This window comes from Peromyscus maniculatus, chromosome 2, assembly GCF_049852395.1.
Source record: "Peromyscus maniculatus bairdii isolate BWxNUB_F1_BW_parent chromosome 2, HU_Pman_BW_mat_3.1, whole genome shotgun sequence".
In the NCBI taxonomy this organism is placed as follows: domain Eukaryota; kingdom Metazoa; phylum Chordata; class Mammalia; order Rodentia; family Cricetidae; genus Peromyscus; species Peromyscus maniculatus.
Genome location: NC_134853.1, coordinates 173041880 through 173179953, shown reverse-complemented (window position 1 = coordinate 173179953; position 138074 = coordinate 173041880). Strand labels below are relative to the sequence as shown.

Here is a 138074-nt window from a genome sequence, read left to right as displayed (position 1 = left end):
GAATCATCCAATCAGAACCAAATGCTTCTGGCCAAACACAAGCATATAATCCACACAAAAAAACACAGAGGAACCTTTTTCCGTGTATAAAGCTGAAGGATCTTAAAGCAAATTTCTTGAATTTCTTCTTCAGTTGCTCCAAACAAAAGAAACCAATGTGGACGATTGGGTAAAGGGATCTGTGAATACAAACGTTATCATGTCACTTTCCTTAAGAACTCCAAGGCTAGGTATGGTGGTGCACACCTTTAATCTTAGCACTCAGGAGCAGAGGCTGGATCTTTGTGAATCTGAGGATTCTCAAAAAACACCACCACTACCACCATCACCAACAAAACACTTCAAGACCAACAAGATTCTTAGGGCAACACCTGAAAACGGCCTGACAGTTACCAAGAAACTCTGTTGCTAATGAACCTAGTTTGACAAATACATTAACATTACTAGAGGGTGGAAAAAGGTCTAGAGTCTAAAACGCAGGCAGCCATATACTTACCTCCAGTGTCCGGGCAGCGAGGTAGATACAGGCACAAGCAATGCTCTCAGGTTGGAACCGCACAAAGACATCTGTGCGAAGGCTGTCATTCATGTAGTTCCTAAAAACAAAACCAGGAAGATTGTAATGATATGGGCAACTACGCCACTACCTGTCACCAAAGATTGTTATTCCTAAGGGTTCTACACTAGGATTGGGCTGGGAACTCTGGGAATCTCCAGAGATACCAGGGGACATTCTGAATACATGAAAGAAATCACTGGGGAAAAAAAGCTGGCTGAATGTCAAACAATACATGTTGCTATGAACGAGAACCGACTTTAACTTTACTTTTCCTTCTATATTTGGCCTGCTATCATGCAAAGCACAATGCTTAGAAAGAAAATGCTACTTAGTAGTTAAAATGAAGTTGATTAAAGAAATCTAAATGTTCAAAATCCATAGTGCAGAGAAACATGCAAACTCAAATGAGCAGGCTGAGCATGAAGCCTTGACTGTGAGACAAGCTGTCCTGTGTTCCTTTTCTTCAGGCAGCACTTGTGGCCCGGTCCTTCTCCAGATGACTGAGCCGCAGCTCCAGTGAGGGAGTCCACTTGGAAAAGGGAAAGGCCCTTGGGTGCAGTTCAGATGCATGGGCACATCATGCAGAGGAGGTCAACACCCAAGGGAATCCTCTTCTCAGGCTTATCAAAGAACGTTTCCAAACTGTCCCATTTCAACAAGGAGTCTTAAAATGAACATTCATAAAAATCAGACAGAAGCAACAAAACACTAAAAGTGGCAACAAGCTAAGTACACTTAAAAATACTATAATACTTTAGAAGATATATGTAAGTACAAAACTTCACATTTTTAGAAAAGTTAAAGGTCTTTAAAAATTGGCTACATCTTTAACATTTTCTTTATATATTTCTTTTAAATTTATAGTCTAAAACCAAATGGTAAACTAGCTTTATCAACAGTACAAAAACAATTCATAAGAAAACATGTTAAGAGGTTATATTATACACTGCTCAACATATCCAATAATGGTATAATACACACACCCTAATGTCAGGCTGTACCTCATAAGATTTAGCTACCCCCACCCAGTATCTTTGCCCTAAAACCTTAGAGAAAGTAACATTCAAACCCAATTTGATATTCTAAACAGTAAATTCTACATATGTCTATAAGAGGCAGCTGGCCCTGGAAGCATTAACTCTACACATCAGAAGGGAAGCCAGAATGATAGCTGCACTATCCATCTCTCAGGAGCCATTCTGTGGCTAAACAGCATAAACATTCACAAATATAACCATCAATAACTTTATTACTAATAAGGAATTTTTAGTATTCAAATGTACTAACTCATTAATTTTAACTTCTAAAAACAAGTGAAATCCTTTAAAGGTGTATTTAAATTTATGCTACATTTGAAATAAGTTACAATAGTTTAACTTAAAGATGCATACCTTTACTGGAATGAGTGCCATTTAAGCTGCTGAAAAGAGCAACTGTAGGACTTGGGAGAAATAATGTCAAGATCTAGCAACAGCCTGAATTTCCACCATGCCAATTTGTCACTTCAGTTCTTACAGCTTTCTATACATTTTTTTTTTTTTAACAAGAAAGGTATTGCATCTTTATTGCACAGGTACAGCAGTTTTAAAAGGACAAAATTCAAGTTAAGACAGTTATCAACTCTAATTGATTGATACAATTACCAAGCACGACAGGATTAACAAGAAGCACAATCGTCAGAGAACCACAAGCAGCAGTCGGCCATGACTATACTATCAGGTACGCATACCACCAGTCTAGAGCCAGCCTTCGGTGGAGAGCCTGCACTGGATTGGCTGAAGACGGCCGCTGTCCCTGCACCAAAGCGCTTGGACAGCAGAGGAGAAGTCTTAGTCACTTACCCTCAGAGGCTACCCTTTGATTGAAAGAGTACAGAAAAGAAAAGTCAAAATAGGTTCTCTATAAAGCATGTCATAGCACCAGACAATTCAGTCAGCAATTATGACCCCTACAGACTTAACTCTGTGGGGGAAATATACCCCAACACCAAATTGTTACTTCAGGCTTCATTCTAGCATATGCCTGCTAAAACCAACCCAGGACTGCATCAAAACCCCTTCCCTTCCCTAAATTCTCTGAAAACAATACCACTGATTCTGTGGTTGGGACTATCACCTATAACATTCCTATACCCAGCCACCAAACCCCAGAGGGAAGCCCACTGACTACTCTCCCAGGGTGGAAGCATTGGAAATACAGGGGCAGGGGTGGATGGGCCACCTACCGTTAAGCCTGTCCCTGTCATTTGGGGGGAGGCACTGGGACAATTCCAGACCATAACCAAGTCATGGGATGACAACCCACTGCCCAAGTGCCTCAAGTAATACATTCCTGAACTGCCCTTGCTGGTCTCATAAAACAAGGAAAATCAACTCACCATGCAGTCTGGACCAGGTGTTGATTACGCTCACACTCTAACACCTGAAGGTACATAACGATTATCTGGAAGATATGGGTCAGGCAGTTATTACCAAAAACTTGGAGAGCAGGGAACTCAGATCTTGGTGTCCATGCAGCAAAAGAACCTCAAGCTATACCCCAGGGAGCTCCTGGTGACGTCCGGCAGACAGCTCCACTTTTGTGATGTGCTTGCTACCTGCTTTTATAGTTGGGCAGAGTGCACATGTGAAGACCAAGCTGCACCCATGGCATCGAAGGCCTTGTTTTCCATGTGGCTCATTTTCATTCTCGTTGACAACACCTTTTCCACCAGTGAGATTAGCCTGCCCTACACATCCCTTTACCCCAGTAGCCAACTTGTACAAAACATGAAAATACATTAAACAAATTAAGAAAAGTACTTAAAATATTTAGTGGGTGATAATGTCAGAAACTCAAATAAGCAAGAGAAGATGACAAGGCCACAGAAGTAAACATGAACTTTTGTTTGGTTTATTAAGGCAGGGTCTCACTATGTAGATCTGGCTGGCCTGGAGCTTGATATGCAGACCAGGTTGGCCTCAAACTCAGAGATCTGCGTCCCTTTTGCTACCCAAGTACTAGGATTAAAAGTGTATACTACTATGCCCAGCTAAGCCTGAAGCTTTAAAGACTTAGTTTAGCTAAACTAGGTAAGACACTCAAGAGACAGAACAATAAACTCATTTCTAATCAGCAAATGATATAAACTATTTTGGTTCATTTTGAAATAAAAGGATTCAGAATTGTTCTTGTTCTTCTACTGGAAATAGTAAAGCTAGCTTTTAAAAGTTAGTTCTTGACAGGCGGTGGTGGCGCACGCCTTTAGTCCCAGCACTCAGGAGGCAGAGCCAGGTGGATCTCTGTGAGTTTGAGGCCAGCCTAGTCTACAGAGTGAGATCCAATACAGGCACCAAAACTACATAGAGAAACCCTGTCTCGAAAGACCAAAACAAACAAACAAACAAAGTTAGTTCGTAAGGGCTAAGGAGAAAGCTCAGTCAGTAAAGTGCTTGCCTCACAATCCCTAGAATGCATATGAAAATGGTGGATGGGGTAGCTCACTTTTGAGAAGTAGATACAGAAGGATTTGGGAAATAGAGACAGAAGGATTCCTGGGACTCACTGGCCAGCCAGTCTAACCTAATTGGTAAGGTCCAGGCCAATAAGACCACCTGTCCCAGGAGGAAATATTCCTGGCAATTTTATCTGGTCTCCAAATGTACTTGCACACACATGCACTTAAAAAAAAAAAAAAAAAAAAAAAAAAAAAATTACTGTTAAGAAAAATGTACGGGGTTGGAGAGATGGCTCAGAGGTTAAGAACACCGGCTGGGGGCTGGAGAGATGGCTCAGAGGTTAAGAGCACCGACTGCTCTTCCAGAGGTCCTGAGTTCAATTCCCAGCACCCACATGGTGGCTCACAACCACCTGTAATGAGATCTGGTGCCCTCTTTCGTATACATAATAAAAAAAAAAAAAAAAAAAAAAAAACACCGGCTGTTCATCCAGAGGTCCTGAGTTCAATTCCCAGCACCCACATGGTGGCTCACAACCATCTGTAATGAGATCTGGCTCCCTCTGCAGGAATACATGCACATAGAACATTGTATACATAATAAATAAGTAAATCTTAAAAAAAAAAAAAAAAAGAAAGAAAGAAAGAAAAGAAAAATTTACATGGGGCTGGTTAAGAGAACTTGACTTCTCTTTCAGAGGTCCTGAGTTTAATTTCCAGCAACCACATGTGGCTCACAACCATCTATAATAGGATCAGATCCCCTCTTCTTGTATGAATGAAGACAGAGCAATCATATACATAAACTGTATGAACAAATCTTTCTTCTTTCTTTCTTTTTGGTATTTCAAGACAAGGTTTCTCTGTGTAGCTTTCGAGCCTGTCCTGGAACTCGCTCTGTAGACCAGGTTGCCCTTGAACTCACAGAGATCTACCTGCCTCTGCCTCCCAAGTGCACAGATTAAAGCTGTATGCCACCACACCAGGCTAAGCCCTGCTTATTTTTGAAATAAGGTCTCATGCAGGGGAAGCTGGCCTCCTACTGGAAATGTAGCTAGAGATGTCTTTGAAATCCTAACCTGCTTGCCGCCAAGTCAGGCAAGAAAAATGTATTTTAATGGATTCAACTTCTAACTTTACCACTGCTTTTGAAAGCCCAGATCTAAAGGACATCATTTCAAAAACTCTTATATTACTAAAAGTAATATAAAAGGTTGATAAATAAAGGATTAATTTTACATTCTAGACATAAACAAGAAAACCAAATGAAGGGAACATTCGGTACTCTTCAAGGTCTTCACTTCAGCACATAGTAGAAGTCAGCTGAAGTATGGCTTAGTTGGCTGCAGGTGCCAAACCAAACCCACCTTATGAGGGTGCTTCACATGGACACAAAAGCCCAGCTCCTTAAGAACACGTCTTTCTGCCTTTATAATCTGGTTCTTTAAATTAACATACTCTTGATCCAGCACTAGAGGCACAGGTTTCCTGCAAAGACAGAGCATATATTCTCTATCAGGATCAATCAAGCAAAAGTCTTTCAGATTCCACCAAGTGATTACACTACAGTACCAGAAAGCTACAAATGTCACTTCCTTTAACAAAATTGCAAAACAGCCCTCAAACCTCAATTCTAACCTATGTACACTTTATTACTAACCTGCCCCTAGTCTCTACACATAAACAGTATTTAGCATATAAATACACCTCTTGAATATGGTGGAAGGTCTCAGGATATCTGCACAAGTGTTATATAACACCAAGATTCAAGACAAAAACATCAACCTTTCTGGTTGAATGGGAAACTACAGAATCAATAAAGTCATCCCTCAGTATGTACTGGAGCTGGTTCCATGACAACTTTCACCTAATACTAATATTAATATTAGTATTAATTTCACCTAATACCTATGAATGCTTAAATTTCTTATACAAAATGGTGGAATACCCCAAAGCACTTACATATAGCCTCCACACATTTCAAATCATATTTAGGTACTTCATGATACTTAGTACAATGTAAATGCTACACACATATAGTCATGGTACTGTTGTTTAAGGAATAGTGACAAGAAAGTCTATACATGTTCAGCACAGACACTGACTCCACTCCCTGCACTTCAATATTTTCAATCCAAGGTTGGTTGAACTCTTCAATGAGAAGGCTACAGATATAGACAGACCATCAAAAAAGAGACCAGGTTTAGCCTGGCATAGTGGCGCATGCCTTTGACTGCAGCACTCGGGAAGCAGAGGCAGGTGGATTTCTGTGAGTTTCGAGGCCAGCCTGGTCGACAGAGTAAATTCCAAGATAGTCAAAGGTCTACAAAGAAACCCTGTATTAAAAAACCAAACCAAACCAACAACAAAACAAGAGACCAGGTTATGTTTTAAAAGGTTTCTGTTAAGTTGGGCATAGTGGCACATTCCCCTAACCCAAGCACTCTAGGGGTCGAGACATCCATCTGAGTGAGGCCAGCCTGGTCTACATAAAGTTCCAGGCCAACTAAGGCTGCATAATAAGACTCTGGTACAAAAAAAAAGGCAGAACAAAATAAAAACTAAAAGGCTCCTGTGAAAAAGAACAGAAAGTCTGGGATAAGGTGTCTAGGGGCATGGTCCACTTCTAGGGACAACAGTTGTCTGGTTTTTTGTGTGGATACTTTTTTCTTTCTTTCTTTCTTCTTGTAATTTTGTATGGAGGAATGCTGTAGTCAGCTGCCTCCTTCTACTTCTACCATGGTAACCTCAGCATCCAACCCAGGGCCTCAGGCTTGACAGCAGGGTTCTTTTACCCACTACACCATCATCAACCCTGGGTGCGTGTTCTTGAAAACTTGTATTACATTGTTTGGTTTGTGGGTTGTGACTGTGGAGGACAAAGGACAACTGTGGGAGTCAATTCTCTCCTGCCATGTTGATCCTAGAGCTGAATTCACGGTCCTTTACCTGTTGAGACCCTCACTATTGCTTTTGGGTTTTACCTATTTTTGAGAAAGGATCTTCTTTTGTGACAGGGTCTTATGTACTCCAGGCTGGCTTCAAATTCATTATGTAACTGAGGATAGATGACCTTGAACTCTTGATCTTATTCCACCTCTCAATCACCAGGATTTCAATTGCATATCTCTACTTCTGATTCGCTCCAAGGGTGGGTTGGTTTTTGTTCATTTATTGTTGTTGTTTTGCTACACAGGGTTTCTCTGTGTAGCCCAGCTGTCTTGCAACTTAGCTCTGTAGCCCAGGCTGACCTCAAACTCAAATGAATCTCCTGCCTCTGCCTCCTGAGTGCTAGGATTAAAGGCTTGTGCCACCATGCCCAGTTCTCCATGAGTGTTTTAAAAAGCAGTATTTGGAGACAAGCATGCTTACACGTGTAATCTGAACATAAGGGGAGATTGAGATGGGACTGCTAAGAGGTTGAAATCAGCCTCACCTACATTTCAGGCCACTTACGGCTACACAGCAAGATCAGATATCAAAACAAGACAAATTCTAGGGATAGTTCTGTTAATCACTTTGGAAGGATACAAATGCTTCCTGGCAAGGAGAGGCCAGGAATGCTGGTCAACATAATACAATGCTGGGACAACTCCCTTAATGAAGAATCACCAGCCCAGAAACATGGAGAAAACAGGAGAACAGGGTGGTGAGCTGATGTGGTCACAGAGGAATTGTCCCAGCAGACCTAGAACAGCCAGCTTTCCTGCTTAATGTGCTCCCCTACTGCTACCTCTAGACAGCATCAGGCACTCGGGAACAAGCTACTGTAAATCCACAGGTTGGTATTACAATACCAGACACACAAGCTCTGGAAAGGACTCACTTTTTCTCTCTTAGATGCCGAAGGCGATGGAATACATTGATGACATCCCTGATTCGTCTTGGAGCCTCTTCTATTTTGGAAGCCAGGTGAACACAAGCCATGGACACATGCTGAAATGTACATTGGGACACAGGTGTTTTTCCCCAACCTGAGGACCTTCCAGGGCGTTAAAAACTATTAGGAGCAAAAAGAAAGTACAGAGACAGGCCTCCAGGGAGAGAACTGTATAGACATTGCAGGACAGAATTCAGTTCACTAAGTAGCACGCAGAACAAGCCAGGTTTCCTCCCAATTCATCTCTCTGATAAAACAAAGAAGCCTACCTCCATGGAATGTTTCACGAAGGACTTAGTGTAAAAGAATCGCTGGAACAACACCTGCCCTGTAGCCATGGCCACCTAGGGACGGAGAAGATTCCATCACTTTTGAACGCAGAACTCAAACCTGTCTCAGCTGAAATGTCATGTGTAGTTCCCCCTAGGACAAATACCCACGGCAGTTTCCATTTCCCCAAAGAATTTCTGTCTCGCGAGTTTGTCCTGGGGTTTGTAAGAGGGCCTTCGCCCGAGGGGGAGGGGGAGGGGAAGCCGGTCAGCGGTCAGGTTTGAAGCATGGACTCAGGGGGATCATGTCCAGGCTGCGGTGCGGGCCGGGCTCCGACCTCAGTCATGGTCTAGGTCCGGTTGGCTCCGGGACGGGGGCCAAGCCGACAACAAAGGCCTGGCACTCTCGGCCGGCCGGCCGGCGGACGGTTACCTATAAAGCTCGCGGCCGCACCCTTACCTGCGGCAGGCGAAGCAGGATGCCGGCTGCCTGGATGAGCTCGCAGCCCACCACGCGGAGGCCGGTCTCTGTGTCGATATCGAGACCGCTCGACATGGATGGCGTGAAGCGAAGCTTGTCGTCGGGCAGCAAGCAGTTCTCCAAAGTGATGAGCACGCCCGAGTATAGCCTGTCACCGATCAGTACCCCCTGAGACCCTGGGGCGGCTCCCCCCGAGCCGGAAGAGCCGGCCGCCAACGCAGGAGCCGCCAACACCGAAGCCCCGGCCGCCGACGCCGCCATTTTGTGCCGCCGATTCTTTTTCGGGCCCTTCCCGGAGGGCGGCTCCTCGCGACGATCGCAGCCGCCCCGCCCCGCCTCCGCCCATTGGCTGCACGTCACCGCCGCCTCGACCCCGTTGGCCGTACGACCTGTTCTTCTGTTTCGCGTCAGGCTCTGACGCCGGAAGTGGCCACGGGAGGGGCTGCTCGTTACCCATTCGGCTCCGCCGCCTGGACAGAATCGGAAGCGGTCAGTCCGGAGGGTATTGCAGCGCTCCTGCCTCGCAGACTGGAGCTCTAGAAGGGAGTCTTTCCGTGGGTATTGGGACTTCTTCCCCACAGTCTCACACGCACAGCATTACAGCGCGATTTAGTCCAGAGCCTTTAGTTCTCAACCCTTCCAGCTCTTCCTCTGGCTCTGCTACAGCTGAGGGGTGGATCTGTCAGCATTAAAAGTGCAGGTCAGAGCCGGGCGGTGGTGGCGCACCCGGGAGGCAGAGGCAGGTGGATCTCTGTGAGTTCGAGTTCGAGGCCAGCCTGGTCTACAAAGCGAGATCCAGGACAGGCCCCAAAACTGCAGAGAAAACCTGTCTCGAAAAACCAAAAAAAAAAAAAAAAAAAAAGTGCAGGTTAAGGAACCAGAGATGCCCTTCCAGAGGTCCTCAGTTCAAACATAGTGGTTCACAACCATCTATAATGGGATCTGATGCCCTCTTCTGTCATGTAGGCATACATACAAACAGAGCACTCATATACATAAATAAATCTTTTATTTTTTAAGGGCAGATTAAAGAGAACTGGAAAAGTCAAATTTGATGACTCTATCAATCTCTCGTGGCAGGTACTAGCGATTTTGAAGGTCAATAGGAAAAGACTTGGAGTTGACCCTACAGACAGTATTTATGAGTGTTCCTAACTCCATTCCTGACCTGCCAAGTTTCACCCAAAACTATGCAGTAGATGTGGTTATTACCTGTCACTGCTGTTATCTTAAGCTTTCAGCAATATTGCAGCTTTGGTGGGAGGGGAAATTGGGAGGACACTGGAGGGTAAGGAGATTCCTGGATAGGTCCAATTCAGGTGTTTTGAGCTTCAAACAAGGCTGCCAATAGTCAGCATCCCATAGCCCAGCTCTAGGGGGTTGATTTGATCCCATTGCCTAAACAGATCCAACAAAGACCACATCTCCTGTCCTCTACCCATGTTGGCCGTATTGTTACTGTCCACCCATCTCTATCCCTAGGCTGCAACTCCAAGGTGGGTCCAAGGGTCCAAGGCTGTCACTGCATGGCTGCTTGCCCATTCCCTAAACTGAAGCTGGCCAAGGGACAGCAGAGACTGTTGGCTCTAGTTACTCAGGCCAGACTCTGGTACTGGAGATGACTAACACCCAACAGGGAGAGAAACCTAGGCTAGATAGGGATGCTGGGTACAACTCACAGAGGTTTGCAGCATCTCATCTTTATTAAGTACAAAACAAAGCTCAGTGATGGGGCCAAAAGGGTCTGTATCTTCTACCCCATCTGTTCAATAACCATTGGCTGATGAGTAGTATGTATTGAACACTCAGGCAACGTGGTGACAGTATTGTAAACAAGACACAAATAGTGCAGTGACCTTTAGGCTGATAACAACAACAAAAACCAAAGGGGCCTTGTAGGAATCTTCAGTAATGGAAGACAAAATTAAGCTGGCCTACAGTGATGATAAAGAATAGAGGACAGGGGGCTGGAGAGATGGCTCAGAGGTTAAGAACACTGCCTGTTCTTCCAGTGTTCTTCCAGAGGTCCTGAGTTCAATTCCCAGCACCCATATGGTGGCTCCCAACCATCTGTAATGAGATCTGGTACCCTCTCCTGGCCTGCAGGCATACATGCAAACAGAACACTGTATACATAATAAATAAATAAATCTTAAAAAAAAATAGAGGACAGATCCAAGTGGTCTTTTTCTTTTTAATATACATTTTATTTAATTTTCTTTTATGTGCATTGCTATTTTGTCTGCATTCATGGTCTACAAAGTGAGGGTGCTCTTAACCTCTAAGTTATAACTTTTTAAAAATTTTATGTGCATTTGTGTTTTGCTTACGTGTATATCGGTGTCGAAAAACAAAAACAACAACAAAAGCACACTACAGAACTTGGTAGAGGCATGGAAATAGGTGTTTTAAGAGGGATGGCAGTCTTTGAATGAGCCAGGATCCCAAGATGGCCTAATCTGAATACATTATCCACTGCAAGAGGAGGAGTGAAAGAGACTACATTATACAGCATTAATAAACTGGCTGAGGTGCTGCTGCTAATGAGTTGTCCAGAATATATTCCTGAACCTTAGAGAGCAGTCTTGTTAAAAGACCTAGCTAGAGCCTGGTGGTGGTGGCGCATGCCTTTAATCCCAGCACTCGGGAGGCAGAGCTAGATGGATCTCTGTGAGTTCGAGGCCAGCCTGGGCTACCAAGTGAGTTCCAGGAAAGGTGCAAAGCTACACAGAGAAACCCTGTCTCTAAAAACAAAAAAAAAACAAACAAACAAAAAAAAAAAAAACAACCAACCCAAAAAGAAAAAAAAAAAATATCTAGCTAGATGATGTAAGTGTGGAAGTCTCCCTTTAAAACTGAGCCAACTTTTCATACTGAGACCAAGAGTATCACATTCCTGATATGAGGACATAGTCACCTAAGCTGTACCCAACTGGGAACATGGAAAGAGACAGGGAAACAGGCTAGTGGCCCAACAGCTGAACCGGTCGGTATGACATACATAAGGAAAAGACCAAAAGAGGTTTATATCCCAAATATCCAGCAGGCACTTCCCAAATTACCACACAGAGGCTTGTATTAATTATAAATGCTCGGCCGATAGCTCAGGCTTATTACTAACTAGCTCTTACCCTTAAATTAACTCATAATTCTTATCTATGTTTGGCCACATGGCTTGGTACCTTTCCTCAGTACAAATTATCATCTTGCTTCTCTGAATTTGCCGGCGACTCTGACTCTGCCCTTCTCTTCCCAGAATTCTCCTAGTCTGGCTCTTGCCTTCAAACTCTTACTGCCCAGCTATCAGCCAGCTTTTTATTAGCAAATGAGAGTAATACATATTCACAGTTTAGAAAAGGATTGTTCCACAGCAGAGCAGGGGCATTTCAGAAGCCTGGTGTGGAACTCTACTTTATAGAGAAAAGCAGCATGCAAATCCTACTACTACCATTTAACAGGCAGTCAATGATAACAAGTATATGGGCACTTCAGAGGCTTTATGCATTTAAAGGTGTGTTTGCCTGATGTCAGAAAATAACTCACAAGTTGAACACTGCAAAAGGTTTATTTGTACAATCTTTACAGGGTACTGAGTAAAAATCTTTTCTCTCAAGCATGTTGCTAAAATGTAAATAAATACAAATCAGACTTACTGGTGATAGACAATCCTTTTGCATCTATCTTGATTATAAGAATTTCCATAGCTCTGCAGCCTTCAGTGGTACTGCATCACTCTGGAAAAGATGCCCTCAGGCTCCTTTCCATCCCCCAAAGCTGCAGCAAATCCTTCCTGCTGCCTCCTCTTAGCCAAAGCTGCCAAAGATTTAAAAGTCTTTGGTTCATAGATGGCCAGGTCCGCAAGTACTTTCCTGTTGAGCTCCACCTGGCACTGGGAAGACAAAGAACCACAGCCTGTAGTAAGCATCAGAAACCACTTGAAAAAGCTAAGTGTGGTGGTGTACGCCTTTAATTCCAGCACTGTGCAGACAGAGGCAGGCAGATCTCTGCATTCCAGGCCAGCCAAAGACTAGTGAGACCCTATCCAAAAACAACAGAAATTACTTCAGTAGACTACAGGAGATTCCATGTGGGAACAGACAGGAGGATGCAACCACAAGACCTCGTGAGTCTAGAGTAGCCAGCACCACTCTACTGGTGTCCAACAGCTGGGAATGGTGGGATAGGTAAAACAGGAACATCTTGCCTGTAAATTGTAGGAGGATACTGTAGAATACATTTGGGTAGGGACAAGGAAAGGTACCGGTAGAGGCTACAACATGGAAGAGCCAGCTGAGGCCCAGGACCCATGGTTAGGGTCAGTGGTCACTTGGGCACTAAGACTTCTGGCATGGGCTAATCCTTTACTTTAATTCAAAGACATATAAGCTCATTAAGGCTACAGGGCTGGCAGAAGCATTGAGTTCAAGGTGAGACTACCTCAGAAGAGAGAGAGGCCATAGGGTTGGGAGTGTAACTGAATGGTGAGTGCTTATGCACAGGCCCTGGATTCCATCCCCAGCAATGATGATCAATAACAGGTGATTTCAGAAAGCAGGTAACTTTCACCAGTGGGTCAAGAAAAGAAGAAAGGGGATAGGCTACATATAGTAAATACTGCTAACAAGCCCTAAGTGGACCCTACTTATGTATGACCTGGAAGTGACTTTCTTTCTTTCCTTTTTTCTTTATTTCTTTTGGTTTTTTGAGACAGGGTTTCTTTGTGTAGTTTTGGTCCTTGATCTCGCTGTGTAGACCAGGCTGGCATCAAATTCACAGAGATCCACCTGTCTCTGCCTCCAAGTGCAGGAATTAAAGGTGTATCACCACTGCCTGGCTCTCTCTCTTTTTTTAAAAAAAAGACAAAAATCTCTCTGTTATGTAGCTCTGGCTGTCTGGAACTTACTATGTAAATGAGGGCTGGCCTCAAACTCACAGAGATCCACCTGTCACCTCCCTTCCCCTATTCCAAGTGTTTGGACTAAAGATGTGTACCACCACAACTTGCAGACCTGTGACTTTAAATCTGCTTTCTGAGCTTCAGGCCCACATCAATAAAATGGGAGATATAACACCTCAGCTCACTCAGAGGATCCTTAAAAAGCACTAGGACAATGTCTGTGATAAGGTGGAAGCAGAATGCCTACCATGGACTCTTTTTAAAAGGAAAAATGTGGGATGCTGGAGAAATTGCTCAGGAGTTAAGAGCACTTACTCCTCTTCCAGAGAACCTAGATTTAATTCCCAGAACCTATAGGGCAGTTTATAATCATCTATAACTCAGGGATCCAATGCCCTCTTCTAGCATCGAAAGACACCAGGCACAGATGTAGTACATAGATATACATACAGGCAAAACAACTTTACAATAACATTAAAAAAAAAACAAAAAAACATCGCCGGGCGGTGGTGGCGCACGCCTTTAATCCCAGCACTCGGGAGGCAGAGGCAGGCGGATCTCTGTGAGTTCGAGGCCAGCCTGGGCTACCAAGTGAGTTCTAGGAAAGGCGCAAAACTACACAGAGAAACCCTGTCTCGAAAAAACCAAAAAAAAAAAAAAAAAAAAAAAAAAAAAAAAAAAAAAAAACAAAAAAACCTCAAAGCCAAAGTTAAAATTAGTTTTCTATTTTTTTCATTTCATACAGAAACATCCAAACTGGCAACTGTTGCAGGATATTTGATCACATTGTGTTTAGATGTGTCTGTCCTTCCATGCCTGCCTAAGACACCTTGTGATTTAATAAAGAGCTGAATGGCCGCTGGGCGGTGGTGGCGCACACCTTTAACCCCAGCACTCTGGAGGCAGAGCCAAGCGGATCTCTATGAGTTCAAGGCCAGCCTGGGCTACCAAGTGAGTCCCAGGAAAGGCGCAAAGCTACACAGAGAAACCCTGTCTCAAAAAACAAAAACAAAAAAGAGCTGAATGGCCAATAGCTAGGCAGGAGAGAATAGACGGGACTTCCAGGCAGAGAGAGGAACTCTGGGAAGAGACATGGAGGAAGTAGAACGTACTATATGGAGGAGAGGTAACAAGCCATGTGGCAGAATGTTGATGAATATAAGCAGGTTAATTTAAGTTTTAAGAGCTAGTTGGGAATAAGCCTAAGCTAAGGCCAAGCTTTCACAATTAATAAAAAGTCTCTTTAAGTAATTGGGAGCTGGCGGTCCAAAGAAAGACCTGTTACATTTGACATCCCACTCTGGGTACCAAAATGTTGTTTTCCCATTAGCACAATGGCTACACCTGAATCTACTGCTGCGGTTCCAGTTACTGGCCCACTTCTCGGGACTTTTTTGTTCCACTGGTTCCACCTCCTGCTGCTGCCACCAAATGCAGTTTTTAACTAAATCTCTATTGCTCTATTTATCAATAAGAGTTGGGAGTCAGAAGCTGGGGTGAAAACCTCCTAGCTCAGAGAGATTGAGAAGCAACTAGCTGACCTTCCCAGCATCTCAGAAATAGAGCATCCTTTCGCTCCACCAAACCAAAAACAGACAGCCACACTCAAAGTCCCTTCCTACCACTCCCTGTACATCTCTATTAGTCTTCCAGACTCCCTCTGACTCTCTATGATTACTTTCTGTCAACTAGTTGCTGGCTCTGCCTCCTGATCTAAGGTTGATTTTATTTAATTAATGAAAATGCAAACTCGGGGTTCACAGTGTGATTGAATATCCCAAAACAGGAACTGTATGACAAGCAGTATTTACAATGTGCAAAGGAAAAGCAGGTAGGTTTCCAGAACTCCACAGACAACAAAAAGCAGTTTAGGGTGCAGCCCTAGCAACACCCACGTCTACCCCACAGACTGCTACCAGGTTGGCTTACATCTGATGGCATGATTCCTTTAGATGCTCAACACCTCAATAAGGCCCTCAGCTTACCTTAATTAAGTTGACAATGAATGCTGGGTACTGTAAGCCATGTTCCTGGGAGGCAGCTGTAATTCGGTTAGTCCAGAGCTAGAATTAAAATAGATGTTTGATATTGATTTCTTTCTTTCTTTCAAAACACGGTCTCACTATGTAGCTCTGGTTATCCTATAACTATGTAGACCAGACTGCCCTCAAAGAATCTGCCTGTCTCTGCCTCCCAAGTGCTGGGATTAAAGGTCTGCGCCACCACACCTTGTTTTAGGATATTGCTTGATATTGATTTCTAACTGATGTATCCATATCTTGTTTCTAGCAAAGGTTCTGACTGAATTAAAAATTGCTTGTAAAAATAAGTAGAAAAGATGTTTTCTTCTCAGGCAAACGGGCTTTTAAGACAAACAACAGCAAAAGTTGATGTATTTCATACAGACAAGCCCCACTCTGAATCACAAGCAGGCAGCACTCCATAGGAAAAAGCAAGATAATCAAGAGTTAGAGCCAGCCTAGGTTACATTTTGAGACACTGTCACAAAAAGGCAATGCACATAGATAGTCCTGGTGATAGAAGCCTTTAATCCCAGCACTCAGAAGGCAGAGCCAGACAGATCTTTGGGATGAGACCAGCCTGGTCTACCTAGTAAGTTCCACAACAGCCAGAGCTACACAGTGGGACCCTGTCTCAACAAAACAAAATGTTACCAAAAAAAAAAAAAAAAAAAAAAAAAAAAAAAAAAAAAAAAAAAAAAAGGGCTGGAGAGATGGCTCAGAGGCTAAGAGCCCGACTGCTCTTCCAGAGGTCCTGAGTTCAATTCCCAGCACCCACATGGTGGCTCACAACCATCTGTAATGAGATCTGGCACCCTCTTCTGTAAAATAAATCTTTTAAAAAAAATTTAAAAAAAAAAAAAAAAAAAAAAAGGATGGTGGTGGTGGTATATGCCTTTAATCCCAGCATTCAGGAGGCAGAGGCATAGGCATAAGAGTTAGAAGCCAGCCTGGTCTACAGATCAAATTCCAGGACAGTCTGGTTTATAGAGAAACCTTGTCTTGAAAGAAAAAAAAAGGAGAACAAAAATTTCCTTTAGAAATGACAAGCAAGGTTGATACTCATGCCTGAAATTTCAGTACTTAGGAGGCAAAGCCAGGAGAACAACTCAAGTTTGAGACCAGCCTGGTCTATACAGTGAGTTTCAGGGTAAGCAGGGCTATATGGCAAGATTCTATCTTACAAACAAAACAAAGCAAACAAAAAACAATAAAGACAGGCAGACAGACGAGACTAGGTCTGGTAGCATAGGCCTATAATCCTAGCTCCCGGAATACCTAGGGCATGAATGCAAACCTGGGTCATAGAATGAGTTCAAGTCCAGCCTGGTGGATGGCTTCTGAGGAAGGACTTGAAGCTGACCTCTACACACCACACATGCACATGACACTGGCTGGGGATACAGGTTAGAAATTCATAGGCCACAGAGATGGCTCATATTACTGTACAACCCTGATGACCTGAGCTCAATCCTTGGAACTCAAGTAAAAAAAGCTAGATGTAGGGTTTGGGAATTTAGCTCAGTGGTGGAGCGCTTGCTAGGCCTTGGGTTTGGTCCTGGGGGGTGGGGGGGAGATAGATTTAGTAGCATACATCTATAATCCTAACACTCCTGTGGCCAAGCCATAAATTCATAGGCCAGCTGGCTTAGAGTACAGGGTATAGCGGAAACAGTGAGGCAGATCTTGCTACGAGGTGGAAGGCAAGAACTGACTCCTGACAGTTACTCTCTAAGCTACATCTGTGCATAAACATGAGTACATGTACGTACAGAAAACCCATGCCGAGCATGTTCAAGGTTCACTCAATCCCAAGTACCGCCTTCCCTTTCTCCCCCTCAAAAACAGACAAGCAAGGAAGTCACCCATTGTAAACTATGTGTATGTACCAAAACAAAGATTGAGATTCTGTGGCAGACATAGGAACACAGCAAACTCTATGAAGGGAGAGAGGATCCTTGAAGGATCTGGCTGATTGGATTAGTAGGGTCTAAGCCAGGCACAGGCAAATACCTTAACATCTATCTGGAAAGACACAAGAATCTAGAAGTATGAATCAAAGAGAAAAGCAATGGTAGTATAACTTCAGAATAGCTGGTGTGTGTGTGTGTCTGTTCTTACACATTAGATATCAATGGGTTGGTTGGCTGGTTGTTTTGCAGAATGAGAGCGATCTTTTAAGCACTTTTTTTTTTTTAAAGGTACAGTAGTTCTGAAAGTTCTCAAGTTTCAACCTGCATCCCTGGGGGTTTGTTTACACAAATTGTTGGGTCCTCCTTCTAGAGTCTGATTTAGCAGGTTCAAAGTAGGACCTTTAAAATGCGCATTTCTAACAAATCCCAGGGTGACCAGAACTGTCCCAGGCCCTGAGGATGTCCACCATGGTAGCAAATGCTCACTTTTCTTTCTTCTTCTTCTTTTTTTTTTTTTGTTTTTGTTTTTGTTTTTGTTTTTGTTTTTCAAGACAGGGTTTCTCTGTGTAGCTTTGGAGCCTGTCCTGGAACTCACTCTGTAACCCAGGCTGGCCTCGAACTCACAGAGATCCGCCTGCCTCTGCCTCCCAGTGCTGGGATTAAAGGTGTGTGCCACCACCGCCCGGCCACTTTTCATATTATAACTGAACACTCCCATGTGTTTACAACACTGTAGCACATTTGGACCTGAACAAATCACCAGGTCCTAGAGCAATACCACCCTACCCCAAAGGCAGGTGCACCTGAGAACAGAACAGGAACCCAAATCAACACTGTCAGACTGTGAAACTGTGAACACAGCCATCGTGATGTACCCACATTCAGGTTAGGGGGTCCTTTAATTTTTTTTTATTTGTATACATATATGGGTATGTCATTTGTGAAAAAAGTGTGTGTGTGGGTGCCCTTGGAGACCAGGAGGCAGATCCCCTGCAGCTAGAAGTATGGGCAGTTGAGGGTTGCCTAATGTGGGTATTATGAACAGAACTGGGATGATCTCTCTGGCCTTTAGGGAACACTTTCTGACTCTGAAGGTCAGAAATGACCTTTCATATGTCCCTGTTGACTTAGCTCATAGGTACTTATAAGAGCTACAATCCAGGCCCCTAAGTACAGCTCTCAAACGAGGAAGAAGACAAAAAAACTAACTTTGAAGTGACTCTAGTAGGCCCAATCATAACAAACGTGGCTCTGGCAGGCCTTGCCCTTCCACTATTCCCTCTTCCTTGCTAAAAACCGTTATATTACATTCCTAAAGCTAGCCCTTATTTGGCCACGTCCTCCTCCTGAGGCTGACTACCAAGGACCAGCTATCCAAGTATTGAAGTCTAGCAAAAAGCCCCCTGTGGATGCCCTTATTAACCTGTTCAATTAAAATGAAACACCCCATCCTAACACGAGGCTTCCTCTTTTACCTTTATAAACTGCCATTTGCCTATGGGGTAAGTCTGTTTCCTCTCTCTCCAGAGTCAGTCCTTCGTCCCTACGGGATAACGATCCCTCCCCACTCTCCGGGGCCCCTTTCCCCTGCTCCCGTCCTCTAGCTCCTGTCTTTGTCCCTATGGTACAAATAAATCTCCTTTGTGCTGAAAACTTGGTCTAGGGGTGTCGTGTGCTGATACCGGTCCTTTCACCCTTCACACAGCTTCTGTCCAAGGAGGTGAGGACAATTCCCAGGGGATGAAAGCCAAGCTCCTGAGAGATGGAAGGCTGAGCTCCCGAAGCCGGGTATGGAGGAGGGCCGAGCTCTAGGGGAGATGAAGGACAAGCTTGGGGGTCGGGATGGGGCTCCCAGGGGCGGCGCTTACGGTCCTCAGGTTCCTCTTCTTCAGTCTGCGGGCCTGCGTACACTTAACGAAAGCTCTGGTCACGGCCCTGACTGCCAGCCGGTAGCAGCGATTCTTCCTTCCCCTAAAATGCTGGAGGAAGAAAAAGGAAGAAGGGTGTCCGGATGGTAGCGCACCACCTTGCCCGTGCCCCGATCCCGGCACGCGCACTCACCTGAGCATGTTTCAACACCTCCCAAACCCGACAATAGCGGTCCGTGAGGCGGTTCCGTAGCCAGAGCCGCGTCGTAAGGAATACCATCGTGTGCTCCAGAGATCGGAGGGGCTGCCATAAGCATTTCCGGGTCAACGGTCGGAGAGGCCGGCCAGGCCGGTGGTGTGCGCACACAGTCTTCCGGGACGCCTCTGGGCTCGCTCCCTGAGTTCCGTTGTGCGTGACCGTCCGCAAGCAGATGGAGCAGGCGGAAGAGACCAGGTGTATAGAGCTAATGTCATGGACTGAAAAGACCAAGGCTGCGGGGCTGATGATCAAGTAGAGAGGGCAGTTGCGGACTGAAATCAGACTTCCAGAAACGACCAAAGAGCCTCGGTGGTCTGCTCTTGTGTAGGCATCAGTTAGTTGTCCCTAAATGAAAGTGACAGAAATTAAATCAAGGCAGCGCCATTCTAACTGCAGCTAGTCTGGTTTGGTTTTGTTTTTGTTCTTTCGAGACAGGGTTTCTCTGTGTAACAGTGTGACCTGGAGCTCTCTTTGTAGAACAGGCTGACCTCGAACTCGCAGAGATTTGTCTGTCTCTGCCTCCCGAGTGCTGGGATTAAAAGCGTGGACCACCACGTCCCAGCTAAAGCAGCTAGTCTTGAGTCGCCGCCCAGATGAGCAAAAGTATCTACTGTCCGGAAGAAGATTTGCCCAGGGTTGAAGACTAACCTCCTGTAGGTATGGAAAGCTAAGTTCCGGGGGATGGAGGGTTGAGCTCCCAGAGTCGAGTGTGGTCGAGAAAAGAACCAAGCTCTAGGGAGATGAAGGCCAAGCTGGGGATCAAAGTGGGACGAGATTTAGAGTCAACATTAGTCAACTCTAAGAACAGTAGCGTTGAGTTTACTCATCAGCTTTACTGAGTAAAGCTCTGACTGACTTACCAAGAATTTGACTACCAATTTTTGTTCTTTTTATTTCTGGATTCTCTGATTCTCTTAGAACCTTTCAGGGTCTTACTTGAACATGCATCTTTTCACCTGATCCCGTCAACCAATCAAAATCCCACATACACATTCAAATTAAGGCAGCTCATTTTTGAGACACCCCCACACTGCTACTGGGTGCTGCTTCTCTCTATTTCGAAATAAACTTTGCTTGCTTGTCCTTCACAGTCCTTGTTTCCCATTCTTTACAATCGTGAGACAGGGTCTGTGTGACTCAAGAAACTGACAGCTAGCCTCATGTGATGGTGTCCCAAGTACTCAAGAGGCAGAAGCAGGAAAACCAAGCCTCAAAAAACTAAAACAAACAAAAAATTAATGTGTGTATTTATTTGTTTTGAGGGGACATGTGGAGGTCAGAGTGGGGGAAAAAATTATCTCAAGTGTTACAGAAAGGAACAGGCAAAGGGAAAGTAATTTGGCAAGATGATTTCCTTTTGCAAAAAGGATGCACTAGAACCTAAACCTAGCTAGTGAAAACACTTAATCCTTGCCAAAATGGCCTCCTTATCCCTGATGTAGGTAGTGATTGCTTTTCATCCTGTTGGTGGGAGCTTGGCTTCACAATCTGACAACATTGGTTAATCACCCAGAAGGGAAAGAGGGAGGTTCAGGAATATGGACTCTTGTTAGGCTGGCTATGCTTGAAAAATTTTTTTCTCACATACAACTTCCCAGAGAGAGTTGGTTCTTTCCTACCATGAGGGTCCCAGGGAACAAGTTCAGTTCTCAGGTTCTTAACCTGCTAAGTATCTCTCCAGCCCTTAATTCAGTCTCTCTCTACTCTCTCTCTCTCTCTCTCTCTCTCTCTCTCTCTCTCTCTCTCTCTCTCTCTCTCTCTCTATTTATTTCATGTGAATGAGCACATGTGAGCATGCCACAGCATATAGAGATCAGAGGACAACTTCTTCGGAGTTCTCTCCCACCGAGTGGATTCTGGGGTTTATGTAGGTTGTCAGGCTTGGTATCAAGTGTCTTTACCCAGTGAGCCATCTCACTGGTCTTAAAATAAATGTCTGAGGGCAGGAGAGAGGACTCAGTGTTAAAGGTACTTGTTGCTAATGCAAAGGACTCATTCAGTTACCAGTACCATATGTCAGCCTACAAGCATCTGTAACTTCAGTTCTAGGTCCTTCAAAACACTCTCCTAACTTCCTGGGTACCAGACACACATGTGGTTCACATACAAACTACTGGTGCATCTGGTGGTCTTTGGGGGACTCTGGGTACAGCACATACATGTAGGCAAAATACATACAAAATAATTAAAAAATAATAAAAGGCATGGTGGCATACTCCTTTAATCCCAGCTCTTGGGAGGCAGAAATACTCAGATCTCAGAGATCTGTAGCCTGTTCTATAGATCTAAGATATCTAGGGCTACATAGAATGAGTTTATCTCAAAAATAAATAAATAAATAAATGCATGAATAAAAGTAAATGTCTGTCAGATCTCAGTGCTGAGATTGGGGAAGTAGACATGAGCCCCCATCCCAACCAACAAGCTATCTCCAATTAACAACTGCTTCCAAAGGAAAAATTAATTTTTTCAAGGGAGTCTCACTTCTATACAAACCACACTTCAAGGGCAGGCCCCCATACCGAGCAGTAGATGGCCAATAGAAAACAAATTCAAATGAATTTTGGGAGATTTTTTTTTGTCTCATGTTGTTTTGTTTGGGCATTTTTTTTTTACATTTTATGAAATCTTTATTGACAAATAATTCATATAGTATACAATTTGCCTGTTTGCACAATTTGATAGAAGTTAGTCCAGCATCCTCATAGGCCCATGACACCATCACCACTTTCTATTTTAGAACATCTCTGTTTTCAATTTCATACACACATATAATGTATGGTGATTATATTCCACATTATTTTTTTTAAATGAACATAATATTTGTAATTGCAACCATTTTTATGTTCACAATTCAGTGGCATGAATTACATTCAAGATATTTATATATCTTGAATTATATAGATAATATAATTACACTCATGATATTCATTAATTACACTCATGATATTAATTACATTTGTGGTATTCATTGATTACATTCACAGTATTTATTCAATAACTATATTTATGATATTCATTAATTACATTAATTGTATTGATTTATTACATTCATGATATTATGTCCTGATACTACTGTCAGTTTATGGGATTTTTTCCATCACACAAAACAGAAACTCTGTACTTAGGAAATCATTGCTCTATATTCCTTTTTTCTCCATCTTGAGTTAATGTCTAATCTTTCTGTCTCTATGAATTTGTATATCCTATATATTTCATGTAATACAATTCTATAGTATTTGTCCTTTTTTTTAAATGTAAAAACATTTTATGTACAACTTCAGGAGAAATAATACACAGACAGCTTGAACATAAAACATGTTATAGGGGGCTGGAAAGATGGCTCACTGACTGCTCTCCCAAAGGACGGGATTCAAATCCCAGCACCCATATGGCAGCTAACAACTGTCTATATCTCAAAGATCTGACCTGCAGGCAAAACACCAATGCACATAAAATAAAAGTAAATACATTTTAAAAATTAGTGTATAGAAAAATACAGGCTATAATTCAAAAGTCCAGAGTTATTTGAAACTGGAAAATATTTTCCCTGTAGAAATTAGTAAAAATGATAACATTTCCCAATAAGCCCTTTTAAGCCAAATAATAGCTGAATTATACATATAAATATTGATTAGATTCTGAGATACAGAAGAAACCTATCTTCATCTGTTCAGAGAGCTATGCTTTACTTAAGTTGTGTAAATGAGATTCCTATTCATCTTCCCCTTCACTGTTTGATTTATGGCAGACATTTTTTCTATAGGCTAATCCATAATCTACAAAGATTTTAGCCTCCCCTCCTGAAAGTACAGCCAGCATATTCTTTCACCAACTTGATATGGTACAAATTATTATCTTAATAGTGAAATGTTTCACTAAAGCTTGCCCAGTGATTGGGTAAAACCAAAACTTATTATGAGCCACAGTCATCCTAGGGTCCCCCCTGCTAGGTACCTCCCTGGAACTGTGGGTTGCAGTCTGATTGTCCTTTGCTTTATATCTAGTATCCACTTCTGAGTGAGTACATACTATATTTGTCCTTCTGAGTCTGGGTTACCTCACTCAGGATGATATTTTCAAGTTCCATCCATTTGCCTTCAAATTTCATGATGTCATTGTTTTTCTCTGCTGAGTAATAAGTACTCCATTGTATATATGTACCACATTTTCTTAATCCATTCTTCAGTTGATGGGCATCTAAGTTGTTTCCAGGTTCTGGCTATTACGAATAATGCTGCTATGAACATAGTTGAGCATGTATCTTTGTGGTATGATTGAGCATTCCCTGGGTATATGCCCAAGAGTGGTATGGCTGGGTCTTGAGGTAGATCAATTCCCAATTTTCTGAGAAACTGCCATACACTGATTTCCTCAGCAAACACCTCTTCTTTTAAGTATTTTATCACAGAGATGAGAAAAGAAACTACTATGAAGACAAATACAAACAGAACATCCCCCGCATACAGTGCAGGTAAGGGGGAATGCTGTAAGCTGCAGGAAAACATAATGGAATTCAGCTACTATCACAAAAGCTACTACTTGGAAAAGTCAAGGATGTCCCCAAAGGTCAAGCCATGGCTTAAGAAGTCTTGGTGATATTTTAGCTTTTGTATATATATTAGCTGGTTCCTAAAATAATTTTCTTGCGTGCTTCCAAAGAACTCCTAACAGTGTATTTCTCTAAAATACCTATCATGCATTCAAGGCCATACGAAAAAACACCTGTCTCCTAGGTCAGGCGGATAGCTTTTTTCTTTTGCGATTTAGGGTGAGACCCTCCTTTCTTATACAACCTTACTAATAAACCCCTAACTTCTTACCTAACCACTTCTAGGAATGTAGACTGAGCACATAGATCCCTTTTTTGATATACTAACCAGTCATTAGCACTCAGTTGACCTCCTCTTTTACCATTCCCATTTTGGATTGTAAAAGAAAGCCTGGTGGTCACTACCTGAAGAAAATTCTTACCTGCCTTTATGACCCGTAGAATTCAAGCCTGGTGACCTTGCTCGAACAGGGGATTGCTATTGCTTGAGTTTATAACTGGATTCCTGGAAGACTTAGGAGGAACATTGAGAACTGAGAGACAGAAAACGGAGAGGGATAAGGAGGATTTTGACCAGAGAGAACGTGTGGACAAGATGGAAGATGAGGAAGAGTCAGATGGGGAAGTACAAGCTGGGTAAGAACGAGATGAAAAGGACCTAGATGAGGCAGAATTAAGACGAGAGAATTAAGATAGAACTTAGAAGGGAGCCAGGCGGTGGTGGCACCTGCCTTTAATCCCAGCACTTGAAAGGCAGAGCCAGGCAGATCTCTGTGAGTTAGCAGCCTGGGCTACAGAGTGAGTTCCAGGAAACTCACAAAGCTACAAAACTCACGAGAAACCCTGTCTCGGGCTGGGGGGGGGGGGGGGGGACTTAGAGGGGACAGCAGATTAATGTAGGGAGAAATCAAGCAAGAAAGGAGCTAGACATGAGAGCAGAATAGAAGTTGTGTAGAGAGAGAACTGACTCAGAAAAATAAAGTATATGGACTAAGGAGTTTTGTGTACATAGATTCATTTCTTTTCATCAAAGAATAATTGTCAGCTGGTTGTAGATTCTTCCCGGACCCGGGGAGGGGACTATCGAGGGGCTGGACTCCCATACTCACTGATAGGGGAGTCCCCATGATGAACAAAAGAGAAACCATGAGGGTTTAATCAAAACTGTTGCCAAGACTCGACCCTCACCAGCATGTGAAGGAAGCTAGAGCTGAGAAGTTATACTCCTGAGGACAGAGATCAGGCCATCACCTCAGCATCTTCTTTCTCCAAGAATTCTCAGGTGATTTCTCTCTGACTAGACAGATGGTCTCTGCCTAGAAGGAGGATTCAGGAGTCTTCTTGTCTTATTGTGCTAAAAAGGCTCATCCTCACAGAAGGAAGCACAGGGCAGTGAGGCTGTGGCTCCTAGTGAAGCAGCAGGTTAACTACACCACCACCAACAAACATGAGTTTATTCCAGACATTCAGAGAATAATAAGAAAAAACAAACCAATCCTTTAATAATTATTCCTGGCTAACACCCAAAGAGAAACCACCCTTGAAGAGAAGAAATTCTTTGCAGCTTATGCAGATTTTGAGCTATAACATTTCACATACACTGTCATCTGTAAGTCTCATTTAGGTTACAGCATTAAGATATACTTTGAGCTTTAAACTTGTTTTACAGAACCAGAAACTGTAAGTGTGGCCATTTTGAACAAATGGGAGATTTACATAGCAAAACTGTTATCACAGTTATTTTGAAATAAGCCAGTGTTGTTCTATTTTATGTAGTTGTTAACCAGGAATGTCTTACCTGCCTGGCAGAATTACAGTCCGTTTGATATGTGAATATAACCTAATGGGTAGCAGTCTTGGTGAACAAATCTTTTTGTTGTTGTTGTGATTTTGTTTCATTTTGATTGAGACAGGGTTTCTCTGTGTAACAGCCCTGGCCATCTTAGAACTTGGTCTGTAAACCAGGCTGGCCTTGAACTCACAGAGATCCACCTGCCTCTGCCTCCTGAGTGCTTGGATTAGAGGTGTGCTCCACCACCGCCTGGCCCTGTGAACAAATCTTAGCAAAAAGATATCCTCCATAACTCTAAACTCTTAATTTTGTTAGAAGTACAACTCTACTTTTCTTTCTGCAGTTTCTATGAAGTTTGGTTAGTTAAGGAAATCGGGCAATGCCTGGGGAAGACACCCTATAGGGTCTGGGCTATTTCACCCCACTGTGTCCTCAAGGTAGAGTTGGCTCCTTGGCTCAGTAAAAGCTCTATGGTGGTACTGTGGCCACACTCTACAGCAAGGTGCAGAGGGGTCTTGTGAAGCCAGCCAGCAGCATTGACCTGTGCACCCCTGTCCAGGAGATAACTGACAGCTTCTACATGGCCTCCCCGAGCAGCATAGTGCAGGGGTGTGAGGCCCAGTGAGTCTCGAGAATCTACCTCAATGCCCTTGGCCACCAGCAGCTGTATAACAGGCAGGTATCCACCAGTGGCAGCCCTGTGGAGTGCAGAGAGGTTGTTCCTGTCCCTGATATTTGGGTCTGCCCCATGGTCCAGCAGCATCTCAACATTCTGAAAAAGGAAGGAAAGAAAAGAGAAAGAGCCTGTTATCCTGGTCCAGAGGGGTGAGGAGCTGGGCCTGGCATCTGCCTGAACAAAATTCCTAAAGCCTCTCTTTTCTGTTAGGAATGAATGGGATAGAATCTGAGGCAGCCCCAAATTCTTGGATCAAATTCAACACTGTGCAAAGGCTGTTGCCCCTGGTGCCTCCTGGACTCTACTGATCTTGAACTCCATCCAAATGCTTAAATAAATACCTGTGGCCAGGCATGGTGGCCCACACCTTTAATCCTAGCACCTCCAGCAGAGGCTTGGAGGATCTATGTGAGTCCAAGACCAAGTTGGTCTACAGAGAGAGCTTCAGGCCAGCCAAGGCTACATAGTGAGTTGCTGTCACAGAAAAACTAATTATTCACCCAATCCATTGCTATGGGCCACCAGAAAAAAAGTGGGATTGCCAGGTGTGAGAGACCTCCCCAGGTACCATTTAGTAGGGAAGTTTTATAAGGAGGGCCCAACTGGGAACTCCAACCCCTCCACCCTGCATGCCTGTGCTTCAGCATCTTTCTACCTTGTTCCTCTCCTCCCACAGAGCTTATGGAAGTAAGTGTAGAGGACAAAGCCCTTGGGCTTCTGGCACAGTCATTGCAGGTGAAGGCTGGACCTACTTGGTGATGGCCTAGGCCAGCCGCCAGGCCAAGTGCAGTGGTTCCTGTGCTGTCCAGGGCATCCACCTTTGCTCCCAGCGCCAGGAGAAGCTGCAAAGCTGATGCACTTCCAGCTACCGCTGACACCAGCAGGGCGCTGTCCAGGTCTACGTTGCCTCCAACAGTAAGCAACTCTAGTACTGGCAGTTGCCCGCACGCCGCTGCCCAGTGTGCGGCTGTCCAACCTCTTAAGTCTTTCACAGCAGAACCTGAACCTGGTGCAGCCATAAGGCACGTAACCAGTAGTGTGCGGCCCAGCGCAGCTGCCCAGTGCAGGGGTGTGAGGCCCGTTTGAGAGCATGCCACTGCTGAGGCCCCACGCCGCAGCAATAGTTCCGCCACTTTCGAGTGCCCATGCCAGGCAGCCTGGTGCAGCGGTGTGCGCCCTGTATGGTCAACTGCGCCTGCCAGGGACCCACGCTGCAACAGTAGGCGTACAAGAGGTGTGTGGCCTCGCATCACAGCCAGATGGAGCGGAGTCCGACCTGTGTGATCCCTTTGGGGTGCAAAAGAAGTCAGAGTGCGCCTAGACGTTCAGCCCCAGCCAGAGAAAGAGTCTGGAGCTAGTCATGAGACTTACCTCTCCTCCACACTGGCACCTTGCCTCAGCAGCTGCATCACCAGGCTGGGAGCACCCCACCACACTGCCTGGAACAGAGTACTCCAGACCTGGGAGGTAAGAGGTCCCTCTGCCTTGTCTGCTGGAGCCTCCTCCCAAACCAGCTCCATCCACTGCAGTTCCTGCTCCAGCCTGCTGGAATCCATCTGGGGAGAACATCTACCCTGAGGCTGGTTCATCCTACCTGCCCCATGTCACCATATCACCACCACCCCACCAGGGGAACTCAGATACCACTTAGCCTTTTGAAGGGCCTTGGCTCCTAATTACCTCCAGAGGAAACTGGCACAGGAGCTCCGTCTTCAGGCTGAGGATTCTCTCTATTTCTAAGCTAGCCTCAATCTGGTGACCCTGCTCAAAAAATTTTTTTCCTGCAGTTTGAGAGGTGGGTGCTACTCCTGGGAAGCTAGACTGGAAGTTGAGGGTGGGCAAAGGGCTGCTGCTTCCTTATGGGCTGTGTTGAGGCCACCTGACACTGTTTATCTAGTAATTTGAAGAGAGTCTCTGCCTGCCCTTGCCCCCTAGCAAGCCACTAAAGCTCTTGGCCACACTCCCAGGAACAAAGGCCAGGACAGGTTGGGAAGGGCAAGCAGGAACATGCCCTGGATGACAGCAACTCCTTCCTACCTTCCTCCAAGTAACACAAACTTCAATATGTTCTGACTTGCCCCAGGCACCCTGACACCTACCTGCCCCACCCTAACCTGGAGCTGGAAGCACCTCTCCTAGTTTCAGGTTGGGGAGTGGACACAGTAAGGTTCTATCCTTTTTTCTAATAAGATGCTTTGAAAGAGAAAAAGGTTCACCGTGGATATCTGAACAGTGGGATTGGAAGCTCCTGGAGAGCAGGATGAGACCAAGCTAATGCAGACCTCGAGAGGGAAGAGACATCTGGGTGGGAAGGAATGTAAGCAAGCAAGGATATTTCTGGAACAGGAGATGTTAAGTATTTATGCTTAGAGGTAGAAAGGGGGCCCTGCAGAAACAAGGCCTTCATGTGGATACTTGACTCTGAGCCTGGAGATCAGAGAGGGCAAGGTCCCAGTATGTATCTTATTATATAGCCTTAGCTAGCCTAGAATACACTATGTAAACCAAGCTGACATTGAATTCAGTAAAGACCCGCCTGCCTCTGTCTCCCAAGCACTGGGATTAAAGGTGTGCACCACCAGATCCAAATCTGACTCCCTGGCCTCTGAGGACACCTGCACTCATGTGGACATACCCACATATACACATAATCAAAAAATTAAAATATCAGGGGCCAGAGAGATGGCTCAGCAGTTAAGAGTACTTGTTGCTCTTATAGAGGACCAGGGTTAGATTCCCAGAACCTACATGGTGGCTTAGAACCCATTTGTAACTCCAGTTCCAGGAGGTCTGATGACCTCTTCTGTGAGCACCAGGCATGTACATGATGTACATACATCCATGGAGCCAAAATACTCACCTGTATAAAATAAATAAGTCATTGAAACATTTAAAATAAAATATCAATCAGACATGATGATGCATACTTTTTTGGTGGTTGTTGTTTTCAATACAGGCTTTCTCTGTGTATCCCTGGTCCTAGAACTTGCTTTGTAGACCAAGCTGGCCTCAAACTCAGACATCCTCCTGCCTCTGGCTCCTGAGTGCTTGGATTAAAGATGTGCACCACTATGCCCATCTACTTTTAATCTCAGCACTCAGGAGGCAGAGGCAGGTGTATCTATGTGAGTTCAAGACCACCCTGGTCCACATATTGAGTTCTTGGCTAGCCAGCAAGGGCTATATAGTAAGGCCAAGGCTGAAATAAATAAACAAAAATATATAATAAAATAAATATTTTTTAATTACAAGAGTGTGGGCTCAGTAAGGAGATGATTTACAACATTTAAAATTTTTTGGACGTATTTATTTTAAACTTTATGGGTATGAACATTTTGCCCGAATGTATGTATGCGTACTATATGCCTGGTGCCTATGGAGGCCAGAAAAGGGCACCAAACCCTCTGGAACTGCAGTTAATAGAAGTTTGTGAGTCAAAATGTGAACCCTGGGAATGGAACCTGGGTCATCTGCAAGAACAGCAAGTACACTTAACCACTGAGCCAACTCTCCAGCCCCTGAAACACTTAAAAAAATTATTTTTATTATTTTAGGTGTGTGTGTGTGTAGACATATGAATATGTGGGCAGGTACCTGTGGAAATCAGAGGCATCAGATCCTCATAGAGCTGGAGTTATAGGTGATTGTGACCTGCCTGAAGTGAGAGCTGGGACAGAAGATAGGTCTTTCTATAAGGACAATATGTACTCTCTGAACTGCTGAGCTAACAGCACCTGACTTTTTTGTTTGTTTGTTTGTTTTTTGTTTTTTGAGACAGGACTGTGTAACAGTCCTAGCTGTCCTGTATCTCACTCTGTAGACCAGACTGGCCTTGAACTCACAGAGATCTGCCTGTCTCTGCCTTCTGAGTGCCTCCTGAGTGCTGGGATTAAAGGTGTGCGCCACCACTGCCCAGCATCACATCTGGCTATGCCAGGCATGCCAGTGAAAGCAAGTTGTCTGTCATGGAGAACATCACATGCCACCTGGAAAGCTGTCCAGGATTGGAAGATATTAAAAGGAAAGTTGGAAGTGACAAAATCCTATGGAGGAAACAGCCCAGAAGGGAAAACATTAGCTCATAATCTACTCATTGTCATAGCTTATGTAAATAAGGTTTAAATGCTGTACATTGTATACTTCCAGTATGAAGGCATTTTAACAATATTGGAGGTAAATGGCTGGCATTTCCCCATCATCTGAAAAGCCTGTCGTATACTTCCATGATGGATTAGATTCGGCACGGAGTAATTGCAGCTGCTGTTTATTGGGTATCTACTATCTGCCAGGCACTACCGTAAGCACTAACTGTACAGCTCTGTGCCATTCTCTTAACCACTCCACAACACGAAGTCACCTGGTGTCTTCATCTTATACCGACACCAAAGTGGGGCCTAGTTATTAGATAAGGGGAAATGCAAGGGCCAGTGCTGGGACAGAGTTGGTGGTTTGTCCCTGGATGGCAGCTATTGATGGGGGATCTGTCATAGCCAAGATCTGTGAAATGAAGCCATTGTTTGGGAGAACTGGAAGCTGGGAAAGGGCGGGCTGGGAGGAAGGAGGGCCATAGTGCTCAGATAGGGATAGCTGGGTGAGACCTAACCAGAGCACACAGGAGCTGCCTGCATTTGCCTGGCAAAGAGGTCCAACGAGGTAGTGGGGGAAACTGTGGGAGGGGTGTAGCCCTGGAGACTGATATTCAGTGTTAGACTAAACTGGACAACAGTCTACTATCTGGTGACTAGGATCTAGATATGAACTGAACCTGGGGAGGGTAAAGGATCTCTAGTCTGGGCCTGGGGGTGGGGGCTAGACCTACTGCCTACTACCTACCTATCTTAGGGAAAACATTCTTCAAGGTCCACTGCTAGGACATGAGTGAGCAGCAGGAAAGGGAGACAGAAGAGGATGAAGGAAGTACTTCAGACACAGCACCCATGCTGCCCCGAAGAAGGTCTACTGACTACCATATCTCAGTCCTGGTATGCCCAGGGTGGCCTGTCCTGGCCACCCAAGGCCTCAGGACCCTGTTGCTGCCTGGCCGAGCTCTGGTTGGGTTCCTGTTCCATCTGCTGCTACCTGGGACAGTCTTCCTGCTGGTACTGCTGCCAGCAGCTGCCATTGTCTACCTGGGATTCCTGTGCCACTCAAGGGTGAGCAGCATTGGTTAGTCCTGGGGGAGAGGGAGTCCTGTGGAGGTTCAAGTCCCTGGGATTAAAGGTGAATCTGCCCCCTTCCAGGCCTGTCCCTTTGTATGCAGAGACATACGTGGCCTCTTCTGTAACCTCCTGTTCTGCCAACATCCCGACCAGCTGCAGACAAAGAAAAGCTCTTGTTTGTTACTAAGGGAACAGCTGTCTGGCCTCCCCCAGGGCTTTCAGCTTTGTACCAGGAGGCACCAGGGCCTGGTCAGTGAGGTTGAAGTGGAGACGGAAAAATAAACTTCACCTGTACTCAGTGCTCTCACTCCTCACACCCACACACATACGGCCCTTCCCAAACCCTCTTGACCTGGGCTGGGCTTCCCCACCTGTGGAGGGGGCTATGGCTTGATCTATAATACATGGATGGTCCCTCTATTCCTTTCTGTGGCTTCTGGTGCGGGAGAGAAATGATGCTAGCTGGTGACTACAGCTGGAGCTCACTACCAGCTGTCAGCACAGGGAAGGGCCATGGGAAAGAACCGGGTTGGGAGAGCCAGGGAAATTCTCTGAGCCTTTCCTTTCAGGAAGCCCTACCTGGGCCATTTATAGTCTGTGTACCAGATCTCCCAAACAAGCTTCAACACTGCTTGGCCCAGAACAACCACAGCTCAAGCTAACTCTCTTGGTTGTGTTCTCACAATTGCTGTTCCACAGGGCCCCACCTCAAGGCCTTCCAGCCCCGCCCCTTCTGTCTCTAGGCCCCGCTTGGTTCTCCAGGCCTCAGGCCCGGGTCCTTCCTCACGACAGCACCACTCTGGTGCTTCTCGGCGCGGCCACACGCCTCTGCTGTCCACAGGTTCATCCAGCCCCGGGGCCACGGTGCCGAGCGCTGCTCTCAGACCGCGGCTCTGCAGCGCTCATCGTGCTGGGATTCCTCTCCCTGCCGCCGCTCCTGGTGCTCGCCTCCGCCGCCCGCTCCCTCCTGGCCCGGCGACTACGGCCTGTGCCGCCTACCCCCGCGAGGGCCCCTGCACCGCCGAGATGCAGCAGCGAAGAGGGTCTGGCGGGCGACAGCCCTGACGAAGAGAAACAGCTCTGTGCCTGGGTCTGATGCCTCAGAGGCGTCTCGGTGTCGAGAGCCCCGCCTTGACCCCTATAAAGTGGACGGGTGGAGCGGCTGCCTCTGGGCTCTGAGCGCAGTGCTCGAAGTCGCCAGGAGATGGCAACCGGATCCCTTAGACCAGGGTGGCGCTTCTCAGAGGAGGGAGGTGGTCCTCTGAGAAGGTGCCCTGGGCTCTGCTCCCTCACAAAGCGAATGCCCTCCATTCCCTCCTGTGCTCAGCAGCCAGCTTTGCGGATATCTGTGTCCCCCAAAACAGTGCTAGTTCTAGAAGCTCCAGGATGACCAGTAACAACCGGATTTCATGACTTACCTTGAGACTCAGCTTGAGGACAAGGCTCATTTGGGTCTATGGTCAAAATATTACCAGGTCAGGTTTCAGGTGAGATCTAGGATTAGTAGCTCAGCGGAAGTCCAGGGTCAGCAATCTGCTTGTTTTTTAATATATACTTTATTTTATGTTGATTGGAGTTTTGACTGCAAGTGTATCTGTGTAAGGTTGTCTGTCCCCGAGCCCTGGAACTGAAGTTACAGACAGGTGTGAGCTGCAGTATGGGTACTGGAAATTGAGCACGGGTCCTCTGGAAGAACAGACAGGGCTCTTAGCCCCCCAAGACTCAGTTTGTTTTCAGGGTCAGGTACCAATGTGTATCCAGAACTGGAGCTCAACCTCTGACCAAGGTTCTTTTCTTTTGAGACAGGCAGCAGGGTAAAAGCTCAATTTAACAGTGTGGGTAATTTTAAGGTTTGTCTTTGCGTTTGGCAAGCTACAGCTTTACTAACAATTTCCTATGTATGGTTAAATTATCATCCTCCTCCCTGTTTGCTATCTCCTCTTCCTCCTCCTGCTCTCCTTCTTTCTCTTCTTCTTCCTCCTCCTTCCAGGTTCTCATCATGCTAGAACTAGAATATCTTATTTATTTTAATTTTTTTTAGTAGTCCTGGGATGGAATTCCAAGCCTTATACATGTTAGGCAAGCACTCTACCACTGAGCTATATCCTCAGCTCTGGATATGTTTTTAAATTTTTGTTTGTTTGTCTGAGACAGGGTTTCTCTGTGTAGCCCTGGCTGTCCTGGAACTCACTCTGTAGACCAGGCTGGCTCAAACAGAGATCCGCCTGGCTCTGCCTCCTGAGTGCTGCAATTAAAGGCGTGCATCACCACTCCTGGCTAATAATTTTTTTGTTTTATTTTATTTTGTTTTCTAGACAGGGTTTCTTTCTGGCTGTTCTGGAACTAAATCTGTAGACCAGGTTGTCCTCAAACTCAGAGATCCACCTGCCTCTGACTCCCAAGTGCTGGGATTAAAGATGTGTGCCACCACTGCTCAGCAAAGATTTACTATTATTTTATTTTTTAACTTTTTATTGATTCTTTGTGGATTTCACATCATGAACCCCAATTGCATTCATTTCCCCATCCCTTCGTATCCACCCCCACCCTTGCAACCGCCCCCCCCAATAAAATAAAATATAAAAGAAAAAACCCAACTCGTCATGGAAGCTGTAGTGTGTCACAGTGAGTCACACAGTGTGCCCTTTAAGTCCATACATCCTTGCTTGCAAGTGTTCATTGCAATGAGTCACTGGTCTAGTTCCAGGCCTCTGGCTTCTGCTACACTGTTAATAGTGGGAACACACTGGGACTCCTCTTGGATATCCTGTTGTTGCCCTGTGTCTGGAGATCCTGCAGCTTTGGATTTGCAGGACTAGCTCCTTCACATGCTCTAGCAGTTCATAGAAGGGGTGGGGGTGGGGGTGGGCCAACTCATAGCCCTGGTTCTGGATCTGGGTGGTAGCTGGATTGGTCAGCCTGCCAGCTCTCCCTCATTCTCACCACCAGGTCACCCTCTTCAGTACTGCCCCAGCTAGCTCACCCAATGCTGCAGGCAGCAAGGGGCAGGGGCAGTTCTCTTGCTCTCAGGCCCTCAGGGCTGGCCTACTCACACCCACACCACCAGGGGCCAGCTCTACTGTGTTGCCCAGGTGAGTTTCAGGGCCCAGCCTCCTGAGTGCTGCAGCTGGTGAGGGGCAGTCAGCTCTCCTGCTCTCATGCCGCAGGTGGCAAGGGGTAGGGAGCTGGAGGAAGAGCATCTTTCCTTCTCTCATGCTACCACATGGCAGATGAGGTGTCAGTGAGGCCAGCTCTCTCACTCTCATGCCCTCAGGGCTGGCTCACCTGCCCTCCCTCCCCCAACAACAGTTTCAGCTTTACTGTGCTGCCCTTGGGGCCCGCCATCAGGGTCAGCTCTACTGTGCTGCCAAGGTGAGGTGCAGGGACAGCTCTCCTTAGTGCTGCTGCCAGTGAGGGGCAAGGGCAACTCTGTGCAGCTTTTGGATATTAACATGATCCCAGGGGGCAGTCCAGACCAGGGACATACACATGGCCTTTGGTGGTGACATGGGCCATGGACATCGACACAGACACCTGCTGCGGTATGGTCATGGACCCAGACATGGCCCTCAGCGGCAGTATGAGCTGGGATTTCACTATGGTCTTAGGTGGCTTCACAGGCTACTCACATCAGGCTGTTTCTCTCCACCTTCTTCAGATCCACTTCTCATCATAGTGTTCAAACCGTTCTTCTCTTTCTTTACCATCTCTCTGCCCCATACGTGCACATCATAGTGGCTTGTGCTGTGGGTGGGCCATGTGTTGGGCAGGGTCTCTAGGTGTCTTCTTTTTGCCCACTGCATGGCAGCAGGCAGGGCCTCTGGGTGTCTTCAAGTGTTTGTCCAACCCAAAGCTTCCAAAGGAAATAAATTTCTGGCCAGTTAGATACATCACGGTAAACTGTAGTTCAACATGGAGTTGTCCAATCTCGTGGCTGAACCACCACCACAACCAACTAGAGAGATTAACAAATAGGCCAATGATGAGAAGTAAATTCAGCAGGACGAATCCAGTCAGTTGTGGGTCTCCATACTGCAGGTGCTGCTCTTCTCCTGGGCTAAGGTGCAGCTCTGGGAATCGCAGCAACTTGTACAGTGGTCAGTTTTCTCAAAGGAAGAAGGCACAGACCCACTAGCACCTGGGTTTGTTACTGGCTGAATTGATGGGCAGTGCAATTCACCTCTCCCAAGGAGCAAGAACAAGCACCTTTTTTTTTTTTTTTTTTTTTTGCTTGTTCTCCAGTTTTGCCTCACTTCATAAAGCACAAACTGCTTATCTTCCATTTCTCCACATATTTCTTGCTTCTATCTCTCCCATCACTCCACCACTTGCTTATCACTTCCCATAGCTCCCAGCTGGGCTCAGGGCTGTGGTATTGTCTTTGTGCTTCCCAGAGTGCCTAGATGGCATGGCTGACTTCAACCCACAGATTTATTTTTTAAATTTTACATGAGGACCAGGCTGGCCTTGAGTTCAGGGATCTGCCTCCCAAGTGCTGGGATTAAAGATGTGTGCCACCATACCAGGCTAAGCCTTGAGCATTTTGGGGTTTTTTGTTTGTTTGTTTTGCTTTGTTTTTTGGGGTTTTGTTTGTTTGTTTGTTTTGTTTTGTTTTGTTTTTTGTTTTTTCAAGACAGGGTTTCTCTGTGTAGCTTTGCGCCTTTCCTGAAACTCACTCTGTAGGCCAGGCTGGCATCGAACTCATGAGATCCACCTGCCTCTGCCTCCCAAGTGCTGGGATTAAAGGCGTGCGCCACCACCACCTGGCTGCCTTGAGCATTTTAAACAGAAATTCTATCATTTATTATACCACAGAATGAGCCCTCCAACTCCCCTTCCCCAAAGTCCTGGTTATTTATAATGCCAACCCATATCTGTGATGATTGTAAGGAACTGCTCTGGTTAGTTTTTTATCAATTTGATACAAGCCAGAGTCTTTTGAGAAGAGTGAATCTCAACTGAGAAAATGCTACCAGAATGGCCTGTGGGCAAGACTGTGGGACATTTTCTTGATTAATAATTCATGTAGGCCAGGCGTTGGTAGTGCACGCCTTTAATCCCAGCACTCGGGAGGCAGAAGCAGGCGGATCTCTGTGAGTTCGAGGCCAGCCTGGTCTACAGAGCGAGATCCAGGACAGGCACCAAAACTACACGGAGAAACCCTGTCTCAAAAAAACAAAAACAAACAAACAAACAAATAAATAAAAATAATTGATGTAAGAGGGTCAAGATCATCTAGAATGGTGCCTGCCACCCTAGGCATGTGGTTCTGAGTAGTATAAGAAAGCAGACTGAGCCAGACAGTGATGGTGCATGCCTTTAATCACAACACTCGGGAAGCAGAGGCAGACAGATCTCTGTGTGTTCAAGGCCAGCCTGGTCTACAGAGTGTCAAGTTCCAGGACAGGCAAGGCTACACAGAAAACCCTCAAAAATCAAAAAGGAAGGAAGGAAGGAAGGAAGGAAGGAAGGAAGGAAGGAAGGAAGGAAGGAAGGAAGGAAGGAAGGAAGCAATCTAAGCAAGCCATGAGGAATAATCCAATAAGCAGTACTCTTCTATGGCCTTTGTTTCAGTTCCTGTCTCCAAGTCCTGCCTTGATTTCATTCATTGATGTAATGTGACCTGAGAATTATAAAATGAAATAAACCCTTTTTTCCCCCAAGTTGCTTTTGGTTGTGATGTTTTATCACAGCAATAGAAACCTAAGCTAGACACTGTCTTAGGATAGTTTCTACCAGAGACAAAGAAAGCGGTTAGCCTAGGCCCCTTGTAGGGTACTAGTTTCATAATCTTTGATATAGAGTACTCACTCACCTTTCCCCCTAGACCTCAGGATTTCTCTTTGTCTCTGTGTTCAGAAATTTCACTTTTCTTTTACTTTTTTTTTTTATATTTATTTATTTATTTATTTATTTATTTACTAGGTATCCAGCATGTATGACTGTAGGCCAGAAGAGGGCACCAGATCTCATTACAGATGGCTGTGAGCCACCATGTGGTTGCTGGGAATGGAACTCAGGACCTTTGGAAGAGCAGTCAGTGCTCTTAACCTCTGAGCCATCTCTCCAGCCCGAAAATTCACTTTTCTATCTGTTCCCTTCAATATCCTGGTTGCTCTTACTGTTTGTTACTGATTTTGTTTTGTTTTGTTTTGTTTTGTTTTCCAAGACAGGGTTTCTCTGTGTAGCCCTGGCAGTCCTGGAACTCACTTTGTAAACCAGGCTGGTCTTGAACTCAGAGATCTGCCGGCCTCTGCCTCTTGAGTACTAGGATTAAAGGTGTGTGCCACCACTGGCCAGCTTATTACGTGTGTGTGTGTGTGTGTGTGTGTGTGTGTGTGTGTGTGTGTGTGTGTACATGTATGGGAGTGCATATTCAACAATGTGTCTGTGTAAATCAGAGGATAACTCTTAGGACTTGGGGGTTCCAAGGAAGCTCAGGTTGTCAAAATTGGTAGCAAGTGCTTTAACCCTTGAAGCCATCTTGCCGGTATGTTGGTTTGGGTTTTTGTAATGTTTAATTTTGGGAGGCAGCTTTTGAGTTATATATGTCCTTGTAAGCCCAGCAATATAACAGGGATGAAGAGATGGCTCAGTGGTTAAGAGCACTGGCTGCTCCTCCAGAGGTTACAAGTTCAATTCCCAGCAACCACAGGGTGGTTCACAACCATCTATAGTGGGATCTAACACCCTCTTTCTGGCATTAAGGTGTACATGAAGATAGAGCACTTGTATACATAAAACAAATAAATCCTTTTTTAAAAAAAATATGTCAGGCGGTGGTGGCATACGCCTTTAATCCCAGCACTTGGGAGGCAGACACAGGCTAATCTCTGTGAGTTCAAGGCCAGCCTGGTCTACAGAGCGAGTTCTAGGAGAGGCTCCAAAGCTACAGAGAAACCCTATCTCAAAAAAAAACAAAAAACAATCCCAGCAATATATTAAAAACATGATCATTATAATTCACCTGGAATCTCATTGTAACAGACTTTTTTTTTTTAAATTTTAACTTTTATGAATCTATGTAATCCAGGTTGGTCTAGAACTCATGATCATCCTGCCTTAGTCTCCCAAGTACTGGAATTACAGGAATATACTACCATGTCCAGATCTTTAAAGGATCTAGCACATTGTTTTGCCAGTGTGGCTCAGCCTGTAACCAGCAGGGTCAGAGCTCAGCCTAAGACCAGGATTGAGCTAATTTTGTGGCCTCAAGCATAGTCCAGTGTGCGGCTAGCTCAGGTCTATTGGGTGTCTTGGGGTTTTCCAACCTTCATCTGTGTCAGCTTTGATTTCTTTCCTGATGAGACAGAGTGACGGAGTCGGCTGGTTTCCAAGTTTCCAAGGTTTCCAAGCTGCCCAGGAGTGCTTCCTCTGGAATGAGACGCCTTCCTTCTCCTGCCAGGAGCTAGTCTGGCCACCCCCAGAGGCTGAAAATGAAGACTCTCCTGGGAAGCCCTTGGCTAAGGATTGGATCTGCCTGGCCCCAAAGTCATCAAAACAACAGCTGGGCCTGGTGGGGGTTGGGAGGTGACTGTAGAGATCAACTCCTAAGCTTAAGTGGCTGCTAGCTGGGTGAGGAACTCTGTCATAGCAGCTGTCTGAGACATTCTGTTTCTGAAAGGTGTTTCCCAGCTTCCCAAGCCCATCTTGAAGCCTTGGGTGTCCTCCAGGTGGCCCTGGGAAAGTCCAAGGGGGGTAATGGGATGACCTACTTTAGCCCAATCTTTCAGATTTTCTTCTCATTTATTATATTTTATTTTTCCTGGCGTGTTTCCAAAGGAACTCAGTTGCAGGGCATGCTGGTTTATGATTGCAATCTTAGCACTAGGGAGGCTGAGGCAGAAGAATTGCTGTGAGTTTGAGGCCAGCCTGGGCTATAAAATAAGATTCTGTAAAAAAAACAAAACACCATTGTGCTGTGAAATGGAGCTGGGTAGCAGGGTATAGCCTAGTGTTTGTGTGAGGCAGAGAGATGACCTAGATTCCATTCACAGCATCACAAAAAAAAAAAAAAAAAAAAAAAAAAAAGAAAAAGAAAGAAAGAAAGAAGAAAGAAAAATAAAAATGACTGTGGAGATTGTAGGAGGTCTGTGGAAGTGTGGAAGAGGTCTAGGGTCTGTATTTAGCTGTGAAGAACACAGCTGTGTCATCTGGTAGAGAAGCAGAGCCTGGGTACTGAGGAAATGAGCTAGCTCACCACACAGCCAGGTGCAGATCTGGGGTCATTGCTCCTTCCTAACCCTCTTCAGAGGTCCTAAGGGCACCTGCTGTCTCCACCACCGTACGGACAGGTCCCTGAAAGGGGGTTTTGGACTAAAGGGAAGAGTGAGCCTGGTTCTTCAGTCATAACGTCCGCTTTCCATTCCCTGAGGTAATCACTGGCATTTGCCTAGCCTACTGTCCCCTGCCTTGGCAGTAATCTGTCTGGGCCCCACAAGTGTGAGCTCAAGACAGAAACATTACTTAGGAACTAGAATCCTCATGTCTAGACTCTAGCTTGAAAGTCCAGAGAAGCCTCATTCTCCTAAGGGCCTCTATCTCCCACCTCCCCTCCACTTCCTCAGGGCTACAGAGTTAAACTTCAAGGTGAGCTAGCCAAGATCTCCATGTAGGGGATGCTCCTTCCCCAGTAACTGAGGGCCTGCCTTATAAAAGGGAGCCTGGCTAGGGCATGCATACATGTATGGCTGTGTCCTGTCCATACTCCTCTTATGCTTTGTGTGGGGGCATCACCACAGGTGAAGACTGGGTTCAGTGAGATTCCCACTTCACCTAAACTATGTATTCATTCACAAAGTATTTGCAGACATGCCCTCGGACAGTGCCAGCCAGGGGGGCCCTGGGTTTAGCCAGTTTTGTCCATCCAGCTTCAGGTCTGTGCCTAAGCTCTAGCCTTGCTCCCCTCCCAGGCATGTGGGTTGGCTTTGGCAGAGGCAGGAGCTGAGCTGGGAGTGGAACAGGCAGAGCTGGTGCTGGCCCTGAGAGCTGAGGCCACTCCTCTGCTTCTCTTAGGTCCCCACCGCTGGAAGACTCCCTTTCAAGACTACTTGGACCTTCCTTGGGATGGGACAGGAACCTTGGGTGACTTCTTACAGAAGCATTTCAGCCAGGACCCAAAGCTGGGGGTCCCATGTCAAGATGGAGTGTTACTGTTCAGCTAATGGCATATTTGGGGTTTACAGTCTATCTCTGATGGCTGTTGTTGTTGTTTTTTCTTTTTCTTTTTTTATTTTTCAAGACAGGGTTTCTCTGTGTAGCTTTGCGCCTTTCCTGGAACTCACTTGGTAGCCCAGGCTGGCCTCAAACTCACAAAGATCCGCCTGCCTCTGCCTCCCAAGTGCTGGGATTAAAGGCGTGCGCCACCACCGCCCGGCTGATGGCTGTTTTTCTAGAATCATGGAGTCAGCTGTCCTTGCCTCACCTCTACACCCTCCAAACTTCTCCTAATACTCAGAATCCCATCATCCTCCCCACGGTCTGAAGGCCGCATAGCCTGACCTGCTTCCTTTGTCCCAGCCCGAGCATCCTGCCACGGACATGTACTCTTCCCCACAGCTGTCCAGGTCTTGGCACTTGTTGTTGCCTCTGCTTGTTAAGTTTATCCTTCTCGTAGCTCCTGCCACCGGGTCCCCATTGACTCCCTTATCTCACACAATTACACCTTTTTCAGGGAAAACAAGTAGCCTTGTGTATTAGTTACTTTTGTGTAGCTGTGACCACAACAGTACAACTGATAGGAACAACTTAAGGTTTGCTTTAGCTCAAGGTCTCAAGATGTTTCTTGGTGGGGAAGGCAATGGTAGAGCAGCTCAGACCATAACAATGGAATGGAAGGTTCTTCAAATCACAGCAGACCAGGAAGCAGAGAACAGCAACATGAGCCAGTAGCTGGTCTTTAATTCTCAAAAACCTGCCCTTAGTTAGGCACATCCTCCTAAAGGCTCACAGACTCCTAAAGTTTCATGGACTCCCAACAAAATACCACTAAAAGGGAACAAGTGTTGAAAACATGAGTCTGGGGATCATTTCAGATTGAATCATAACACCTAGCATGGAGCTTTCCTGCTCAGTCCTCATTTGGCAGTACTGGGAAGACAGGGTTTGGTACAGTGCCTTGCGTCCTCAGTGCAGAGATTGGGGTTATAGACTGGGTAAATAAAGGGAGTGGTTGCATTCACCCTATGCTCAGGCTACTCACCAAGCCATTTGTCTTCCCTCCCACTCTAGCAAGGAAAGCGATTGGGGTCAGCTCTGGTCCCTGAGGGTGAAACAGGACCCTAGGTCTTCAGACCCAGTCCTCAGGCTCTAGAACTTGCCCTACCAAAGCTGGTCTAGAAGAAAGTATAATAGATAGCAGGAAGGAGCTGAGAGCCCTGATGCTCTTGGCTGCTCCTTGACTGCTGCTGTGAGATGGGGTCATAGGGTCCAGGCTCACCCCATTCCACTGCCCCAGGCCTCCAACAGCTGCTCCCACCGTGTCCTAGTTCTGTGTTCCGGTGTGTGCTTGGGTTTTCATGTTAGATACAAATTACATGACAAGTGGGACAATGGTGGTGCACACCTTTAACCCCAGCACTCAGGAGGCAGAGGCAGGTGGGTCTCTGAGTTCAAGGCCAGCCTGGGCTACAAAGCCAGTTCCAGGACAGCCAGGGCTACACAAAGAAACCCTGTCTTGAAAAATCCCACAAAAAAAAAAAAAAAAAAAAAAAGAGAAAGAAAAAGAAAGAAAGAAAAAAGAAGAAGAAGAAAAATGACATTTCAGAGCATTTCAGCCTGGTGGAAGTGGGAGAAGTTTCCCCCTTGGCACTCATCCCAGTTAGCTCTAACTTGATACAGCCCAGAGTCATCTGAAAAGGACATTTCAATAGAGGGATCCTCAGATCAGATTGGTCTGTGGGGGATTTGTGTGTGTGTGTGTGTGTGTGTGTGTGTGTGTGTGTGTGTGTGTGTGTGTGTGAATTGTAGGAGGACCCAGAGCACTATGGGCTGTACCATTACCTGAGCAAGTGATCAGAGGCTGTAAGACAGCCAGCTAAGCATGAGTCACTGAGCAAGCCAGCAGTGTTCCTCCGTGAACAACAACATGACAAACTGCAGCAGCTCAGTTCTGTCCTTGTGTGGGGTCAAGGGTCAGGTCAGAGGCCCCAGGAGCTGCCCTTTCCCCGGGGTTGAACATGACCACAGCCATCTGTGGACAAAAGGCCCTTCTTCTCTGGAGAACCCTGACTGTGGGAGGAAAGGAACATTCCCTAGGGTCCTTGGTTGAAAGCAGGGGCACTCTGCTAAGAGCAGTGCCTCTGGGTTTCAGGAAACCCCTCCACCTGCCTGCAGACAGACAGGGCAGGCCAGCTGCTCCAGGAAGTAAGACACAGGGACTCTCTGTTCTGAGCCAAAGCCATTGTGGCAGGATAGACTTAGCATTAAGGGCTGTCTTTCCTTTGGGGTTCCTAGGTTGACAGGAACAGTCAGGGGCAGTCCCTGGAGACCGAAGACTGAGGGGTCAAGGTCACCCTGGCCTGGGCTATCTTTGCCTGTGACGACATTTCTGCCCTTTCTCCTTCCCTAAACCTATCTCCCACTAGAGGAAAGGCTTCTGGACTATTCTGTTTGTTCTTCTTTTGGTGTCCATCCCCCCTAGGATGTCTGTGTGTCTTTTGGAAGTGGGAAGCACTGCAAGACAAAAGGATAAGATTTTTCTGGTGGCTGATCAGGGGGTAGGGATGATGGGAAGGGTGTCCCAAGGGATTTGGCAGCAGAAGCAGTTCTGCCTGAGTTCGGTTCAGGCAGGTAGCCCAACTTGGACAGGGCTGGGTGGAGACTGGGTCTCCTGTGCCCTCTCCGTCTGATGATGAGGCCAGAGGAAGGAGGGCAGCTGCTTCCTCAAGGGCTGAGTCACAGCCAAGAAGATCTGCTCACTTTTTCCAGAAGGGATGGAAACAGGGCAGGCTGAGGTGTGACTATAGGCCTGAGGGCTACGAACCTCTGCTTCCTACAAGACCTAGCTCCCTGGAAGAGCAAGCCTGAGATAAAATGGTTCTTCTGGATGCCCCCCCCCTCCAGCCCCCTGTCCCCTGTCCTCTGCTTGTTCACAATGCCATCTCCACAGCAACCTGTGTATTGGGAGCTGGAGGTTAGTTGGTGCCCCCTGGGAGGCACACTCTTTGAGGGACTCACACAGACTGTTCCCATCCTCAAGACTCAGGCAGAAGCATCAAGCACTTTCTAGTCCATTCAGAGGCCTGAGGTCTGTGGAGTGAAGCCAACACCCACTGCCAAGATTCCCGGCAAGGGGGTGGGGGACGGGCAGCAGTACATAGCTCTTACTTGTTCCTGCAGCAAGCTTCTCAGGCTCAGCCGCATTGCTTCCTTTTTTAGGCAAAGCCAAACTCAGGCACAGTCCTCAAGGCCCCACAGTGTCTCACCTGCCAGAAATGGAGGAAGGAAAACCATTGAGTCCTATCCGTCCTCCCTGCTGAGCATCCTCTTGCCGCCAAGAGTGGGAAGGGAGGGGACATCCTGCCAGACAACCCCCCCCCCATGTGTGCCTCCACCCTGAACACTATAGTTACTCCACAGGAAAGCGTCTTAGGAGGGCATCAGTCTTGCAGCCCTCTTGAAGGGCTCAGTGTCCTTTGGTCTGGGTTTGGCTTTGACTGCAGGAGCCAGCTCTGGATCATCAGTGGGTCTCTGGTCCTGCTGGGGTCTGACCTGGGCGTAGCCCCAGGACCCCATTTGGGTAGTGTATAGGAAAGCAATAGGCTACCATGGTCACACAGAATAGCTTCTGACTGCCTGGCTTCCCCTTATGTCTTTTCCTCCAAGAATTCGGGTGAGAGTGCTGGAAAGGGAAGCTTCTTATATGATCTTGTCTCCTCTTAAGACAGTGTCCTTACTGGTCAGTCTTCAGAGAAAACCTGCTGCTCCTCCAGCTTGTAGTCAAGCTGGGTCCTTGTTGAAGGGAGGTTGCTTCTTTGTATAGCCCCACTTCTAAGGCTGTCTTTGCCCTGACTTCAGGCGTTTTGCACATCAGGAACTGTGAGGAGCTCTAAGGGAAGAAGAGAGAGGTGAAGAATATGGAGGACACATTATCACAGCCTGCAAAAGAGAGATGAGAATGTCAGCGCATGCCCACATGTATGTGCTTTTGTGGCTGTTGCGTGTCATCGCAAGTCTGGGACCGCTGAGGCGCGCATCGCTGTGCAGTCCATGCAGATTGGCCTTTGAGCGAGCGACAAAGTGCACGCACCTCCCCAGCAGGGGCGTGGCCACAAAAGTAGGTGTGGCTTCTCAGAGGTGGGTGGGCCTGCCTCACGGTAGGAGGGCAAGTTAGCTGCCAGCTGCGGTCAAGAGCCCGCCACTCCATGCACGATGCTGTTCTGGACTGCGCTCAGCCTGGCTTTGAGTTTGCGGTTGGCACTGGCGCGGAGCAGCGTAGAGCGCAGTAAGTGTGGTGAAACCCGGATTCCAATTCCTGACAGCCCTTCGGCTGCTGCCCACGCGGGTCATGACTGTCCAGGTGCAGCCGCCGGACGAGTGGGCGGGAAGGCCGGGGGAGCGGGTGGGGCACACGGCTGCACCCTTAGCCACCTGCGGTGGGCGCTCCCAGGCACTCGGTGACTCAACTGAGCCAGCACTGGACATAGAGCGCGGAGGCCACGGTCTGCCCCGCCCCGTCCCGCCCCGCCCCTCAGGCCTGGATAGTGAAGATGTTTAAGAGGCCTCCCTGCCTCAGTTTCCTTACCTTTGAAAGGTCCCTCAGTAGAAAGGAGGTAAGAAGATTGGAATGGTCCCACAATGAGGGAGAAGCCTCAAAGCCGGGATTAGAATCCAAGCACCCTGAGAGCCCCTGCCTACTTGAGACTTAGGGATGGAAGGTCTCATCCGTAGGTACCTTGAGTACTGATCAGTATCACCGGCTGGAAGAAACCGCAATAAAAGGAAAGGCTCACTGGATAATGGTTGGGCCCTCAGGCCGTTTCGGGTGAATATATCCTGCTTTCTTGGTACAAATGAAGCAGAGAATGAAGGATAGAGGCGGAGAGGGGTGATGTCATCTGTAACTGGGGTCAGGATTCCAGCCTGGCCATATGATGGGTGGGAAGGGCTGTACAGAGTTTTGTCTTCCCCATCCCTTCACTTTTGCTCTCCCATCCTCCTGTGTTGTCTCCATTGCTGTGCATGTCGGAGCCCATGGCTTCACCTGGAAACTGAGCTACCTAGCTTAACTCCATCCTGGAGGTGGCCCTTCTGAAAATTAAGTCTAAGGAGAGCAATGCATGTGACTCAGGTCCCTTCAGACCTAGGCCTGAGCCCTTGGCTCCACCTGTATGAGGTATCTATTGAGGACAGTGTCCGCACTTGTATAAGGAACATGAGGGCAGCCCAGGGTGCCCTGGGTACATGGCCATTGTACAGTCGGGAACCACTGGAGAGTGTGGGCCTTTTGTTGGCTAATAACCCCATTCTGGGGATTCTACTACCAGTATCTTTGGGCAAAGGCAAGCATATACTTCAGGGAAATCCAGGCCTTTGGGGGTGGTTCTGCCCTGGGCATGGGGCTGTCTGGGGAGCTACCACCTGGACTGAACCCTTGTCTTTTCCTCTAGGTGCCACAGCATCAGCCCCCCATGGGGACCTGTTGTTCCTGCTGGACAGCTCAGCCAGTGTGTCACACTATGAATTCTCAAGAGTTCGGGAATTTGTGGGGCAGCTGGTGTCTGCAATGCCTTTTGGCCCTGAGGCCGTGCGTGCTAGCCTGGTGCACGTAGGGAGTCAGCCATACACAGAGTTTACTTTTGACCAATACAGTTCAGGCCAGGCTGTACAGGATGCCATACGTGTCGCATCCCAGCGTATGGGTGACACCAATACAGGCTTGGCACTGGCTTATGCCAAAGAGCAATTGTTTGCTGAAGAAGCAGGTGCCCGGCTAGGGGTTCCTAAGGTACTGGTGTGGGTGACAGATGGCGGCTCCAGTGACCCCGTGGGTCCTCCTATGCAGGAGCTCAAGGACCTGGGTGTCATCGTCTTCATTGTTAGCACTGGCCGGGGCAACCTGTTGGAGCTGTTGGCGGCTGCCTCAGCTCCCGCTGAGAAGCACCTACACTTTGTGGATGTGGATGACCTTCACATCATTGCCCCAGAACTCCAGGACTCCATTACTGGTAGGTGGGAAGAGCCAGGGCCTGTGAATCCCTAGCTGACAGCCAGCTGCAGAGGGAGGGTCTGAGTTAAGACATCAGGGGAAACTCATGAGCCTGAAGCCCTTGTGGATACAGCAGTGGGGAGGTGGTCCACATGTTCTTTTCATACTGTCCAGGAACACACTCCTTCTGGGTGCCTTCATGAACCCTGACGTCTGGGCTATAAAGGGACTATGGCAGGTCTGAGTGACCACTTCAAGATGGGACTCCCTGGTCTGTATAGGCCAATGAACTGAGGGCTACTTTGGGTGGAGTGTGTGTGAAGGGCTTAGTACAGATAAAGGAGGTCCAAGGCTCCCCAGGGGTCTCTGTGGCATCGTGTGCCTTTGTATGTGTCCAGGGGCCAAATGGCTTGCCAGGCTCACCATTCCTGGAGAAAGGAGAGCCAAGTAGGTCAGGGATTGTCTCCTACAGAGTCCAGGCTCTACCATGGTAGGGAGCCATAGTCAGGAATGGGTTTGAGCTGGTATTCTTTCACTCTGGTCCATTGTGGGGACTGCTGGGGAAGCCAGAACAGGGAATACACTGTAGGAGCTTGGTACCACCTTTCTTCTGGATCTCCAAAGCTGATCTCCCAAAGAGAAGGGGCTAGAGACTAAGGGCTCGTTGGTTGGCTTATCCTCTGGTAGGCACTGAAAAATGCTATTACTCCAGGGTAGCCTTCTTCTTCTTCTTTTTTTTTCTGATCAAGCTGCAAATTTTATTCTCCTCAGCAAGGCTTATATATCATGGTAGCCTTCTTACCAAGTCTCTTACTGTGGGTTAATCATCTACACTAAACAGGAAGGGGTTGGTCTGTTGGTTGCAAAGGGTGAAAGATCTGCCTCAAGAGATTCCTCAGGGACATCACCTGGTAGCCCCTGGACCAAGAGGCCCAGATGAACCTGGAGGGGGCAGGAGAAAAGGCTGTCATCAGAAATAAATACTAGGGTGGGACACCTGTAGCTAAGGTCAGAATCTGAATGGGAGTCCGGGCAGGAAAGTGAGTGCCCAGCTGACCAAACTTAGCACCCTGCCTCATCAAGGAAGAAAGCCAAGGTATGGATGGGCTACCCAGCCTTATGTGAATACTGATCAGATGGATGACCATATGTTTGTTGCCATAAGCCCAGGAGCCCCCTTTCCACTCTCTTGAATAGGAAGGTCTCTCCCTCTCCCTAATCTTAGGTCCAGCCGCTCCCGGGGTTACCACATTTGCATTGTTCCAGGTGCCACTAACATGTAGTCTCACATCTCCTGGCTGCAGCCTCTGGTCTGTTTTCCTCCTTCACAACTGTTCAGAACATGGCTCACAACAGATTTTTGTGCCAACCACTCAGTCTTGGGGAGCTGGTCCTCTGTTCTTAGATAATACTGTGGACCTTGCAACCTTGGAAAGACTCTCATTCAGGTTGTTTTTCTGTGAGGAGTAGCCACTATATCTTACAGGTTTGGATTTGAGGATGAAATAAATAGGCAGGAAAGATTATGATGGGCCTGGAGTTGGGGACTGTACTCTGTTCCTCCACTAACCCAGTCTTTAGTCATTAGCACCTGCTGCTAGTGAATAACCACCTGGCTCCTGCCTCTTCTCAGCAGAAGGCCTCACCGGTCTTACCAGGGCTCCAATCTTGGGTCCTCTCCAGATCAGTGAGAGCCCCACTCGGTGACACAGAGAAGGCCACTTCTGTTCCCTGACCCCAGGACTATCCCATTCTTAGATGCCATGCGGCCACAGCAGCTTCGTGCCTCGGAGGTTATGTCCAGTGGCTTCCGCCTGTCCTGGCCGCCCCTGCTGACAGCAGACTCTGGTTACTACGTGCTGGAGCTGGTGCCCAGTGACAAACTGGCAGCCACAAGACGCCAACAGCTGCCAGGGAATGCCACCAGCTGGATCTGGACCGATCTCAACCCAGACACCGATTATGAAGTAGCGCTGCTGCCTGAATCCAACGTGCGCCTCCTGAGGCCCCAGCACGTGCGAGTACGCACGCTGCAAGGTGAAGCAGGCGTACCTCATGGGAGGGCAGGGTGGCATGCAGGGGTGCCCCTTCAATCAACCACCCTCTTCCTCCGCAGAGGAGGCCGGGCCGGAGTGCATCATCATCTCGCATACCAGGCCGCGCAGCCTCCGCATAAGTTGGGCCCCCGCGCTTGGCCCGGACTCCACTCTCGGCTACCATATACAGCTCGGGCCTCTGCGGGGCGGCTCCCTGCAGCGCGTGGAGGTGCCCCCTGGCCACAACAGCACCACCATCCAGGGCCTGACACCCGGCACTACTTACCTGGTGACTGTGACTGCCGCCTTCCGCTCTGGCCGCGAGAGGGCGCTATCGGCTAAGGCCTGTACGGCCTCTGGCGAGCGGACCCGCGTCCCGCAGTCTGTGCGGCCGGAGGCCAGACCGCCAGAGCCGTGAATTGCCTGCCCCACCCACCCGAGAGTCCCTCTTCCCTAGCCCAGTGAGGGAGGCGCCGCCGCTGCCAAAACCGAGGTTTTTCTCGGGGGTGGGATGGGGTGGAGGGGGTGGGGAGATAGGGTGCAGGTCCTGCCTTTGACCCGCGTGACTCCTCCAGTCGTTTTCCTACTGGTCATGCTGGGCACCGTCCTCGCTTGACTCCCGGGAACCCAGTGGCAAGCCTGGCACGCGCAATGGCAATCCTCTCCGGTTGCCAGTGGAATTGCACACAGTGGTCTCTGGGTAGCATTTGGCGGGGAGATGGACAGTGTCTGAGGACAGGTTAAGGACATAAGATTCAGGACAAGCATTCAGGAGAGGAGGCCACGGGATCTTATACCTGTGCCAAAGACCGGGTCCTCTGGTGGCGAGGACTCCACATGGCTTGGAGGAAGTGCCCAGGACCATTCAGGTCCTGTCTGTGCATAGACAGTGGTGGAAGACAGGGAGGGGAGACTGGTCCAGGAAGGATTCCCAAAGGCTTCCTGAGGGAAAGGAAGGCCAGGGAGGAGTATCGGGAGGCTAAAGATGTTGCCAAGTAATTTCTATCAGGATCCTCTACCAGCCTGGAGGCCAGGACCTGTCAGGGACACTGGCCCTGCCTTCGTGCCTGCGACTGGCACTAGGCCCTGCTATCAGTGCCTGGGATGCAGTCTTTTCTTCGCAGGAATGGGATAAGACCTTGGCATTTAAGATTTTGGGCATAGGAGACCCCCTGCTATGACAGGCTCTAAGAGAGGCTAGTGTAGGAGCTTCATAAGGGACAGGAACAAACAACACTCCCCAGGAAAGGCTCACTCCAAGGACTCTGCAACATCTAACCCCAAGGGGTCATGCTGATGAGCTACCTTCTGTCCTGACCTCCTACCCTGGGGCTTCTGACAGACAGCTAAAGGTAGTCAGAAACAGGCTTCCCCTCAAGTCCCTATGTAGACAGAGCCTCTCCTCCCAGAATCACCAGCCCCAACCCAAGCTTACTTTGTCTTTTTCCCCACTAACGACCCAGACTCTAAAATACAGTCAAGTCAGTTATAAACTGTGCCTGCAGTCTCATTAAAATGCTTTATTTTTCGAGCCGGGTGGTGGTGCACACCTTTAGTCTCAGCACTCAGGAGGCAGACAGGTGGATCTCTGTGAGTTTGAGGCCAGCCTGGTCTACAGAGTGAGTTCCAGGACACCCAGGGCTTCACAGAGAAACCCTGTCTTGAAAAGGACAAATAAAAAGTTTATTTTCCCCCAAACTCTCCCCAACTGTGTACACATGTGGGCAGCATGAAAGTTTGGCTGTCCAGTGTTTGCTGTGTCTAGGGAGGAAGGGGGCAGGTCTGCGGCACCTGTACTCTCATCATTCGGCCTGCCGCTCCGCTGTGTACCAGGGCCTCACTTCTGCAGCCCAGGATCTACTTTTGGAGGAGTGTGAAGTAGTTCAAGTTGCTGCTGTTACAACTCAGAGGACAGGAGGCCTGACTTTACAGGGTAGTCCCCATCACAACCTGTGGTCCACAGTCCACTGCCCAGCCCTCTACTTACATATCCTCCCTGCACTACTTTGGCTACTCTAGTGAATCCTAGGAGTTAAAAGTATTGAGAGATGTGGGATGCGCTTTGGGGCCCTACACTGTCTGAGCCAAGCAGTGGTGATTTTCTTGAGAATTTGCTTACCACCATTTCCCAATAACCCGAGAGAGCATTGTAGGGCTCACCCTGACATCCAAAGGAACACTGCCCATGCACCGAATGTGTTGTGCATTTGTGGGAGGTAGCTGCTTTTGTGATGATGCTTTAGATACAGGGCCCTAGTCTGCTGGTGGAACAGAAGAAGCCTCTCGTGGTGGTGGAGATCGATTACCTCTCCATGCTCCCTTGTTAGGCCCAGGAAGCCTGTGTATGCACCTACAGGCTTCATGCCCACATCCTTACCTATTGATCAATTTCCTCTGACCTCAGTTACCAGTCCAGGGTCTGAGGCTATCTATCTGCATTCAGGACAAAGATTCAGGTTTGGCATGTTTACCCCACACCCCCCTAAAGCACAAAAGTTCCTCCAAGCCATTTGTGTTTCCCATTCTGTTCTCTAAGATGATTGTAGGTCAGCGTGTATTGGCCACTGAAGAAAGCAGTTTCCCTTCCATACTAAGTCTCCAGGCCTGGTTCACAGAACACTAAATAGATGGCAGAAGAGTACCAGAGGGTCATTTCTTTGAGTTGGTATTCTTCTCCTTCTTCTATCCCTATTATTCTTAGGTTTGGTCTTTTCATGGTGTCCCAAATTTCCTGGACGTTTTGTGTTATGACTTTTTTGTCTTTAGTGTTTTCTTTGACTGACGAATCTATTTTCTCTATCATGTCTTCAGTGTCAGAGATTCTCTGTTCCATCTCTTGCAATCGGTTGGTTATGCTTGTTTCTGTAGTTCCTGTTCGTTTTGTCAGGATTTCTATTTCCAGCATTCCCTCAGCATGTGTTTTCTTTATTGTCTCAAATTCATTTTTCAGATCTTGGAATGTTTCTTTCATCTGTTTAATTGCTTTTTCTTGGCTTGATTTGATTTCTTCCCATTTTTTGTTCGTTTTTTCTTCCATTTCTTTAAGGGAGTTTTTAATTTCCTCTCTAATGGAGTTTTTCATTTCCTCTTTAAGGGAAGTTTTTATTTCCTCTTTAAGAGAGTTTTTCATTTCTTCTTTAAGGAAAGTTTTTATTTCCTCTTTAAGGTAGTTTTTCATTTCCTCTTTAAGGAAAGTTTTTATTTCCTCATTGAGGGAATATTTTATTTCTTCTTTAAGGGCCTCTATCATCTTCTTAAAGTCATTTTTAGGGTTGATCTCTTCTGTTTCTTCTGTCATGGTATGTTTAGGTCTTGCAGGTGTAGAATCACTAAGTTCTGATGTTGCCATATAGGTCTTTATGTTGTTGCCTGTATTTTTGCACTGGCGTCTACTCATCTTTTCCTCTGTGCGATGCAGGTGGTGTCTGTGTCTGAGAGTGCCTCTCTTGTTCTAATTTTTAGTCTTGGTTTAGTAGGGGTTCTTAGTTAAATTGGTGCTATTGGGCTGTTTCTTCAGGGACAGCTTATTTCAGTCGGTGAATTATATACTTATGATTCTTGTGATCTGGTTTGGTGACTGGGTAGCACCTTCTTCTGTGTTCCCAGGTCACGTTTTGTTCATTTGTCAACTCCTCAGCTGATCTTGTTTCTTCAGACTTCAAACTGTAGGCATCTGAATCCTCTCCCAGATGGGTTTCAGCTGAGCAGGGTAGTCTCACCAACACCTCCAAGTTGTTGGGTTTCACAGGATCAGCAGTTGGGCCCTGGGTTGTCCCCAGACGGAGTGTCCAGACTCGCCCTAGTTCCGACCCACGGAGATAGCCTCTTCCCCAAGTGTTGGGGCTAGGGGCGTCCCCGTTCCAAGTTGTGTCCGCCCCTCTCCGTCTCCGGGCCTGTCCACCCCTGTGGTCCACCGCCACAGGCCCACCTGCGTCCACTTGTCTCCACCGCTGGGCCTGTATGTCCCTGTCAGCTGCTGCTGGGTCTGTCTACCTCTGCGGGCGGCCAATGGGCCTGTATGTCTCTGCCGGCTGCCACCGCGGGCCTACCTACCTCTTCTTGTCACTGCTGCCGGGCCCATCCACCTCTGTGAACTGCCTCGGGGCCTGTATGTCTCTGCCGGTTGCTGCTGGGCCTGCACGTCCCTGTCGGTTGCTGCCACCGGGCCCTTCCACCTCCGCAAGTCGCCGACCTGCGTCTGCCTGTCTCTACCGTGTGGCCTGTCCACCTCTGTGGGCCGCCCGCCAGGCCTGAATGTCTCTGTCGGCCGCCGCTGCCAGTCCTGGCCACCTCCGTCTGCTTATCTCTGCCACAGGGCCTGTACACCTCTGTGGGCTGCCGCTAGGCCTGAATGTCTCCGCCAGCTGCCGCTGGGCCTAAATGTCCCCGTCAGCCACTGCCACCGGACCCGTCCACCTCCGCGGGCCGCTGCCACAGGCCTACCTGCGTCTGCTTGTCTCCGCCCCAGAGGGTCATTTCTTAGTGGTTATGGTAGCTTCTGCTGACAGCTAAAACTCACGAGAATCTGAGTGACAGAGCTCACTCAAAATATACCCACTATCCTGAGAAAGCAGAATGGGCAGGAGTAACATATCTGATAGCCAGAGTCCACTCTCCACAAATGCTTGGTATAAGCTCATCTGGACCTAATGCCAGCACCATCTATTTTCAGGTGGTAGAGGTGAAAGCCTGCACTCTACCTACATACCATGGAACACCTCTACCACAGTCCTCATCTCAGAGGATCTGCCCTTCCATTGTCCTAGGCATGTCTTAAGTCTCTGAATTTAGTATACATTTCACTATTACAGAATTTAGTATATATTTAGTATATACTGCAGGCCCTGAGGAAGTCTACAGGAAATAGGTTTTAAATTTTATTTATTATCGTGCGTGTATATGATGTATGTGTATGTGGGGGTTGCATACCTGCCACAGTCCACATATGGAGATCAGAGAGAACTTTATGGAGTTGGTTCTCTCATTCCACTTTTACTTGGATTCCAGAGTTTAAATTCCAGTTGCCAGGCTGTGTGATAAGCATCTTTATCTGATGAGCCATCTTGCTAGCCCCAGGAAACAATTTAGTGGGATGAGATTTTCCTATGAGCTGTTTGCTACACAAACACTTCCTCTGACTCCAACTCTATTCTCTCAGTGTCTAGGATGATGAGCAGTGGCAGATTCCACCAAAAACTTAACATATAGACCATAATGGCCATTCTGTTTCTCAGTATGTACCAGAACACCAGAAAGGGCTATTCTGTGGTTGCTCCTGGTTGAGATCCATGTGAAATGAAGTACCTAGGAAGCTGGTGGGCAGAACTGAGAATATCCTGGATATGATGAGGAGACCTCAGGGGAGGCTGCTATAAGCGCTAGCACCCATGTACTTGTAGCCACTTCACACTGCAGAGGATAGTAGTGCTAAAACCTGCATGCTGTTCTTGATGAGGTCTTGGCTCTCTAGCTTTTAAAGTTCTTTGAATAAAGCTGTTTGTGAGAAGGCCAGATGGTGGGATAGTCTGGAGTCTAGGTCCCCAGGAAGTGAGTTGTTCAAAAGAGTGGCTGTGCAGTTAAAGACTACTCAGTATATCTACTAACACCTTGGAGCTGGGCCAACTCTATAGTATCAGCAATAAAAGGCTGTTAAGCCCCCAGAAATGTAGCCTCCTGCTGGGGAACATAGGACACTGTAGGAAACCTGAAGCTGAGATGCAATAACTGTGTCTCTCCTGCTTTTTCCTGAGATGGAAGTGCTCCTTTCGCTACAAAGTGAGTTCTAGGAAAGGCGCAAAGCTATACAGAGAGACCCTGTCTCGAAAAACCAAATAAATAAATAAATTAATTAAATTAAATAAAAAATAAAACAAATATTTTGTTTTTAAAATTTATTTATTTTTGAGACAGGGTCTCTCTATGTAGTCCTGGCTGTCCTGGAGCTCAAAACGTTGACCAGCCTGGCCTGGGACTTGGAGATCCACTTGCCTCTCCCAGTGCTAGTGTTAAAGGGCAGTGCCACCAAGACTAGCTAAGACCATTGTTTGTTTGTTTGTTTTTGTTTTTTGAGACAAGTTTCTCTGTATAGTCTTGGCTGTCCTGGAACTCTCTGTAGACCAGGCTGGCCTCAAACTCAGACATCAGCCTGCTTCTGCCTCCCTAGAGTTGGGATTAAAGGTGTGTGCCACCATGCCAATTTTTAAAACAGAAAAAAAGGGGCAGAGGCAAGCAGATCTTGGAGTTGGAAGTAAGCCTGGTCTACAGAGCTAGTTCTAGGACAGCCAGGGCTACACAGAGAAACTCTATCGAGAGAGGGAGAGAGAGAGAGAGAGAGAGAGAGAGAGAGAGAGAGAGAGAGAGAGAGAGAGAGAGAGAACAGCCAATTAATGTCGTATTTTCCCTTGGAGGGGAGTGTGGTGAGATAGGGGTACCAGACAGAACCCAAGCTATGGCTGTCCCAGCTTTCAGGTGGGAGCAGGACCCACTTGAGACAGTGTTGTGGGAGTTGTGAAGTTTCTGGGCAGAAGTAGGGCAAGAATAATCACCAACTGCTCCTACCACAAAAGCCAGTTAGCTCATTGCAATTAAAGCTTTTTAAAGATGTAGCCCTCAGGGGCTAGAGAGATGAATCAGGGGTTAAGAGAACTGGCTGTTCTTGCAGAGGATCTGAATTCAGTTCTAGCACTTACATCAGGCAGTTTACAACTGTCTCTGACTCTAGCCTGGGAGATACAACACCTCAATGGGGAACCTGTACTCACATGCACACAACCCTACATACAACTAAAAATGATAAAAATAAAACTTAAAAGAGATCTTCATCCAAATTAAAATAAAAAGAACCCCCCCTTCCAATCCCACCTCTCCTGCCTTTATTCCAGCAGGTGGCAGCAGTCTGCCTGCGATGCTGCAAGAAGGAACTAGAATCCATGTAACTGCACGTGTGCAGCTCTGCTCAGTGGAGGCTGGAGCCATGGGCTGCTCTGTGCTTCCAAGGCCTGGAACTTCACCTCTACTCTCAGTTCTGATCAGTCACATCTGCCACAAAGGCTTCTGAGCTCTTCATAGACAGTTCCTAAGGGGCCCACCCACAGCACCTCCTGGCGCATCCAAGGACACAAAGACACACTGGTGGCCATGGACTTTAAAAAAGTAGAGTATCTGAAAGCCGGGATCAAGGCCACTCCCATAATGACCCCACATGATCCTGGAAGATGTATATCAATGGAGTCAACTTCGGGGACTCTGTGGGAACTCTCAGCTTGGTAGTCTGCAGGTCCATCTGACCAGAGTGGCTGATTTGAGGTCACCATAAGCAAGTAACTATTTACTTAAAAACAACTCTCACGTAGGAATGTGAGCTACTTCAGCTAATAAGAAAGTTTGGGTTCAGTACTAAGCCATTACTGTCCCAGGCTATCATCATAAATCTGTCATCTCTCTGAAACACTGCATCTATAAGACTGGAAGCCCTGCTTTGGTGGATCTAGCAGGCTGAGGTTCCATTCTGGAAGGCCAGTCTGGGCAGGATTTTTTATCTACTGGGTTAGGGTCTGCCCTGGGGTGGCAGGAGCAGGGCACATATGCTGGTGGGGGTAGAAGCAGGCCTGTAAATGAGCTGTGGTGAATACGAGCATGATAGGAACTAGAGGGCCCATTTGGAAGCTGGGTAAGAAGAAAGGATGAAGGGATGGGCCCTCATAGGCAAACAGTATCAGCAGCAGAGAATATCACATTTGCCAATGAAAATGATAGTGGTAAATAGAAATCACTGTTATGATTCTATTCTCCTTCATTTACTTAGTCTTTAGGGTGTATCTGTTGTAAGAGTTTATTAAACGTAAGTGGTAGGACATCCAACATTTGTTGGACCCCAAAGGTTTTAGGGTCACAAGTGGGCGCCCCAAGAACCCAGACTCCAGTCCAGTTGATGCAAAAGCACGAGAATTTATTGAAGCTTCTATATAGAAGGGCAAACTCTGCTCCTAAGAGCAAGAGCCGCATCTTACTGCAGCCCCATAAGGGCTTTTTTTTTTTTTTTTTTTTTTTTTTTTAAGATTTATTTATTTATTTTGTACACAGCATGTATGACCAGAAGAGGGCACCAGATCTCATTACAGATGGTTGTGAGCCACCATGTGGTTGCTGGGAATTGAACTCAGGACCTCTGGAAGAGCAGTCAGTGCTCTTAACCTCTGAGCCATCTCTCCAGCCCCCCCATAAGGGCTTATAAAGGAAAAACCCACAAAATCTACAAGATTACAATTCCCATACAATTTCGTTTCATAAGATCATGGTCTGGTTTCAGAGTGATCACAGAGTGGGTACAGTCACGTCCGCATGCACATTCTTCCTTGAAACCTCAAGAGGGGGGTATCAGGGCGGGAGTGGAGTTTACACAAAGGTCACAGTGGTCCTTCCTGGAACACCTGCAACTATCCCAGTCACAGTTGAGCGCATCTCTTAACAGAAATCTTTTTACATTGTTACATTTTGGCAGGGGTGGTTGAACAATGGCTGAGTCAGCTTGCCCTTGGAACTAGATTTTTTAGTTTCTCATTTCCTGGGGCTTGGGGTGGGTGTAAGCCTGAAGGGTTAGGGTCTTTCACATTCATCATGCTCCATGAGATTATAAGGTGTTGTTCAGTTGTTCAGAGGGAGAGGATATAATTCTGCTTTCTCAATGTCAACCAACCAAATCTTCCTGCTGTCTGAGATAGGGTCTTGCTATGCAACCCAGACTTGTCTCAAATTCTAGATCTCTGCCACAGTCTCCTGAGTGTGGAGATTACAGGCATATGCTACCACCCCAGCTTAATTTCTCTGAAGCAATTATCAAAGTCTTAAGCTAATAATCGACTGTTTTTCTTCCTTCTCTTCTCTTCCTTCTCTTCTGTTCAATAAAAAAACCTGCTATATTGCTCAGGCTAACCTAACTCCTGGGTTCAAGTGATCTTCCTACCAGCCTCAGCCTAACACTTCAAATTTATATTTAATTTTAATAGTATGTGTGTCCATGTCCTGTGTGGGTTTGTACACGTACCTGTGAGTTGAGAGGCTTCAGATCCTCTAGAGCTGGAGTTACAGGCAGTTGTGAGATGCCTGATGTTGTTGCTGGAAATAAAACTGGAGTCCTCTAGAACAGCAGTACATACTCTTAACCACCGAGTCATCTCTCCAGCCCCACACTTTTTAAAAAATTAAAAAAGTTAGATTCAGAATTTTATAAAAGATATGAGCTTACCAAATGCAACAATGTACTGAAAGGTGTGTGGCCTCTCAAACTTTGACCCATGTTCCTTATCTGTTCAAGCTCAAGTGTGGCTGCTATGAGAGGTTTGTCCATAAAACAACAAAAATAACCAAAAAAAAAAAACCAAAAACAAAAAAAACCCAACCCTTTATGCCACTGTGTGATGTCTGGCTATTGCTGGGAAACTCATTTGATTTTGTTGGGGGACCAGGATTACAGGCAGAATAATCTTAGAATTTTAAATTTCAAATGGGTGTAGTGGCCTATGCCTTTAATCCCAGCACTTAGGAGGCATAGGCAGGCAGTATTCTAAGTTCGAGGCCAGCCTGGTTTTCAGAGCAATTTCTGGGACAACCAGAACTACACAAAGAAACCCTGTTTCGAAAAACCAAAAATAAAAAAAAATGATTTAAAACTTCCTTACTGTTTTCAGTCACTTAAAATTGTCTTCTAAGTAGAAAAGTCAGCCCACACACTTTATCAAAGAAGCATGAGAGCAAGACACTAACTTGGAGAATGTGGGTTCCCTAGTGACAGCTGCCCTCTCTCTGTTCATGATAACTTCCTCCAGCCCCTGGGTCCAGAGCAGGCATTCGGCTTAGCAGGCTCCCAGGGAGCACTCAAGGGCTTGAATGCCAGCCCTCTCTGCTCTAAGTAGCTCCTCCGTGTAAAGTACCCTCTGCGGGCTCTGAGGATCTGCTTGGCTTTCTGACTTGTGCTGCAGAGCAGCACTCGAAGTGGCCGCACGGCTTGCCAAGGGGCAGGACTGCTTGTCCACTGTGGCGTTTCAGTCTCTGACCCATCTCTTATTCTTATTCACGCTTGGCTGTAGAGTTACCGGCTTGGAGACGCTCAAAGCAGCCACAGACCTGCATGACTCCGGCGTCGATAAAGTGTAGGGTCACAGCAGGGGCGGTCTGTTGGTCTAGGAGGGCCGGAAGTGCGGAGGACACCTCTTCTCTCAACCTTCAGGCCTGTGATCTCATGCCGGTTACCTCCCCCGTGGTTACCATAGCCTGAGGCATCTCAAGTCCGGAAGAAGTCAGCTCCGGGAACTCCGGCATCTCCATCTCCTTCAGGTGTTCCTTCCTCTTCTCTCTGGGTGTGGACTCACAGCAGCAGGAGTTACGACCCTGCGTGGTGTGGGTCCAGTGTCTCTTTGATCTTCTGTAGCCACTATGGCTGGAGTGTCTCCATAAATGCATATAACAACGGATATAAATCTCTGGATGACCCCCCGACCCTTGACCCTTAACAATAGCACCACTGCTTAAAAAAAAAAAAAAAAAGAGGGAGTTTTCTAGGAGGAAGGCACACCCACCCCGAAAACTTTGTTCCTATTTGCTTGGTTCAGGAGCTCCGTCCAGTTCCGCCTCTTTAGACATCTGGGCAAATCGCGCCACTGACGCCAAGTGCGTCCCTGTCCCAGTGGCCAATCCAATGGCTGAGAGCGCCTTGGCCCTTGCAAGTTTCCGTCGTCTAGCAGGAAGAGGTGTGTGTCGCGCCGGCGCAGTTAATCGGCCCGCGGCGCGTGGTGACTGCCGTGCCCCGATAGTCACACTTGAGTCCGGACCATCCAGGGCGCCTTTCGCTTGTGGACCATGTCGTGGCTCTTTGGCATCAACAAGGGCCCCAAGGGCGAAGGCACAGGGCCTCCGTTGCCCTTGCCGCCCGCGCAGCCTGGCGCGGAGGGTGGCGGCGACCGTGTTGCCGGAGACCGGCAATCGCCCAAGGACAAATGGAGCAACTTTGACCCGACGGGCCTGGAGCGAGCGGCCAAAGCGGCGCGCGAGTTGGAGCACTCGCGTGAGTGCGCGGGCTGGGCTTTGCGGGCCGAGGCCCAGGGAAATGGGAGGTTCCTCTCAGAGACGCCAGTTCCTTTGCAAGTTTGGTCCTCTTGGCGTCTGAGCAGCAGCCCTCCTTTTCAGGCTGTCTGCAGTGACCTGAACGGACCGGTAGTCATTTGGCCATAGCTGCCCTGCTATGGGATATGCTTTTGGGAGACCCAGGTGCTGCCACCTTCTAGCACTTGCAACTGTCAACGTGGCAGAAGAGACCGTTTTAGAGAGGCTTTTATAGGCGCGGGTTGCGTGTGCCAATGCTGGCCTTAGTTACTCCTGGGCGCTCTTGCTGCCTCCACGTGGTGCAGGCCAAAAGGCATGGCCAGATCAGGTGATCCATGTTGTGGTTGATTGTAATCACCCACTTAAAATAAGGGGAGCATTTTTGAAAGGCGTTTGGTTTTTAGCAAAAAGACATTAGATTTGTATTTATTATTGGATAACAGCACTCCACTGTGGAATGTGACGGGGAGGGTATCTGTAAAAGTTGATCCTCTCTCGTAGCCAGTCTTCCCCACACATGTCCTGTCTGCTTTGATGTTGACAGTTTGTGCCAACATGTAATATAGGTGGGTTTTGTTGTCGTTGTTTTTGTTTTTGTTTTGTTTTGTTTTGTTTTCTTCGAGACAGGGTTTCTCTGTGTAGCTTTGGAGCCTGTCCTGGAACTCGCTCAATAGACCGGGCTGGCCTGGAACTCAGAGATCCACCTGGCTCTGCCTCCCAAGTGCTGGGATCAAAGGCGTGCACCACCACTGCCCAGCTAGTTGATTTTTTTCCCCCAGACAGGATTTTTCTGTGTAACAGCTCTAGCTGTCCTAGAACTCGAGCTCTGTAGACCAAGCTGGCCTCGAACTCAGATATATCCACCTGCCTCTCTGCCTCCCAAGTATGCACCCTCCCCACCACCACCACCCAGCTAGCTGAAATCTTTTTAAGAGCCTGAAATAGGGGCCTGGAGTGATGGTTCAATGACTAAGAGCCTTTGTTGCAGTGGACCCGTGTTCAATTCTGAACACCCATATGGCTGCTCACAACCTTTTGTAACCCTGGTTCCAGGTGCTCCAAGGACCTCTTTTTTCTGAGGGTACCAGGCATGTATGTGGTGTACATACATACACTCAGGAAAGCACTTAAACACATTAAAAAAAAAAAGTGTAGGAGGTGTTGAATAAATGCTGATTGGAGGAATGATGTTGTCATTCTCAAAATTTTGTGTTTATGCGTGGGTTCTGTTTTCCAAAAGGTTCTATAGGGAAGCCCAAATTTAAATAGGTACAATATGCAGAGCCTCTCAGAAAGGGTCTGGCACTCGGTGAGTCAATTCTCTGTTCTTGTGGGGCCACAAAGATGTCTTCAGCTGGGAGTGGTGGCTCATGCCTTTAGTTCCAACACTTGAGAGGCAGAGGCAGACAGAATTCTGAGTTTGAGGCTGGTCTGGTCTACATAATGAACTCCAGGCCAACCAGGACATACAGTGAGATCTTGTTAAATCTTGGGCAATGGTCTGTGAGCGCTGCTAACTCAAATCCCCATAGAGACATTCAAAGCGTTCAGATTTGGGGCCAGGATCACCTGTCTCTTTTGACCAGCAGAGCTAAAAATTTTATAAACAATCTATTATGTTTGCTAGACAGTCTCAGTGATTAGGTTAAAATGAGAAAAAGTGGCTGGTTTTCAAGGCATTTCCAATGTTAGCAGACTGACAGGTGACCCAATGTCCTGTTTGTTACAGGGTATGTAGGGGACACTTTTCTTGGTGACTCCTGGCGGGAGAGGGGGGAATTCTTTAGCCACACCTAGAATTTCAGATGAATCTTAGCTAATTAGTCCCAGTACTACAGTCTGTTACAGACTATGGGGAGCAGTTCCAGCCCTTTGCTACATCCCGACTGCTCTTGCATATAAACTGCTCTCTAGGTGTCTGTACCGGCAGTCCTGAAACTCCTGCCCAGAACATTCTCCCTCTAGGTCCAGTGTCTTGGCCTCTACTTTGCTTTAACAGAGCTCTGTTTTCTGAGCCAGCAGCACTTCCTGTGGGTTCTACATGCCCCATCAGTGTCCTTTTCTTGTAGGATAGTCTCAGGTGGGCGCTAAACTTGTACTGAAGTATATCTGTCGTCTCAATTCACGAGAAAATAGAGGAGTTAGCTGAGCTTGCCAGAGTCACATGAAGGATAAACAGCTGGGGTTTGGTCCCGGGTTTGTTGAACTGTGACACCCCCATTCCTGTCTACTGTGCTGAAATGAGGCCCTTTCCTGTCAGAAGAGTGTCAGGTGTCCCATGGCCTCTCAAAGTGTGGCTGTGCCTTGCTGTTGTCTCTCTTCAGGTGTGAGTTCTTTTGTCTTCCACTCTAGTCACTGAAGACCAGAGAGGCTAGGAGGAGATTGTCTTGGAAGGTCCTTCCCAAGCTCTGACACTGCTACCCATTGGTGGAGTTCATGCCAAACTGTGCTCTGTGTAAATTGACCCCAAATGCCAAGACATTTGCTATGGCCATCTAAACCTGTGAAATGTTCTCACAATGGTACCTCCTGTCGTAGGCCATTTTCCCTCCAGATACTCATACTATTAACAGATGTTCAGCTTCAGTTAATGACATGCCTGCTGAACTCAAAATTAACATCGAGAGGTTGCAGCTGACCTAGAAGTCTTCAAAAGTGTAAGAAAAGTCATAGGGCTAGAATGTAGGGGTTAAGTGTGGGTTACCTAGTGATCTTCACTCTCATGGTTCCTGTGGTAGAAAAGTTTTACAATAGGGTATTGGTAAGGAAAAATTATGGGAAATTTGGAGATCAGATGCTTAGACCTCTTTAGAGTGTACTAGAAGTAAAGTTTTCCCACTGTATCTAAGTATTGACAAACACCAGTGCCGTCTGACACACAAAACACACAAGTTATTTATAACCTAGGTGCATTGTCTGGCATTCGATCCTGAGTCATCCTTTTCTGCCTGTATATTTTTTAATATCATTAACAGATACAGATATAAACACCAGCCAGAGCTCTGCTTTCCTAATTGGAAAAATGCCTGACATGTCATGGTTCCACAGACCCATCCTGGATGATTGTGTGGTGGTCTTTCTGATGGAGTTCTTGGCAATATGATGATCCCCTGGGAATGAAACCTGGAGCTCTTACCAAGCTCTTATGACCTGTCTCCTCCCCTTCACTCCCCTGCCAACGAAGTTTCAAGGATACTAGGCTAGACTCAAACCCATAATGCAGCTGAGGATGATTTTGGGCTCCTGATCCTCTGGCTTCCACCTTCAGAATGTCAGGATGCCAGGCACGCACTCTATGCTTGATTTTGTGGTGTTAGGGATCCAATCTAGGGTCTTTTGCATGCTGGGCAAGCTCTGTAACAACTAAGCTGTAGACCCAAACTGACCAGGCTCTCTGTTGGAGATAGGGCAGCAGCTTTGAAAGGAGAGGTCGTTGTAGGAGTCTGGAATGGGTAGGCAAGTGAGGTAGCCTGAGAAGGGAGCACAAATGATTCAAGATTGAGTGTTTCTCAGAAAGCCCCTTGGCATGAGGGAGAGGTTCTGTTTTGGGCCACATAGACATGTCTGTTGTTAGTATCCTAATATCCTCTCTCCTACTCTCCTGTACTCCACAGGCCATGCCAAGGAGGCACTGAGTCTTGCGCAGATGCAGGAGCAGACACTGCAGCTGGAACAGCAGTCTAAACTCAAGGTGAACTGTGGGCTGGTGCCAGGAGGGTGTGAAAGACCTGTGGATGTGTCCTCCATTCTTTGAAGGAATTGGGGGACGTAAGGACAGGATGCTGAGTATGTGGCTATGATTCTGTAGTAGAGGTACCTGAGAGGGAAGGTATAGGTGAGGAATGTTTGAACTTGAAGGTAGGGGATCTTACTTGAAATTCTTGAGTTTTATGTTTTTGTTGTTTGTTTGATTTTTTTTTTTTTGTTTTGTTTTGTTTTTTGGATTTTCGAGACAGGGTTTCTCTGTGTAACAGCCCCGGCTGTCCTGGAACTCACTCTGTAGACCAGGCTGGCCTCGAACTCAGAGATCTTCCTGCTTCTGCCTCCCAAGTGCTGCCACCACCACCTGGCTTTATTTTTGTTTTTAAAGATAGGGTTTCTATGTGTAGCCCTGGCTGTCCTGGTCTCATTCTGTAGGCCAGGCTGGCCTCAAACTTAGAGATCCTCCTGCCTCTGCCTCCCAAGTGCTAGGATTAAAGGCATGCGCTACCACTACCTGGCTAAGACAGGATTTTTCTGTGTATACCAAGCTAATCTCAAATTCTCAGCAATCCTTCTGTCTTAGCCTCTTAAGTGCTAAGATTACAGGTATGTCCCACCACGCCTAATTTTTATTTTATTTTTCTGCACTCAGAAGGACCCTTGAAGCTAGGTGTGGTACACCCTTTAATTCTAGCACTTGGGAGACAAAGGCAGGTAGATAGCTGAGTTCCAGGACAGCCTGGGATACACAGAAACCCTGTCATGAAAAACCTAAAAGAAGAACCCTGATGTCAGTTTTCAGTGAGCATGGAGCAGGCTCTATCCTTAGTCCCTGTCTGTTATACAATACAGTTGTAACATGAGGTCAGGGTAAAGGAGTGAGTAACCTGATCTCTGGGACTGGTCTTGTCCATATGCCTAGAGCCGTGAGTCCACTTAGGAGTGTACGGGTATCTGTCCAGACTGTTTTTAAAAGTGTCTTCTGCCTTACTCCAGCCTGTTGAATAGACCAGTAGGCATGGTCTTTGATGCTGCCATTTTGTAGTCCACAGCACCATGGAATGGGCTGTAGAGGGTGTGAGTCTTATACAGGTACTCCTGTATTCCGCAGGAGTATGAAGCTGCTGTGGAGCAGCTGAAGAGTGAACAGATCCGTGTACAAGCCGAGGAAAGAAGGAAAACGCTGAGTGAAGAGACCCGGCAACACCAGGCTGTAAGTGTACAGGCAGCCGCCACTTATGCCAGGAGGCCTGGGGTAATAGGAGTAGGGGTGGGACAATGAGATGCCACGCTGAATCTTTTAGTTACTGACCAGATTAGGGTGGTAGTTATTGTACTAGGACCTGGACCACTATTGTAAAAATAAGCAAAAACAGTAACCCCAGAACACACAGACTCCTGGGTACAGAGCCATTCTGTACCAGCATGTTTGTGGAAGGTGGCAGGTCATCTGTAGCATACCTCAACAGCCACTCCAGGGTAGATCCAGATCATGTTCTCTGATCCTTCTAGTAGCTTCTTCAGCCAAGGTGTGTCTTTATTTCTGTCTTCTTCCCTAGAGGGCCCAATACCAGGATAAGCTAGCTCGACAACGCTATGAGGACCAGCTGAAACAGCAGGTAAACAAGACATACCTCTGAGAGAGATGCGCTGTCCTTGCAATAACATAGGAGATTATACAGCTGAGTTCATGGGCAGGAAGGCAAGTGTTGTGCTGGTTCTGGGTGAATTTTCTCAGGCATTGGTAGGCCCTGGCATGTGTATACATACTTATGGGCCTGTGTGCACAATGAACATGCCCAGACACACACCTAAATGTAGACATACTATACATGTAGACATGTATACAGACATGTCCAAGCACATACACAAGCCCATGCACATAATTTCTTACGATGCTTCCACAACAGAGGTGGGTTTTTCAGTTACTCTTAAGGGTTCTCTTACTAGATGGAGACCTGTCTAATTAGCAAGGTCAGTGAATGGTGGAGGACAGGGTCCCTGGATAATCCAAGACCTGATTAGGCCTCCATTGATCCATGCTGGCTCCCTGTTCTAGGGGCTCATCAGCCTCAGGCTTATGTTCGTGTTTTGTTTGCTGGGGCCTTATAGCCATTAATCTCAGTAGGCAAGATCAGAATTATGTAAGAACCATAGAGCAGAGATGCAAGCCCTGGGGGTCTTAGAACCACAGTAATGAAGCTGCTATAAAGGCTGCTTCTGCCCCAGCAGGTGGGGCAGCTCTGAAGCCAGTCCCTTAATGTGTGCATGTCCTGGGTCAGCATCAGATGTGCCTGCACTGGAGTGTACCAGCTAGAGCCCCAGGAAATTTGGGACTCCTCAGGTGGGCAGAAGCATTCCTGACTCAGAGCAGCTACAACCTGTTGGCTTGGCTTTGGTTGTCTTTCTGATTTTCAAAAGCTTTTACCTTTCCTGTTACTTCTCTCTCAGCAACTTCTGAATGAAGAGAATTTAAGGAAACAAGAGGAGTCTGTGCAGAAGCAGGAGGCCATGCGTCGAGGTAGGGGGTCTCCAAGGATGGGTGACTTTGTTGGGCATCTTAGTCCTTAAGAAATGCCTGCAAAGCGGGAGTGGGGGTGGAGGGTGGTACTGGGAGGAGAGGAGGGAGGCCAAACTATAGTCAGTATGTAAAATAAATTTTAAAAAATGTTATTTAAGTTAAAAAAAGAAAGAAAGAAAGAAATGCCTGCACAGTGGCTCGCTGTGCCCTCAACCTAGGACTGTATTTATAGTATGTGCTTTGACACCAGACACAGCTGGCTGCCTTGGTTTAAAAGAGCCAACTCTTAGCAGAAGTTTCATCTGTAGCCTGGTCCCTGAGCAGAAAGTTCTGGGACTAGTTGATTCGGATAGGAAAATTGCCTGGTCTTCGCTCCTGTAGTAGAACTTCATTTGTCATTGGAGCCAACTTGCTAGTTTATGCGTATGTGTCCCAGCAGGAAGAACATATCCTGTCTCCGGGAGTCTGTCAGGAAGGATTTGAGGCAATTTGTTGGTGGCATTATGCAGTGACAGGGGCATATTGCTTGGTGTTTGGTTCTTATTGCTGGTAAACAGGCACACGTTAAGCAGCTCATGACTTTTTCTGGTATTTTGATAGTTAGATGTCAATATAAGTAGGTTTTTCTTCTGATTATCCACATTTTTGTTTGTTTTTAAAATACATCATCCTGAGGGTGGTCCAGGCTATTTCAGGGTCCTCCATCTGGTAGAAGGGCTTACTCTGCAATATGGGTTGTTTACTGTGATACTGCTGTTCCTGGTCCATGCAATATCTAGGTCTGTGTGTGCATGTCAGCAATGTGGGCAGAGACAGGCACATTATGGGCTGAAGACCACTGTTTTTGCCTTTTCCTGGGGCAGCCACTGTGGAGCGAGAGATGGAGTTGCGGCATAAGAATGAGATGTTGCGGGTAGAAGCTGAGGCCCGAGCACGGGCCAAGGCTGATCGAGAGAATGCAGACATAATCCGTGAACAGATTCGCCTCAAGGCTGCTGAACACCGCCAGACCATCTTGGAGTCTATCAAGTAAGGGTGCATCTAGAGCCCAGTGACTGCTGCCCATCTGTCTGTGGTTCCCAGTTCAAGCTAGTAAGTTACTGGTCATCGAAGGTCCTCCAGCCTCTTCATCCTGAAGCTCTGGGTCAGCTCTTTAACACTCCCACCGTGGTAGACTTTTCTTAAGACTGATCTGAGAGCCTCGAAGAGCTTCATTGGTTTCTTTTCTTTGACCTTCTCCAGCCATGTGTCTCTTTCCCCCATGCAGGACAGCTGGCACCTTGTTTGGTGAAGGATTCCGTGCCTTTGTGACAGACTGGGACAAAGTGACAGCCACGGTATGTACTACCATATGTTCCTATGGGTGAGCCCAGTGGGCAGCTCTGGGGCACAGTCTCTGGGGACTTCCTGTAAGATTCAGCCCTGTTATCTGTTGGCTATGAGGACACCTGGTATTTTGCATAGGTACCCAGCACAAATCAGGCACATGGGCTGCTACAACTGTCTTTAAGAACTATAGTGAAGCATGATAGAGTATTTGGGCTTAAGGTGTTTTACACAATTCAGTCTTAATCCATTTTATGTTGCTCTAGCAAGGTACCCAAGGCTGCCTAAATTACAAACAAGGTTTATCTGGTGTTGGAAAGTCTGAATAGGGCCACCTAATGACTTCTACTAGGTCCCATTCTTTTTTTTTTTTTTTTTTTTTTTTTATGCCAAATGCTGTTTATTGAAGGAGGGAGGAGGTCTTAAATACAGGCTTACAGCACAATGGGAGAACCCTGGAGGGCAGAAGTTGCTACCTATTTTTTACAATCTTGCATCTAAGCTCTAAGCTGTTAACGCCCATTATGCAGGATACACAGACAAGGGTTCCACCCTCCTTAAGCATTCAGGAGGGTGGAACCCGGTAGGGAATTAGCATAGGGAGGATATCAAGGTCAAAGTCAGCAAGCAAGGCAACAGTTTAGGTCCCACTCTTGAATGTTTTACAAACTGCAGCATTGCATGAGACCAAGTACTCAACATGTAAATCTTTGAGGGACAAATCACATCTAGTCATGGCAGTGGCAGCCTACCTTGAGGCTTAAGACTTCTAATCCAGGCGCAGATGTAGGAAGGGGCCAGAGCTTACTTTCTATGTCTAGTGTCCTTGGGAGAAGATAGTAGTAAGTTTTTCATCTGACTTTTTTTTTTTTTTCTAGAGACAGGGTCTCTCTATTATGTAGGATTGGCTGTCTTGGAACATGTTTTGTAGACCATGCAGTCCTCAAACTCACAGATCCACTAGCCTCTACCTCTTGAATGCTGGAATTAAAGATGTTTGTCACTGTGCCCAGCTACCTGGCATTTTTGGTAGTGTATTCCCAGCCAACTCTGTAACTCTATGAGGCAGGAGGTGGTCTGTGATGTAGGAGTAGTCCTCAGTGACCCTAAAGCTTCAGGGTCACTGAGGACTTCATGCTAGGTGCATAGGTTGATCTGCTAAAGAGGAATGCTGAAGGCACATTATTTTTATTATTCAGGGTGCTGAGGATGGAACCTAAGGTCTTAGAATGCTGGGCAGGAACTCACCAGTAAACTACAAGCCAGGCTGGACAGTGCCCCCTGTTTGTGGAGCTGCTTGGTGTGCTAATACATTACCATCATGGTTTGTAGTTAGCCTTGTTTTCCAAGAATGAAGTTTAACTTTTTCAATGGTAAGAGAGTAATGGAAGGCAAGAAAGACTCTTAGTGAATATGCAGCCCTGTATAGCCATATTTCATATTCTTACAACCTCTGCTTTTGAGCATCCATGTTATAAGACACAAAGAGAAATGCTCTGATGGAGAGTGCCAGTGAGCATTGGCTGACTGTAGTATGGGGTTAGGGATCCAACCAGGGTCCAGGAGAGGCTACCCTGAGACCTCAGCTGTTCTTAGGGTACAAGATGAACTGTGGGGCAGAGGTGCATCATAGACTGCTGTTTTTCTGTCCCAGGTGACTGGACTGACACTCCTGGCTGTTGGAGTCTATTCTGCTAAGAATGCTACTGCTGTTGCTGGTCGGTATATTGAGGCACGCTTGGGAAAGCCCTCCCTGGTGAGGGAGACCTCCCGCATCTCAGTGCTGGAGGCACTGAGGCATCCCATCCAGGTATGGCCACAGTAAGGGATCAGGGCTCCACATCCCTACCATGTTTCTTCCCATATCACAGACAAATGGTGCACATTTTCTCTATCCTCCCCCTTTTGCCCAAACAACAGCTTCTGCTTTCTCTTTCATGCTGGGTGTTTTCTCATGACTGCTATACCAATGGGGCCTGTTGAATCAGTATTATCTGATTATATAACTGCTCCTAGGCACGCTTTAGCTCTTCATGACTTGAGCTCAGGGTCTGTCTTGGCGTAGAGAGTATGAGAGTAGATTGGTATCTAGCTCCCTCCCTTGGGCTGAGCTACTCTGCTCTCTCTGACAAGCCTGTTCTCTGATGGCTGCACCTGGGTCTCTTCGGATGCTCAGTACAAGTGATTAGGAAGATAAAAATCTATAGTAAAGAGCTGATGAATGCCCCACAACAGACACTTTCTCCAGCTTTGACACTGAGGTACTGGTCTTGGGCTCTGTGGGACAAGTACTTCATGGTGGCTTTGTGTCCTGCCAACTGTGATGGTTTCCCCTACAGGTCAGCAGACGACTGGTCAGCAGACCCCAGGACGCACTGGAGGGTGTCATCCTCAGTGTAAGTAACTGTGGCAACTGTGGTTTGGAAAGCCCTGTGGGCTCCAGGAAAGGGACAGGAAAGCTTAACTATTGTGTTTATGTGATCCTTGTGTTTGTGGCTTTGGGGTCCTGAAATGCACGTTACTGTACTGTATTCAGATACTCCATAGGCCAGTCCAGTATCCACACTAACTAGGCTGCACTAGAATACCTATGGTCCTTCCACTCCCTAAGTCTATCTGTAGGCTGGGAGACCAGGTTCCCCAAACTTCATCTTGCTCTGGCAGCCTAGCCTGGAGGCACGGGTACGAGATATTGCCATCGCAACAAGAAATACCAAGAAGAACAAAAGCCTGTATAGAAATGTTCTAATGTATGGACCACCAGGGACTGGCAAGACACTGTTTGCCAAGGTAAAAATACCTGGCTGTGAAGGTGGGACTGGGTGCTACTGGGCATCATCTCACCCTGGGGCAGTTTTTGTCACTGTCCCTCGGAGCATTGCGGTGCATCAGAGGCCACCTCAGCTCTGATGGTGGGGGACTGTCCATGTTGGGCAGGGTTGGCGAGTAGAGCTGTGGACTTGGGAGTCTGGGAGGGAACATGTGCTCTGTTTCCCCACCCCTCCTTGCCCAGAAACTCGCACTGCATTCAGGCATGGACTACGCCATCATGACAGGCGGGGACGTGGCCCCCATGGGGCGGGAGGGTGTGACCGCCATGCACAAGGTCTTCGACTGGGCAAGCACCAGCCGACGAGGGTGAGCATACAACTCCCACATACACAAATTCCTACTCCTAGTGGCCCACCAGGTACCTAGCAAGGGCCCTGCTGTCTTCCCACTGTCCTGTCCTTGATATTGTGTGGGAGTCCATGGGTAGCCTCTAGATTCTGAAGATAGCTAGAGGTGGGTGTTTATTCTGAAGGATCCATTAGAAAAAATGTCATGCCGAGGGTGGACATCTGGTCACAAGATTCCCTGTATAAGGACACTGCCAGATATAATTACTGTCAGGAGTGAATGGCTAGCTTAAATGGGGAGAAGAATGGATCCAGGCCTCCTTGACTGTGTTGAACCCTCCAAAAGTTGGCTGAGGATATCACATCAACTCATGCAGTATGGCACAGCCAGTTATAATTGTCCCTGGCATTGCCACTATGCCTTGTTACGTCCTTTTCTTTGGTCTTTGCCATTTTACCCTGGATAACCACTTCTTCCTGATGCTGAACACATGCATCTCAGCCCTTATTCTGACCTAGACTGGAGCAAGGCCTGTGGGTTGGAGGAACATTCTTCTGCCCAGCACATACCATCAGAGCTGCAGTTGGGTTCTTAGTATTGGAGTTCTTGAAGCTGTGAGCTCTGTTTTTCCTGGGTCAGGATGTGTCTGTGGGGCGTCTTCTCCCAGGGATAGACACTGTACTCCCTTGTTGCTTCTGGGAGTTTCCAGATGTTGGCTTGTAGGATTCAAGCATCCCCTTACCTGACCACCCTCTGATTCACAGCCTCCTGCTCTTTGTGGATGAAGCAGATGCCTTCCTCAGGAAGAGAGCAACTGTGAGTGTTCTGGAATCCTGTCTATCGGTGAAAGTTGGTCAGAGCTGGGGCCACTAAGCCAGTCTAGCAGGGGACCAGCCTAGAGGTTGCTGTGCCCTAGAGCACAGAAGGTCTAAGTCTTCATGCTCTGCTAGCTGAGGTTGCTGCTCAGTTGTTTTTCCTTCTAAATTTGAGGAGTTTAGCATTGAACAACAGTCTTGGAGATGCTGAACAGCAGGAATCCAAGTTCTGGTTGTCAGAGTAGGCTTGTGTTTCTAACCCCTGCCTTACCCTCCCAACAGCGTCCCATGTACACTTTTCCTTGGCCACGTACAAAATTGCTCCTTGGGCTGGAGACTGATGATGAAACTTTCTTTCTGTAGGAAAAGATAAGTGAAGACCTCAGGGCCACTCTGAATGCATTCCTACACAGGACAGGACAGCACAGTAGTAAGTAAGTGCACTCCTGCCCCCAGCTCCCTGTGCAGAGTCCTTCTGGGCATTGTTATCCCTGATCCTCACAAGGATCCAGGACATAGTATGTGTGCAACTGTCTGGGGTGTCTTCATGTTCCTACATGGGAAGGGCTCTTGAGGGCCCATTTTAGAAAGGCAATATGAAACATGAAGAAAGTCTGCTGGGTCAGTTCCTGTCCATATGACCATCCCAATTTGAACATCATCTCATGCCTCTTGACATTCAGCTGTCCATATGCAGCTGGAACTTTCCTGTTAAGTGGATATGCCTGAAGACTGCTTTCAGGGCACTGGCACCTGGGCATGAGACATGGGCATAAGCCTAGAACGTTTGCTTTTCCTGGGAGCAGATCCCAAGTATCTTGTGTAGAAAGAATGGAGCCTTCGCCCTTATCCAGGCTACTGGGTCTAGAGTAGCATTTAGGCCTTGAGAGAGACCCCCGTTTGAACTGTTTCCCAGAAGCCACTAGCAGGGTGGGTGCCTATGGTCAAACAGGCTCCTCTCTTCCAAATCCCCTAATCCTGTTCTTAGCTAGCACATTACCAGTGTAGGACCTAGCCTTCTAGTGAGTATGTGGCCATCTTGTCAGTCATAAATATCCCCTTACTTGCTGTGGCTGTGGCCTAGCCTAGGGTCATCAGGAAAAAGTGATTTGAGGGCAACAACAAAACCTTAGCATACTAGGCAACCTTGACCATAGGTTGTACAAATGGGCTTGTGGGCCTGGGTTGTAGCTGAAAGTTTCCCAGTGTCCCACCCGCTCAGCATGGTCCAGACAAATCTCTCTCACCCGCGGTCCTGCAGCCGCTTATTAAAATAATCATTCAGAGGCTTAATATTAATAACTGCTTGGGCCATTAGCTCAGGCTTACTACTGACTAGCTTTTACACTTAAACTCAGCCCATTTCTGTTAATTTATGTTGCCAGGTTTTCCGTGGCTTTACCTGTGTGCCATTACATGCTGCTCCCTGGATGGCAGGCTGGCGTCTCCTGACTCAGCCTTCCTCTTCCCAGAATTTTTGTTGTTTGCCTATCCTGCCTATACTTCCTGCTTGGCTACTGGCCAATCAGCGTTTTATTAAACCAATGTACAAAAGCATTATTCCACAGCACTGGGTCTTCCTGGGGTTTCCTGAGTTAAAAACTGCCAAGGGCCAGAAGTACATCTCAGTGATCAAACACTTGCCTAGCATTCTTGAATCTCTGGATTCAAACCCCATGTCAAAAAACAACAACAAAAGAAAAAAAAAAAAAACTGGACAGGAAGGGAAGAAGGAAAAGAAAGAGAGCTGCCAAGTTACATCCATCTATAAAGTTTACCTGAGGAGGCTTAAAAGACCCTGACCTGTGATTGGACAAGCCCTCAGCATGCACTTTGTGCTGTAGGTTCATGCTGGTCCTGGCCAGTAACCAACCTGAGCAGTTTGACTGGGCCATCAATGACCGCATTGACGAGATGGTCTGCTTTGCCCTGCCTCAGCGGGAGGAGCGAGAGCGCCTGGTGAGAATGTATTTTGACAAGTATGTCCTTAAGCCGGCCACAGAAGGAAAGCAGTAAGTGTACAGCCCCATTGGGGTTCCCCTTATTGACCTAGAGCCTATCTGGGCACTTTGTTTTCCTGGGGTTTGGGCCATCTGTGTGAGATCACATTCTGTGTATGTGTCCTGTCAAAGATAGTTCTGCCATGGGACCCTCAGCCGTTCCTCCCACTGCTCTTGACCTGGGGACAGCTGCAAGCCTGTCCCAACAGTCCTCTCTCATGAGCTAATTTTAAGTGCCTTTGTCAGTAACCCCTGGGTATCAAGAGAATGTAGCATCCTCTAAGTTTGCTGAGTCTCTTTTACCAGGTTTTGAAGTAGCCAGTTACTGCCCTCCGCTGTTGACTTGAGTGGCAGGGCTTTCTTCTGTCTAGCTGCATACCTGCCCTGCCACTCCTGGAAGCTGCTCTGCAGCCATGTTGGGGACAGGGATGGGGAGAAGCCACTAGATGCTTCTCTGAGGAAGCCTTGGTGCTTCCACAAGCCCTCACTGCTGTGTCTAGTATACTTGCCATGCCTCCCCTCAGCAGAGGCTGCTCTGCTTTCAGCTGTCTCCTGGGCCCCAGGCTCCATGGCATTCAAGCTTCATGTCCTGACCTGAATCCTGAATCTTTCCTGCTGCCTGTTACCTTTCACTGTTCTGGAGAAAACATGGCCTTGGCTCTGCTGTTTCCTACGGGCCCATCCCCCATCCACACTGGGCAGTCCCCTGCTTCCTGCTAACCTCATAACCCCAGCCTCAGCTCTCACATGCAACCTATATTCATATTTAATATGTGATTTCTGTGGCTTTTGGTCAGATGTTATTGCTGGAAACTCAGATTGCAGGCAGGACCCTTTACTTAATTCTTTTCTTAATTAGAGATCTACCTGCTCTGTTAGCATTTCATCATTGGCTGAGCATTTAACTATTCCTGCTGTTTGGGTGCTGAATATGTAGTTGTAGACTGGGTCTAGTGAGTAGGAGTGAAGGCAGATTGGGAGAATATAGCTCCAGCTGCCAACTCTGCCTGGCTCCAACCTAAGCCTCTCCTGTAGGTCAGGAAGGAAGGCTGAGTTCACCTCATCCAACTAGGGCTGTGCAAAAAAGCTCACCAATGTTACCCAGATCAGGTGGAAGCATCTGCTGGAGTGTGATGTTGGGCAGCCTTGCTCCTGTCTCCCTGACCCCCTCTGTGTAGAGCCATGGCAACCCAGACCCACTTGGGAACTTTTCCTCCAGACGCCTGAAGGTGGCCCAGTTTGACTATGGAAAGAAGTGCTCAGAGGTCGCCCAGCTGACGGAGGGGATGTCAGGCCGGGAGATTGCTCAGCTTGCTGTGGCGTGGCAGGTAAGTTAGGATCCTGAAACTAAACCCACTCTGAAACATTGTCCTAATCTCCCGAAAGCAAGTTTTATGTTGAAGGATGTTGCAAGAATGGATAGGCATGTGGCCCTTGGTTCTCCTAAGACCACCTTAAGGGCAGATAAGTCACTCAGGGAGGATGGTGTGATACTGTCACTGGCTCTGCATGTCCTGGCCCAAATCTGGGGCACTGTCACAGTCTTAGGGAATGTCAGAGTACTACAGTAGATGTGCAAGAGTCTCTAGGCAAGTCTAGAGGGCTGCTTTTTTGGGTTGTCTGTTAAGGCAGTTGCAGACAAGTCCTGAGTTCTTGCTCCAGATCAGCAGATATGTGCTTCATGTATGGGTACTCTTGAGTATGTGGCTTTTTTGTTTTGTTTTGAGTTGTTTTTTTGTTTTGTCTGTTGTTTTGTTTTGAAAATAGGGTTTCTCTATGTGGCTTTGGCTGTCCTGGAACTTGCTCTGTAGACCAGAACTTGCTTTCGAACTCACATTCACCTGCCTCTGCCTCCCAAGTGCTGGGATTAAAGGCGAGCACCACCACTGCCTGGCATGGGTATATGACTTTTAAGGACAAGTTCATGATGAAGTTGAGTAAGGGAGCAAGAATATTCTGAGACTAGGCAAGGATGTTGTTGGTGAAGACACATAGGCCACGGTGGCCTGTTGTCATTCCCTAAAACCTTATTTATTCCCTTGAACCTGCCTAGCAACAGCTGCATGGTCCTGTAGCAGGGAACTCCCACAGCAGGGCCATGAGCAATTTAGGAATTTCAGCTCCTGGTGTTGTCAAGAAAAGCTGTGTTGATGGAATGGAGGGTGCTACAGCCACCTCAAACTTTGTGCCAACTTCACCATCTCCGTTTAGCCAACTGTCTATAACCAAGTGACAATCTAACTATTTAGACTTGGCAGTGCTTTTCTGGGTGTGCATGGGACAGTCCTACTTAGGTTTGGATTTTGTAGCCTAGGTCTACTAGCAATAGTGTTAGTCTAAACAAGCTAGCGTATTTGCTACAACATCCATCTCACATTGAAGACTGCAGCCTTCCGTGGCCAGTTATTGACTCTGGTCTGTCCTTGCTTAGGGTCTGTTTCCACACTGGTGATGGAGAACAGGGAGGTTAGCACAGTACAGGTGGATTACTTAAAAAACAAGAAATTGTCTTCCCTAGTTCCAGAGGCTGAAGTACAAAGGTTAGTGTCAGCACAGTCAGATCTTGAAGAGGGTTCTTTTCTGGTTAATGGAGGTCAAGGTCTTGCTGGGTCTTCATGTAGCAGACAGCATGAGTGAGCTTTTTTGTGTTTCATGCATGAATTTCAAGGAACCAGGGACCCTTTCTGTGCCCTCATTTCAATGAAATTACGTCCTCTAAAGGATGATCTCTAATATATTTCCTATGAGGATGTCAGACCTTTAGCATATGAAGTATTATAGGGTGATACACTGAGCTCATCCCAGCAGGCTCACAAAGCTTCCACCAGGACAGCTCACCTCTCTCGCTTAATGTATTGTCAGAGAGAATAGCAACAGTTCAAATAAAGACCTTAATGGAGAGAGCTGGAGATGCTCCCTGAGGGTCCTATCTGGGTAGTTGGTCAGAGAGGCTAAGGCAAGTCCATCTAGCCTGTTCTCAGGTGAGGAACAGGAGATACAGGAGGACTACCCAAGGTGCTACCTAGGTCCTGCCCACTGTGGTACAGCACACAGACCTGGATGCTATTGTTGTTTCTACCCTAACCCCCATGGGGCTTCTGGGTAATTGCACATTACAAAGATCCTTCCTTGCTCTGCAGCCTCTATCCTCCATGCATGTCAGGATAACACAAGTCCCTGCCCTTGTACCATGCCTGGTTTCTTTGTTTTATTTGTGTGTGTGTGTGTGTGTGTGTGTGTGTGTGTGTGTGTGTGTGTGTGTGTTTGCTTGAATATACATCTGCATACCATGTGAGAGTCTAGTGCCTACAGAAATCAGGAAAGGGATTTGCAGTTACAGATGAGGTTGTGGGTCACCATGTGGTTGCTGGGACTTAACCCTGGGTCCTTTGGAAGAGTATCCAGTGCTTTTAACCCTGCCTTCTCCTTCAGTCTTGGAGTTGTGGAGTTTTTCTTCTTGAATTGTAGGAGCTCCTCTCCTTACCTAATGTAGATATTAACCTCTTACCAGACATGTGATTGCTTCCATTGGGCATTGTGGTGGTTTTTTTTTTTTTTTTTTTTAATGTGTTGATAATATTCTTTTTTGATTGTTGGCCTGGAACTTGCTATGTAGACCAACCAGATTGGCCACAAATTCACAGAGAAGCATCTGCCTCTGTCTTAGTGTACAAAATTTTTAAATTTTGGTGGAGTCTGATTATCTCTTTTCTTCATTTTGTTGGCTATAATGTCATGTTTAAGAAACCATTGCCTCCAGGCAGCGGCAGCGGTGGCTCATGCACGCCTTTAATCCCAGCACTTGGGAGGCAGAGCCAGGCAGATCTCTTGTGAGTTTGAGGCCAGCCTGGTCTACAGAGTGAGATCCAGGACAGGCACCAAAACTACACAGAGAAACCCTGTCTCAAAAAACCAAAAAAAAGAAAGAGAGAGAGAGAGAGAGAGAGAGAGAGAGAGAGAGAGAGAGAGAGAAAGGAAAGAGAGAAAGAGAGAGAGAGAAAGAAAGAGAAAGAAAGAAAGGAGAGAGAGAGAGAGAGAGAGAAAGAAAGAAAGAGAGAGAGAGAGAGAGAGAGAGAGAGAGAGAGAGAGAGAGAGAGAAAGAAAGAAAGAAAGAAAGAAAGAAAGAAAGAAAGAAAGAAAGAAAGAAAGAAAGAAAGAAAGAAAGAAACCATTGCCAAGTAGAATATATGGCAGCACACACCTGTAATCCCAGCACTTTGGAAGCTAAGCCAGGAGAATTGCAAGTTCAAGATCAGTCTGGACAACACAGTGAGACCCTATCTTAAAATTTAAAAATGAAATGAAAGCTGGGGATGTAGCTCAGTGGTAGTGTCTGCCTCATATCTTCAGTCCTGGTCTTAATCCCTGGTGTCATAAAAAGTGAGAAGGTTAAGGTAGTTTATCGTTATGCAGTTGAGGGAGTCCTTTTGTTTGTTGAGACATGGTCTCACTCTGTAGCCCAGGCTAGCCTTGAATGCTCTTACAATTCTCCTGCCTCAGCCTCCCAAGTATTGAAATTACAGTGTGACCCATCAGGCTGGGCTTAGGCTTTTTTGTTCTGTTTGAGATAGGCTTCACTATTTGACTGGGCTGGCCTACAGCTCTCATTACCTCTGCCTCAGGTTCTAGAACTTTGCAGCCCTGCTCATCAGGACTGCTGATCACTAAGTTCCAATGCTGCCTGCATCTGGCTTTGATGTCAGTGTAGTGGTGATGTATGGAGGCTTCCCCTTCAATATGTTGAGGGGGTTTAAGGAGGATCAAGACTAATTCTTGAAATGTTTTCAGATTTATTTTTATTTTTCCTGTATGTGTGAGCCAGAGGAACTTGCACTTGCTAGGCAAGTGCTCTACCATTGAGCTAAATCTCCTACCCCATCCTGCATATATTTATGTGCACTACATGCATGCCTGGTGCCTACAAAGGCTAGAAAAGGACATGAGGCTGGGAGTGGTGGCATACACCTTTAATTCTAGCATAGGCAGAAGTAGGCAGCTAGTATGCAACCAGCCTAGTCTACATAGCAAGTTCCAAGCCAGCCAGAGGTATATAGAGACCCTGTCTCAAAACAAAAGAGAATATATTGATTCCCCCAGAGCTGGAGGTAGAAGTGGTTGTGAGCCACCCAGTGTTGGTGCTGGGGAGTGAACTAGGTCTTCTGCAAGAGCAGTAAGTACTCTTAATTGCTGAGCCCCTATTTACTAATTTTTGAGCTGGGATCTTGCTACATTGCTCAGCCTGGCCTTGAACTTCACAGTCAAGCAACCCTGCCTTAGCTTTCTGAGTAGCTGGGACTATAGTTGCATCACAACACCTAATTAAATTTAAAACATGAATAGTTTTGAATTTACAGAAAAGTTGCAAGATAGAGCAGAGGCACACATGCCCTTGTCACTACTAGTTTGTGAGTGTTGGCTCTGTTTCACAGCATCGTTTACCTTACCTTGGCTTGGTTGTAGCTCAGGGTCAAGCCCAGGATACCCACATCATGAGCCCCTAATGTCTATTTCACTGTGCTTCATCTGACCTCAGTTACTAGGCTGGCTGGTGGATGAGCCCAAGTGGCTCTACCTCTCCTCTGCTGGGCCACTTAGAGAGGGCTGCCACCCTGTCCATCCAACCAGGGCTCCAGTGCAGCTCTTACATTGCTTTAATTTTAGCCTTGGGTGAGCTTAAGCTGGGAAAGAGTATCCATGGCTTCCAAATACTTCTCAAAGTTGGTGGTCTGACTCTAAGGCCAAGTCTTCCTCCCCAGTGAATCATAACAGGCCAGTGGACCCTATGTACATCTGTTCCAGGTGGTCCCGCTTATCCAGGGGGGACTGAGTACCATTATATTATGGTCATCTCCTCACAGGTGACAGTGTCTTGGCAGAATTCTTATATATGACTCTGCACTCCTATTCCTTTAGAATATGTCCCAGTGCCTAAGGAGGGAATTCTCTGCCTTTAGTGTTCTCTTCATTGCATTCAGGCATCCTAGCTCCTAGTTCCCTCCTGTGCATTGTCAATGAGATGGTGTCTAAAGGATACAACTTGACCAGCTCAAACTCCTACTGGCTGGTTCTGGAATGCCATCCTCACAAAGGATAAGGAAGTGGGAGGGGGGTGCTCACCAGTGTGAATAGACATGAAGAGGAGCAGCCTAGTCAGAAAGTACCACTTAGCTCTAATTAGAGAAACCTTACACTAACATCATATGCCCTGAGGGTAGGGGCCTGGTAGCAGCAGGAGGCCTGTTCTGGAGGCCTGTAAAGTGTACAGCTATAAAGTATACAGCTAGCCTGAGTAGTTGCTGTGTGTCCTGGTATCTCCCTGAGCTGGGAAATGGAGCCAGAATCACTTAGGGGCTCATGAAGGTTCTACATTTGTGTCCTTCTAAGAGGGAGTTACCTGTGTGTGTGTATGGAGGAGGAACAGCTCTGTTGAGGCTTTCTGGTTTAGAACGTCATTGATTGGGGCTCTGAGTTCACTAATAAGCTCAGGGATGCCCACCAAGCCTTGGGCTTCCCTGTGCAAGCAGCCAGCCTCTCCTTCTGTGCCCTCTTTCCTACCAGGCCATGGCATATGCCTCTGAAGATGGGGTCCTCACAGAGGCCATGATGGATGCCCGTGTCCAGGATGCTGTTCAGCAGCACCAGCAGAAGATGCAGTGGCTTAAAGTAGAGAGACCCAATCTTGAGGCGAGCAAGCCACCGTGTCCTTGACTCCTCGACTGCTGAGCTGGACCTGGATACCTTGTACACCTGACCGGGGACAGACAGTCTCTGTGACCACACTATTCCTCCCGTTTTTCCTGTCGTCTTTGGCCTCTGTAAGAGGCCAACACTGTCCGGAACGCCTTTGCCCAGCTGTGGGATGCTGGTGGTGTCAGCTTCTCTGGCTCCCACACCTCCTAGTCTGTTTCTCTCTGCGTGAGTGCTGGCAGAGGAAGGCATACTGCCTTCCTGCGCCCAAGTACACTGGTGAGACTTGTCTACAAGCCCAGATCAGAGAAGAGAGGAAGCAGAGTGCTGTATCACAGGCCAGTAGCTATGGCTGTGCCAGCAGGACTGGGACCTGCAGGGACCAGACTAAAGGCAGGAACGGCCTCTCCTTCCTGGACATTGCACCTGCCCTGTATACATCTGTGCCAAGAATTGGCCCAGTCCTTACTTGATAAGAGTGGATCTGGTGCTAGACAGCCCCTGGCTGGTGGCATGCAGGATTCAGAGCTGCCACCTTGCCCTTGACTGGATCTTTTAAATCCAGAATCTAATAAAACTGTGACTGATTTGCTGTTTTTGTCTCTTGGCTGAGGTGGGGATCTAGATGGAGCCCTCAAAATAGCCCCTGGGATCAGAGATGATGGAAGAAGCAGAGGCTGGAGCTTTCTGGAGAATTTACTGGCCAGGCAGGGTGGGCTTCACAGTGAGGGCTGGGACACCTGGGGCCACCACATCTTTATTGCTGCTGGGGGCCCGCCCTTCCAGTCCCCACCCTCCAGTCCTCCAGTCGCACACGCCCCATGCACATGCTCCCGTGTGCAGATGGGCGCAGGCCCTGACACATCCCTCCCCTCCAGACGACGGACGGATGGACAACAGGTGCACAGGAAACAGTGGCTTTCAATGAGATGTGGCCTTAGGCTAGCATGACCCAGGCCATGTCTGTCCCCATTGTGAACCCACCACCCTTGGCCCCAGCACCTCTAAAAGCCTGCCTTTGTGTCCTGCTCACTGTGGAAACCAGGTTGCTGTCCCTGAAGCCCAGTGGCCATCCCGACCCCAGCCCCCACCCGACCCCCTTTATAAAAAGAAGAGACAGCACCTTCCACTGGATTTGCCTGCTGGCCACAGCCCAGCTGGCCACAGCCCAGCATACCCTGGGCCTGAGGCCGCAGTCCCGTCTTGCCAGCTGAGCGTCCACGAGGTCCCTTTACATGTGCACAGCAGCCCCGAGTCCTGTGCACTCACAGGTGCCGTGGGCTGGGGTGGCCGTTGTGGTAGAGCTTCTGCTTCACGTGCACCATGTTCCCTGTGGGCTCCTCGAAGGGCCTGTGCGGCCGCCGGCCCAGCTCCCGCAGGCTGCACAGCTTGGGCAGCCAGGTCCACGAGCCATCTGCAGGGGGACAGGGCAGTCAGGTGGCCGGGCTGGGCCAGAAGTGGTGCCCGCAGCAGCGCGTGGCACTCACCATAGCGCCGACCAGCCCTCCAGGCGCGCACAGCACAGTGCAGGACACCATCCATCCACACCAGGAACCAGCTGATGCAGAAGCCCAGAAGCAGCCCCAGCATAAGGTCGATCTCCTGCTTGGTCACATTGTCTGTCACAAAGTAGTTCTCAGATGCGTCCACCACCGACTGGTCCCCGTCGTATGGGATCACGTAGTGGATGTGGTGCCTGGGGGCGGCAGGGTGGGCTGGCACCTCTCCTGCCAACCCTGGCCCAGCCTTCCCCAGGTCCGTGCTGGGCTGGTTAGGGGACCCAAAATGAATGGCTTGACTCCTATGGGCCACCCTGGGAAGTTCTCTGAAGCAATCCCTGTGTGTGCTGGGTTGGGAGGGGCACCCCCAGGCACAGATAAGGTCACCTGGCAAAACTGCTGGGACAGGTGGAGACTGTAGCCCTGGAGATAAGGAGTGAGTTCAAGGAGAGCAGGAATGGCTGGGATGAATGCTCCACCCAATATGCCATCCTTCCAAAAGTCCTGTAGCAGGGTTCACATTCACCTACTGGCCCTGAGGGTCTGCCAAGGTCCTAGCACAGCCAAATGACCCGGGCCCACCAGATATGCCTCTTGCCCTTTACATACTGCTCTCGGGAGGCCACCCACAGGAATAGCATTTGCTCTTTTTCTTCCACAATCCCTGCCTTGGGCCTATGGCTTTCAAAATCTACCTCCTACCCATTTTGCTGGAGGTTTTGGGAGTCTTTCCTCACTCATGTCCACCACAGACCCACATGTCTATCATCCACTTACTGTTCTTATAATGGGCCGTTTTCAGCTATTCGGGTCCATGCTGGACAGGTTTTAGAGCCTTCTGAGTATAAGCACCACCCATTATGGCCCTAGTCTCTTTGTGCCTCAGCCACACTGTGCCTGTTTGCCTCCCTGTCCTAGGCTTCTTGGAACTGTCCATTGCTTTCATGCCCTAGGTCATCTCAGCTTGCCCTGGAGTTCCAGTGTGGTTCCCACTGGCTGCTCATCCCCCTTTCAGAGATGTCTCAACACCACTTCCAGAAAGTCCTTCTATCCTGTCATTCTAGGTAGTGGGTCAACTGATGGTCCACAAAGCCAGCAGTCTGGATGTCGGGGTCCCGAGAGTTCCATTGGGACCACACTCTTTCATCTTGCTGACAGTATAAGGGCGGCCTGGGCTTTTGCTATGAGGCTGCCTTTCCTGGCCCACCCACTTCCAGAGCCACTAGTGGGTGGGCCTTCTTTCCACTGCCCACCATGTCTGCAAGGAGCTCCAGCTGCCTTTGAGTCTCCACGTGGGATCTACAGACACCTCAAATGCATGCTGAAAATAGCTTCTCGCTTCCTAAACCTGCACTGCTTCCTCCTCTCAGTGAGAGGCTGGAACCTGTGTCTGCCTATAGTAGACCCTCAGCCTTTCCCCAGATACAAACTCTTCCTCCCTTGTGCCCATTTGCTGATGTCCCTGACCCCAATAGGGGCCACATGGATGCTTCCTCATAGTGGGGTTGGTGAGCAGGGAGGGGCAGCAGGGACACTCCTCAGATCCTCTTCTGATCTTCCTAGGAACCCCAAGGGCTAACTGGTCTACAGTTTGGCCAGTCCCAGCAGGCAAAGCTTAGGCTGCTAGCCCTTAGTTGGTTACTGGAGCTACCATAACTGAGACACCTAGCACCTATCACTCATCTGCTCATGCGCAGCCACTGTCCATCATCATGATGGATGGATGCTATTGATCCTGGCAGAGAAAGTATGGCTGCTCCAGGCCATGGAGGAGTAGTGCTTCCAGACCACCAGGGATTGTCACAGGCTCTGTTGGGATTGGGTCAGCCTAGGTCCCCACATTCTTCCTCTAGACTGTCTCCAACATATACTTCCAGGAAAGGATACACAAAGAACCTATCAGGGAAGCAAGAAGGACCCTAGGTAGCCTACAAGTTGGCCAAGGTGAGGCCCCAGCCAACCTGAGGCCTCAGGAATCCAGGAGTTAGAGGTTATGACCTGTGTCCTTACAGTTAACTTGGGTATCTACAATTCCTCCCCTGGCCTGACTCCTAACCCCACACCGAGCCCCTGAAGACAGGGGCTTAGGTCTTCTGCAAGAAAGCAGGATGTGCTGTGTACAAATGAATGTCTGCTATGTACATACATGTGTCCTACCTCCATGACACATGCTGCCTTGTGTTCACTTGAGGTCAATGTGTGTCCGGTATACACGTTGTCCGCATGCACAGGACAGGCGTGTATACTATGGACACGGGTCCCACAAGCCCCACACCCATGCACTGTGCACACTTTGGGTATGAGCATGGTGCGTCACACATAGATGCACATTCACTCAGCTTTGAACCAGCCACCCCACTCTGTGTCATGTGCATGGATCTGTGTGTACACACAAATGTTGCCTGCTGATGTGCTTTGTTCAGAACATTAGTTTACATACATGTTCTCTGTCCATAATTCTGCAAATAGCCATGTATAAGGCAGACACATGTGTACAGTTATTCTGCAAAGTATGTACACATAGGCAAACTGTCAACACCACATGTGTACATGGTATGTGCACAGATATCCCATTTGCAAACTAATCTGCAGTCACTTCACCCACACTGAGATGTTCTGACATTTTCCCTGAGCACACTGAACTGTATATTGTTTTATATACATGTACTTTGAATACACATATATGTAATCAATATACAAAAGTACTTTGTACAACGAATTTACATACCCTGTATGTAGAGTTGTGTACAAAGCACATACATGTAGAGAGACACACGCAGAAACACTGTCCACAGAAGGATGTGGCTCTCCACATTTTTGCACACACAGGCCTTTCTTCAGGCTCCACTCTACAGGTGTCTGTTTACATGAGTCCACAAGTACTCTGGATGCTACATGAGATGCACATATATAACCTGTATAAATGGACTCTAAGAACACACCTTCTGTGCTCAGGTAAACCATTCAGTGTGCTGTCTTGGACAGCGCTGAACCAACCACGTTTTAACAGCCCCCATATGTAGTATCCATTTCCAGTGTTCACGGGCCCAATGACTGGGCCCAGGACGTGGATTCTGTCTTGGGAAGGCTTCAGAACACAATACAGACATGGTCTGGGAACAGCAGAGCTGATCTCAAGTCTTTTCTGACCCCTCTGATGTATCAGAGGTACAGATGGTGTGCACCAAGATGGAGCACAGGGCTCTCTGGGAATGTGTGGCCACACAGCAACTTTCCCTACCATGTCCCACGCATCCCCTTTCTACGTGCTGTAATGCCCATGATTTGCAGCACACTTGACTGTACCCATAGCCATATGTGCACTTAGGAGACATGCAGCTGTCGTGACCTACTGTGTGTCTGCAGACCTCTGGAGCAGAAGAGTAGGGTGTGGCAGGGAACCGAGGGTCTGTGGTTCTAGCTCAAGTCTTCCCTAGTGTAACCTTGAGCAAGTCTACCCTCTAAAATCTCCATTCACTTCTTCCTAGTCTGTCCAGTAGGGACAACGGTTATCGCATGAGGGCATCTCTGGAATGAGTGCATGCGGATGTGCGAGTGCGCTGTGTACGCACATGTATATGCACAGACAGTACACACATGCGCGGCTCATGAGAAGATGTTTATTTCATACATGGACATACAAACATGCAAGGCCAGAAGACTCCATCACTACACATGCACAGAAGGGGAGGTCCCTGAGGGTGTGGTGGGTCTCATTGTGACCTTGAACAAACCTCAGCCTACTTCAGCTCTTCCTCTGCACAATGATCAGTTGTGGCAGGTGTTCCTCAAGGTAGGCCCTTTCTATCTTGTCCTCCTGCACTTGCCTGCCATGGGCACAGTAGACCCAGGAGGAAGACTTGGGCCATAGGCAAGACTACTGTCCCAGGCTTAACCAGCTTCCTTGCTTCCACTGTGGGCACTTACTCAGAGCTGCTGCTTCCAGGCCTCCAGGCCCTGAACCAGGAGGCTCCATGGCCCATAATGCCACCACCAGGCAGCCGTTTCTCTAAGGGAACTGGAGGAAGGGGTTCCTAACAGACTCAGTCATGCTTCCTTTCCCAGGGAGGCAGCTGGCTGATCTGGGGTTCCCGTTGGCAACCCCTCCCCCAGCACCTGGCAGGCAGAAGCGGGCCCCACCATTCAGCTAGGCTCTGCGGCCCAGCCTGCTCCGGGCTCACCGGCAGAGTAGGGCCCGCTGCACAAGTGTGATCGCGCGTGTAGTGCCTAGAGCCGGGGCGCACTCACCGGCCACAGTTGCAGTGGCAGACGCGGTCCTCGCCCCGCAGGTGCGGGAGGATGTAGTTATGGAATCGGTCCAGCAGCGCGTTCATGTCCATCAAGCACGCGATGGCCTGGAAGAGCCCATGACCGGTCAGGGCGAGGAGTGGGCCGGGCCGAAGGGGGTGCCGAGTTGGGAGCGTTGGGCTGCCGGGGTGGGTGGGTGGGTGGGTGGGGAAGCGCAGGGCAGCCGGGGCGAGGGCAGCGCAAGATAGCAGCGAGGGTAGCGCAAGGCAAATCGCGGAGGGCAGCGCAGGCCGCTCGGGCGGGTAAACAAGGAAGCGAGGTGGGGTGGGCGCGCGCGCGGGCGGCAGAAGCAGGGGGCGCGCGCGGGAAGCCCCTCCGCTCACCATCACGATCGACGCCCCCAGAATCATGAAGATCATGGTGTTCGCACTCATGGACATCGGGCGGGGCCGGGCCGGGCCGGAGCGCCTCCCCCCGGCCCCGGTGCCCCTCCCGGCCCCGGCCCGATGCTGAGCCCGCGCCGCCTCCGCAGAGGTCAGCGCTCGTGCGCCGGGCCGCCGCGGGCCCCGGGGGCAGGCGCGGTCACAGACAGCAGAGATGTGGGGGCTGCTGTGGGGTCGCTCGCCCGCCGCCCGCCGCTGGCCGCGCTCCGCTCCGCCCTCCGGTGCTCCCTGTGCCCGGCTCCCTGCGGTCGGCTCGGCGGCCCCCTCCCTCCTCCCGCTTCCCTCCTCCAGGCTTCTCCCTCCCTCCTTTTCTTCCTCACTATCTCCTCCCTCCTCCTTCTGCCTCCGCCTTTGGGGAGGGACTTCGCCGCCCCGCGCCAGCATCCAGGTTCGAGGTTCTCCACTCCTATCCCTGGGACGCAGACCGAGACCCCTCCCCTCCGGTCTCGGCTCCACATTCTGACCCATCTCATCAGTTTTGGCTCTGATCTCCTTGCCTACTACCACGCTGGACTCTTTCTAGCCTGGATCGGGTGGTCGTTTCTGCTCTACTTCTCCGATTAAGGCCCCTCCTCCTGAGTCCCCTGGTTCCAGAGAGGGGCAGGAAGGTCAGCTCCCAGCCTCCTCCAGCAAGAAAATGCCATCGGGGGAGGGGCCTGCAAGGTCAGAGAGCCAGGGACTATGACTACATGACCAGAGGTAGGAGGGCAAGAGATAGAGTGAGCCAAACAAGGATGCCACAGAGCATCGTGGCAGTGGTGGGAAAGGCTAGCAGGCTTCTGGGAAGGAAGGGGTGCTAGACAGTAGCCTGAACCTAGCAACTCAGTGTCTATGGTCTTGTGGCCGCCTCTGATACTGGGAACCAAGTGGGGTTCCAGGCCCTTGCTTGCCCTGTCCACGGGGCTGATAATGTAAGAGCCAACCCTGCCCTGTGTGAAAAGGGCAGTGAGAGGACGGCTGACCTCCGGCCCCAAGTCCAGACCCCACTGTGCACTGTGTCCAAAGGTTCCAACTGAAACCATCAGTTGTGTTAGATCACATAGGCCGGGGGCTGTAGGACAACAGGATTCTGGTCCTATCTCTCAGAGGGTGGTCTCAGGTATGTCACAGGGCTGGACTTAAGGGCCCTGGGTAGCCTCTTCCCCTGCAGGGGTTCAGGCCAGAAATTCAGGCCAAATCAAAGACCTTCAGCAGCACCTATTTTGTGGTGATTCCAAGTCCCTCCTGCCCCCATAAGGCGGCCTATTAGGTTTTTGTACAATCCGGCGGGGAAGAGAAAAGAGGTAGGCAGGCCAACAACAGACACTTGCTATAGGCTGTACAGTAAACCGTCTTTATTTCTTTTGGTTAAAAACAATGGATTTCAATCTGGCATTTCTGTATACTTCCCATTCCATATGTACAGTACATTGGTGATGCACACCTAGCATTATAAACAAATATCAGAAGGGAAAGCACATTGAAAAAGTGGCTCCAAAGGTGACTGTGCAGGACAGGTCATGCACCGACCACGGATGGCTCAGTAGAAGCAGACAGTGTGCAGAAAGGCCCGGCCACTCTTCTCCTCAAACTCCTGCAGCAGCTCATCGATCTCATTCTCCATATCCTCAGTGTGCTGGATCTGGGAAAAGCAAAGCCTTGAGTGATTCCCAGGCATTATGACATGCCTTCCACACCCCTGCCCTGTGCTGCATCTTCCTGCAGTGGGCCAGCTTCAGGAGCGTTTCCTCAGGGTTGTCCCAACAGCCCCTTCCTGGCAGTCCCTGCTATGGATGATGATGGGCTCCAGACCTACACAATGACCACATAGCACCCCATATTGGAGGGGCAGAGCTAGCTTCAAAGGAAGGACTGGACCTCAAGGCTGGAACTCAGGCTCTGCTCTCAGGCATCACAGGTACTCGGAAGCCTTACCAACCAGTGCTACCCGAACCTTGCAATGAGTAAAGCGAGGCACACAAAGATACAGGCATTTTCCTAGAACTGTCCAGCAAGAGGCTGACATGCTTCATGGTGGGGCAGCCTGTGCACTGCAGCATGTTAACAGCACTTCCAGCTTCTATCCCTCAGACACCAATAGCTTCTACTGGTTGTGAAAACCTATAAGGTGGCAAGACATTGCCAGCAGTTCTTCGAACATTTTAAATGAGGGGGGCTGGCTGCTGACCACACAGCCCTGTCTCCAGATCATCAGCCAAACCACAAGCTCAGCAGTAACCCTGAAAGTAGAAAGTGCGCTGAGTTGAGCAGGAATATGGATCCTCCACGTCAGCCTCTACCTAGTAAGCCAAGAGAACATCAATTCTGTCACAGCCAGCTAACCTAAACAAAAGTCTCAAGGGCAAAAGGCAGAACAAAGCACATGGCTCTTCCTACAAAGTACTCCATAGCATCTTAACAGTGTGATACCTCCACACAGCAGGTACACAAGCCCTTAGGAAGCTGCAAGATTGCCCAGGGGCCTTTAGAGAAGGATAAATATCTAGATAAAAAATATCAGGCAAAGGGACACAAAAATATCCCTATACTATGGATGTTACCTCTGGTAGTCCCCAGACCTATCTTTGACAATACCAAGTAAGCTCTTCTAGCTATCCACCAGGGGAAAAAGTGAAATGTCATTCAGTTCTTCCAGAAGAGAGGCCCATGATCTGGGAGACGTCACACATCACGTCTACCATGAATAGAAGCACTGGGGTAGGTTCTCAAGCCAAAGCCATTAGATAACTTTCTAGAGTGTGCACTTCTTGGTCTTTATTTGAAATTTAGTATTTAACCGGGATGTAAAAATAAGTTGCTAGTGATAAGAAGCTCTCCTCTTGCTGGGCGTTGGTGGCGCACGCCTTTAATCCCAGCACTTGGGAGGCAGAGCCAGGCGGATCTCTGTGAGTTCGAGGCCAGCCTGGGCTACCAAGTGAGCTCCAGGAAAGGCGCAAAGCTACACAGAGAAAAGAGAAACCCTGTCTCGAAAAACCAAAAAAAAAAAAAAAAAAAAAAAAAAAAGCTCTCCTCTTGCCCCAAGAGGAAGTGAATCGCAGCTATTTCCTCTGGTAAGGACTGCCTGGACCCAGGTGCTCAGACTCACACACTGGCAGAGCTCGCAGATAAGGAATGCCCCCAGGGTGGCCTCTTCATGGTTGTCCTGAATGTCCACATTGACCACATGCACTGGCTGGCAGGTCTCCTGTTCTCTGGAATTCAGATCTGATTGGAAAAAGAGGCACAAGTATTATTAGACACCGGGTAAGAATGCAAGTCCAGCTCTCACCACACCTGCCCCTGAACTCTGTGGACTGTAACTCAAGGACTGAGCATCCAAGTCCAAGGAACTAACATGAGGAACAGTCCCACAACAGGCTAAGTGAAGAAACCTAGGTAAACAGTATACTCAACTCAAGGCCATACTATGCCAGCCAGTGCTGTCGTCAACACAGCACTTTCTATAAAATGCTGGCCATTTCCATAAAATGAAAGCAAACACTGAAGGCCACAAGGCTTACAGAGACATACAGGTAGTTTTGCTGGACATCAGTCCTTGGCTTACTTCTCCAGGCCATTCTCCAGATGTCCACACAGGTTAAAGGATGAGAGGGGGTGCCCTGGGTGTCTATCACTGTTGCCCAGGGCCTGATGCCTAACCTGCCTTCCCTTATCTCTGACACCATAAATCTTCCAGCCTCGTGTTGAATGGCAGACCAGGCTCTGTGAACTCACCTTCTATAACCTGGTCATAGACTCGCTCTTCACAAGTGAGGATCAGGTCAAACAGGTCCTTGCAGTTCTGGAACCTTTCTGGCCGGGGCTTGATCCTTTTATTTCTGTCCAACATATGTAAAATTCCATTCTGTGTATAGCTGAACACCAGAGTCAAGGAGCTTTGGATAAATAAGTAATTGTTCACTAACCTAGTCCTGCCTGTAAATAAATGGTCTTCCTGCCTATCAGGGTTCCAAGTTGGTCCTTGTCAACAGAGGCATCACAGCTCTAGGCCTTAGCATAGGCTTGGTCACCACTGCCCCACAATAGGAAGGTGCTGACTTCTTGGGAGTGTCATGATTTCTATGATACCCAAACCTGCCAAGTGGCTCCAGATAGCCTTGGCCATTCTGTTTTTGTTTTGTTTTTTGAGACAGGGTTTATCTGTGTAGCTTTGCGCCTTTCCTGGAACTCACTCTTGTAGACCAGGCTGGCCTCAAACTCACAGAGATCCTCCTGCCTCTGCCTCCTGAATGCTGGAATTAAAGGCGTGCGCCACCACCGCCCGGCATCTTGGCCATTCTGACTAGACAGAAAGCAGAAGCATAGCACTGGCCTCCCTCTCAGGACTGTGGCCTTTTCCTCTCATACTGACCACAGCTCTGACCTGTGCTTTCAACACTAGTTAAGGTATCTCTTATCTGTGCCTGTTTGTTTTACTGTCTCATCCAAGTTTCCTCTCAAATTGGAGTCCTACTACAAAGACAGTGCTTCCAGGAAACCAAGCCTCAATCCAGCTAAGCTACAGCAGGAAGAAAATCTGGAAAAATCCACTGAATCTCTTCCCACCCACCCACCCCACCCCCAAGAGACAGGGTTTCTCTGTATAGTCCTGGCACTTTTTGCTTTTAGACCAGGCTGGCCTCGAACTCAGAGATCCACCAGTCGGAGATCCTCCTGAGTGCTAGGATTAAAGGCATGCACCACACCCTGGATTCCACCAAATCTCTCAAACCTCAGCAACAGAAAGGACTGGGAACATCCCACTGATGGTCTAGAAGGGACAAGCTCTGGTTCAACTAAAAGCAGGGAGACTGCCAGCTGAGCCCAAAGGGATAATCCAGAGGATACCTCCATGTTCAGGCCCATAAGCCCTGACAAAAGACAGAACCACTGCCTTTGGGGCCTTCAAGATTGTGCCACCCTATCTCAGATAGTTCCTGGAGCACCCATAGTCTAAGGTTTCCTCTGAGCTGCTCTGGATACTTAGAAACAAGCACCTGTTTTAGGGAAACAGAAAGGCTATTCAGATTCAGTTCTCTATTATCATGTGGAGCCTGGAGACTGACCTCAGGTTTGAGCATAGGTGCCCCTAACTGCTGAGACATCTTACCAGCGTGTCAACTTATTTAAATAAGTTCATGGTGCTTTAAAAATACCTCCTACATTCTGGACAGTAAAGGCAGCTTTTTAGAACACATTTAAGTGGCCATCTAAACAGTTTAACTTGAAGACACCTGGCCAAGAGATGCCAGGCAGTTCCATTTCCTGCATCATTAGCGGCTTCTGGGGCTAGGTCCTGAAGTTTGGTACCCTTCCTGTTTCCCTGCCGGCCACAAGAAGAGCTGCATCCAGGCTTGTAAGAGTCCTTCAAAGGCCCTGGGGGGAAGAATGTACCCAGTAGCCGGTACAACTTCTGGGACAGAGGACAAGGAGGAGTAGACGTTTTGGGCAGGAATCAGTCAGGATCCAGGTACTTAAATTTAGCACTGACCCTAAGGAAGAGCTGGAGAAAGTCACATGGAGAGTGCTAGGGGTAGTGGGAAAAACCACTTTGCATTCTCCACTACCAGAGTCAGGCCCAAAAGTACTCCAAGAACTGTGGTCACAGGATGGTCCTGCATGGAAAGGTCTTGTTATTTTCTCCAACACATACATGCATGTCTTACTTGGAGAGACTACTTTTAAGTGAAGACCTAGCTATTTAATGAAGGCTGGGAAACATGAATCATGCCACAACCTCACCTGAACTTGACAATTAGGGGTGGGGGTGGGGGCGGCGGTGTGTGTGTGTGTGCTGAAACAGGGTTTCTCTGTGTAGCTCTGTCTGGCCTGGAACTTGTTCTGTAGACCAGGCTGGCCTCAAACTCAGAGATGTGCCTGCCTCTGCCTCCTGATTGCTGAGATTAAAGGTGTGTACCACTGCCACCATCACACAGCAAACTTGATACTTCCAACAAACTCTGAAAACCAGCCAAAAATGAGCTCAGAGGCTAGGCTAGGACATATGGGTGGACACGGTAGACAGGGCCCACTTTTCCAGAATGCCCTATCCTTGTTGCTGTTTTTGACAACCTCATTGAACAGCCAGTTAGCTGGAAAACTTCCAAGAGCCCCAAGCTTAAGCAAGGCTTGGGCTGATGCTCACTTGGCCAAGCCCGGGGCTGCCAGCAAAGCTTCAGAAGAGCCAGGGGTACGAGTGTCAAGTTAATTATGCCCTCTGGTTCTAATTAGCCAGTCCCTGGAGTGAGATTCCTGAAAACTGAGGGCTGTGCTATGGCCAAGTGTGGATGGATTTGATCTACTTGCAGTGAGCCAACAGTGACCAGGTGCTGGCTTCCTCTGAGTGAACGGCCACTCCTACCAGACTCTCGAGTCCCATACCTGTCCCTGCTGGCTTTCTGGGGACAGGGTTCACACTGAGGGCCCCAGGACCTGGGATGCTGTCTCACAACAGAAGTACAATTCAGTATCATTATTAAAAAAAAAAAAAAAAAAAAAACCAAACTTCTAGGGGTTGGGGATTTAGCTCAGTGGTAGAATGCTTGCCTAGCAAGCACAAGGCCCTGGGTTCGGTCCTCAGCTCCAGAAAAGAAAAAAGAAAAACAAAACAAAACAAAAAAACTTCTAGGTTTACCATCAGATAAACAATTCAAGCTGTTCTCCTTGTAGAATATACAATTTCTTAATACCAAGTGATATGACTGGCTGGATATAGAAGAGCAACACTGGAGCTGAGATCCCTGGTGGACATCTGTAATCCTAGCACTCAAGAGATAAAGGAAGGAGGATTAGGTCAACTCCAGCTACACAAGTCTGAGGGATACCTAGGTTACATGAGACCTTGTCTCAAAAAAGAAGAGGCTAGGGAGATGGCATAGCAATTAAGAGTGCTTCCTGCCCTCCCAGGACTCAAGTTCAGTTCCCAGCACCTACATCACAATCTCCTTTAACACCAGCTTCAGGGAGCTGATGCCTCCCCCATCTTTTTTTTTTTTCCAGGCAGGGTTTCTCTGTGCAGCCTTGTCTGTCCTGGAACTCGCTCTGTGGACCAGGCAGGCCTCAAACTCATCTGCCTGCCCCGAGTGCTGGGATTAAAGGTGTGTGCCACCACCCCCTGGCCTAATGCCCTTTTCCTGGTCTTTCCAGGCATCCACATCCATAAAAAAATAAAATCTTAACTATAAGCTAGGCATGGAGGATTATGCTTTTATCCTAGCACTTAGAAAGCAAAGGCAGAACTGCCATTAAGTTCAAAGGCAGTCTGGCTACACAGTGAGTTCTAAACCAGGTAGGTATAGAATGAGACCCAGTCTCAAAAAACAAAATGAAAGCTGGGCATGGTGGCACATGCCTTTAATCCCAGCACCTGAGAGGCAGAGGCAGAGGCAGGCAGATCTTTGTGAGTTTGAGGCCAGCCTAGTCTACAAAAAAAGAAAATGAGAGTCATAGAGACCCTTTAGTCTCCACATGCACAGAACCCATGGGCACACTGTCATCTCCTGGGCTACTGCAGGGCCATGAAGCTGAGGGCTGGCACCTTAGGGGCCTGCTTCCAGGATCACACAGCATATTCCTGAGTAGTTGCTCTTGGGAGTGGATGCACATTCATACACTTGTAATTTAAGATTTTACAGGTGTAGTGCCAATCATGTCTTTACTAGTTAAGCAATTCCCCAAAGAGAAGCTATTTCCACAACTGACTTCATAGACACTAACTATGGGCTCTTCAAATAATAGTAGCATCTGATACCTTTCCTATCAAGTGGGAGCAGAACCAGGCATCCTTAGCCACTCACAAAGGAATGGATGTCTTTGTCCTCCCCAGAGCACAGGGCTTTTGACAGAACACCCTATGAAGAAAGGCCAGACCACCATGCGGTAGTGGTTCGTGCCTTTAATCTCAGCACTCAGGAGGCAGAGGCAGGCGGATTTCTGAGAGTTCAAGACCAGCCTGGTTTATAGAGCAAGTTCCAAGACAGCCAGGGCTGTTATATAGAGAAACCTTGTCTCAAAGAAACAAAACAAGGGCAGAGAGATGGCTCAGAGATTAAGAGCACTGGCTGCTCTTCCAGAGGTCCTGAGTTCAATCCCCAGCAACCACATGGGGGCTCACAACCATCTGTAATGAGATCTTGGTGCCCTCTTTTGGCCTGCAGGCAAACATGCAGGCAGAATAAACTGTATACATAATAAATAAATTAAAACAAAAACCAAACAACAACAACAACAAAAAAAAAAAAAAAAAAAAAAAGGAAAGACCAGACCAATGAGACCCACAGGCTGGCTCTCAGCATCAAATTCAACACAGGACAAGGCTTGAGTTCTTATCTGTGCCCAGTCACCCACGGCAGAGTGGGCAGCTTTCTGGAGAAAGGGCAAGTGTGCACAGGACAGGAACTGCACAACAGCCAGTCACTTACTGGTCACTTACTGGTCTTAAGGCTCACTGGTGCCACTCAGCTCTGCTACCATCTACTTGGCTGATTCCATGAAATGCCTGTCTCTGCTGTTAGGAAGTATATAGACTATCAGCACCTCACAGCCTCACAACCACCTCTCAACTGCCTCTCAGGAAGCTGCCTTCAGACTGAAGGCCCATGCTCCTGCTATGTCAGGTCCATGCTCCTGCTATGGATAAATCTGCAATAGACCCCCAAACACAGGTTTCACCCATCCTTCTGTTCAGAAGCTAACCAAGGGGCCAGCGTAAGTCAGGCCTCATTTCTCCAGAAACATAACCAACCACATTTAAGACAGGCCTGACTCAGAACATTAAGGTAATGTTCCTTGAAACAGGGCATGGGTGGAAACAGAAAGAATCCTGAGGGGCTCTCAACCTTGTTGCCTTCACTACTGTCCTAATACCCTCAGGTCAGATAGAGCCTCTTTTCAGTTACAGGGATGCAGTTAGGGAATGATGCTGGGCAGAGGGGCTGCAGCAGAACTCCCACCCCCTCGGAGAAGCAGCAGAAAGCAGGCATTAGGAGGGGCACCAAATTCCCCTTCAGCCTACCATCAAATCTGGTATGGTGGCACATACCTTTAATCCTAGCACTTGGGAGGCAGAGGCAGGCAAATGTCTATGAGTTCAAAGCCAGCTTAGTTTACATGGCAAATTCCAGGCTTACCAGGGCTAGAGAGACCCTATCTCAAAAAGAGTCACCATCAATATACTTCAAGTGAATTAATGAAATCACAGTTTGATCAACAGCTATACAAGCTTGAACAGATCAAACCTCATCTCAGAGTGCTTACTAAACATTAACAAATCTTTAAGAGTTTAGTGTCAACAGGAAAAGAGCCCATGACTTTTAACTGGCCAGTGCACTGTTTACCAACCACCATCCTTTACAAGTTTTAAAAAAAGCTACAAATTTTTTTGTGTCTATGTGTCTATGTGTGCATACATGCATGTAGGCTGGAACACCACCTCATGTGCTATTGCCTGTTTGCTTCTTTACAGTATCTCATCACTGGCCAGAAACTCACCAGTGGCTAGGCTGGCTAGCCAGTGAGTCCTAATGATCCACCTGTCTCTTCCTCCCCAGCATAAGTATCATAAGCATACCTCACTCACCTTTTATTATGTGGGTCCCATATTTTACTGATGGCTATCATTCCAGCTCAACTTTTGAGACAGCACCTTGTTGTGTAACCCACAATGACTTCCAATGTCACATCTTGCCAAAGTCTCCCAAGTGCTTAAGTTACATGTGTACACCATCATACTCAACTACAAACCCAAATTTTAGTCTGTGGCTACCTAAAGGTGGGTCATGCAGTCTGTGGCTGCAGGTCTGTGCCATGCTACCTGCTTCATGTACCTGCTTTCACAGGCAGGGCCAGAACCCTGCAAGTACCTGACCATCTCAGAATTATTTTACTTCTTTTTGTTTTTTGTCAAGACAAGGTTTTTCTGTGTAGCCTTGGCTGTCCTGGAACTCTCTCTGTAGACCAGGCTGACCTTGAACTCAGATCTTCCTGCCACTGCCTCCCGAGTGCTGGAATTAAAGGCTAGTTCTACCACCACCTGGAATTATTTTACTCCTAACCTCAAGTTAAATTTAATTTAAAAATAACGTACAAAGCACAATTTTTTGTTTTGTTTGTTTTTTTGAGATGAGGTTTCTCTGCAGTAGACCAGATCAGGATGGCCTCGAACTCAGAGACTCACCTGCCTCTTGCCTCCTGAGTGCTGGGGTTAAAGAAAGGCATGTGCTGCCACCACCACCACGATGACTGCCCTGCTAAAGCACAATTCTGAAGAGAAAACTCAAGTCTCAATTCAGAGAGAGTCCCAAAGGTGTCACTCAGAAATGGCTATTAACTATCGATGAACACACTAAAAATTGTGTGTTCCTACTTGCACACACTGGTGCATGTGTCACATTATACGTGTAAAGGTCAGAGGACAACTTGTATGAGTCAGTTCTTTCCTTCAGGATACAGATTGGGGCATTGAACACAGTTGTCAGGCTTGGCAGCAACTGTCTTTTCCTATTAAGCTATCTGGCTGGCCCCTCTCACTAAGTTTTAACAAACCTTCTAGCCCAGTGATTCTCAATCTTCTTAAGGCTACAACCCTTTAATACAGTTCCTCATGTTGTGGTGACCCTCAACATGGAATTATTTCACTGCTACTTCCTAACTGTAATTTTACAGGAGCTGGAGAGATGGCTCAAAGGTTAAGAACACTGGCTGCTCCTCCAGAGGTCCTGAGTTCAATTCCCAGCAACCACATGGTGACTCACAACCATCGATAATGCGATCTGGTGTCCATTTCTGGTGTTCAGGCACACATGCAGGCAGAACACTGTACACATAATAAATAAATCTTTAAAAAATAACTGTAATTTTGCTGTTATGCACACAATTTCAGGCTAGTTAAATGCCCAGATCTCCAACAATGACTAAAGCACCCAATGGACCCCAGATTCATGTGTGCTCATTGCAAGGCTGATACCAAGTTCAATGTCCCATACAGAGCATCCTATAAACAATGCCTCTAAGTGGTACAGGGACTAATGGCTGAAGGAACTATGAACAGCATCACTGTTAGACAAAAGGGTTAGTTAGAAAAGGAAAACACTTAGATAAATCAACTTTTAGGAAGAATGTTCATTCCAAGCACATGGTCCTTAGTCTTAGAAGCTGTCAGGTATCCTAGGACATGGTTTGGGAGTTGAAGGTCTCACAGGCACCAAAGACGGCAGAACACAGACCAAACAACTTATCACAAAATTCCAAGTGATGGCAAAGCCAGTACCTCAAATAGAAAGCAGGATTGCTTGAATATATTTTATACACTATTACATTAAAACACTTCTCACAAATGCAGTCTTCCAAAGCCTACCTCCTGAACTGAACTCCTAAGATAATCAATGCCTGATGAACTGTTTATTGCAAGGTCTCCAAACCACAACTAGGTCATCAAATGGAAAAGAGGCACCAGTCTAGAGGCCTGAGATGGCCAGAGTGCTTGCCTGAACTGGGCACTGAAGACCTCTGATGACCACAAGAGCAGAGACAAATGCAATTAGAGAAGCAATGTTGGACTGAGGTTTATTTTAGTGGACAAGGCTGAATTCAGGCACTGCAAGGGACAGAGTATGGGGCAACCTGTATCCCCAGTAATACTGCCCATAAAGTACCTACTGATGCCCCTTGGAACCCACAGGACCACCATAAACACAGCTTCTTTTTTTTTTTTCTTTTTATTTTACTTTATTTTTGTGTGACAACATTTTTCTTTCTTTAGGTAATGGTAAGCCTAGAGTATAACAAAAAGTCAGGACAGGGTATGGCTACCTGCACCTAGATTGCTGAGTCTCCCTGCAATCCTGTGCATACCTCCATTCCTAAGTATTGCACCAGGAGAGACTGTTCATTTTTAGGGGTCAAGTGTTCAGCACCAACTTGCATTTCTAGAATGGGATACTGGCTGCTCAATTCACAACTGAGCCCTTCCTGAGAACAGTGCTTTTCTAGGCTTTCAAGATATGCCCTAAGAAGCTCAGGCAAGTTTCTTATTTCAAAGGCTGACCTCAGGAAGGTGATGAACTCAATGGCTAGCAGGAACATTTCACTGGGCAACTGCTTTGAGTTCTGAAAAAGCTGATTCTGTAACCACTCATTTGCTAGAAGTTATGGCCATCATGGGTATACCTGCACAAATCAAAACTGACAATGATTCATCATATGTCTCTGTTAAAATGAAACAGTTTTTTGCTTATTACAATATAAAGCATATTACAGGTATACCACATAATCCTACAGGTCAAGCAGTTATAGAAAGATCAAACAGAACTCTAAAGGATATTCTAAATAAACAGAAAGGGGTAACAAACCCCCCCAGAAATAGACTGTGGTACCAAAGGAGAAAACCCAGGTACTATTACATCCAGACATTTGAATGGCCACAGCAACTACCCTGGCCAATCAGCTTTGATAAACCTCTGATAAGTAAGTAGCAGGCAAATAACCATTTTTAAAACCTCTTTCCCTAAATAAATAAATTAAAAAAAAATAAATAAATAAAAATAAAAATAAAGCCAGGCCTTGGTGGTGCATGTCTTTAATCCAAGCACCTGGGAGGCAGACATAGGCAGATCTCTGTAAGTTCAAGGCTGGTCTGGTCTACAAGAGCGAGTTCCAGGATAGGTTCCAAAGCTACAGAGAAACCCTGTCTCCAAAAAATAAGCAAGCAAGCAAACAAACAAAACAAAACAAAAATCTCTTTAAGAAGCACAGCTAGCGGGAGCTGGAGAGATGGCTCAGTGGTTAAGAGCACTGGCTGCTCTTGCAGAGGTCCGGAGTTCAATTCCCAGCAGCCCCATGGTGGCTCAAAACCATTAAGGGGACCTAATGCCCTCTACTGGCATTCAGATAAATAAATAAATCTTTAAAATATTAAATGAAAATAAAAAATACAGCTACCAACCACATGAAAATAAACAGCAAACAAGTGAAAGTCATTATTACGCATTGCTTTGCCATGTGGTGACAGAACACGATTAAACCAGAACCACCGTGTCTGCAGAGCAGGGTGCACTCCCAGGAGGCAGAAATTCCCATTCTAAACTCAACAAAAAAAAGAGAAACATGAGCTTCACCTGAAACTTGAGATTAGTAAAACCTCATCAATAAATGAATTTCCAGGGCTACAGATAAAGGAAGGATCCTCCCAAGGATGCTCTATTTATCAATGGTCTTCAACATGGGGATTGTATTATAGTCACTTTTACATCATGAGAAAGTACCTGAAAAAGCAACTTGGCAAAGAGACGTGGCTCAGTTTGAGATGTCAGTCAATCCTGAGGAGCAGGGTATTACAGGATAGGATATCACATTATAAAGCAGGGGAAGGGGCATGCAGGAAGAGACTAGTATAAGATATAATCCCAACAGGCTGGAGAGATGGCTCAGCAGTTAACAGAACTTGCTGCTTGTCAGGACCTGAACTTGACGCGTAGCACCCACGTGATGGCTCACAACAGTCCATCAACTCCAGTTCCAGGAGATCTAATGCGCTCTTCTAACCTCCTCAGGAACCAGGCATGTATGTGGTACATGGACATACAATCCAGCAAAACATTCATGTACATAAAATAAAAAATATTAACTTCATAGAAAAAAAAAAGGATAACCCCAGGACATGCTCCCTGTAACCTACTCCTGATAGCTCCACCACCTCCCAATTTTGCCAGTATAATTATGAAACCATCAAAGGATCCATCATAGCCCTTACAATCTGTCTTTTGGCTGTTGAGATGGCTCAGTGGGTAAAGTACTTTATATACAAGCCTAACACCCCAAGTTCAACCCCTGGGACCCACATAGAAGTGAGGAGAGAATCATTTAAACAAAGTTGTCCTCTAACTTCTACATGCATGCTACTGCATATGTGTACCCTTGCTTATACAGCAAACACAATAATAAAATTATAAATTAAAAAGAAACACTCTCACAGACATACCCAGAGCTATGTTTTACTAATCTCCTAGATGTGTCTCATCCAATCAATTTGACAAGATTAATCATCAAATGGCCAAGCCTGATAATTTTCTATCTCAGAAACCATTTTTTCCTTTTACCCCCAAGACCAAAAATAGAAAGAAATATGGACAGTAATAAAAGACTAAGGATGGCCAGGGGTAGTGGCACATGCCTTTAATCCCACCACCTGGGAGGCAGAGGCAGGCACATCTTTGTGAGTTCGAGGCCAGCCTGGTCTACAGAGCGAGATCCAGGAAAGGCGCAAAGCTAGACAAACCTGTCTTGAAAAGCCAAAAAAAGCCAGGCGGTGGTGGCGCACGCCTTTAATCCCAGCACTCGGAGGCAGAGCCAGGCGAATCTCTGTGAGTTCGAGGCCAGCCTGGGCTACCAAGTGAGTTCCAGGAAAGGTGCAAAGCTACACAGAGAAACCCTGTCTCGAAAAACAAAAAACAAAACAAAACAAAACCAAAACAAAAAAAAAAAAAAAAGACTAAGGATGAACACTCAATAAATGGACAGCTAAAATATAATCTGAACTCAAAAGGTAATCACAAGATCCCAAAGATAAATCCAAGAAGCAGGCTAGAAGCAGCAGATTCATTGGTCCACTCTGCAACATAGATGCAAGACTTAGGAAAGTTAAAAAAAAAAAACTGGGCAGTGGTGACACACACCTTTAATCCCAGCACTATGGAGGCAGAGGCAGGTGGTCTATGTGGGTTTGAGGTCAGCCTGGTCTACAGACAGCCAGGAATACACAAAAAAACTCTGCCTCGAAAAACCAAATAAAGAAATGGAGAAAGAGGAAAAAAAAAAAAAGAAAAGTTAAAAATTACCCTTCTTATGAATACAGTGTGGCTTCTGGAGCAGCCCATTAGGGAGTGGGTGGCAGGAACAGGGAATGTTAACCATCCATCTTCTGCTTTGACCGACTTCCTCAACCTATTGATAGTTCATTGGTAAAACCGACAATTCTTCATAAACAAAATCAACTTATATCACCACTAAAGGTGTTACAGGTTCACCTGATAAAAACAGAACTAATGGGATCTTCATTAAAAAAACAAACACCCTCCTAAATGAAGACTGAATCAGGGTCTTGCTATTTTTGGCCTTTAAATTCAACTAAAGTGTCCCAAGTACTGGGAAAACAGGTTTGTGATACCAATTCCAGCTTTTCGCTCATTTTTGAGATAAAGAAGTCTGTTACCCAAGCAGACCCTGCACTGGCACGCTCCTCCTGATAATCCTCCTGCCTCAGCCTACAGAGAAACTTAGATAGTGTTACATAACTACCATATTTGACTTTCAAGATATTTTTTATTTCTCTAGTGGTCAGGTGAACTTAGAATTCCTATCGCTGACATTGGTGTGTTCATGTGTGTTTCTTAACTACAGGTAATTCTCAAAAAGGAAAATGGTAAAACCATGAAGCAACCTACACTAGCTTTATCAACATTTAATCAAAATGTTGGTTAAGTTTCAGTTCATCTCCATTGCCCTCAACAATTCCATGGATGGGGTCCACAGAAACAGTACGAAGCAAATTTCAATCCTTCAGGCTCACTTGTACTAGTGAAAAACAAAATGCAACTATTTATAGCAAAGTACTTTAAGAAAGTAAATATACAATCCCTTACTTAGGACAAGTCAGCTTTTCAATGGCATGAGAGTGATATACATTCAGTAGAAACTATACTTCAAGTTTGGGTCTGCCCCTAGGCTGGTGAGACAGTTTGAAGCTCTCAACACAGGAGCAATGCCAACTCAGCTCAACTTCCAGTCATCTCCACAGCCACAATGGGAAACAGACACTGATGAAGTTACCAAGTGTAGTAGATTAGGTTAGTGCATTTGTTTTTGCTTTTTGAGACAGGGTTTCTCTGTGTAGCCTTGGCTGTCCTGGAACTCTATAGAACAAGCTGGCCTTGAAATCTGTTTGCCTCTGTCTCCTAAATTCTAGGATTAAAGGTGTGAGCCACCAACACTCAGCTTGGTAAATGCACTTTTGATTTATCATATTTTTATCCCTTCAGTGGTCTCATCAGCTATTAACCCAACCTAAATCAACAAGTATGTCTAAGGCTGGGTGTGGTGACACAAGTCTTTAATCCCAGCATTCTGGAGGTAGAGGCAAGTGGACTCTTGAGTTCAAGGCCAGCCTGGTCTACAAAATGACTTCCAAGCCAGCCAAAGCTACATGAACAGTAAAATCACTCCTTCCTCACACATGAAAGTATTAATATTATGAAAAGTGCCTAAAATCTGTCAGAGATTTACAAAATACAAGGTCTATGCTATGTATGCTGCTTCCTCATTTGTTTTGTTTATTGATAGAGGGTTTGATTTATATAACCCAAGCCAGTCTTCAATTCACTATGGAGCTGAGAGTGACCTTTAACTTCTACATCTACTGCCTAAGTGCCAGGCCACTTTCAAGTGGCCACTATTATACTCAGCTTGTTTTACTAGAATTTCATGAGGAGGGAACAGGTGGAGAAACTGAGGCCCTACCCACACAAAGTAGAAATATGGCAGAGGTGGTCTCTAGGCCACTAGGCCCCCAGTTCTCATCAAGTATCTTTTTCCTACCAACTCACAAAACCCTTTCCCCCTTGAAAATGCAAGCAGAGAGTACTTATCTTTGTGTTACATCTTAAAGCATTTTTCTAGCTTTCTACTACAAAACTATGTTTTTTATACAAGATCATGCAGGGGCCCTTACTACTGACTAAGAAATGCTATCAGGGTTACTTTTCAAAGAATAGTACCACTCCTTTCCCAATTTCCTGCAGTGGTTTGCCCCGGAACAAAAGGGTACCCCATACAGTGACCCTTCCTACCTCTATCCTCCCCTTCACAGTCCCAACAATGCCCTTATCTGACCTAGCTTGATGTCCATGTATAGTAAATTCCTTGGAAGAGACATTCTTTTGGCCAAGGACAGCACTGAGAACACCATAACAAAACACTAGGTACATTGTTATGCCTCATTCTGGCCTCACCTAGAACAAACTACTACTCACATGAAGTAAATAACTAACAAGCTTCCTGAAGACTGACCAAGAGGTAAGTAACCTGTCTAGAGGGTACTTTGAGGCAAATACTGATGACTTACCACCAAACTACCAAGGTAGCCACAAGCTCTGCTACTGCCACCCCTGTCCCCAGCACATTAAAAGCCCATCCATATAGTCCCCTTCCGGGTACTTTGTACATTTTAAGAGGCAGCCACTGACCACTACACCAGCACTCTATAAAGATCCTCACTCCTGGATGCTGGTCTCCACTCCTTTTAGAGCTACCTAAAGAGCTGTAGCCTAAACTTCGTTCTTATAAAACATGTTAAGAACTACCCCATCCAGAATCAGGAAGACAATTGGAATCAATATTAAAATTGAATTTGTAATAAAGGGAGTATGAACATGTCCAGTACTGCATGTTTATTTCTCTCACAAAATATAAGAGCATCAAAAATAGCCAGGCAGCGGTGGCACACACCTTTAATCCCAGCACTCGGGAGGCAGAGCTAGGTGGTGATCTCTGTGAGTTCTAGGCCAGCCTGGTCTACTGAGGGAGATCCAGGATAGGCACTGAAACTACAGGAAGAAGCCCTGTCTCGAAAAACAAAAACAAAACAAAACAACAACAAAACGAGTATCTAAAATAAATAGTACTAACTGAAGAAATTTCAAAAGCAGACAAGAACTAGACATGGTAGCCCATGCCTTTAATCCCAACAGAGGCCAGCCTGTTCTACATAGTAAGTTCCAGGACAGGCACAGCTACATAATACAGACCCTATCTTAAAAACAAACAAACAAGGGCTGGAGAGATGGCTTAGAGGTTAAGAGCACTGACTGCTCTTCCAGAGGTCCTGAGTTCAATTCCCAGCACCCACATGGTGGCTCACAACCATCTGTAGTGAGATCTGGCACCTTCTTCTGTGTACATAATAAATAAATAAGTCTTAAAAAAAAAAAAAAAAAAACAAAAAAAACAAACAAACAAAAAAATTCAAAGCAGCTAAGGTTTCAGAATAAGCTTAACGGTGCACAGACATTTAAAATAAGAAATAAAACCTCAACTTTTCCCCTAGAGCTAAGGAAACCACCCAGCCCCCAAATGAGCCTCTCTGAGAGTTTATGTAATACTTGCTGTGACTCTAAAGGAAAGGAGTAGACCACGATCACCAGAGCAGCTTCAGGAAGATGTTTTTCTGAGACCTCCCCCCCCCCCCTTACTTGGTAGCTCTTTGGACAAGGATGTGAGCAGAACACAGCCTGCTCTATCCAACACTCAATCCTCCAAATTCAGGTTCCTGGATTTCTCAGCAGGGTGAAGTACCAGATGTGCTCTCGAATCACAGGGTGGGCTCTCAGGATCACTGTGGTATAGGCCCTAAGCACTTCACAGCTCCAAACACTCCCATTATATTCACAAAGCAAGTGTACAGCTAACAGGAAATACCTGTGTTTCTGAACCAATGTCCCCACTGACTGACCACCTTTCAACTGCAGCCTGTCGCTGAGGGAGTACTGGGAAGCAGGGTGGGGGTGGCAAAGATGTAGGAACTACAAGGATTTACATTTCTCTAGAAGGCATTTGGGACCCTTCAAGCTACCTAACTCATCTCTGTACCTACAAAAATATTTTATTATATTCTTTCTTTTGAGAAAGTCTCTAAACCGTCCCATCTCAGCCTCCTGAGTGAGCCTTGTGTCGTGATACCCAGAGCATGCTTTCTTTCTTTCTATTGAGACTAAGTCTCCCAATTACCCAGGTTGGCCTTGAACTCTGTGATCAAGCAATCATCTTGCTTCAGCTTTCAGAGCAGCTGGGACTGCTTAAATTTTAGTTTATATTAAAAGTAGCAAGAGTGCACGGGGATGGGGGGTGGGGGTGGTGGTGCTGGTGGTGGTGGTGGTGGTGGTGGTGGTGGTGGTGGTGGTGGTGGTGGTGGTGGTGGTGGTGCAGCACACCTTTAATCCCAGCACTCAGGAGGCAGAGCCAGGCGGATCTCTGTGAGTTCCAGGCCAGCCTGGGCAACAGAGCGAGATCCAGGACAGGCACCAAAACTACACAGAGAAACCCTGTCTTGAAAAACCAAAAAAGTTGCAAGAATGTATGAATATAAAAAGAAAATGGAGACAAAAATGCTTTCTGGAGTGATAACAGCTCTGTCATCTCAGTCTCTGGGGAAGGTGAGGCAGGAGTAGCAACATATTTATGGCCTACCTGGGTTAGAATTTATTCAAAGCCAGCTTGGGAAACTTAGTGAAACCTTGACTGAAATTTTAAAAGTGAAAAGATAGATGAGGAGGAAAAAAAGAAAAAAGAAAAAGGCAGGATGCAGTTGCCCACACCTTTAATCCCAGGACCCAGGCAGTAGAGACAGAGAGAGGCAAGGGCAGGTAGACCTCTAGGTTTGAGGCCAACCTGGTCTACACAGATTATTACAAGCCAGGGATACACAGTGGAAACATATCTTATTGAAAAAAAAAAAGTTTTGGATCTGGAGATAACTCAGTGGAGGAGTGCTAGCCTAGGCTAGCATGTACAAGGCTGTAGGTTTGATTTCCAAAACCACAAAGGGAAAAAAATAAGTTCTTTCATTCACATTCACTTGCTTAGAATATTTGGATTCCACTCTGAGCACTACTGTAAGTAAAGAACATCTAGAATTTTTTATTTAGACGTGCTTAGGTTCAATCTCAGGGCCTCATGTGCATGCTAAGTATATGAACGTGGGAAATTTCAAGTGAGTATGGAGGTTATAAAATGACCCACTCAAACACCTGGAGCACTGATTAGCTTAACCATTATGGAACATGATATGAAAAACCTATTTTAAAATACCTTTTTCTAGCCAGGTGGTGGTGACACACACCTTTAATCGCAGCAGTTGGGAGGCAGAGGCAGGCAGATCTCTGTGAGTTTAAGACCAGCCTTGTCTACACAGCGAGTTCCAGGACAGGCTCCAAAGCTACATAACAAAACTCTGTCTCAAAACAAAGTAAGAAAAAAAAACAAAACCTTTTTTTTGCACTGGGCAGTAGTGGCGCATAATTTCAATTCCAGCCCTCAGAAGGCAGAGGTAGGTGGATCCTTGCAAGTTTGAGGTCAGTCTGGTGTACAGAGCAAGTTACAGGATAGCCAGGGCTGTTACACAGAGAACCCTGTCTCAAAAAAGCAAAAACAAAAACAAACAAAAAAACCTAAAAAAAAAAAAAACAACAAAAAAAAAAAACCACAAAACCTTTTTCTTTCCTAATGATTCTACAGTACAAGATTCAAACTGTTTTGGCTCTTCCTGAAGTAAAGTTCTCTCAGAATACTTTATTTTTCCATGCTTTGTTTGGTAAACACAGCATTTTTATTGTGTTTTCATTTTGAGACAGGGTCTTATTCTACAGCCCAAGACAGCCTCAAACTATATAGCGCAGGTTGGCCTCAAAACTTGCAGCAATTTACCGCCTTAGCCTCTAAAGGCTGAGATCATAGGCATGAGCCACTAACCCAGCTACTGTATCTCCAACATGTCAGTGTGCAGACACACCTCTGTAGAAGCAGCTGGGCAGCCTACAGTGCGGCACAACAGAACTCTGTAGCTTCTATTTCCTCATCTGTGCTCCACTGCCTAATGACATATCAGAGCCTCCTGGTTGATCACATCAAGGTAGGTTTTACATCTGTGTCTGCAGGTATACCTCCAGACCAGTGGTTCTCAACCTTTGTGATGCTGTGACCCATTAATACAGTTCCTCATGCTGTGGTGACACCAACCAAAATTTACTTTTGTTGCTACTTCATAACTGCAATTTTGCTACTGTTACGAATAATAATGTAAACATCTGTGTTTTCTGATTATCTTAGGCAACCCTGTGAGAGAGTTGTTTAAACTCGAGGGGATCAAAAACCACAGATTGAGAATCACTACTCTAGACTCTCCAGTAGGCAAAAGGAAACTGAGTTCTTCACTGGGCTGGCACTGCACATCTTTAATCCCAGCACTCAGGAGGTAGGAGATGCTCTGTGAATTCAAGGCTAGCCTAGTCTACAGAGTGAGTTCTAGGCTAGACAGGGTTACACAGTGAGACCCTGTCTCAAATTTACAGGGAAAAAAAAAAGAAAGGAAGGAAGAAAGAAAAGAAAAGGAAAGGGAAAGAAAAGAAAAGAAAAGACAAAGCTGACTTCTCATAAAACAGGACTGACGTAGGCACCACAGGCACATATGCCAGAATACATCTGCTGGTCCTGTTTCACCTGAAACACACCCTGCAGGGTGGGGGTCAGAGTGACTACCAGTCACAAATCACACCCACCAGAAGACCACCCTGCTTCTCTAAGGGTCAGCCATGGGATACAGTTCTTTGTCTTTCCTGAGGAGATCATTGTACATCTGGTCATATGTGGTTTTGAAGTCATAAACATTGGGCTTGTCAGGTGCTGGTCCTGGGAGCTTCACATGAGTTCCTGTTCCAAAGGACCGGACACTGAAACCCCGCTTGCTGGAAGACACAAAGAAGAAAAAACATCATAGTTGGATTAAAACACAAAGTTCTCATACCAAGGGACACAACACAGAAGTTAACAATCCATTTTTTATTGTTGTTTAACTATGGAACGTCTCATAAATTTACGTGTCATCCTTGGGCAGCGGCCATGTTAATCTTCTCTGTATGATTCCAAGTTTAGTATATGGGCTGCCAAAGCAAGCACACAGTCTATTTTTCTTTAAAAAAAATTATTACATTATTTACTTGTGAATGTGTGCATGCACCCACACAGCATGGTATACATGTGCTGGTCAAGAGAAAAACTTGTGAGAGCTGGTTCTCTACTTCTACCACGTGGATTCTGGAGACCGATCACAGGTCACCGGGCTTGGAAACAAGCACCTTACTAGTTGCGCCATCTCATCAACCCGATTTTAGTTGAGCGAAATGGCTCAGTGGGAAAATTCACTTGCTATATAACCCTGATGACTTAAATTCAGTCCTGGAATTAACATGGTAAAAGGAGAGAATCAACTCCTGTAAGTTTTCCTCTGAGCTCCACATGTATGCTGTGCATTCTACCATACACAGAAAATAAAATTTTAAAATATTGAAACATAAAAAGTGAAATTTAAAGTATTTAAGAATATGCCGGGCGGTGGTGGCGCACACCTTTAATCCCAGCACTCGAGAGGCAAAGACAGGCGGATCTCTGTGAGTTCGAGGCCAGCCTGGACTACCAAGTGAGTTCCAGGAAAAGGCGCAAAGCTACACAGAGAAACCCTGTCTCGAAAAACCAAAAAAAAAAAAAAAAAAAAAAAAAAAAGAGAAAGAAAGAAAATGTTTTTAGGTTTTTGCTTTTTAGTGCACATGGACATAGGTTGTCATGGGTGTGTGCACATGTGTGTATGTGACAGCCACAGCACTGTTCTCCTTAGTTCCTCTCCACCTTTTTTGGGGGGTGGGGGGTGTCTCTCACTGAACCTGAAGGTCAGCTCCTCTAGACTGGCTGGCCAATGAGCTGCAGAGACCCACCCTTCTCATCCCACACTCCTGCCCCTAGTTTGTGCTGGAGTCACACACATAAACACACACACACACACACACACACACACACACACACACACACACACACACACACACACAAGTCTGACGTTTACATGAAAGCTGGAACTCTGAACTCAGGTGCTCATGCTTCAGAGCAGGCACTTTAACAAATGAGCCATCTCCACAGATGGCTCTTATTTATTTATCTTTATTATTTAAGACTTGGTCTCTCCATGTAGATCAGGCTTCCCTTAAACTCAAAAGCCTGCTTCTGCCTCCAGAGTCCTGAGATTGAGTCTTGTGTCACCACAACTAAACTACATTTAAAAATTTTTTACAAAATGTTAAAATCACTTTTAAAAAAATCTATAACAAGTTACATAAATTCAATCAGAGGAGAATTAGTATTACAGAGCTAAATGTGAGAACTATAACTGTTTAGTGATATTACTGTGAACTCAAAATGCTGATTGCCTTAAATGTAGGACACTGTAGTCAACCTGACCAACTTCTTGGCAATCCACACTTAAGTACACCAGAGTCCTGCAGGGACAAATAGCCACAACAGCTGTAGTAACTTTATGGAACCCAGCAGGCTGCAGATTTTGATAAAACAGAGAAAATGCAGAAAAGCTACAAGATAATCTAATTAGAACCATGTGACCTAAACAGCCCCACCAACTATATTTGTACCTAGAGAAGAAAAGTACCTCAAACACAGAACTTGATGTGTGCAATCAGAGGGCTTGCCATCATCACTGAAAACCACGGTTCTGAGTTTGTCACAACACACTACATGCACAGAAATTAATCTGGAATAAAACTATGTAGCCTTAAAACTCATGTAGACCAAGATGGCCTTGAACTCACAGAGATCCTCCTGACTCTGCCTCCCAAGTTCTGGGATCAAAGGCGTGCACCACCAACACCAGGCCTCAGGTACTACTTTTAATTATTCGATTTAAGAGAGCTCCAGGTAAACAAAAGTAGTAATAAAAGCCCATCATACAAAAACTTGAAGTTGGGTTGGAGAGATGGCTCAGAGGTTAAGAGCACTGGCTGTTGTTCTTCCAGAGGTCCTGAGTTCAATTCCCAGCAACCACATGGTGGCTCACAACCATCTGTAATGAGATCTGGTGCCCTCTTCTATATACATAATAAATAAATACCCTCTTCTGTATACATAGTAAATAAATAAATAAATCAACAACAACAACTACATGAAGAAACCCTGTCTTGAAAAAAATAATAAAATAAAAAATAAAAAAAACAAAAACTTGAAATTAAGGCAGGAAGAACATAAATTTGAGGCTATATCTGACTATAATATATATTGAGACTCTAAAAAAAAAAAAATAATGATGATAGGGCTGGATGAGGAGGCACATATCTTTAATCCTGGAACTCAGGAGGCAGAAACATGTGGATTTCTGTGAGTTAAAGGCCAGCCTGGTCTATGAAGCGAGTTCCAGGACAGCTAGGGCTGTTACAGAGAAACCCTCCCTGTCTCAAAGAACGAGAGAGAGAGAGAGAGAGAGAGAGAGAGAGAGAGAGAGAGAGAGAGAGAGAGAGAGAGAGACAGAGAGAGAGACAGAGAGAGAGACAGAGAGAGAGACAGAGAGAGAGACAGAGAGAGAGACAGAGAGAGGGGATAACAATGATGATGAAGAGGATGAGGGTGAGGGGTGAAAAGGAAGAAAGCAGAAAGCTCACATCTGCTTCTAAGTCACAGGGAAGGACCAATCATATTAGTACATCGTTATATCCTAAGAGTATCACAAGGTATCATGCAGCAAGTGTAAAGTAAATACATGACTGGTGGACTTCAAACAAACAGAAATACTATGACATGAATTAGGAAAGAGATTTCTATTGCAGCTAGACAAAAGGCTGCTTAGCCAGCATCTAAAGTGGGTAATGAGTCCACACCTAAGTAAAACTACCTTAAACCTGCAACCCAGAACTTCACTTCCAGAAACACAGTCAGATACACACACACACACACACACACACACACACACACAGCCACAGAAAAGACATTCATAGAGTGTTGCCTGTGATCACAAAGCCAAAAGCCAACAAACTACTTGGTTGTAAGTCTGTGCAGAGTTCAAGAACTGTTTGAAGCAGCAGCAGAGAGGTCTAGCTAAAAGAGAGCTGGTGCCAGGCAATACAGTCCTATACCACATGTCATTTACAAGGAATTCACAAAGGCATGCATATAAAAAATAATTCTAGCTGGGTGCTGTGGTGCATGCCTTTAATTCCAGGCCTCTGGAGGCAGAGACAGGCAGATTCCTGAGTTTTAGGCCAGCCTGGTCTACAGAGATAGTTCCAGGACAGCCAAAACACAGAGAAATCCTGTCTCAAAAAACCAAATAAATAAATAAAAATTCTGAAAAAAGTAGTTCACATTTAAGTTGGAACACCTGAGCTAAATCCACTGGGGTTGATAAAAAGGTGAGTTAGTTCATGTGTTTCTAGAATGTCCTGAGCTATATACAACCAGGTCCCCAGAATATGACACATAATGAACACCACCTAAAACAGAGAATCATTAAAACCCAAAGTTCACATATACCTGAGCTATTAAAATAAAATGGAGGCCAGGCAATGGTGGTGCATGCTTTTAATTCCAGCACTCAGAAGTCAGAAACAGGCAGATCTCTGTGAGTTCAAGGACAGCCTGGGCTACAGAGTGAGTTCCAGGATAGGCTCCAAAGGTACACAGAGAAACCCTGTCTCGGAAACACAAAAATTCCAATGTTCCAACAAAACGTGAGCTAGGAAACAACAAATGCCAGGTGTTGGTCAGAACCGGAAAGGTGACACAACCAGACATGACAGGTGACAGGAAACAGAAATATAATGCCTTCCTGAGAAGGGTCAAAGCAGAGGGTCCCCTTAACCTAAATTTGAAAGTTTCCTTACACACTTGGATAATGTGCAGTAAAAGATGTATTTTTCAGGAAAACAGAAATAAAAATGAGGTGTAGTGGCACACACCTTAAAGGTACCTAGGGTCCAGAGAAGCACCATGAGGTTAGATCATTTGACTGTCACATCCTTTGATGTTGTAGCCCTTTATTTTATAGTTCACATACCCAAATTATGGTGCTCCAGTACCTACCATTGGCATCTTCCACATGAGTGCATGGATTAAGACTCATAAGACAAAGACTTGCCTCTTCAGGCGATGAGTTTTTAAAACAGAGTAAGTATGGGGTCTAGAGAGCTTTGCAGTAAAGAAAACTTGTTCTTGAAGAGGACCCAGGTTCAATTCCTAGCACCATATAATGGTTCACAACCATTGATAACTCCACTTTCAGGGGATCTGATGCCCTCCTCTTCTTATCTATATGCCTATCTATCTACCTATCTACCTACCTACCTACCTACCTACAATTATTTGGTTTTACGAGACAGGGTTTCTCTGTGAAGCCTTGGCTGTCAAGGCTGGCCTCAAACTTGCAGAGATCTGCCGCCTCTGCCTCCCAAGCGCTGGGATTAAAGGAGTGTACCATCACCACCTGGCTCTCCTATTCTTTTTTTAAAAATTTACTTTGTATGCATGAGTGTTTTACTTCTGTGCATCCTGGAACTGGAGTTATGAACAGTTGTGAACAACCATGTAGATGCTGGGAATCAAACCTGAATCTTCAGCAATAATAAATGCTCTCAACAACTGAGCCAACTCTCCAGCACCCATGTGCCCTCCTTTTGACTGCATGAGCACTAGGCACACATGTAGCACACAGATATATGAAAGCAAAACATGAATACACATAAAAATACAAATCTAAAGTTTTTAAAAATAGAACATGTAATGAAAGACAAATAAGATCTACACTAAGAAAAGAAAAGCAACACAAACTCAAGCAAGCAGCAGGGCATGGTGGTATGTGCCTCTGATCCCAGCACTCCAGAGGCAGAGGCAGAGGCAGGCAGATCTCTGTAATTTTGAAGCCAGCCTGATCTACATACCAAGTTTCATGATTGCCAAGACTACATAGGGAAACATTGTCTCAAAAAACAAAACTAGCAAAAACAAAATGTATATATAAAAAATACACAAATTGTAAAAGGAAGATCATACTACGAAAATGGCTGGTAGCAGTACCCAAGGAAAGATCATCTCTGAAAAGGGCAAGCCTTAGAAGGTCTTACATGTTATAAAAACTGCAAGATAAAGCATTGTAGCAGGACTAAGAATTATACAGACTAGAAAATAATATCTATAATGAGTTCTGTGTCTGAAGTGACTAGAAGCTATTATGCCATTAGCTGAATAAGGCTCTTTAATATGGACCAGGAGCAGTTCTGCTCCAAATCCTTGAATGTTCTCCATAGGCATGAATAAGGTCAAAGACACTGTTTTACAATCAAAGCCACTTGTAACCAAATATGAATAAATCAGGTATTCAAGAAGTCATCCATTCTTCCCCACTCCCCCAGCCCAAGACAGGGTTTCTCTGTAGTTTTGGCGCCTGTCCTGGATCTTGCTCTATAGATCAGGCTGGCCTTGAGATCAGAGATCCATCTGGCTCTGCCTCCCCAGTGCTGGGATTAAAGGTATGCGCTGCCGCCACCGCCACCACCCAGCTTCAAGAAGTCATCTTAATTGAGTCAAACCAAGAAAGGGCTAAGACCACTTTTCCTAAAAGGTCCCTCCACTGCCTAAGACCCACTCTAAAGGGATCACCAGAATCATCTTAACAATGGGAAAAGCAAAAATCAGGAAACATAAGGCTCCTTTCTTTTTGGTCATTCCTTTGGAGCACTAAAAGTGAGGTATGGAGCTAGGCCCTTTGGCACAAGGCTGAAGTTTCAGGTAATCAGAAAGCTGAGAGGCAGGAGAATCAAAAATTTGAGACCAGCCTAGGAAATAAAACAAAGTAGGAGTCAGAGGCATACAACGCAATCATTATATAGACCAAGCAAGTCCCTTTGGGACTTAGAGAGTCGGCAGGATAGACATGACCACAACTCCCCAGAGGGTTGTTAAGGGTGGTGCAGGGTTTTCCACAGGGAACATTCTCCAGTTTAATCTATCTACATTCCCATAATTACATCATCCCCAAAACAACCAACCTAGTCTTGATGTGGCTACAAGTCTAAGAGCGGCCTGCAAGGTCAGTCATCACATTAGAAGCGCCTCCCCACCTCCACCTTTCTGAACTATTACTTTTAAGCATCCTTTTTAAAAATAAATTGCAATGCAGTTTGTTTCCCCCAAAAAAGCTGTTCCCAGGTGGCAAAAAGGCTAATTAGCAACAGAAGCTCTGTTTTCTCTGAAGCTTCTGAAACTGGCATAACAGCCCATCTTGTATGGTGACAATCTGCTTCTTACATAAAGGCAATGAATGTTATAAAAATACTCCTGTCAACCAACAGCTTTGTCTCAAGGACAACTATTCTGTCTAATCTTTCAGAAAATAAATGTCTTTTACACCTATCAAAAATCTATCAGTGAATTCATTGTAGAAAATGTTACTTTAAGGAAAAAAATTGTTTCATTGTTATACCAAAGATTGAAAGTAAAATGTTAACATGTATATCAAAGAAAATGTCCAAATTGTCAGCATAGGTTGATTTTTTTTTTTTTTGCCTCTTAATGTTCTGCAGTGATAAATGAGATTTTAAAATTATTTTAATGGAGGACTGCCATTGCTTCTAAAAGCAAGAACATCTCTAAACAGTAAGTACTACAATCCTGTCATCTTTACTCAAGATTAGCCAAGAGTCTATCAGCCTGATTTGTAGAAGGCTGATGATATAATGTCTGTAGAACCCAAATCAACTGTTCACAGGCCACTAGTCTTCCAATGTTTTCAAAGCTGATGAGATGGTATGGTTATGAAGCATTCACCAAAAAGGTTCATGGAGCCCAGTGTGATGGCGTAGATCTTTGATCTCTGTATCTGCAGGTGGATCTCAGCACTGGCAGGAGTTCAAGGTCAGCCTGGCCTATAGAGCAATTTCCAAGACAGCCAATCTACAAAAACAAAAAAAGCTCAAAAATTCCAACCTAATCAATGGGTTAATATAAGGGATTCACAATTTGATGACACTGGGAAGGAGGAGAGCAACAAGAGGCAGGATCTAGCTGGACAAAATAAATTACCGTGAATAATGTATTTTATCCTCATGAGTGAAGAAGTGAGCAGCTCTATTCCATCAGGTCCTCTCCACAATGCCCTTCTTCTCCACAGGGTGATAAACAGCAGAGCCAAATGACCATAGACTGAAACTTTAAGCCCAAATCTTTTCTCCCTTGAGATATTTCTCTCAGTCACTTGTCACAGGAACAAAACATCAACTAACAAAGAAAGTAAAACTCTTTTAAAATATCTTGACAAAATTTACGTTATCACTAGAAAAGTTTGAGAGTATGGACTCCACCAGTTTTCTCAACTACAAAGGTAGGTTGAGAAGACAATCTAAACATGGACAATAACTTTTCTGGTTTTGTTTTGCCGTGTAGCCCTGGGTGGCCTAGGACTAGCTATGTAGACCAAACTCCCAAAGATCCTATCTGTGTCTCTTGAGTGCTGGAATTAAAGTTGTGTGCCACTGTGCCAAGCACATACGTATTTTTTTTCTTTTTCTTTTTTTCCAAGACAGTGTTTCTGGCTGTCCTCGAACTCCCAGTGATCCGCCTGTGTCTATCCTGCCTCCTGAGTGCTGGGATTAAAGGTGTGCGCCACTACCACCTGGCTGTAAATTTTTAAATCACTTACTACATTTATTATTTATTTAGCATGTGCCCGTGAATAGGTCAGAGGACAATCTGTGGTAGTTGGTTCCCTCATTCTACCATGTGGGTCCTAGAAATCAAACTCAGGTTGTCAAGCTGACAGTAAGTGCCTTACCCCCTGAGCCATCGGGCCTGCTTAGGCAGTAACTTTTTGGTGGTTAAAGCTGTTTTAAGTTTGATATACTCAATTTTGTCTCACATTCACAGCTAAGGAGAAGTCCATTCTCTTTAGCAATTCCTTGGTCTTAAATCTACTTTTTGTAAGAACAAAATGAAAACTAGTGATAGTCCCTTAAAACCTGTGAAGGTACACATGTTCTCGTGGAGGGATGTTTTTAAGACCTTTTTTCTTTGTTAAAGAAACAGGCTCTATATAGCCTAAGTAGGCTTCAAATTTCAACCACTTTGTCCTACCTACAGTATGGAGCAATTGTAAGTATGTATCAACACACCCAGTATTTTTTTCTTTTTAAGAATTTATTTTTTTATCATCCTGAGTGAGGTAACCCAAACCCAGAAAAACAGTCATAGTATGTACTCACTCATAAGTGGATTCTAGATATAAAATAAAGAACAATCAGACCACAACCCATAGAACCATAGAGGCTATATATATAGCATGGAGGTCCCTAGGACGACTGTGGCTTATAATAAATTTCGGTTTTACTCAATTATTGAAAAAAATAGCCAAATGAATGGAAACACATGAACTATGGCCCCCAGCTGGATCAGGTCCTCTGAATAGGTAAGACAGTTGATTGGCTTGATCAGTTTGGGAGGCAACTAGGCAGTGGGACCAAGTCCTGTGCACATTGCGTGAGTTGGCTGTTTGAAACCTGGAGCTTATGCAGGGACGCTTGGCTCAGACTGGGAGGAAGGGACTGGACCTGCCTGGACTGAGTCTACCAGGTTGATCGCAGTCCTCGGGAGAGGCTTTGCTCTGGAGGAGGTGGGGGTGGGGGGTGGGCTAGGAATAAGGGGAGGTGGTGGGAGGGGAGAGAATAGGGGAACCCGTGACTGATATGTAGAACTGAATGGTATTGTAAAATAAAATAAAATTTTAAAAAAAAGGAAAAAAAAATAAGAGAGAAACAAAAAGAAAAAAAAGAATGTTTTTTTAAGATTTATTTATTATGTATATAGTGATCTGCCTGCATACGTGCCTACAGCCCTGAAGAGGGCACCAGATCTCATTATAGATGGTTGTGAGCCACCAAGTGGTTGCTGGGAATTGAACTCATGACTTTTGGAGTCATTGCTCTTAACCTTTGAGCCATCTCTCCAGCCCCCAGCCTTTTTTTCAAGACAAATTCTCACTATGGAGGAGTCCAAGCTGGTTTGCAATTTGTGATCCTTATGCTTTAGCCCCTCCAGTGCTGGGATTCTAAGTATACTGGTTCCATGTTCTTCATGTACCTAAACAATTTCTACTTCGCTTTCTTTTTTTTTTTTTTTGGTTTTTTGAGACAGGGTTTCTCTTGTGTAGCTTTGCGCCTTTCCTGGAACTCACTTGGTAGCCCAGGCTGGCCTCGAACTCACAGAGATCCGCCTGCCTCTGCCTCCCAAGTGCTGGGATTAAAGGCGTGCGCCACCACCGCCCGGCATTCTACTTCGCTTTCTTATAGTATACCGAGAACCAAAAACCATACAGCAGGGACAGCTTATGCCACCTCCATGTAAAAGACTATGGATAGATAACATGGCCTAAAAACAGAGAAATTCATGGTACCTCAAAGTGGCCTATGTTTAAATCATGTGTCAGTTACTACCAGTTACTGGATGGCACAACTCTGGTGGCTCATGACATATGCTGTGACAGTGGCATTCTGAAGCCTCCCACAAATCAAGGACTTATGGGATCCTGGTTAATTCCTTTTCTTCAAATTCCCTGGATTCTTCTCAGGCTCCTATTTTCTCCTATGGACACTACATGCACATAATGCAGACAAAACACTAATACATAAAAAACTTCAAGAGAAAGAAAAACATCTTTAAATAAACCAAATCAACAAACAACTAGTCATGGTGGTGGTTGGTTGTAATCTTAGCAGCATGGAAAATATGGAGATAGTAGCAACCTGGAATTTGCTATCGCTGAGATTCACTGTCTCAAAATATATGGTAGAGAATAACAGGTTATCAACATCAACCTCTACAGACCCCACATTACATGTACGTACGTGTACACACACACACTTGTCAAGATGAACTTAAATGGCTTTGAGAAATTACCCTGGCAGAGGCACTCACCAGACCAACTCTCCCAAGTAAGCTTGTTTCTCCCACCCTGGGACTTAAATTTATTCAGCTAGGCCTCAAACTCCCTGGCTATCACAAGATTGTCTCAGTCTCTCTCATTTTTGGACAAGGTCTCATGTAGTCCAGGCTGGTCTTTAACTCTCAACTCTCTGTGTAGTTGATATTTACAACAGACTTCTAGTTTTATTGTTTATACCTCTAAGTACTGAGACTATAGGCATATATCATCACAGAACCAAATCCAGGGCAATGTGCATAACAGATATGCATGCTACTGAGCTATGCTGTCCCTATCTAGGTTCTTCGTCCTTTGTTTTTGAAGTGCTAGGATTGAACACATAACCTTGGACACTCATCGAGTATTCTACCTCTCAGTTGTATTCCCAGCCTATTTTGAGTTTTTTATAATTAAAAATGCAGCTTCCATTGGCCAGGCACATGGCACACACACCTTTGATCCCAACACATGTCTAAAAAACAGAAAATGGCTGGAGAGATGCCTCAATGTTTAAGAATACTGGTTCCTCTTTCAGGGGACCCAGGTTCTAATCCCATCACCCATACAGTGGTTCACAACCATCTGTAACTCCAGTTCCAAGGGGACCCAAAGCTTTCTTCCGGTGTGTGAGGACAGCAGGCATATAAAGTGGCCCATAAACATACATGCAGGCAAAAAAAAAAAAAAAAAAAAAAAATTCAGGTCTGGGAGTGTGGCCTAGGGTGACTGAGACTATATGTGAAGTGAGAGCCTGGCTAATAATAAAATTAAAGGGTTAGACCTTCTGCCTTAGCAACCTGTAAATGAAAAAAACAAATGGCAGTGGATGACACTCAAGTTGAGACCCAGCCTGTTGTCCTCTTGAAGTATACATAATTGAAGTATACATAATCTTTTTTTAAGCCAGGCGGTGGTGACGCACACCTTTGGTTCCAACACTTGAGAGGCAGAGGCAGGGGATCTCTGTGAGTTCAAAGCCAGACTGTTCTACAAATTGAGTTCCAGGACAGTCAGAGTTGTTATACAGAGAAACCCTGTCTCTTAAAAAATAAATAAATAAACAAACCTAAAAGAACAAAATAATAAACTTTAAACTATGGGTTCAAACTCATAATCCTAGCACTTTGAGGTGGAGGCAGGATTAGAAATTCAAAGCTAGCCAGGCAGTGGTGGCGCACGCCTTTAATCCCAGCACTCAGGAGGCAGAGCCAGGCAGATCTCTGTGAGTTCCAGGCCAACCTCGTCTACAGAGTGAGATCCAGGATAGGCTCCAAAACTACACAGAGAAACCCTGTCTGGGGGGATTCAAAGCTAAGTATGGCTGTGGTGGCTCACACCTTTAATCCCAGGATTTAGGAGGTCGAGGCAGGATTTCTGTGAATTCTCGAGCTACAGAGCTAGTTCTAAGACAGCCAAGGCTACACGAGAATATCTCAAAAACCAAAACACAGGTTGGTGGAATGGCTCACTAGGTAAAGGGACCTGTCAAGCCTGATGACCTGGTCTACAAAGCAAGTTCCAGGACAAAGAGAGCTGTTACACAGAAAAATCTTTTCTTGAAAAAAACAAAAACAAAAATTTTTTTTTCTATTTTGGTCTTAAGAAAGAATACTGAAATTTAGAGGCAATGGGAACTGTAAATATGCACTATTCTGGAAAGCACCCTTGAAAACTGTAAGAATGTGAAACATGCCAACCATTTGGCTCAATAATGTCATTTCTAGCAATTTATACTAAAATAAGTAACAAAAACCTGTGCAAAGATTTACATAGCACAAGGAAATTGTCCCTGAAGTTAAAATCACTTGATGTCTACTAATAGAATGATAATAAAAATCAATGGCTGCCTAGAATCTCTCTGATTACTGATAGCTTTGTAACCACCCTCGTATTTAAATTCAGTACAGAAAAATGCAAGAGAGAGAGAGAAAGCACAGAACACAGGGATTACATCTGCAGTCCTAGCATTTGAGGGAGCTGAGGCAGGAGCGTCAAAACTTCAAGTCCAACCTGGGGTACAGTATGAGATGAGACAGAAAAAAAGAGAGATAATTTTAAAAAAATGTGGAGGTACTGGATGATTGGTCAAGTCACTAAAGATGAAAACAACCAAAGCTGTCCTCCAGCCTCTACCTCCAGGCACAGGTTTAAGTGTAAAAATATTTAATAATGTCCACAGTATCTTAAGAAGAACAGGTTAGGGGCTGGAGAGATGGCTCAGAGGTTAAAAGAGCACTGGCTGCTCTTCCAGAGGTCCTGAGTTCAATTCCCAGCAACACATGGTGGCTCCCAACCATCTACAATGAGATCTGTGGCGCCCTCTTCTGGCGAGCAGGCATATATGTAGACAGAACACTATACACATAATAAATAAATTAAAAAAAAAAAAAAAAAAAAAAAAAAAAAGAGGACCATGTTAGAGTGAGGTTTCTTTGTTTTGTTTTACTTCCTGAAACTCATGCTGTAGACCAGGCTGTCCTGGAACTCAAAGAGATCTGCCTGCCTCTGCCTCCAAAGGTGTGTGCCACCACCACTTGGCTAGAGTGGGTTTTTAAATCTCTGTTGAGTTTATGTAAGTTTGTGTGTGTAAACAAACGATAACTCAGAAGGTTAGGGGCAGTACCATATCCTTGTACCCTGAGCACACTGAGGCAAGATAAATTTTATTTCAAGGCCACCTTGGCCAAGACAAAAGGAGAAAAAGGGTAAGAAACCTATCCAGAAAAATACAATGAAATAGGACACCTCACACCCTTTTGTTTGTTTGTTTGTTTGAGACGGGGTCTTATAGCCCAAGCTAGCTTTATACTTTGTAACCCAGGCTGGTTAAATTCAAAGCATGTTATCATCTTCAAAACAAAGCTACCAAGTAAATATTATGGTCTATGTCAGTGGTTATCAACCTGTGGCTCCTGAACCCTTTGGAAGTCAGATGATCCTTTCACAGGGGTCACCTAAGACCATCAAAAACAGATATTTACATTATGATTCAGAACAGTGGCAAAATTACAGTTATGAAGTAGCAAGGGGGGGGGGGGGGACCTAGGTTCAATTCCCAGCACCCACATGGCAGTTCATAATTGTCTGTAACTCCAGTTTCAGGGAATCTGACACCCTCATAGAGACATACATCCAGGCAAAACACCAATGCATATAAAATAAAAATAAATAAATTTAAAATTAAAAAAAAAAAAAGTAGCAACGAATATAAATTTTGGTTGGGGGATCACCACAACGTAAGAAACTAGCCAGGCAGTGGTGGTGCAATCCCAGCACTCGGGAGGCAAAGGCAGGTGGATCTCTGTGAGTTCGAGGCCAGCCTGGTCTCCAAAGCGATTTCCAGGAAAGGTGCAAAGCTACAGAGAAACCCTGTCTCGAAAAAACAAAACAAAACAAAAAACTGTATTAAAGGGTCAAAGCTTTAGGAAGGATGAGAACCACTGGCTGATCTAAACATTGGGAAGAATGGAATTTTAGAATTTGCAGGTTATAGGCAACTAGCACTCTTGGTCTCTAGGAAAACATAGTTTGGTATGGTGGGAACTCCTATTAGTAATCCCAACACTAGGTAAGCAGGTGAAAAGTGAGCTCTAAGCCAGCCGGTATGCCTTTAATACCAGCTCTTGGGAACTTGGGAGACAGAAACAGGTGAGTCTCTGAATTTCAGGCCAGCCTGGTCTACAGATCGATCCAGTTCAAGGATAGCCAGGACTACACAAAGATCCTGTGCCTTGGGAGGGAGGGGGAAGATATGAAATTGTCAAAGAATAAAATTTACAAAAAAAAAAATCTCAAAAGTTCACAAATACTTAATTCAGGAAGAAAAAGATGCTTTTACTGTACTATCAAAAATGGCATTGATACCATATTTTACCTGTAATGCAATGCATTAGTTTCTTATTTTGTCAAGAGATCTTGAAGATAAAACACTATCAAAGAGGAATGCCTTATTAGACACAGGTGAATTCGTCAGTAAATATGAGGTGGTACCACTGGACCAAACCAATTTGTGTGGCTAGCGTTATGGGGTGGGGGTGGCGGCTTGTGCATGAGACTTGCAAACGTAGACAAAAACTCAATTCCTGACGTTAACAACTCAGGGTCACTGTTGTTGCTTCCAGACTCGATCCATCTTGATATGATGTGTTGAGAGCTTTCCAGTGAATGTGGCATGACGACATACACGGGAAAGAAAACCGCCGGGCACCATTCGCATCACGGAAGACCTTGGCCTCGCCCGTGATTCTGCCTCTCTGTCCCGAACCAGAGGCTGCCAGCTGTCAGACACAGGCACGCACGCAGACAGGCCGCGAATAGCACGCCATCTCTCGGATGGGCCTGACGCTCCTGTGACCACGAACGTTTCGGTTCTGAAACCGACTTCGCTGTAATGCTTACCCTACACGAGGGCGTCGCGAGCACGATCTCGCTGAGGGGTCGAAAAGCCTGTAAGCCGGGCGTGGTCCCACCTGCGGGGCCCCGTCAATGTAGAGCCGGGGTCTGGGCAAGAATCTGCGGGAAGAAAAGGAGGGAGGACAGAAAGCAGGTGGAGCTTGCACTACCTGAGGATGTTGTGTGCTTCCATGCTCCGATTCTGGTTACTCGAGCACACCACCGCCACCCGCAGCGGCGATGACGGCATGGCACCGACCGCGCTACCCACTGCACTTGCTACGGAGATCCCACCTAGAAGTCGGCTTCCGCTCAGGGAAGATGGCGGTAACCGGAAATCAGAACGCGGAAATGAGGGCGACGTAATGCGTGGGGAGGGTCAGCGCTGCTTTCCTGGGCCTGCACTGCAATCCGCACGGGTGAGCGACTGAGCGACCGGCCAACACCGCATTAGTTCGAGGCGAAAGCTGCTAAAGCCGGTGCTCGAGGACCACCTATGCCGGCATCTGACGTCACAGCATCTGCGCCGGCAGAGTGGTGTGCGCCGCGCCTGCGTCCAGACGTCTTAAATTGTCGTCGCCTTTGATGACACGCTGAGCGCAGAGCTTGCGCAATATTGGAAACGGCCAGGCGGAAGTCTCGTGAGACCTTGTCTGGGGTTCCTTTGGTCTAGGTGGGACGTCTCACAATCCGGTTTCTGCCGAGGGCGAGTATCTCTTCCTCGAACTTCTAGAAGCACGTGATTTCCCTTGGCGAGCCCTTAAAGGGCTTTTAATATTTAAGTGATAATGAAATAGGGCTGGGTTTGGTGGCTCACGCCTTTAATCCCAGAACTCCGTAAACAAGATTTATAGCCTGCCTGCCCTGTTGCTTTTCTTCTCTATCTCGAAAAAAAATGGTCAAAAAAAAAAAAGGGGGGGGGTTAGATGGGTGATTTGGAGATTCTCAGAATTCTCTTGAGGTTTGAGCTAAAAGAAATAAATCATAGTCGGGTGGCAGTGGCGAATGCCTTTAATCCCAGCACGCCAGAGGCAGATCTCTGTGAGTTCAAGGCCAGCCTGGTCTCCAGGGCGAGATCCAGGACAGGCACCAAAACTACACGGAGAAACCCTATCTCGAAAAACCAAAACCAAAATAAAAACCAGGACAGGCACCAAAACTACCCCCCCCCACACACACTCCATAAAAAAGAAAGGAAGGAAAGAAAGAAATCATTTCGGTCCATTTTCAGTATGAGATGTATTTAAAGCTCATTAAGGAATCACAGCTAAGCACAAGGCACTAATCTCCCATCTCCCTAGCTGGCAGTCTTCAGTTTACCCTGAGATTGAAAAGTTGTTATGGGAAGAGAATCTGGATCCCCAGGATGGATAAGGCTTTATGTCCTCAACTAACAAGATGAGGCAGCAACATTGAACACCAGGAAGACTAACTCCTTAAAGAACTCAGTCAAAAGGAACTAAAGGGGGGGGTGTGAAGAAATAAAATTAGGGATATATGTATATATATATATATATATACATATATATATATATATTTTTTTTTTTTTTGGTTTTTCGAGACAGGGTTTCTCTGTGTAGCTTTGCGCCTTTCCTGGAACTCACTTGGTAGCCCAGGCTGGCCTCGAACTCCCAGAGATCCGCCTGCCTCTGCCTCCCAAGTGCTGGGATTAAAGGCGTGCGCCACCACCGCCCGGCGTATATATATATTTTTAAAGCACTAGGTTGAACCTTGACTTTGCCTGGTTGTGAAATACACTATTTTCACTTTTGCTACTCTGAGTCTCCAGAACTCTTACTGTGAAGTGAGTGTCCTTGCTTCTTACAGTGGTCTGCAGGGATGCAGCTTGGAGAAGGCTGTGAATTGCTGTGCTGTCAGAATGGGACAAAAGAGAGGCTAGGAATGGCAACTGTCCGCCACAGAATCAGAACAGTAAAAGCTGGCAGCCACTGGGGGGGAAATGGTGTGAGAAATATGAACACAAAACGTAACTCTTGCTCCAGAGGAACTAAGAATTTGTTCTGAGCCAGATATGAATGATCACAGCCTGAGCACATGGATTCAGGTTGCCCTAACAGGCATATTCCACCATGGGAGAAGTTTCATGAGTTTATATGGCCACAGAAAGAAAGCAAGCCTGTGGTGATATTGTGTTCCCCAAAATATTGTGCACCCTAATAAACTTATTTGGGGTCAGAGAACAGAACAGCCGCTAGATACAGAGGCCAGAAAATGACGCCACACACACCTTTAATCCTAGCATTCTGAACGCAGAGATCCATCTGGATCTCTGTGAGTTCAAAGCCACGCTGGAAACAGCCAGGCATGGTGACTCACGCCTTTTATCCCAGGAAGTGATGGCAGGAAGCAGAAAGGTATATAAGGCATGAAAACCAGGAACTAGAGGTGGTTAAGCTTTTAGGCTTTTAGCAGCAGTTCAGGTGAGATTCATTCTGGATGAGGACTCAGATGCTTCCAGTCTGAAGAAACAGGGTCAGTTGAGGAATTGGCAAGGTGAGGTGGCTGTGACTTGTTCTGCTTCTCTGATCTTCCAGCATTCACCCCAATACCTGGCTCCAGGTTTGTTTTTTGTTGATAAAACCTTCTAACAATTCGTGCTACACTGCCATAAACTGGTGCATTTATCCATACATTAGTAGAAACATCAGTTAGGCAGGTTACATCAAAGCAGGAAAATCTATAGGTTTCAGGTACTAATCTTACGTTTATAGCTTTGGAATTAGTGGAAGTTATTTTTCTGCTAGGTTTTATATACTTCTGCTAGGTTTTTTATACCAAAGGTTTTACTTAATGGTTGAAGGAGTTAGGTCAGATCAGAGGTTAGTAACTAATGGCTATTAAAGAAGCCAACCCCAGGTGTGGTGCTTATGCCTGTAATCCCACCACTTGGGACACTACAGCAATAGGATTATGAGTTTGTGCTACATAGTGAGTTCACATCCAGCCCAGGTTACTACTGAATAAAAACCTGATTCAAAGGGGGAAGGGGCAAAGATAGTATAAGAAAAATTTTATCCTCAATCTTCAGTGTTCCATCTTTATAATCACAATGTTGTAATCAACCAATCAGTCTGCAGGATCTTCAATTTAGATGTGAATTTTTTTTTCAGGGAACTACACATCACTAAATTGTAGATTTCATTAGAATGCACCACTTGTCTCCAGAATGAAATAGAAACAAGGACATGGATGTTGCCTGTATCTGAATGTCTGTGACAATAGATCTGTAGCCATGGGTGAAAAACAGACCCTTTGTTGGAGAGGAAATTAAGAAACTCAGAAGCCAGCCGGGCGGTGGTGGTGCATGCCTTTAATCCCAGCATTTGGGAGGCAGAGCCAGGCGGATCTTTGTGAGTTCAAGGCCAGCCGGGTCTACAGAGCAAGATCCAGGAAAGGCTCAAAGTTACACAGCAAAACCCTGTCTTGAAAAACTCAGAAGCCTAGTTGTTGCGGGCACCATCCTCATTGGTAGTGAAGTCTGCCATCATTGTTCTTCGTGTTTCTGAGGAAAAAAAGTTTGAGAATCTGTTGTGAGATAAGCCCACCAGAGACTATCACACAGACACTCTTAGAGCAAAAATGCAAGTCTTTATTGTTGCCCAGTGGCTGCACAGAGAACTTTCCCAAATCATGTAGCCTTGAGCCTTACAGTTCTTTGTCTTTTATGTACAAAAAGCATATCTTGGTTGGCACATCTCAGTTAGCAAGAAGCAGAACTACAGAAGCCAAAAAGCAAGGTTAGTACATTTAGGGACTTTTACTTGGGGACTTTCCCAGAACTATGGACTATGTCTTTGTTTCCAGTTTGTCAGGTTTGGGGGACTATTGCTGGATTTTAAGGGCAGAATGCTGTCTCTAACATGGCATCAGTCAGTGCTAAAATCTGAGGGCCTGTTAAAAACCAGGTGCTAAAAATCCTTAAGGGTCCCTCTGACAGGGTCAAGGGAACAGTATAAAAAAGCATGTGATCCAGGTGATCGTGCATGCCTTTAATCCTAGCACTCGGGAGACAGAGCCAGGTGGATCTCTGATTTCGAGGCCAGCCTGGACTACAGATCAAGTTCCAGAACAGCCAGGGGCTACACAGAGAAACCCTAAAACAATTTAAAAAGTAAGAAGCATACAATTGTTTGTGTTTCTAGGACTTGAGGGCTTGAGGGATGAATGAAGACTCCCCACTCTTACAGTATTTGTTATTTTAAAATCCTGTGGTTAGGAGTGGTAGTGCATATATTTTGTTTGGCTGGTTGATTTGTTGTTTTGTTTTCAGTATTTTTGAAACAGTCTCACTATATAGCTCTGCCCTGGAACTCCCTATGTAGATCAGGTTGGCCTCAAACTCACAGAGATCCTCCTGGCTCTGCCTCCCAAGTGCTGGGATTAAAGGTTTGTGCCACCACCTAGCTCTGGGTGGCCTGGAATTCACTATGCAGACCAGGTGAGCCTCAAACTCCCAAGAGCTGGTATTAAAATGCCACCATGCCTGGCCAGGACAATTTTTTAATAGAATAACACAACTAACCTAATAAATCAAAAATATAGTATTTAAGTAATAAAACTTGGTGTCTTTCTAGATATGTGAATTGTAGCTGACATTTTCCTGGTCCTTCCTGGCTCCTGAGGTCCCACAGTCCTGCAGCCGCAGCCACTCAGACCCAAGTAAACACACAGAGGTTTAATATTAATTAAAACTGCTTGGCCATTAGCTCAGGCTAACTTCTGACTATCTCTTATACTTAAACTCAGCCCATTCTGTTAATCTATATGTTGCCACATTTTCCGTGGGTTTACCTGTGTGCCATTACATGCTGCTCCATAGATGGCGGGCTGGTGTCTCCTCCTCAGTTCTGTTTTTCCTTCCCTGAATTCTCCTTGTCTGCTTATTCTCCCTATACTTCCTGCCTGGCTACTGGCCAATCAGTGTTTTATTTATCAACTAATCAGAGCAACACATTCACAGCATACAGAACATCCCACAACACCTCCCCTTTTAGGTCTAATCAAAAAGGAAGGGTTTAACTTTAACATAGTAAAATTACATATCACAAACAGTTATCAAGCAAGAATTAGTTACAATATTTAGTCTATTTGTACTTTGTATAAATAAAGAAAATATTCTATCCTATATTTGTGAGTCTAAAGTTTTATATCTAATTTATCTTTCATCATAACTAAGAAAAATTATAACTATCTGGTCTTCAACTACATCAAAGACCTCAGAAGGATATATTACCTAAGTAAACAAAAAGTACATTGTAAGCAAAACTTCCAAAAATCTAGAATGACAGAGACAGCTGGCAGCCTGGACCGCCACCTAATGTTCCTTTGTAAAGTTGGGACATCTGTCTTCAGCCTACAGGCCTAGAGTCTCTCAGTTGCTTCTCTCTGTGTCCTGTAGAATATCTGGCAGTTTCTCCTGTGAAGCAGGAAAACCTAAAGGACCATTTTGCCTTGCAAATTTCAGTGGTAACCTTCCTATGTCCTATGTCCTGCATGTCCAGTCAATGCAACATTTTGTCAAGCAGTCCAGGCAAGAACAGTTTCTTGCCCAAATGGCTATTTTTGCCAAGAAGATAAACTCCATATGGAGTGTCTTTGACACCCATCTTTCTCTTTGAAGTAAATTGGTGCTGGCAGGGGCAGATGTGTCTCACTGTCCAGAACATCTAAGTTTTTAAAACACTTTAAATGCCATATTCTGTAGGTCTTTGAAGTGTTTGAAGATTACCTATCTATCTGAAATATATCTATGTATACCTAGAAAACTAAAATAACATGACTATAAGCTTGATTATCATAGATGACTAATTATTAATCTGTATTTCTTAATTATACGTTACAATTTCAAATAAGCTGCACAAATATAGTACCCTAAACAGTAGAAATATACATACAATATAACAAAATTAAATTAGTATCAAGAAACTAAAATCCATAGCAATGTAAAACATTTTAAACAAGGTGTTGCTCTTTAAATGTAGATTTAATAATCTACCCTTTTGTCCTATCATATCTATATCCTATATTTCTATACCTGTGAAATCAACAAAACACACAATCTCTTTTCTTCATACCACTTTGCAATCCTTCCTGCCTTCCCTTCTTCTCCAGGCCTCAGTCATCTTCCTAGACAACCCACTACTCCCCAGACAACAATAGCAGTACTTCCTGTTACTATAATCGGCATAGTTTAAAATTACAAGGTCTTGTGCAGTCCAGGCTAGCATCAAACTAGATATATCCCTGATAATTACCTTTGACTCCTGAGTGCCAATCCCTTTTTTTTTTTTTTTTTTTTTTGAGACAGGGTTTGTCTATGTAGCCCTGGAAGTCTTGGAACTTGCTCTGTTGACCAGGCTGGCCTCAAACTCAAGTGATCCAACTGCCTCTGCTTCCTAAGCGTTGGGATTAAAGGCATGTGCCACCATGCCCAGCTTCCTTATTGCCAGTTTTATTGCCATGTTGCTTTCCATTGTTTGGACATATCATGTTTTTGTTCAGTCATCTACATATGGGTATTTGGGCTGTTTCTAGTTCCAGACTATTACAGATACCTCATTTGTGTGTACCTAAAGGTGGAATAGAGAAGGGGTTTTTCTTTTTTCTTCTTGATTTTTGAATTTTTATGGCAGGGTATCACTGTGCAGCCCTAGCTAGCTTCAAATTTTTTTTTTTATTTTTTTGGTTTTTTTGAGACAGGGTTTCTCTGTGTAGCTTTGCACCTTTCCTGGCACTCACTTGGTAGCCCAGGCTGGCCTGGAACTCACAGAGATCCGCCTGGCTCTGCCTCCCGAGTGCTGGGATTAAAGGCGTGCGCCACCAATGCCCAGCGCTAGCTTCAAATTTGTAATTCTCCTGCCTCAGCCTCCTGAGTACTAGAATTACAAGCATGTGCCATCATGCCCAGCCTGCGTGTGTGTGTGTGTGTGTGTGTGTGTGTGTGTGTGTGTGTGTGTGTGTGCGCATGTGCAAATTCTTCACATTTGAGTTGAGAAAACATCAAGGGGCCAGGCATTGTGGCACACAATGTCCCGGCATTCTGGAGTCAGAAGCAGGGGAAATCTGTCAGCTCAAAAAAAAAAAAAAAAATGGGAAGGAAGGAAAACTGCTGAGAGGTGGGAGCATAGCTCAGTGCTGGGAGTACTTGGCCAACATCTACAAGGACCTGAGTTCAATCCTTAGCATTACTTAGTAAGACTGTCTTACTCTACAATGCCAGCTGGTCAAAGCAATCCTTTTGTTTCAGCCAGCGAAGTAATGAAATTATGTGTATATGCCACCATGTTTGGCAATAGGCAGAAATTTAAAATAATGTTTTTTTTACATTCCTTTATTGTGTGTGTGCCCACATGGACTGTGTACATATAGAGGTCTGACAACAACCTCCACAAGTTAGTGCACTCCTCCACTGTGAGTCCTAGGAATCAAATCCAGGTCATCAGGCTTGACAGGCCCTTTGCCTAGTGAGACATCACACCAACTTGTGTTTTGATTTTTGAGATAGTCTCAAGTCTTGGAGTTTGGGCTTGGATTTCTAATCCTCCTGCCTCCATCTTCTAGCTGCTGGAATTATGGGTTTGAACCACCATACCTAGATTAAATTTTTTTTTTCTTTTTTTTTTTTTTGGTTTTTTGAGACAAGGTTTCTCTGTGTAGTTTTGGTGCCTGTCCTGGAACTCACTCTGTAGACCAGGCTGGCCTTGAACTCACAGAGATCTGCCTGGCTCTGCCTCTGGAGTACTGGGATTGAAGGTATGCACCACCATCCAGCTTGTTTTGTTTTGAGACTGGGTTTCTCTGTCCTAGAACTTGCTTTGTAGACCAAGCTAGCCTCAAACTCACAGAAATCTCCTGCCTCTGCCTCTCAAGTACAGGAATTAAAGGCTTGTGCCACCACCGCCTGGCATTGGCTGGGATTAATGGTAAATGTACATTGTAGAAGAGATCAGAGAAGCTGAAGGTATAACTAGAAACTTCACAATAGGGATGGGAATGAAGCTCAGTTGTAGAATGCTTGCCTAGCACACACAAAACATCAGATCTGACACCCAACACTGTATAGAGTCTGCGGCAATCACTTCAGCACCTGAGAGGTCAAGGAGGGAAGGTCAAAGTTCAAGCTCATTCTACAAGAAACTGTCTCAAAAAATAAAAAGGGAGGGTCAGGGAAAGAGGGAGAGAAAGGGAAGAGGAGGAAGACTGAAAAGGAGGCTGGAGTGGTGGTGCGTACCTGTCACACCAGCTCTCAGGAGGCTGAGTCTCACACCTTTAATCTCAGCAGTCAGAAGGGAGGCACAGGCAGCAGATATCTGGGAGTTCAAGGCCAGCCTAGTCTACATAGCAAGCTTCAGGGCAGTCAGGGTTACACACTGAAACCCTATTTTAAAAGCAGAATTTTCCTTAGTCACACTAGCCACTTTTAAGTGCTCAAGACCCACAGTGACTAATAGGGTTCACATGTCCTAAGCCCTGGTAACAGTGAACTCTTTTGGTAACTCCCATGTAACTCATCACATTGACCTTCTAGAGGAAGGTGGTCACCCCCCTGAAACACTGGTACTTCCTTTACGGAGGTTCAGTTCATTCAAAGAAAATGGTTATGGATCATTCTGGTAGGCTAAGGTAGTCATATGCTGTGACTAGGTTTTTGAAGGTAGGCAGAGCAGAGGGTTTTGTTTTGGTTAAAATCGTAAAATGTCGCTGGAGGATCATACTGGACATTTCAAGAAGTGCCACACACTTGAACAGGGTTGGGATGAGACAGCTCTGTCTGGGGCATAGTTGTGGGGGACCTACTAATTAAATGGAATTTATTTCTTTCCATATGGCTGGTAAGTTGGGGTTTTTTGTTATTGTTGTTGTTGTTGGTGTGTGTGTGTGTGTGTGTGTGTGTGTGTTTCTTGGCCTTTAACTCAACATATAGCTGAGAATTACTTTGAACTTTTTTTCCCCCGGAGACTGGGTTTCTCTGTGTAACAGCCCTGGCTGTCCTGGAACTCATTTTGCAGACCAGGATGGTCACAAACTCAGAGATCCGAATGCCTCTGCCTCCTGAGTTCTGGGATCAGAGGCATGTGCCACCGCTGCCAATGTGACTTATCCTACATTCTCCATATCCTGAGTGCTGAGGTTACAGATAGTTCCCACAACTTTGAGTTTATATGGTGCTGGAGATTGAGCCCAGCACCTTTTAAATACTAGGAAAGCATTCTAACAACCGAGCTACAGCTGAATCCTGTTGAGGCCCTGAGGAGGTCTCATAGAACTTCAGCATCAGAAGAGGACACATGGTCCTAGCTCTGGAATCAGACTGTCCCTAAGGAGCTAAAAGTTGGACACTAAGGTACTTCAGATAGGGCACTTCCGGAGTGCCAACTCCTGCCCATGCTGGTTGAAGACACCAGAATACACATCATATACAGCCTAGGTCCCCCAAGAACAGCAGTGAGAGGCAGCTGGACTGCAAAGCTCTCCCATTTCTGCCCTAGCTGTCTAGACAACCTGCTATGTCCTCCACTCCTCAGATGAATCTAGGCACAACCTTTCTCCCACCCACTCCGGATGAGTCATTCATCAGGGCTAGCTCATCCCTGTCTTGTGCTTTTGCTTTCTTCAGGGTCACAGTCGCAAAAGAGTCCCAAGGACATTCCAGGTGGGGAGAGTGAGTGGCTCACACAGTAGCCCCAGGTTTATTTTCTACCAAATTATATTCCCAACTCTAACACTGCAGAGGGAAGCCCCATGCTGGAGAGGTACCCCCTCCTAAAGCTGCCTAACTGTTGCTTGTCACAGTTCAAAGGAGTCATCATTGTATGCTGAAGCTATTTCTAACCACTGCCAGTACCACCCCACCCCCGCCCAACACAGCTGGCCTCGGGATGCTTTCCCAGTGTCTGAGGGTGGACAAGCAAGCTATTGGATGTCCTGCCTGTTCTGCCAGAACTGTAAAGTCAGCATTCCAGTGTACACTGCCTGGGGCTGATCCCCATCCCATCCCCACTGGGAAAAGGTTCAAGGCCAGCCACTGGACTAATGCTTGAGGCCCTTGGAGAAAGTAAATCCACCTTCCCTTCCCTCACCCATAACCTTCCCTCCAACATCCCAAATAAACACACAAGACAGTGTTTTTGGTCTGAGTGATGGACATTTAGATGTTGGCAACTGACCAGTGCCTCAGAGGGAGCGGGCAGAGCAAAGACAGAGAGGTTGGGCACAAGTGCTGCCAGCCAGGGCTCAGGTCATCATGGTTGCTGGGGTGAGGGTGGGAGGGAAAAGAGCCAGGGTCAAGTCCAGTGGTCAGAGCCCAGGCTCAGAGATGGGCAATGCCTTATTGTTCCCTGTGCCCAATATCACCAGATGTCTAGGTAACCTCAGCCAGGTGCCTGTGTCTGCCAGGAGGTAGGCAAAGCCAACCTCTGCCCATGCAGATGGAGGGGCAATATCCCTGGGGTCAGATCTCAGGCTCTCCATCCTCTAGTATAAGAAGGACAGGGGGTAATGAAGTAGCTCTGTGACCACTGTGGTCTCAACTTGGTTGAAGCTTGGGATCTGGCTGGACAGGGCTGGCAGCTTTCCTTCAGCCCTCATGATCCCTTCAGCTGTCCTCCCACCCCCAACCCCTACACACACACACACACACACACACACACACACACACACACACACACACACTGGGAAAGTCCTAATCAAGGCAGTACAGTAAAAGGAGAGGGTGAATCCCCAGCCTCCTAAGGGAGGGCACTCACCCCTAGATGCAGCAGCTGGACGTTGGGCCCAGCCTGCTGAGCTACATCATGGCTCTTGGCTTCCTGGACACCCACATAGGAAGACAAAACAGGGCCTGTGAACACCTGCCCCAGGCTCCTGAAATCTCGAGGATGGTGTGTCCTCAATAGGACTCTGGCCAGAAGCATGCATAAGCCAGCCAGTCACAGGGCCACAAATCCCCATGGACAGCTGAGGGATGATGAGTGGCTCCTGCAGTGGGCCAGAGAAACTAAGGCACAAAAGCTAACCTAAGCCCACTGGGTAAGGTGCGGTGGGTACAGGATCCAGAGGTCACTCTTCCCCATCTGCAAAGCACAAAGTGACCAAGCAATGATCATGGCCAAGCTCTGACAACCTGGCACAGGAGGAAAGTTCAGGTTGATGATCCTGGGTGCCAGTGGCTCTTGACAGAGGGACTGTATATTCTGGCCGGCCCTAAAAGGCCTCTAGAGATGGGGAAGACCCCTGTATGCGGCTGACACGACAGCCTGGCGCCTATGGCCAGTCTGAGGCCTGAGTCTGGAAGACACCCAGCTGGGGCTGGCAAGGTCGTGGGATGATGACAAGGTCCCTGCATGGGCTAGTCTCCATTAGGCCCTCCACGGGCATCGTAAAGAGGGAGAAGGGACGAGAGGGAAGCAGGGAAAGGGCCTACGGTCTCAGCACATTTGGGCAGGTGGAACCCAGGTGGGCAGGTCGCCTTGCGCTTCAGGATTGCCTGCGCAGACTGGGTCGCCGGAAAGTCGGGTGCATGAGGTTCTCGGTGATGTAGGCCACCAGCAGGCAGATGACCACCAGCATGACACAGATGGAGCCGCCCACAGCAGTCATGGCCACCACGATCTCCTGCATAGCTGCCGGTTCGGCGGTGAACTCCACGCACTCAGCGAGCTCTGGCTGGGCGTCGGCGAGCTCCGCGCGCAGCGGCAGCGGCTGCAGGCACAAGCGATAACGCACGCTATCGTGCACATCGGGCAGCAGGTAGTCGCGGCAGGAGGCGCCCAACAGCACGCGATCGCACGGGAAGCGTGTGTAGGTGCCACGCCACGAGCAATTCAGCGCGAAGACTCGCACGCGGCGCGCCTCAGCCGGAGCCAGGCGCCACTGCAGCAGGACGCTGCCGTTGCGCAGGACGTGGGCGCGCAGCGAACCACCCGCCGAGACCAGCGTCACGCAGCCCGGCGCCTGGCAGCGGAAACCCCGAGCGGGGCTGCGAAAGCATAGGCGCCCACTGCCCTCGGGGCCCTCGGACAGCACCTTGTAGGGGCACCAGGGCGCATCGGAGGCCGGTTCCCAGCCCGGCGGCGTCGGGACCACAGAGGCGCCTGAGGGCGGCGAGCAGGCGGCCAGCAGCAGCAGCAGCGGCGGAGCGCGCATCCTGTGGCTGGCCCAGCGCAACGGGGCGCGGGCTCCCGAGCGCACGGGGCGCGGCGGAGGGTCACGCGGGCCGCGCCACCCCAGCCGCTGCCGCGCTCGCCCAGCGCAAGGCCCCCAGCCGCCACCCGCTCCAACCCGCCCCACGCCCAAGCCCAGTGCGCCCTCGGACCTAGCGGCAGAGGCGGGGCTGTCCCACGTCCCGCCCCCTTAACCCTCTCTGGGCCGCATCCCAAGACGCGAGAGTAGCCCTACAGAGCAGGCGATGCGCAAAGGCCCTGGGACAGGCCTTTGCCACAATTGATGAGGACCCCAGACTGACGGTCCCTCTATCCGATGCTGACCCCTTGTGGCCAGCGAAAGGGTCTTGCCAGCTCTGACCAAGAGAATAGGCACAAGGACTGAAATCTAACTTTACCCTGAGCTCCTCCATCTTTGGAATGGATGGCATCTACAAGGGAGGGAAGTCTGAGACAAGGCTTTGGCTTGTTGAAAATTGATTAACTGCACACTTGAAGAGAAGCTGCAGGTCGGACGCACCTTCTCCGTCCCATCGGTTTTCCTTCCCTTCTTTGGCTCATGAGGAGGGCCAGGACCTGACGAAGAAAACGCCCCCACAAAAAACCCACCCTGAGTCAGGTGGTAGAATTCAAGCTGCTTAAGAGAAAGCCTATGTGGGCTACCAAATGAGTTCAAGGCCAACCTGAGTAATTTAGTGAGAACCTCAAAATGAAAACAAGATACAAAAGTAAAACAAGCACCCCCAGAAAGGTTATGGTGGCCTGAATCTACAATCCCAGTTCTTGGGAGGATTGTTCAGGAGGATCAAGGCCATCCTTGACTACTTAGGGAACTTGAGACCACTCTCAAAAACACCAAACAGAAGCTGCTGGTGGGAAGGAGGGAAGAAAGGAAGGAGGGAAGAAAGGCCACACTCCAGGACCACTGTGGTCCTACCCTTGCACACGTCACTCAACACTCAGAGCTTTCAGGGCCAGAGAATGATGGCTAGTCCTGCCTGCCCTAACTAGGGGTGAAGTCAGAACCCCCTAGTGCTGAAAGCTCTGCTATTGAACAGGGAGCTGAGGAGGGTCTCAGCCAACTGTCCTATAGATTCTGACCCCCTCATGACACCTTCAAGGTGACCTTAGCTGGGAAAGGAAAAAGAGGACCTCGGTGGGCTGCAGTGTTCACTGGGTCCTACCTCTTGTGCCTGTAGATGATGGTATGTTCCCACACACCCATAGAGCCCTTTCTTAGCCTATATTCTAGTTATCCAGAAAAACCCGAAGAGCACCAGGCTTTTTTTTTTTTTTTCCTTCGAGACAGGGTTCTCTGTGTAGCTTTGGAGCCTGTCCTGGAACTCGCTCTGTAGACCAGGGTGACCTTGAACTCACAGAGATCTGCCTGTCTCTGCCTCCTGAGTGCTGGGATTAAAGGTGTTCACCACTGCCTCCCAGCTTGGTTTCGTACCAGTCTTATGGGCAGTAGCTGAGCCTCAGCTCAATATCAGAAACCTCCCACCCAGCCACAGTGTACCTCATCACTAACTTGGAGGGACCCAACCACACCAGGCCTCTCTGATTTGTAGAAATCTTGAATAGGGTCTGCTGAGATCTCTGCTCCCAATGGATAACAGAGGTTTTGAGATATATATCCCCCCACCACCCATTTCTACCTTCCCCTTAGGCTGGGCAAACTTCAGACATTTGCCTCATCATTGTAAGAGTGCCCAGGAATTTCTCAGGGAAGTAGAAAATAATGATTACCCCAGACACCTGCCATGTCACATCCGAAACTACCCAGACCCTTCATTCAGTTGACTTTTAGGTATCAGTTGGAAACATGGACACCTAGAGTCCCTCCTTACCTAGGTGTAGGGTACAGACAATGGGCAGAGCAACACAATGTGGCATCTTTGGACTGAAGAGAGCTGGATGCTCAGTCTCAGTCCACATCAGGAAGTAGAGCCAGATGGATGCAGAAAGAGCTGTGTGGTGATTTGAATAGGAATGCCCCACCATCACCACCACCCCTTATAGGCTCATAGATTTGAATGCTTGGTCAACAGGAAATGGCACTATCAGGAGGTGTGGCCTTATTGGAGGAGGTGAGTCACTGGGGTTGTATTTTGAGGTTTCAAAAGCCCAAGCCAGTCCCAGTGTCTCCTCTTCTGCTGCATGTGGATTCACAATTAGTACTCTCAGCTACGTCTCCAGCACCATGTCTACCTGTATGCTGCCATGCTTCCCACCAAGCTGATTATGAACTAAATCTCTGAATCTGTAAGCAAGCCCTGATTAAATGCTTTCTTTTATAAGAGTTGCTGTGGTCATGGTGTCTCTTCACAGCAATGGAACACTGACCAAGACAAGCTGTCCACCCTGATACACAGTCAGCCGAGTTGAAAAACACAATCCCCAGAGCCCTGGCCTAGGTCTGACTTCATCACTGCCTCAAGTTTGTCCTAGGACAAGGGTCTTTCCAGTGGGCCAGGGGTTCACCAATACTGACCTTTTCCTGGTCAGGGCAGCACTTGATTCGATTCCAATTGTGCAAGAGAAAGCTGCTGTCTCTCCTCCGGGTTGGGGCTGGCCATGGGGATGAGGATTTTGTCACTCCTATCTGGATAATTCTATCTATAGTATCTTTCCAGCTAGGAACAAAGAGAAGACAAAGGCAGGGACAAGGTGATTCCTATGCAATGTCTGCAAGCCACAGCAGGATCAGAGAAAGCTGACAACAGGGGGCCCTGCTTCCCATCCAATATTTCTAAGCCAACAGAGCAAAGAAAGGAGAGCTATGCTGTCCCTAGAGACCAGAAGGAACCCACCGCTACCACCTCATTCCATGCTGACCAACTCCTATTTCTGCAGCTTGCCCCCAGTTGAAGTAGGGTATCCCCTGGTCCTGTGGCAGCACAGTCTCAGGGCTTGGCTCTGCTGAAGCATTGTATGCCCACCCACCCCACTGGAACCTGCAAGAATAGTGGGAGCCTGGGCCCCATTAGGAGCTATGTTCATACCTTTACACAAGATTTCCGTTACATCTTTCCAGGTCCCTGCTCACAAGACTACCAATCAGCACAAACACCACTCTGCCCAGAGCGCAGTGGGGAAGCGGCCTGGAACAGGTGGTTCCACCTTGGGCTACAGCCAACTTCCTAGGTAGTGCTGCTGGAAACTAGAGGTAAAGGACTGTCACAGACAGGGTGCCCAGAAAGTACATCATGGGTTGGGTAGACAGATGGAGGAGGATTAGCACAATGTGTACAAGCTGAGGCCAAAACACAAGGTCCTTCAGGATACTGAAGCTGTTGTGGGGTATGGAGTCCAGGCTGACTACCCCAGCTCTATTTCCATTTCTAGTAGCAGTAATTCCATTTCCCTTGGGGGACCCTCTTTCTCAGTCCAGCTTGGGTGGGACTGACCTTTCCCTGCCCTGGGGTTGGCAGGTGACTTGGGCTTGGCCTGCACTTACGATGAAGCTCATGGAAAGGAGTTGATGACCCCATTGTCAGCTCCTGTGGCTCTAAAGTTATCTCAAGGGAATAGCTGATCAAAAAGGAAACCAAACACAGCA

At 46.7% G+C, this 138074-nt stretch overlaps 9 protein-coding genes, 3 long non-coding RNA genes and 1 other non-coding gene across 20 annotated transcripts in view; 3 read left to right on the top strand and 10 right to left on the bottom strand.

The window, feature by feature from the left end:
• The window catches only part of Ccnl2 (cyclin L2), a 12011-nt gene extending 3125 nt beyond the window's left edge, over nucleotides 1-8886 (bottom strand). For 2 of the 4 annotated variants that reach the window (XM_006992363.4, XM_006992364.4), the window contains exons 1-7: nucleotides 8605-8886; nucleotides 8145-8219; nucleotides 7822-7931; nucleotides 5363-5483; nucleotides 2937-3001; nucleotides 497-596; nucleotides 75-179 (exon numbers count right to left, since the gene is read on the bottom strand). In XM_006992363.4, coding sequence (XP_006992425.1) covers nucleotides 75-179; nucleotides 497-596; nucleotides 2937-3001; nucleotides 5363-5483; nucleotides 7822-7931; nucleotides 8145-8219; nucleotides 8605-8886 — 858 coding nt within the window. Of the gene's footprint in view, nucleotides 1-74; nucleotides 180-496; nucleotides 597-815; nucleotides 2416-2936; nucleotides 3002-5362; nucleotides 5484-7821; nucleotides 7932-8144; nucleotides 8220-8604 lie in introns of those variants that run through there. The other 2 variants (XM_006992365.4, XM_015985992.3) reach the window with 2 other exon arrangements.
• Nucleotides 8887-9166: 280 nt separating this feature from the next.
• Mrpl20 (mitochondrial ribosomal protein L20) lies at nucleotides 9167-19923 on the bottom strand. Of its 4 annotated transcripts, XR_013049528.1 has the most exons (5): nucleotides 19518-19677; nucleotides 19325-19435; nucleotides 15508-15585; nucleotides 12279-12514; nucleotides 9167-9304 (listed from the first exon to the last, which is right to left on the bottom strand). XR_013049528.1 is itself a non-coding variant. In XM_076565892.1 (4 exons), exons 1-4 carry the CDS (start codon nucleotides 19602-19604, stop codon nucleotides 9209-9211), a joined length of 372 nt encoding a protein of 123 aa, XP_076422007.1. In that variant the 5' UTR covers nucleotides 19605-19677; the 3' UTR covers nucleotides 9168-9208. The 4 variants fall into 4 exon arrangements, 3 of the variants coding, with proteins under 3 accessions (XP_076422007.1, XP_006992428.3, XP_042128253.2); XM_076565892.1 differs by lacking the exon at nucleotides 12279-12514 and having other exon boundaries at nucleotides 9168-9304; XM_006992366.4 differs by lacking the exon at nucleotides 9167-9304 and having other exon boundaries at nucleotides 12172-12514; nucleotides 19518-19923.
• A 3561-nt stretch (nucleotides 19924-23484) lies between these two features.
• Ankrd65 (ankyrin repeat domain 65) lies at nucleotides 23485-28417 on the bottom strand. Its single transcript, XM_076565891.1, has 4 exons — nucleotides 28284-28417; nucleotides 27975-28159; nucleotides 27356-27890; nucleotides 23485-26699 (listed from the first exon to the last, which is right to left on the bottom strand). Exons 2-4 carry the CDS (start codon nucleotides 28157-28159, stop codon nucleotides 26325-26327), a joined length of 1095 nt encoding a protein of 364 aa, XP_076422006.1. The 5' UTR covers nucleotides 28284-28417; the 3' UTR covers nucleotides 23485-26324.
• A 3060-nt stretch (nucleotides 28418-31477) lies between these two features.
• Nucleotides 31478-34359, top strand: Tmem278 (transmembrane protein 278). The gene is made up of 2 exons (XM_042272322.2): nucleotides 31478-31756; nucleotides 32604-34359. The coding sequence occupies exons 1-2, from the start codon at nucleotides 31478-31480 to the stop codon at nucleotides 32856-32858; spliced, it is 534 nt and encodes a 177-aa protein (XP_042128256.1). The 3' UTR covers nucleotides 32859-34359.
• A 2785-nt stretch (nucleotides 34360-37144) lies between these two features.
• On the bottom strand, nucleotides 37145-48703 carry LOC143272084 (uncharacterized). Its single transcript, XR_013049529.1, has 3 exons — nucleotides 48566-48703; nucleotides 45507-47852; nucleotides 37145-44810 (listed from the first exon to the last, which is right to left on the bottom strand). It is a non-coding gene; the product is annotated as an uncharacterized LOC143272084 (long non-coding RNA).
• On the top strand, nucleotides 45043-50439 carry Vwa1 (von Willebrand factor A domain containing 1). Its single transcript, XM_006992368.4, has 4 exons — nucleotides 45043-45206; nucleotides 46372-46929; nucleotides 48669-48947; nucleotides 49027-50439. Exons 1-4 carry the CDS (start codon nucleotides 45134-45136, stop codon nucleotides 49362-49364), a joined length of 1248 nt encoding a protein of 415 aa, XP_006992430.1. The 5' UTR covers nucleotides 45043-45133; the 3' UTR covers nucleotides 49365-50439.
• A 6434-nt stretch (nucleotides 50440-56873) lies between these two features.
• LOC143272082 (uncharacterized) lies at nucleotides 56874-59708 on the bottom strand. The gene is made up of 2 exons (XR_013049526.1): nucleotides 59069-59708; nucleotides 56874-58134 (listed from the first exon to the last, which is right to left on the bottom strand). It is a non-coding gene; the product is annotated as an uncharacterized LOC143272082 (long non-coding RNA).
• Nucleotides 59689-80806, top strand: LOC102926361 (ATPase family AAA domain-containing protein 3A). Its single transcript, XM_006992369.4, has 16 exons — nucleotides 59689-60005; nucleotides 63658-63734; nucleotides 64857-64958; nucleotides 65305-65364; nucleotides 66197-66266; nucleotides 67130-67295; nucleotides 67534-67603; nucleotides 69247-69402; nucleotides 69932-69988; nucleotides 70257-70382; nucleotides 70606-70730; nucleotides 71477-71528; nucleotides 71891-71961; nucleotides 73372-73539; nucleotides 74747-74855; nucleotides 80086-80806. The coding sequence occupies exons 1-16, from the start codon at nucleotides 59801-59803 to the stop codon at nucleotides 80233-80235; spliced, it is 1764 nt and encodes a 587-aa protein (XP_006992431.1). The 5' UTR covers nucleotides 59689-59800; the 3' UTR covers nucleotides 80236-80806.
• Tmem240 (transmembrane protein 240) lies at nucleotides 76753-86684 on the bottom strand. Of its 2 annotated transcripts, XM_076565887.1 has the most exons (4): nucleotides 86345-86678; nucleotides 85962-86068; nucleotides 81702-81910; nucleotides 81340-81628 (listed from the first exon to the last, which is right to left on the bottom strand). In XM_076565887.1, the coding sequence occupies exons 1-4, from the start codon at nucleotides 86399-86401 to the stop codon at nucleotides 81480-81482; spliced, it is 522 nt and encodes a 173-aa protein (XP_076422002.1). In that variant the 5' UTR covers nucleotides 86402-86678; the 3' UTR covers nucleotides 81340-81479. The 2 variants fall into 2 exon arrangements, with proteins under 2 accessions (XP_076422003.1, XP_076422002.1); XM_076565888.1 differs by lacking the exon at nucleotides 81702-81910 and having other exon boundaries at nucleotides 76753-81628; nucleotides 86345-86684.
• Nucleotides 86685-87716: 1032 nt separating this feature from the next.
• Nucleotides 87717-122912, bottom strand: Ssu72 (SSU72 homolog, RNA polymerase II CTD phosphatase). The gene is made up of 5 exons (XM_006992370.2): nucleotides 122501-122912; nucleotides 107746-107889; nucleotides 90119-90258; nucleotides 89490-89608; nucleotides 87717-88025 (listed from the first exon to the last, which is right to left on the bottom strand). The coding sequence occupies exons 1-5, from the start codon at nucleotides 122578-122580 to the stop codon at nucleotides 87924-87926; spliced, it is 585 nt and encodes a 194-aa protein (XP_006992432.1). The 5' UTR covers nucleotides 122581-122912; the 3' UTR covers nucleotides 87717-87923.
• Nucleotides 107994-108100, bottom strand: LOC121827687 (U6 spliceosomal RNA). Its single transcript, XR_006070005.1, has one exon. It is a non-coding gene; the product is annotated as a U6 spliceosomal RNA (small nuclear RNA).
• On the bottom strand, nucleotides 111992-122330 carry LOC143272083 (uncharacterized). The gene is made up of 2 exons (XR_013049527.1): nucleotides 115049-122330; nucleotides 111992-114919 (listed from the first exon to the last, which is right to left on the bottom strand). It is a non-coding gene; the product is annotated as an uncharacterized LOC143272083 (long non-coding RNA).
• A 3007-nt stretch (nucleotides 122913-125919) lies between the features above and the next one.
• On the bottom strand, nucleotides 125920-134624 carry Fndc10 (fibronectin type III domain containing 10). Its single transcript, XM_076565889.1, has one exon. The coding sequence runs from the start codon at nucleotides 134493-134495 to the stop codon at nucleotides 133827-133829; it is 669 nt and encodes a 222-aa protein (XP_076422004.1). The 5' UTR covers nucleotides 134496-134624; the 3' UTR covers nucleotides 125920-133826.
• Nucleotides 134625-138074: the final 3450 nt, after the last annotated feature.

What these genes read in the sequence shown, in the direction of transcription:
- Mrpl20 (XM_006992366.4), bottom strand. Translation starts at nt 19,604, where the DNA reads ATGGTATTCCTTACGACGCGGCTCTGGCTACGGAACCGCCTCACGGAC. An exon ending in AGGTGTTGAAACATGCTCAG is followed by an intron (nt 19,436 to 19,517) that starts GTGAGTGCGCGT and finishes TTCTTCCTCCAG; the next exon opens with CATTTTAGGGGAAGGAAGAA. An exon ending in TCATTGTCAACTTAATTAAG is followed by an intron (nt 12,515 to 15,507) that starts GTAAGCTGAGGG and finishes TTGTCTTCCCAG; the next exon opens with TGCCAGGTGGAGCTCAACAG.
- Ankrd65 (XM_076565891.1), bottom strand. Translation starts at nt 28,159, where the DNA reads ATGGATTCCAGCAGGCTGGAGCAGGAACTGCAGTGGATGGAGCTGGTT. An exon ending in GGTGCCAGTGTGGAGGAGAG is followed by an intron (nt 27,891 to 27,974) that starts GTAAGTCTCATG and finishes TGCACCCCAAAG; the next exon opens with GGATCACACAGGTCGGACTC. An exon ending in CTGGCCTAGGCCATCACCAA is followed by an intron (nt 26,700 to 27,355) that starts GTAGGTCCAGCC and finishes TTCCTTTTTCAG; the next exon opens with AATGTTGAGATGCTGCTGGA.
- Tmem278 (XM_042272322.2), top strand. Translation starts at nt 31,478, where the DNA reads ATGAGTGAGCAGCAGGAAAGGGAGACAGAAGAGGATGAAGGAAGTACT. An exon ending in GATTCCTGTGCCACTCAAGG is followed by an intron (nt 31,757 to 32,603) that starts GTGAGCAGCATT and finishes TGCTGTCCACAG; the next exon opens with GTTCATCCAGCCCCGGGGCC.
- Vwa1 (XM_006992368.4), top strand. Translation starts at nt 45,134, where the DNA reads ATGCTGTTCTGGACTGCGCTCAGCCTGGCTTTGAGTTTGCGGTTGGCA. An exon ending in GCGGAGCAGCGTAGAGCGCA is followed by an intron (nt 45,207 to 46,371) that starts GTAAGTGTGGTG and finishes CTTTTCCTCTAG; the next exon opens with GTGCCACAGCATCAGCCCCC. An exon ending in GCGAGTACGCACGCTGCAAG is followed by an intron (nt 48,948 to 49,026) that starts GTGAAGCAGGCG and finishes CTTCCTCCGCAG; the next exon opens with AGGAGGCCGGGCCGGAGTGC.
- LOC102926361 (XM_006992369.4), top strand. Translation starts at nt 59,801, where the DNA reads ATGTCGTGGCTCTTTGGCATCAACAAGGGCCCCAAGGGCGAAGGCACA. An exon ending in GCGCGAGTTGGAGCACTCGC is followed by an intron (nt 60,006 to 63,657) that starts GTGAGTGCGCGG and finishes TGTACTCCACAG; the next exon opens with GCCATGCCAAGGAGGCACTG. An exon ending in CACTGAGGCATCCCATCCAG is followed by an intron (nt 69,403 to 69,931) that starts GTATGGCCACAG and finishes TTTCCCCTACAG; the next exon opens with GTCAGCAGACGACTGGTCAG.
- Tmem240 (XM_076565887.1), bottom strand. Translation starts at nt 86,401, where the DNA reads ATGTCCATGAGTGCGAACACCATGATCTTCATGATTCTGGGGGCGTCG. An exon ending in TGGGGGCGTCGATCGTGATG is followed by an intron (nt 86,069 to 86,344) that starts GTGAGCGGAGGG and finishes GGGCTCTTCCAG; the next exon opens with GCCATCGCGTGCTTGATGGA. An exon ending in TGCCACTGCAACTGTGGCCG is followed by an intron (nt 81,911 to 85,961) that starts GTGAGTGCGCCC and finishes TGCCGCCCCCAG; the next exon opens with GCACCACATCCACTACGTGA.
- Ssu72 (XM_006992370.2), bottom strand. Translation starts at nt 122,580, where the DNA reads ATGCCGTCATCGCCGCTGCGGGTGGCGGTGGTGTGCTCGAGTAACCAG. An exon ending in CTATGACCAGGTTATAGAAG is followed by an intron (nt 89,609 to 90,118) that starts GTGAGTTCACAG and finishes TTTTCCAATCAG; the next exon opens with ATCTGAATTCCAGAGAACAG. An exon ending in TCTGCGAGCTCTGCCAGTGT is followed by an intron (nt 88,026 to 89,489) that starts GTGAGTCTGAGC and finishes TGCTTTTCCCAG; the next exon opens with ATCCAGCACACTGAGGATAT.
- Fndc10 (XM_076565889.1), bottom strand. Translation starts at nt 134,495, where the DNA reads ATGCGCGCTCCGCCGCTGCTGCTGCTGCTGGCCGCCTGCTCGCCGCCC.